Source organism: Ylistrum balloti, unplaced genomic scaffold (assembly GCF_031769215.1).
Source record: "Ylistrum balloti isolate Yb309-2 unplaced genomic scaffold, AGI_CSIRO_Ybal_v1 Utg370948, whole genome shotgun sequence".
Taxonomy (NCBI): domain Eukaryota; kingdom Metazoa; phylum Mollusca; class Bivalvia; order Pectinida; family Pectinidae; genus Ylistrum; species Ylistrum balloti.
Genome location: NW_026782534.1, coordinates 161,087 through 279,255, shown reverse-complemented (window position 1 = coordinate 279,255; position 118,169 = coordinate 161,087). Strand labels below are relative to the sequence as shown.

Sequence of the window (118,169 nt, the reverse complement as noted above, 5' to 3'; positions counted from 1 at the left end):
GCATAGGCAATAAAAATAAGAATAAAATACTAGATAATAAAAAAGATACCCTTATCCTATATATGGCACAGGAGGAGATAATCACACAGGAAACAAGACATTTGTGTTACCTACGACGTTAATTTTGGCTGCTGTTTTATTTTTGCCAAAGTTGAAATGTGGCAAAAGTTTCCCTGTATACAGTAATGATAAAAAAAAAGAAGTGTCTGTGTGATATGGATGTCCCTACCAGCAACCAAAGGAGAGTAAAGAGTTGATTTTAGTGTTTTAGAGAGGTGTAATCCTGACTTGTTCACATTGTTTCAGGTATTGTTTGACCAAACATGATGACCAAAGTTACTTATTAGCTGACTTTGTAAAAATATTACATCTACAAATCAGTTCAGTATTCTAATGCAGCACTCAGAACTTGAACATGTACTTAATCCAAGTGTCTTAACTCTTAAACAAAAGTCAGACAACTGAAATAAAGTATAAACTTAACCTGTATCTTCTCATTATACAGCTACAAAAATTTCAGTTAAACATCTCAAACTGTATCAGAATACTGAGTAGAAACCATATTATGACAACTTGAAGGCAACAGCAACACTATGTGACGAAACCTAAATAATTTGATTATCAAACATTACTTAACAAATTGAGGACCTACAAAACAATTGTCTCAAACTTTTGTTATTATTCACATGATCCATAACATAGTGTGACCTGAGCCTGGTTAACATTTATGACATCATTGAATCACCAAAGCAATTAATATCACACATGACACCTTTAGAAGATCATGAATGTTCACAGTAATAACAAGAATACAACTGATGGTGAATATCACAGCCAGACTATCATGAAGGTCTGCATCACAATAATAACATTACAAAACGTCTTCATCACATGGAAAACATAACGGATGGTCTCCATCACACAGAAGGCATTATGGAAAGTCTACATCACACCTAGGATATTACTAAAGGTGTGACCCATGGCCAACTCCGTCAGGTGCCTCAGCAACACATGGATCTTGTTGGAGAGAAAAATCTACAAAACAGGATATAGTGAGTAATTTGTATGTACTATTTGGACATTTTGTGTAATTAGATGAAAAACATTGACAACAATTTCAATACTTGTGTCATCAACACAGTTCCTCAATGTGTGACAATAATATTGATGTGGGACGTAAAACGTAATAAGACATAATGATTTGTCTGGGATCAATCATTTATGTGCATGAATCTGGCCGGGGAACCTCTAAATATTTTAAATATTTATATGTACACTTCATTTTGTACTTCAATACACACAGGTTGCCTTAAGAAGTGCATACCTTCAAACGTCCATCAGTTCCCACCATACACAACGGGGTTCCTATTCGAACTAGTGACATTGCCTGCAACATCAGAAGGACTTTTATAAGCTTCTTTTTAAGAACAAATCATCAAACACAACTTTTTATTCCACCTACAAATAATATCAGTCTTTTGAACATCAAGTCAATATTTTTATTTTACGATGCCACCCTATCAGATATATTTGATATAAAAATAATGGACTACTTACTGAAATTTTAACCTTGAAGATGCGGAAGAAATGAGCTTCCAAACTACGAATGAACTTCTGGACTTCTTCACTAGTAAAGTCTACCTCATCTTTATCATGAATTCTGAAAAGGTAGACAAAAACCATGTAGTGTTTTCAGATACATAGAACATATACACAAGAGATCTTAGAGGGACCTTTGCATCCACAACCCGTTATCTTTAGTTGCTCTTTAAAAGCTGAATCATTCTCTTCTCTCCTCTGTTTTTGTTCTTAATGATACAAAATTTGAACATTCCTCTTAAATAGGAATAAGAATCCACAACTACCAAATCCAAATTGGTTGCCTGTTCACCATTACAGACCAGTCCAAAAATCAGAAATGCACAACACAGGACCAAGGGGACCCAAATAAAAAGCTTGAGAAAAATCTCATTAGTTATAATAACAAACTTTCATTGTCAAAATCAAAGATGGTCTTTTGTTTCCTACTATAGCATGTGTTAAAACCCTGAAAAAGGAATGTTCATCTTAAATGTGATATTTTTAGAGACCATGGTGATATCATTCAAGTCAAATAATTTTCTGAAATGTAACAAATCATCATTCCACTTTCTCTAAAAGATTGAGACAAAAATTGTGTCACCTTTCCCATAGATCCTGACAATCTTCGGGATCTATACTGTAGTTTATAGATGACAGTCCCTCACACTCCTTTGGTACAGAATACAGAAATTCCACAGGCTTGGTCTTCCCATCTAAGTTAATAAAAACACTTCAATATTAGTACATGTACAATCAAACACTGCAGGATATAAGATAGATCCCCTACCAAAATGGAAACTACAAAGCAAAGAATTAAATGATTACCTTTGTTTCTCATTAACTTTCTGACCTCATCAAGGGCCATATCCACTGTTTATAAACATGACCCTAACTACAGGATAATTCAGATTAATTGTAAATAAAATTTGTTCTTCCATATTGAAAATTTTAAAGCACTGCCTATTTCTTTATTTCTTTTTGTTGTATTCTGCAAGCTGGGCAGTTTAAATAAGAATTGTTTACTTACATGGAAGAAGGTCTTGAAAGCTTAACCATCTAATATATATATTTAGTAATGCATGCATACATACTTTCATTTTTCATTCCGCTCCACATGGACACCATCCAGGCCAAATCATAGGAAGACAGAGAGAGAGGAGTCACTTTACAGTCGTACTGCATCTGTGTGTACCACAAACGTAGCATGAAACCAGAGAACGTAAGAGAACACAGAAGGATCTTAGTACCCACCATTGTTTGATATTAATAGGTACTTTAGATTTTTCTATCTATTATCTCTTCTTTGCTCTAACATTGCAATCATTGTAATTATTTATAATACTGACCAGTGAGTTTGTTTGCAACAAAGGAAACTTACACATGAAAATTGAAATAACAGTAAAGAAATACAGTTAAAAACTTAAACCGGAGACTACGGGAAATCTTCATATGAAATATGAGAAATGTCCATCAAGGATTTTTCCAGTAATTGCAACAGAAACATATAGAGTCAAATTCCAAGATGGCACTCTGCACATTATGACATCAGTCGATGAAAAACACTTCATGGTATATTTCACTAACAAGATACACACAAAAATGTTACACAGAATTCAACAGATAACAGGCAGATTATGTGATCAAATGAAATACCAATTGAGTACCTCAAGCCATCTAGTGACAGCGTTACACATAGAGAGTGATGCTTTCACCAACATGACTGGAAAATAAGTAAAGTTTTCACGCATGGCAGCCTTGATATGGTTTTCTTGCATATCCACACCACACAACACAGCTGTCAGTTGTATGGTGTCTTCTCCTGGAACAAAAAAAAACAAAACAAAAAATCAACTTGAAGATCTCTTAAGATAATTTTATAAAAAAAATCTTTATTCTTGGCGAGGTTGTCAAATGTAATCATTAACATTGGCCCTTTAACTGAGGACCACCATAATTTGATCTGGCGTAGAGATTATGGTGTAAATTCAACAAATTTTTTAATATTCTTAAATAAAAATTTACAGGATGTCAAACTAAATAAATGTAAGGTTCAATCATTTCTCACTGGTGTATTTATCTTATAAGATTAATAAGTTGTTATTAGAATTTTGCATTTTTCAATTTTGAAGAAAACATTGTGATTTCAATCATTAAAAAAAAAAGACTCACCAGTTGCATTTTTCCCTTTAACTATAATCTGGATTGCTTCCGGATCAACTGTATGAGAAATTGTATAATCAATAACAAATTTACATTTATCATGGAATTTAGACTGATTACCAAAAGGCTGAAAAAATCAGTCAAGATTTTGTCCAGAAACAAACCATTATGATAAGGCTAAGCATTATCTTGAGATAAGGACTGTTTTGTATTTTATCATTTGAACATACTTCTTAAAATGTGAACATCACATGAGACTCACCCTCTGTCACTTTGAGATCTTTGTAAATACTAATGTATGCCTTGCCCATCAGAGTGTTGTCCATAAAAATGCCTTTTCTTTTTTCCTGAAAATAGAGATTACTGAAAGTAGATCCCTCTCTTTTCATTTCATGAGTACTGTGTTCTAATATCCAGGAAGACTTCGATCAAGTCTACTACTATTTCAATCATTTTTGAAATGAAAACATTTTCCTGAAATCCAAATTACTTCACAGCAGAAGCATCCATAGTATCTAATCAAACATGAAGCCTGGTAAAGACTTCAGATAATTCTACAAAACAAGAAATAAGGGCTATTTCTGTAAAACATCCAAGTGGTCCCATGACTCTGGAATGTATCTCTTTTATCATTCATGGTTTGATTTCTTGTGTAAGATGTCTTGGCAAATAATCATTTAAATTCTATTGGTGATTAATACCCCAGAACAAACCCTGTCGTCTGGGGATGGTATAGATGTTTTACTGGAATAGCAATAAGATTGTTAAATAGTTGTGTATCTATTTTTTGAACACACTAAATACACTTCTAAATGGGAACTTCCTGGATATACATGCATTTCATATAAACAATATGGATTCAAGAATCTTTACTTTGAAATGTAAAATATTGTTTTACAATAATACACCTGGATACTATGTAGGAAAACTTATGAATCAGAATATTCATTAAGAGACTACAAGTCTTTTGAGGAAACTTTTAACGGCAGATTATGTTTTAAATGTGATATAAGGAAGTTTAATCCATCGGAGATCCTGTTTTAGCATTCTCTACACAGCCTGACCAGGATTTACAACAATTTAAAACACTCCACACTGAGGAAGTTTAATCCATCGGAGATCCTGTTTTAGCATTCTCTACACAGCCTGACCAGGATGTGCATAAACTCTGTTGTTCAGGAAAGAAAGACTCTTCAATATATGCTCTAGAACCCAAATGCATGAAAGTTCAAAAAACGTCAAAATTAATGCAAAGGAGAGATGGAGACCCTATTTAACCTTCATACCCAGTTTGGTGAAAATGCACAATTACTGACTTATATACATATATATAAAACTTTTAAGGTGTGTTACACAGGAGGAAAAGCTGTAGTCCAGGGTCTAGACTATTGCTGTAATCCAGGAACAAGACTATAGTTGTAGTCCAGGGACCAGGTTCATGCTGTAATGCAAGGATAAGATTGATGTTGTAACCAAGGGATAAGACTAATGCTGTAACTAAGGGACTAGACTATTGTTGTAGCCCAGTTACTAGACTAATGCTGTAACCTGGGGACAAAACAAATAATGCTGTAACCTGGGGATGAAACTAATGTTGTGACCTGGAGGCTTTGCTTAAATTCAGTGATAATAATCTGGTGTTAGAAACTTTAACGGTTACACATGCAGATGTAGTTGTGTATTTTACCTTAATCGAACAAGGAAGCAGAAAGATATTACTTTTGTTGAAATATTTTGGTGCCACATAACTTACCGCTTCTATGTGTGCAGAGAGAGCATTGGCGATCTTCTTCAGATTTCTTGGATTACTACTAAACCCATATAGAGGTGTCAGTTTGAAGGATCGCCAGGTTTTCATTGTCAAGCCTAAAATATTTCATATCATTAGAACAACAAGTTGTGGTAAATAACTCTGATTCTGCAACATGGCAAGCCATACAACAAAACATGAAAATAATACACTTTGACCATGATTGGGTGTCATTGAAATCAACAAAGAGTCTCTGAGGCCACCTTTTGAACTCAAGCACAGAACTGATATTTCCATAATCATCATCACCAACTAAAAAACCTTTAGTCCTTCATTAAAGTGTAAAATAACTTTTCAGTGGAATGCTTCACACATTTACTACTCATGTTAAGACTTGATTACTCATTCAGTATGAATTAACTTGACTTGAGACGACATATAAGGTCAATGACGTGGACAAGTAAAACAATAATCCATTACCTTTGAAATCTTTCTGTTGCTCTTTCTCACTTACTCTGTCTGAAATATACAGTAAATGAAACATCTCATATGTTTTTCTTCAAATCATTGTCTGCATCAACTAAAGTGACCTATCAGCATGTGAAGAATTTTGAGATTGGTCAGAATAGAGTAAATCTTTCATAATAAACTCTTTATTTTTCTTTTGGTATACTTAGTAAAAAAATAAATCCTTACTGAAATTGTAAATATACTTCCAGGAAAAAGAAACTGCATAATATAAATATCAAATAACTTGGAAGGTATATAAAAAATCACCAAAAAATTTTCAACAGGGTTTTATCTGACCTTTATTTAACACCTGCTCAACAGATATGGTTATTGCATCAGCAGCGTCTTGGATAGAGATAAATTTTCATAGATGTTCACTAAACAAAGCTTAGCTCATCGATACCAGGTATGTCCACCATTGGAATCAATGCATGCTTGACAATGATGCCGCAATGATATGACAAGTGTGCTGGAAAAAACCTGGGGAATATCATTCCATATTCTCACAAGTGCAAGTAACAGGTCAGGAAATACCAGGTACACTAACGGTTGATTTTGGAGATAATGTAAGGAATGGTGCATCTCATCTAACTAATATTCTATAGGCTACAAATTCTGTGACATTTCTGGCCAGGACAGCACCTTCACATTGTTCTGGGGTATCTGATGCCTGTCAGTGTGCTGTTCACAACCACAAGAGCTGTTCTGCCATGGAATAAGATGCCATCCCACACCATGACACTACCGCTGCCAAATGGACTTCATTGAATCACATCACTGTCATGGAATTGTCCACCAACACGACGATACGCTCTAGAATGACTGTCACTGATGTGGAGATGAAACCTGAACTCATCCGAGCAAATAACACTTGCCCAGTCCTGCTGCCTGAAGTGTATGTGTCGTCTACTACCAGGCTAAACGTTCTACACGATGACGTTGCTGGTGAATGTGACCTTCGGCTGGACATTGTGGTCATATGCCTCGTTCGAGCAATCAATTACGTACTGTATCAATTGACTGCTGGCCGAAAAAGAACATAAAAACGAAGATGTGGGCCAGACAGACAGACTACCTGTGCAACACATGCGCTGGCCAGTGTTAATGATGGAGAGGCATACACAACTTACCTGTGTAAAGTTTCAAGCTTTAATTGATAAAATTGAGCAATACATGAACATTTTACACATACACAGTTTCTTTTTTCGGCTAGTATATAATCAAGCCTCATAGTTACACATTACCTGTAATAACTGATGTCAGAATTTACTAATAATGATTAACTATATAAATATCTACAATCCATTTAAGAATGTTTCAAAAAGAAATTTTTATATGAGCTTTCAAAACAATAAAATACTTCCACCTGCCCCATGATCCGAGTAAAACCAAAATCAATATGCCAAAACTTTAAATGTTTCCATTGTAGTTCAAATTTGGGGATAAAAAACAAAATATTTGCAACTTTCTCTACCCTTTGTAGATTTTCAAAAACAGAAGTACAGGATGAAATTTAGGTGTAAAAACCCCTCAGCAGAGGGTAAGAGGAAATGTTGTTTCGTAAAATGCTAATGCTTTGATATATGTGAATTTTTTTAAATAAGGTATTTCACATAAGCAGACTGTTGATGTTTCATTAGATATCTCTAATAACCTAAACATAGTAGACTGTTGATATTTCATTAGATATCTCTAATAACCTAAACAAAGTAGATTTTAATGTTTAATTGTAGATTTAAATCCCTGAAAATGATTCTTCTGAATATCTACCTGATTTTCTTGATGTTGGTGTTCTTTGAATTCTTGATCTGGGTGCTGCAAATTATACAGAATGTAAAATATACATGTAAATGTTGAATTGACCGATTGTAGTTTTCTAATTGTAAAGCAACAAGATTTAATTTTCCTAGAAATCTGAAAAAGTCCTATGTACAAAATCAAAATAATAAAGTGGAGCATGCTAGTTTATATCAATACAACATTTAAAAACCTATCTGGGTAAAGTTACAAATGAATGTTTGGTATTTGTAAATGATATACCATACAGGAGAATAGGCTCAAAAAATGATAGACCAAGGGTAATTACTTTGTATTTAGTGGGATAGAATTACTGTTTTCAGTGAAAATTTCACATCCTAAGAAGAAGTCAAGTGTCAAATTTGCAGTTTTGAGTATTTCAAAAATGCTCAGTAATTTTTGAAGGATTTTTCCGAGAATGTCCAATGATACAACGTGTTCTTAAAACTAGAGCGAGTCCCACAGGAAAATAAGGAGGTATCATGTAAGAGGATATATTTCTATTCCCTTTGGTATCACTGGTGATGAAATAAAACTGATGATGAAAATAAATGAGAATATTAACCTTATTAGTCAAGATCTTTTATGTTACAATGATTCTGGAAAACTAGGTTGTGGACTAACCCACTGCATGTTTCATCAAGAAGGATCAACTTAATCACCTGTCACAGCAATCCTTCGGCTTTGAGGTGTCTTGCCATATGGTGTGTAGCGTCGAGTACTTCTTCTGATACTGTGCGATACCAAGGACTTCCCCACACTGTTAGTGGGTGTCTGCTCTGAGACTCCACTTGTCATCTTTTTATCTTTCTATAATCAAAACATGTAAATCATTCCTCAATACATATGTCTCGGCTTTTATTCCCTTATGGAGCAAAGAAACCAACAAAGATATTGCCTAGTTATACATTTTAGTCTGACTATCCCATGTTACATGCAGTAATGTGCCTCGACAAGCCATCATCAGTGATATATCAATCAATGTTTTGGTCATTAACCCTTCCATTTGAAAAATATATAAAACTAAATTTCATAGTTTTTCGAGCATGGCCACTTTCTAATGAGGTACCTATTAAATATGAAAACTCAATAGCTGAGGCCAGAATACTACTATCAACACATAATTTTATTATCTCGATAATGTGATGAATACAGTACAGTATCCTCAATGCATCAGTTTCAGTATTGCTTTCAAATATTATTAACTTATATGTAAACATGAGCTCACTTAGCAAAAGTTGTCAGCACATTAACTTTTGAACATAGAACTAGTACTGCCATTTGAACAGGGATGACATTTTGATGTAAAAAAGATGATAATAGTTTTGCTTGCTTGTGAATCTTATATTGAAAACTAGTTTTCATTTCCTATTTAGTTTTTCTTTTTCGCATTTTCAAATAAGCCATATTTGATTGTTCATTTTTTACACTCAAAATTCCATCAATTGAGTTTTTATTTCATACTACTGGCACAATAAATAACTCATTAGTTAAATTTTGTTCAATAGTATAATGTATAAAAGGTAATAAAAATGCTATTTCACAACATAAATTTGGCATTTGGCGTTTAAGCTTCTGTATAGCGAAAAATGCACAAGAAGGTGTGTGGTTTAATGAAAACAGATCATGATGACAAATCACTGGCATCTGAGAGGCAATTTATAGTTATCCCATTATCCATACCATGAAAAGGTGTAATAAGTAAAATTACAGACTTGTCTATGAAAATTATTATCATATGTTACCATGAATTGGTAAACGAGTTACTTGGGTCCTTATACATGAAGTTGATGTTATTAAACAAAATGGCCGCTCAAAAACATATCCAGTCCGAAACCGATGTCGACAAGACTGTACTATTACTTCTGGTGCAAGTACGGCAGGTCTTTGCTTCGATGTATCGTCGCATCAGAGGTATACGTCATCCGAAAACTTGTTAACGACAGAACAATAGAAATTGTAGATAGGCAATTCATAAAAAAACTATTTGATACACGGTATTGAACTGCAGTTGTAGGCCTACAAGATCATCGAACGACAAAATTAATATCGTAAAGCCCGAGCGATAGATATGACGAATTGCTAGCCCGATAGTGAAGCTTTTAGAAACAGGTTTATCATCTTGGTATTTTCTATGTGAAACTTTCTAACCATACAATGCAGGGTGTATCATCTGCCTGTCGTTGTGGCCATTCTTTCCAATGTTTTGTTTACAATAGTCTGCTGTTAATCTCCGCTCTAAACATCCAACTCAAATTTAGCGCTTGACTGCGGAACTAAGATTTCATGTCATTTCGATTAGTTAATATTGGAATAATTATATTTCATAAATATGTAAAGTATTCAAATTTAACTGGATTTACAAATATATAATATATATAAAATTTGCACTAAAATTATTATTTTATTATCAAAATATATTCGATAATATTATTTATCTTTTGATATTTTACTGCGGAGTTGCAAAATGGAGTCCTCCAGGAAAGTTTGCGCTCCACGAGATTGCTCTATAAAGATAGCGAAATGGAAAGTTAGAAAAGGATACAAAGTTTCACACGGCGCTGTTTTATGCACTTATGATACAAGTAATGCGAAGGGACTTAAAATAAAGGCAACCGAAGTTGGAACGGTTGTTGACATCTTAGTCAAAGAAGGGGAACTCTTGGAGCCAGGGTAATAACTAATACTAATTTCACTGTCGAAAAGATATCGTCAGTCACTATTATTATATACATATATATGCAGTACACGTAATATACTTCTGTTTAATGTTCATTAAAAGATTTGTAATTTATAATAGGAAGGATTAATGAAAAACACACTGCCCCTGGTGGGATTCGAACCGCGAACCTTCGAACTCTAGATGGACACTCTAGATCTGCGACTCGACTTAATGGAAATTCGCGCTAGCCAACGCATATGCTTGTAAGGCGATCCCAACTTTCAATTTCTACATTGCCCCATCCTTTAAAAAGTCGATACTTCCATGATAAAGTCTCAATATAACTTTTACTCTTGGAGTGGTCAATTGTAGCAAATACGTAAATGGAAGGAGTAATGAAATTCAGGAGAACACTTTTACACATACCATCTTCAAGGATACAGAAACCATAGATAAGGAAGGTCTATTGTAGACATATGCTAAGTGTTTTTCTATAGTGTTTCAGTAGTATCATTTCATATGTCTTGATTGACCATGTGTATATATGGTTGTCACGTTTGCCCTCCATCTTATGATGTATTAATTAGCTAGATTCTGGCTAAGGTCTGTCTGTGTGGCGATGTTTGAGTTTATTACTTCAAAGTTCAAGATGTATTGATTGTAAAATGTCACACATGGATCAGCTTGCCTGACCACTTTTATAAAAGCAAAAATGCATGAAAGTTTACTATGGGAAGTTAAGTTTTGAGATGCCTAAGATATTGCTTGTTGGATTGTACTGCATTATACAGAGGTTTTACTCTATATAAGCAATGGTGATGGTGCATGTTGTTCATGTGAACGGCTACAGTCAAACTGTGTCGATGTTGAAGTTTAAAAATAAAGATTGATATTGAACAGTATTGTCAATGAATCACACTTGCTTCATTTAAGCTAGGTTTTATTGTGAGTTCTGCACTACCTAGAAGGGCAATTAATGAATGATTCCAAAACTGTTATATTACTTTGTGAGGACAAATTTTACACTACATATACTGTATACATACTGAACTTCCTTTTTTGGCTGAGATACTGTGACACCATGCATCACCAGCTGTCACTTCTTGAGGTTCTGGTTGATTGGATTTATAATTTAAATACTACAACAAACAGTGCTAACAAAAGGTGAAATTGTCTAGAGGACTGATGTTGTCTACAGCATCGCTGAATTGATAGTTAGAGGATGACCATGCTAAACTTTTCATCTTCACATACACAAATGATGGAATTCCAGAAATGACAGATTGAAATCTGCTATCACCAGAACAGTTGTCCAGTGAATGGCTGGTGAACATCATATTATGTCACCTTAAAGCTTATATGGCCAGTCAAATGTTGGTGTTCCTCTGGTATGGCACTAGGGTTTTAGACTACTGCTAGTTCAAGATCTTCCAAAACTAGTCATACAACCCTGTTATATTCTTTATCAGTCTGAGATGAAGGTATAGAACACTAGACAACATCCATTGGAAGATATCTACAAACGGATGTTGTCCAGTCATCTCTTCCTTCAGCATAATTGCTGTTTTTGATCTGGACTCTGTATTCCTTAGGAATCAATTTATGAAGGACTACCAAATCATTGGCAATATTAACCCTGACATTAGATCTCTTTTTTGTTGTCTTATTTATCAGTCACTGCCAGGTAGGTCAACCAGCTGGAGTCTGCTTATATTATACAAAACAATTGCTCTCAGGAACTTCAACAGTTCCACATTGAACACAATAGGAAAGCAAATGTGCCAATGGTTTCTGATTCGATTGAACGATGAACCACTGTTGATTAAGAAGAATAAAGTATGTCCTATACTCATTTACAAGATTTTAACATAGTGATATTTGAACTGATTAATTTCTTGTAGTCCAGTGTCATGTACATATGATAACCAAAGTCTTCAGATGATTCAGGATTTGACAGACATTGTCAGCCAAGGTAGCAAATCTGGTTTGTTGCATTGGAATGAGGGAGACACCACAAATATTTTACATATGTGAACACAAATTGTACAAATATCCAAAAGTCATGGTCATCATGAATGATTGAGACTTTTTCTTATTTAAACTAGGTCTACAGATCACATACACTACTGGTCATTTTATATGAAGTGATATCCTCGTTGTAGGAATTAATCGATGATCATTATTGCACAACATAACACTCAAAGCATTAATCATAGACTGAAACTGTTATACGTCAGACTCTTAGAGTGAGGTGCAATTATTATTACAGGTACTTTACAGATTGATTTTAGCCTGGCTGGTTTGATGGTATGGATTGAAAATTGTAAACCTGTTCGATAATAAATAAATTGAAACATAACAATATTGCATTGGTTCAATATCAAGGAAAATCAACTGGAATGTTTTAAACGGAAAATATCACAACTGTTGAGTTACACAAAGTTAGAAATAAAGTTAAACAATTCCTCATGAAATTGTTGTTTTTCCAGCTGTCCTCTGATGCAGCTACAGTCATGTACCCACCCTACTGTGATGAAGGACATGTGTGCTGACTGCGGTGCGGATTTGAGAGAGTAGGTATATTTTTGTAAAGTCATGTTTTCTGTTTAGGATGATTGTTACAATAAATATATTTACTTGAACATACAAACGTCATTTTAAAGCTGTATAAGTGAAAATAAACATGCTAGATTATTCATAATTTCTGTTGTTTGTCCATTATTGTCACATCACACTGTGTGTTGTCTAGATCTTTCTGTCGTCCACTTCATACAGTGTGTTTTCTGTCTGCCCATCATTTGCCTCACACCATGTACTGTATGTTGTCTTTCCATGATCCTGACCATCTCACACTATGTGTTGTCTGTCCATCATCCATCTCACACTATGTGTTGTCTGTCCATCATCCATCTCACACTATGTGTTGTCTGTCCATCATCCACCTCACACTTCAAGTTGTCTGTCCATCATCCACCTTAAACTGTATATTTGTCTTGCATCCACCTCATAGTGTCTGTTGAAATACTTATCTGCAGATGAATTGTTTCTACATACAAATTATGTGAATTGTCTTGTTCCTACAAGTATCAATAAGAATAATATGGACATCCATGTAAGAATCAATATTTAAACCAATATGTAAAAGGTAAGACCATTTAACTGACAAAACAAGATGAACTACCTTCCTTATTAACTTGTACAAATAAATTTGGTTTTTCTTCTTTTTTAGACAAGCTGGTTTGGCGGGAGATCGACGGGCCCCAGTTTCTGCTTCTGTGGCAATGATCCACAGCATCCCTGAATTGATTGTCAGTGAGGAGGTAAAAGATATTTATTTTTTGTTGTCCCAGATCTGATTATTGACACAGATTTTTCACTGATGTGTTGTGTATGGTCCACAGATGATCCTGGCTGTATTAAGGATCTGGGTTGCATTTGTGATATCTGCCACTGCAGCCATCTTGAAAGTATTGTTATTGCTGTTTCTCTTGAATAGAAAGTGGAATCCAGGGAGGACTCTCACTATTGTGTTTATGGTCCACAGATTGTCCTTACTAGTATTGGAACATGTGTCTTCTTCAACAGAGCCACCAGCTTGATATGATGTTACCATAATTTTTCGAAGAGATGCCACTATAAATCTGATGGTAGTGCATCACATTCTGAGGTGATTTCTGTTTTTATGCTCCCGTTGTCCGTCCTTCTTCCTGTCTGTCCTTTTGTGTCTGGAGCATACCTTTGCCTACAGTGAAGCAATGATCATGAAAAACATGGTGTATACATTGGTCATACTAAGGGGATGTGATGTGATTAAATTCAGAGCCTTGGCCGCTCAATTACAGAGTTACTGCCCTTTGTTAAAATTTTGTGTCCGGAGCATAACTTTGCTTGCATTTAAACTAGGATAGCAAAACTTGGTGTATACATTGATCATATGAAGACGATATGCAGTCTACAAAATTCAGGACCCTCAATCCATCAATTATAGTGCTATTGTCCTTCATTGAAATAACTTGTCCAGAGCGTAAATTTGCTTTCATTAGAGCTAGGAAAATGAATCTTGTTGTATTCATTGATCATAATAAGACTGTGCACCAAACCAGATTAAGGGCTTGCAACCCCATAATTACAGAGTTATGGCCCATTGTTCAGATTTTGTGTCCAATAAAGTTGTTTCCGGGGAGCATTCATCAGTTTTACTGATACTCATGTTTTCTATAAGCTGAGATCATGACCTATCCTGTGCAGCCATTGTTTTATCTTTGAGCAAGATACTTCACCCCACCTTCACAATTTTACTTGATAGCATGTGGTAGGCCTCCAGCTCAATGTCTTAAAAAGGTTAGATGTATTTTGGAAAGGGAGAAGAAAAACTCATCACTTTTGGTTTTTTTTTTTCAAGTGAAAATACAGTTTATTTTTAAATTGATGTTGATGTAACACTGAATTAAGCTAGGTGACATACACACATATTAGCACTCTAAATATAGTTCCAAACTTGAACAGATACAAAAAGCATTTTATGACTTATCTACATAAACTTTTCAATACACCTAGCACAATCACTTATTATTATTCAATACACATGGTAGAATACAGGTCCTTCCTGTGAATGCCATCATGACAGCAAAAGTCACAGGATAATTTTGAAGTTGAAATTCTGAGTTACGAAAGAGCAAGCTAACTTAGGTGTAGGTTTTTTAATTACACAAAAAATATAGTCATGACACTTCAATAATTTATTACTGTTGACTCCAGAAGAACATCAGTTCACTAGTTATATTTTCTGTCCTGTGACTGGTGACACCAGAAGATCATCAGTTCACTAGATATAGTTTCTGTCCTGTGACTGTTGACACCAGAAGAGCATCAGTTCACTAGTTATAGTTTCTGTCCTGTGACTGGTGACACCAGAAGATCATCAGTTCACTAGTTATAGTTTCTGTCATGTGACTGTTGACACCAGAAGAGCATCAGTTCACTAGTTATAGTTTCTGTCTTGTGACTGTTGACACCAGAAGAGCATCAGTTCACAAGTTATAGTTTCTGTCATGTGACTGTTGACACCAGAAGAGCATCAGTTCACTAGTTATAGTTTCTGTCTTGTGACTGGTGACACCAGAAGAGCATCAGTTCACTAGTTATAGTTTCTGTCCTGTGACTGTTGACACCAGAAGAGCATCAGTTCACTAGTTATAGTTTCTGTCCTGTGACTGTTGACACCAGAAGAGCATCAGTTCACTAGTTATAGTTTCTGTCCTGTGACTGTTGACACCAGAAGATCATCAGTTCACTAGTTATAGTTTCTGTCCTGTGACTGTTGACACCAGAAGATCATCAGTTCACTAGTTATAGTTTCTGTCCTGTGACTGTTGACACCAGAAGAGCATCAGTTCACTAGTTATAGTTTCTGTCCTGTGACTGTTGACACCAGAAGATCATCAGTTCACTAGTTATAGTTTCTGTCTTGTGACTGTTGACACCAGAAGATCATCAGTTCACTAGTTATAGTTTCTGTCTTGTGACTGGTGACACCAGAAGAGCATCAGTTCACTAGTTATAGTTTCTGTCTTGTGACTGATGACACCAGAAGATCATCAGTTCACTAGATATAGTTTCTGTCTTGTGACTGGTGACACCAGAAGATCATCAGTTCACTAGATATAGTTTCTGTCATGTGACTGTTGACACCAGAAGATCATCAGTTCACTAGTTATAGTTTCTGTCTTGTGACTGTTGACACCAGAAGAGCATCAGTTCACTAGTTATAGTTTCTGTCTTGTGACTGGTGACACCAGAAGATCATCAGTTCACTAGATATAGTTTCTGTCATGTGACTGTTGACACCAGAAGATCATCAGTTCACTAGTTATATTTTCTGTCTTGTGACTGGTGACACCAGAAGATCATCAGTTCACTAGATATAGTTTCTGTCATGTGACTGTTGACACCAGAAGAGCATCAGTTCACTAGTTATAGTTACTGTCTTGTGACTGTTGACAACAGAAGAGCATCAGTTCACTTGTTATAGTTTCTGTCCTGTGACTGGTGACATCAGAAGATCATCAGTTCACTAGATATAGTTTCTGTCATGTGACTGTTGACACCAGAAGATCATCAGTTCACTAGATATAGTTTCTGTCATGTGACTGTTGACACCAGAAGAGCATCAGTTCACTAGTTATAGTTTCTGTTCTGTGACTGTTGACACCAGAAGAGCATCAGTTCACTAGTTATAGTTTCTGTCCTGTGACTGTTGACACCAGAAGAACATCAGTTCACTAGATATAGTTTCTGTCCTGTGACTGTTGACACCAGAAGATCATCAGTTCACTAGATATAGTTTCTGTCATGTGACTGTTGACACCAGAAGATCATCAGTTCACTAGTTATAGTTTCTGTCCTGTGGTCAAATGTTGTCTTACTCCAATCATGAAATACATTTATTGTCAGAATTAGCAGATATTTTCTATATGAATTATTCTATAAACAGTTTTATTAATCATTGATTACAGCAAGCTCTGGAACTTGGGAAAGCAGATGAAGACCGACTTCTGAAGAACAGGAAACTAGTCCTTCTGGTTGATCTTGATCAGACGCTTATTCATACGACCAATGACAATATCCCAGCAAATCTTAAGGTAAAACCACATTGGTTGATAGACACAGCAAAGAAAAAGTAATGGTACATAGCTATTCACCGGAAATAACAAAACTAATGATACAGCAGTATTGGTTTATATACCAGAAATTAAAGGCAAAGCTATGTGAAATCATTAAACAGAAATACACTGTAACAAACTGAAGATTGGATACATATTCATAGAGAGAAATTTCATGTTAACATTATATTGTTACATTAGTTGATAAAACTTAAACCAAAACCGTATTCATTTGTAAACTACAACTTAAAGTTTAAGCTATAGCTGCATATTGGCTTCTAAACTACAAATGGTTGTTACTATTCTGCTATATACTGGTATGGAAAAAATTCAATTTAGAATTTGAATCATTGTTCTGTTGTGGTTGAAGCATGAACAAATTATAATTGACATGATGTTTGTTGTTGATTTCAGGGTGTTAATCACTTCCAACTTCCCCATGGCAATTCTCAGATGTGGTACCATACACGTATTCGTCCTCAGACTCTGCAATTCCTGGAAACTGTCTCCAAGATGTATGAGCTACATATCTGTACATTTGGTGTTCGTATGTATGCTCACACTATAGCTCGCTTCCTTGACCCAGAGGGAAAGTTCTTCTCACACCGCATCCTGTCAAGGGACGAATGTTTCAACCAAAACTCAAAGACAGCAAATCTGAAGTAAATAATATTGTAACAGATAAATTCATAAAATGCATGCATCAGTGATTGATAAAATACTTACATCAGTAATTCATAAAATGCTTACATCAGCAGTTGATAAAATGCTTACATCAGCAATTGATAAAATGATAGTGCAAGGTCTATTTGATCCAATTATAATATTCCATTATGTGCTTTATTTTATTATCATGCTGAGATCAATATATTTATATATATATATAATCAAGGCCTGTTAAGGTCTTAATAATCATCCTTTAGTAAGGTATCCTATATATATATATATTTACAAGATTATTACTTAAACACCTGTGGGATAGCCATGACATCTTAAATTATACGCAGAGAACTTTAGAACTGTGCAAATGGTAATGTCTATACTGCATTCTTAATTTTATTGTTTATTTGTAAAATTTTCTTGGTGCATAAAAGTGCAAGAAATGCAAGGAAAAGAATTAAGAAAGTTTTATTCTTTGTACAGTCAAACTATTAAGGAAGAGTGTTTCTTTCTAATTCTTAATTTCTTGAGTTACAAAAGACTTTTTCTGTGGTTTGAATTTATTAAGTATGTATTATGTCTCTAACAATGCCTAGTTGTGTATTTCAGAGCCTTGTTTCCTTGTGGTGATTACATGGTGTGTATCATTGATGATAGAGAAGACGTATGGAATTTCTCCCCAAACCTGATTCATGTGAAGCCGTACAGGTTCTTTCAGGGCACTGCTGATATTAACGCCCCACCAGGAATGACAAAGACAGAGAAAGACAGTGAGCCCATAACACACACGGTCAGGAAAGTGTCTAAGTCAGATTCTAGGGAGGAAAAGGAAGGCAGTAAAAAAGAAGAGACAGATGAAGATCAAAAATGTGTAGATTATAAGGATGCAAAGGGAGATAATCTTTCAAAGGGTAGTAATTTAAAGTCAGCTGAGTCAGAACTGAAAACCACAGATGAAAATCCCAAGTTGGAGGGTGACATTGAAGTGACATCTGGTACAGATGGCAGTCAAATGTCTGATGGTAATAATGTAACAAAAGAAGGTCAATCAAATTGTGAAACATCACAACAGATATCCATGGAAACAGGTGACACAAAAGAAGGTACAAAAACCAGTGATGATAAAAAAGATGTCAGTAAAAAAGAAACTGATAGTGAAAAAGACAAAGCTGAAAAGAACAATGGCAGCAGTAAACTTGAGGAGGATGAGAACAAAAATGAAGAAATAGAATGGGATGATGATGATGACTATCTCCTGTACCTAGAAGAAATTCTGACACGGATCCATAAGGCCTTCTATGATCTATATGATCAACTACAGAATAAGACTGTCAAAGACAAAACTGATTATCCAGACCTCAAAAACATTATCCCTTATGTCAAACGAAAGGTGCTAAAGGGCTGCAACATAGTATTCAGTGGTGTTTTCCCCACCAATATGCCCCCAGAGAAAAGCAGGGCTTACATTGTTGCTAAAGCTTTGGGGGCAAATATTCAAACAAGATTCATACCAAAAGAAGGAAACAACACTGATGCAACCACACATGTAGTTGCAGCCTTGCTTGGCACAGTTAAAGTGAGGACTGCTCAAAAAGCTAAAGGAGTGTATATTGTTACGCCAAATTGGCTGTGGAGTTGTGGGGAGAGGTATGAGAGGGTAAATGAACTGTTATTTGAGCTGACAGCGACAGGTTCTTCCTCTTCTCGCAATAGTCCAGAAGTTTTCAATCAAAAGTCGAGAAATTCCAAACGTAAAGCTGAGGACAGTGAGGAATTATCCGATGAGGATGTTATAAAACAGTCTGGGAAAAAATCCAAACCAGCTGATGCTATCAGCAGTAGAAAAGAGAGATTTTCAGCGAGTTACAATCCCCTCTATTCCTTTTCAGATGATGACATAGCTTGTATGGACAAGGAGGTGGAGGAAATCATGGATGAGACTGATGACGATGAATCAGATGAAGACGACGATGAAAGGGATGCAAGGTTTCGTTCTAAAGTGTTGAGTTCAGAATCTGCTCATGAGTCATCAAGTGAGGAAAGTATGACAGGTGATTTTCCGAGAGGATGGAAGTCTAAGGACAGGAAATCAACCTCTAATGAAAACAGTCCATCTCATGATAAGGATCCTGATGATAGGTATCATGATGGAGGTGAAGAAAGTGAGAATGAACTTGAGAAATTTGAAAAGACATTGGAGGCCTTTGCTGAAGATAGTGCTAGTGAATCAGACTATGGCGAATCTATTGGGTCTGTTGATGATGAAATGGCGGCTGCTGTAGAGAGGGAGTTCCTGTCTCAATAGTTGCTAGCTGTTGGCCCCATAGACATGAATTGTGATAAAAATATTTCATATTATCTACTGCCATACATGTGCTAAAATTTTGTTTTCATTAATTTGAATTGAAGTTCGTATTTTTTCTTGATGAAGAAGAATTACTTTTTTAATATCCCTGACCTCTGGGTGCATGACTCCTTGTTACACTGCCTTGTGTCATGTGTCAGTTTGGCTTCTTGTTACATATTTGGAAAGTTGTGCCCCTTTGGGAATGCAATGATGTACCAGCTAGTCCTATACTGCTAAATGGATTTCAACGAGTTTTCATGCAATAATCCTTAGATATTGCAAATGTGTGTAATCTATATCAAAGTGAGTTATTTCCCCTTTCAAAAACTTATGCCCCTTGTACCTAAAGTACTGAATGGATTATATATATCCCATATATACCATTTTATAATTCTACGAACAACTCTGGCGTGGTGGGTGGGTATGAGTTGGCCACCAGACGACGGTTCCAGTTTGTTTTGATATAATTCTCTTTTCTTTTGTATCGTCAGAAATTGTTTGATTTATTATTACTGATATGAAGAGAGGCAGCAGTAAAAATTTTGTCAGACATCATATTTCATACATAATTCATATACCTGGTATCTATGACATCAATGACAATCTTACTTATAACCTACTCCCCATCATTAACTATGGATAAATAACATGTCCTCCTTTATTGGTTACCTAATTTATATTGTTCTATGTTGTTGCTTTATTTCTTAAATAACTGAGTGTTTATATATATTAAGTAGCTTGCTCATTCCTAGGTTATTCAATTTGAATATCTTCCATGAATTACTAAATATTGAAGTGAAAAGAAAATTTGTTTTCATTCCTTGGTTATTCAATTTGAGCCGCTCAATTTAAGTGAAAGGTTTTTTCCTTTTCCTTCATTGATACTACACAGGAATTTTATGGACCATGTGTAGATGTGCATGCATTTTTTATTCAGCAGAAATTCAGTTGTCATTTTAGCCAGGTCATTATACATGGGTCCATAAGTGCTTAGGTCAGATTTGGTGAAACTTGGTAAAATTGTAGTAACTTATGATATTTATATATCGCATGTCAGTGATTAGTACTTTCCCTCATAAGTTACTAAATTCTGTTATATACATGTATATTAGTGACTTGTTGCTTTGATTTCTTATTAGTTGCTAAATATTGTGTATCCCCCTTTTTTAGGTCGCCTGAGCCGAAGGCTCATGGTGACCTATTGCCATCATGATTTGTCTGTCGTCGTGCGCTATGCGTCGTGTGTCGTTAACTTTTCACATATTCGACTTCTTCTTAAGAACCACTGAATGGATTTTGACCAAACTTGGCACAAAGCATCCCCATGGGAAGCCGCTTCAAGTTTGCGAAGAAAAAAAGCATGGCCCCAATAGGGGCCCCAGAAGGGGGAAAAAGGGGGTAAAATTAGGTAAATCTTTAAAAATCTTCTTCTCATGAACCAACAGTCAGATTAAGTTCATATTTGATATTTAGGGTCCTTATGGCATGGTATACAAAGTTTGCGAATGAAAAAAAATCTGGTAAAAAACGGACCCACTAGGGGGCGCTCAAAAGGGTCAAAAATTCAACTTTGACCGATTTCAAGCAAATTTGGAAGACAGCATCCCTTATTGAAGGACATATGAAATTATGTTGAAAAAAGTGATAATGTCCCCTTTAGGGCCCGTAAGGGGTATAAAAGGGGCCATTTATAAAAAAAACCTTCATTAAATGACTACTTCTCAAGAACCAGGGAATGGATTTTGACCAAACTTGGCACAAAGCATCCCCATGGGAAGCTGCTTCAAGTTTGCGAGGAAAAAGGGCGTGGCCCTAATAGGGGCTCCAGGAGGGGGAAAAAGGGGGAAACTTGATACAAATGTTCTACACAAGGTCCTGGCAAGTGTTTTTTTTAACTTTTTTGGGGCGATTCAAAATCCAAGATGGCCACCCTGGCCTCTGTTTGGCTAAGACATTATGGACTTCCTCTCAAGAACCATTGGGTGGGTCATGTTCAAACTTGGTACAGATGTTTTACACATGGTCCTGCACAAGTGTTGTTACATTTTTGCAACATGTTAAAATCCCCAGATTATTGACATATATTCCTCAGATGACCGTTAAGGCCCCTTGGGCCTCTTGTTTTCTTTTTTTTCTTATTTTTTTCATTCTTGAAATTTTTGAAACAGTACAAATGATGACATTTTTATTCCATACTTCAATACATGAATAAAATCATATTTTTTTTCATCCTTTCAAAATATTGGAAGCTTCATTTACCTTAAATACTAAATAGCCAGTTGCATGTACTTTACCCTTATACATGTAAAATAAAGCAAAGCAGAAATATTATTTCAAGAAATGAAAAACATAGTGCTTTACACTGTTTTTAGAGAAAGAAAAAGATAGAATATTGTGTATTCTAATGAGTACTAACACTATTCCTTTTGTTTAGTGACTTTATATTTATTTATGATGGTAATAATTAGTCCTGGTCATATCTTTTGAATACAATTAATCTTGATGACCTGGGACCACTGATTAATAATATTTAATTGATCACATTAGACTTTCTTTTTGTATACTGTATACCAAGATACTTTCGCTCCAGGTTATTTTCACCCTTGTACCATTATTACACAAATTCACTTCATGTTCTTTTTGCCATTTTGAGGGTTATATAAAATGGTCATGTAAGTGTAGCAAATTTTTGCTCCATCTTAAAGCTACCCTCCTTTTTAATGGACAAAAAAAGCAAAAATTAAACTGGGGTGAACATTTCCTGGTACACAGTTTATTTAATGGATGTCAGTTGACAGTTCATTGGTTAAGCAGGTCCAATATCCTTAGTAAACTATCAAACACATCAGATGTAAGTTTTCAAATGTTATGTTTGAAGTAGTAATGTTTATAATTGTTGATGTTTTCTAGAGGTAAAGTAACTTGTTACATAATGATTTCCTGTCAACAAGACTTTGGCCATATTTTTGTAATAAAAAAAATTTTGATCAGAGGTACTTGATCTTTATTCTGTATAGGATTTCATGAGAAATTCACCTTAACATACAATGTTCATCAGGAGGTTTACTCAACACTTGATAAATTATTATAATAGATTGATGGAAATTTGATGAACCTAAAATCAATATAACTGCCTGGACATTTGATGAACCTAATATCAATGTAACTGCCTGGACATTTGATGAACTTTGATATCAATGTAACTGCCTGGACATTTGATGAACTTTGATATCAGTGTAACTGCCTGGACATTTGATGAACTTTGATATCAGTGTAACTGAACCCTAAAATCAATGTAACTGCCTGGACATTTGATGAACTTTGATATCAGTGTAACTGCCTGAACATTTGATGAACTTTGATATCAGTGTAACTGACCGAGCATTTGATGAACCTTAATATCAATGTAACTGACTGAGCATTCGATGAACCTAATATCAATGTAACTGCCTGGACATTTGATTAACTTTGATATCAGTGTAACTGACCAAGCATTTGATGAACCTTGATATCAATGTAACTGACTGAGCATTCGATGAACCTAATATCAATGTAACTGCCTGGACATTTGATGAACTTTGATATCAGTGTAACTGACCGAGCATTTGATGAACCTTGATATCAATATAACTGCCTGGACATTTGATGAACTTTGATATCAAAGTAACTGACTGGACATTTGATGAACCTAATATCAATATAACTGCTTGGACATTTGATGAACTTTGCTATCAGTGTAACTGCCTGGACATTTGATGAACCTAATATCAATGTAACTGCCTGGACATTTGATGAACTTTGATATCAGTGTAACTGCCTGGACATTTGATGAACTTTGATATCAGTGTAACTGACCAAGCATTCGATGAACCTAAAATCAATGTAACTGCCTGGACATTTGATGAACTTTGATATCAGTGTAACTGCCTGAACATTTGATGAACTTTGATATCAGTGTAACTGACTTTGATGAACCTTAATATCAATGTAACTGACTGATTCGATGAACCTAATGTAACTGCCTGGATATCAATGTAACTGCCTGGACATTTGATGAACCTAATATCAATGTAACTGACTGGACATTTGATGAACCTAATATCAATGTAACTGACTGGACATTTGATGAACCTAATATCAATGTAACTGACTGGACATTTGATGAACTTTGATATCAGTGTAACTGACTGAGCATTTGATGAACCTAATATCAATGTAACTGACTGGACATTTGATGAACTTTGATATCAGTGTAACTGACCAAGCATTTGATGAACTTTGATATCAGTGTAACTGACTGAGCATTTGATGAACTTTGATATCAGTGTAACTGACCGAGCATTCGATGAACCTTGATATCAGTGTAACTGACTGTGCATTCGATGAACCTAATATCAATGTAACTGACTGGACATTTGATGAACCTAATATCAATGTAACTGACTGGACATTTGATGAACTTTGATATCAGTGTAACTGACTGGACATTTGATGAACCTAATATCAATGTAATTGACTTGGCATTTGATGAACTTTGGAATCAATGTAATTGACTAGGTATTTGATCACTGTGTAGAAGATTGGGCATCAGTTGATAGATTTTAATAATGAGGTAGAGAAAGGGTTCTATTACTTCCACTTCCATGTAAGGGTCAGACTCGTACTGCAATCTGCCCTCTTCAAACTAGCTTCAGGAACATTCAAGAAATTGCATTGAACATAGTTTAATTTACATATCAACGTTACTGATGGAAAAGTGAAAGTGAAATCTTGGTGTAACCAGAGACATAAAAGTAACTTAAATACACACGTGAAGAATTCGTGGAAAACTTATATTTTGACCAAAGCGAAAGTAGAAATACTTTATCACATAAGTGTTTGTATTGGAAGGATAATTAGTAAATTACAAGCGTCATGAAGAGTACAAAATAACGTTGCGTTCCTCAACATGGACGAATCACGTAATGTGTGTCTTTGTCACGACATAAAATGGCGAGCCAAGTACCACTTCGTTATAAACAGACTACATGGGAAGTTACAGCAGGACCAATTAAAAAGAATTCCTCGAACAATTTGTACATGTCATAATGAAACTAAAGGTGTGTATGCTGTACATCGACCTACCACTGTAACGTACGTAGTAAGGTATCACAGATACTGTGATTGTACCAGATAATACATACTTTTACACCTGATGTGGCAACGTTTAGAAGGAGATTGTATAAGGTATTGTTTTGTCAAAATAGAAGTATCCTTCGATTTGAAAGGATGCTTTAGAACACCATTAAAGAGGATGGAAATCCCCTCACCTCGTACGATCACATTAGTGTATGTAAACGTCATAATTGAAAGTGAAATCGCTTTTTAGAAATTTCCATTTCATTTGGCACCTGCATGGTTTTACTGTTTTTTTTTAAATTACTATGTGCTGTATCTCACTATGTGAACAACCAGAGTAATTTTATGGTGGGTAGTAACTGGTGACTACCTACCACACTGAATAACAAGTTTGTTGCATGCCATCCAGAGTAATTGGGGTAAATTGTTTTGTCGATGGACACAATCCTGTGCTTTATATGTTTAATTGGATTAAAACAAATTAAACATTTTTGAATTTTTTACTCCCAAATGTAAATTAAATGTACTTTTTAAACTTTGTTAAATTATTGTATAAATGCTAATTTTTATGTGATTATTTTTGAAAAGCATTTGGTGACTCACCTGTTACACAAATGTGTCTGATTCTTTTTTTATATTTTTGTCCTCTGAATTTAGAGGTTGTTGTGTTCAAATTCCAGTATGTTTTATAAAATCAAGGATTTCCCTAATCTATTAATTGTATCACACTAAAAACTTGCTCTTCTATCATATCTGCTTGTATCTCTATCAATGTAAGCCATCAGTCAGTTGGTGCAATATCATGGTATTTAATTGGAATAACAGTGTTATTGGGGCAGTGACCCAGGGAGAACACAGAACAGGAGCTTGTTGATATTCATTATGTAATATATTTTCCAGATGTTTCATTATTGGTCATCTAAAGTTATAGAGATTTTTCACAAAATGCATATGTGAGTGTTGTGAGCAGACCCTGCCATTTAAGCAAGGAAAACAACACCATTTATTATGTTTCAACACTGTATAAAATCCAAACAAAGTAACAAATTTACAGTTATGTACAACTTGCTAAACTTCTCTCTACCTGTTGCTGATAAATAAAGCACACTTCGCCTTTCTTACACCCTAATGTACACCAGGTTCTCCATCGCACCTAGAATTGCTGTAGATTTTTAAATTGTATGTATTCATAGAAAAAGTGTACTGGGTGAAATATTGGTTCTAGCCCACTGACCTAATTGACTCTTAAGCAATCCAGATACCATGCCCATTTTAGGAACTGAGTACCACACCTGTCCATTAACATCTACACACTGGCGGTTTTGTGAATATTAGACACATCAGCTATACACAATTTATCTTCCTTGCATAAAATATTTATTTACAGGTTTATTTATACTTTATACAACATAGATATTGCATCCCCTCAGGAGTCCAGTACAACACCGGAGAATCCATTCATAAATTCATCCTAGCTAAGAAGCTCAACAGATTATTATCTACTTTCTCCTCGTGTTCTGCTAATTGATAGATATACATAAGACCCTGAAGCAGTGACCGCCCCACTGACCTATGGTCAGACTTCCTGACTAAGCCCTTAGCCACAATGCTTTCAGCCATGCGTCAATGAACCCCTAAATAACAAATCGTCAATCATGCCCCATTCTAACCCTCATCAACCAACTGAGCACATTAGATACATTTTCAGCATTGTAATGTTAATTAGAAACAGTAGATTGTAATAGTGTGATATAACTGACATGTGTATAGGGTATCGAGAGATTTTTGTATGAATAAAACACCTTGATTGACATCTTGTTTGTGAGATACACCCATTGTGAAAATTGATTCTTTGAAAAATCGCAAAAATAACTTGCAAATTCAAAGCTGTATCTGTGACTTTGAAGTGACGACTTTATCATTTGAACTCTTCAACATATTGCAGGTATAAATAGCAGTAAAGAAAAACAGATACGGGACATTTTGACAGAAAGATGGGAAAAAGTTTCCTCAGAAAATATCGCAGCAGCAAAACCATATTTTGATCATTTCATAGCAGAGCAAGACCCTTGTGAGGAATTTCATGGTTTTCTCAAAAATTTCCGAGACCGCATGATGCAAGATAAGTTGTTAGATAACAGTAAGAGCAGTGCCAGTAGGTTCCTTTACCTTCTACAACAGCTCCTTCAGAACAATCACTGCAGCATCCTGGATCCCATCTCTTCAAACCCGCAGACAAGGAAGATAAACAAGGAGGTCATGGTTTTGCCATCTCTACGTGAAAAAGATGTGGGGAATTTTATTGGGAGGAAGGGTAAAACACTGAGGAAGCTGGCTACGAAGGGGTCGAAGATTGATATCAAATTTAATGGTGGTACCAAAAATGTGGAAGCACATATTGTTTGTCCTGAGTCAGGTATGCATGCTCTGAAAGAGAAGTTGGAGAAAGAGGCAATAGAACTACGTAAACGCAGGGATCAACACGAAGAAACGGTATGTTTTCTTTTTGATCATATGATATCTCCTTTTCATTGTGCTAATGTGTCATTTACTGTGGGTCAAACAGGGCCTTGATATCACTTATGCTGTGTTTTCCTTCTAACATGTATACTGTTCCATCATTTCATTGTCACAGTTGTGTGATGCTTTATTTTGATATGATGAACCAAGTTGAATGAAGCATTAAATAGGTCAAAAGATATAAATGAAAGGCAGATAAATGGTAATTTTATGTGTTTTTTTTCATTAATCAACAGGTATATCAGTAAAGGTAAACCTCACAGGTACAAAACTGGTAATGACAGTAAGTTGAAAAGTAATTGCACAAAATTTGTTTACATGAATAAGTAAATCCTTTCAATTGCAGGTGGCAAAATATCACCGAGACAGAAAGGAGACGGGTAGGTAAAACTATACTAAGTATATCTCTTACGGTGATAATATGCATGGTTAGATGTGCTGTACTCAACTTACTGTGGGTACCAGTCTGCATTACTGATACTAGATTAAATTTTCGTGGTTAAAGTAAATTTGAAAATTTTGTTGAATTTGTTTTTGATGTGCAGAAATATGAACCATTAACAGGCTACATGGTTCCACATTGTCTAGCTGATTCCTTCTTCCACAGGTTTGTGAAAATCATATTTTTGAAGATGTATTTGCAGTTTTTAATTAAATTTGTCGATTGTTAATGTCTTTACCTAACTCGGATGACTCACGATAAGTAGATAGAGCATGATATATGTTGCTATGGTAAATACCTTGTCTTCATTGGACTAAATTTTCTCATATTTCACATTTGAAATATAACTGAAAATCTCAAAAATAAGAGCAACCCATAAACAACGTGTACAGTATTGACTCACCATGAGGATCAGAAACAGATTTAGTTGTTCCTTTTCTATCTACGTTATCACTACCATGATTTTTTCATCAGCTCACAAAGTAATGGTACACATTTTATTGTACAATCAACAGTGTCACCAACTTCTTTCCCTTTATTATCTGGTCGTAGCTGTTCAAAGTCAAAAGTGATTGGGTCAATTACATGGACATCAAGGAAAAAGATGTGACATGTATAACCAAATCAGTTGTATAGTTATCACATTTTTATATATATAGACAATGTTCTATGAGGGCTCATTCATAAGTTGTGAGCCTGGTATTGAAGTTGTCCTTTTTTAGCTCTACTATTCACTGGCTATTTAAGGCTGTGTACTCAAAGATTGTGTCATTTGGTCAGTTCATGTCTAAAGTAAACAAGGCAAGCAACTTTTACAAAATGGACAATATCACTGTGCTATAGGGATGACTGCCATCCTGGAAGGCCTGTTGCAACCCTAGAAATGGTAAATAAAATCCATGATATTGTTATGACTGACAGCGAGGTACAGAAAGATATATAGCAAGTACAGTTGGGATTTCACAGGAAAGAGTACATTCCATCCTTACAGAAGATCTTGCACTGAGAGAGCTCTCAGCCCCTTGGACACGAAGACTTCTGAGAGTTGATCAGAAGCAAACCAGGCAGACTTTTTTGTGTGCTAATCTGAATCTTTTAGAGGCAGATCCTGCTAACTTTCTGCAGAGGTTTGTGATTATGGATAAAACTATAGTCTGTCATTTCATCCAGAGGCCAAACAACAGTCTAAACTATGGAAGCACCTTGGTTCACTCTGGCCAAAGAAGGCCAAGACTGTTTCATCAGCTGGAAATGTTATGGCCTTGGTTTTCTGGAATGCTGATGATATTCTCAAGTCTCAAGTGCATCCACCTTATTCACCTGATCTCATTCCATCAAACTTTCGTGTATTTCCAAAATTAAAAAAAGGCCATTTTAAGTACCCACTTTCGGTCAGATGGTGACCTCATACATGCAGTGGAGGACTTTCTGAACGGTCAAGAAAAGGACATCTTAAGCATCACTGGCAAAAGTGTATAGATACTGAAGGAGATTACAACAGAAAATTTTACATTATGTCCAACAGAAGTAAAATCCTTAAATATTAGGCTCATAACTTATCAATCAGCCAATGTATGTAGTGTGTGAACATTATTTTGACTCAATTCGATCTAAAATATTGATTTTAGAATTTTTGAAAATTTATCAAATGTAAAGAAATATCCAGTGAATTGTACCGACTATAAAATGACTAATACATGTATCAGGTTGATCTGACAAACTCAAACGAGTTGGCAACACTGCATCAGTTTAAAAAATGAAGACAAAAGAAGTTTTATTCTTTTACAGGGTGTACAAATAAACAAGGACTGAAAATTATTTTGTGTTTGAAACTCTGTTTTCAATTTTTTTTTCTTTTGTTTTACAGTAGAAAGACTTCTTCACCATAGCAGGAATATGTCCTTACCAAGGGATTCCGATGATGATGATGATGATGATGATGATGATGATGATTATGATGATGATGATGATGATGATGATTTTGTTTTTTGATTGTTAGTACTGGTAGTATTATGATGTCATCCTATCATTTTCTCCATTTATTTTCAAATTATCCAAACCACTTGATACATTTGAATGATCTGATAAAAGAGAACAGAAGATTAATGTTTACATTGACTGAGAAATATGTTAAAGTGCTAAATCTGATTCATAGATGATACTTAACAGAAATAAGCAATCATTTTTAGAGTGTGACATTTTTTGCACAGGTTGTCTCCCCTTTTATGTAGTTATTGCCTTAGTGTTACATCCTCTACACAGGTTGTCTCCCCTTTTATGTAATTCTTGCCTTAGTGTGACATCCACTACACAGGTTGTCTCCCCTTTTATGTAGTTATTGCCTTAGTGTTACATCCTCTACACAGGTTGTCTCCCGTTTTTTGTAGTTATTGCCTTAGTGTTACATCCTCTACACAGGTTGTCTCCCCTTTTATGTAATTCTTGCCTTAGTGTGACATTCACTACACAGGTTGTCTCCCCTTTCATGTAGTTCTTGCCTTAGTGTTACATCCTCTACACAGGTTGTATCCCCTTTTATGTCATTATTGTCTAAGTGTGACATCATCTACTCAGGTTGTCTCCCCTTTTATGTTATTATTGCCTTAGTGTGACATCATCTACTCAGGTTGTCTCCCCTTTTTTGCAATTATTCTATGAGTGTGACATCATCTACTCAGGTTGTCTCCCCTTTTATGTTATTATTGCCTTAGTGTGACGTCGTCTACTCAGGTTGTCTCCCCTTTTTTGCAATTATTCTCTGAGTGTGACATCATCTACTCAGGTTGTCTCCCCTTTTATGTTATTATTGCCTTAGTGTGACAACCTTTATACCAGTTGTCTCCCTTTTAAGTTAATTACCCTATCAGTGTGTCATCCTCTATACAGGTGATGTCCCCATCTAGGTTGTTACTGTGTCAGGGTGACAGTCTCTACACAGGTAATGTCCCCATATAGGTTGTTAGTGTCTCAGTGTGACAGTCTCTACACAGGTGATGTCCCCATCTAGGTTGTTACTGTGTCAGTGTGACAGTCTCTACACAGGTAACGTCCTGTCTATGTTGTTAGTGTGTCATTGTGACAGTCTCTACACAGGTAATGTCCCCATCTAGGTTGTTAGTGTCTCAGTGGGACAGTCTCTACACAGGTAACGTCCCCATATAGGTTGTTAGTGTCTCAGTGTGACAGTCTCTACACAGGTAATGTCCCCATCTAGGTTGTTACTGTGTCAGTGTGACAGTCTCTACACAGGTAATGTCCCCATCTAGATTGTTAGTGTCTCAGTGTGACAGTCTCTACACAGATAATGTCCCCATCTAGGTTGTTACTGTGTCAGTGTGACAGTCTCTACACAGGTAATGTCCCCATCTAGGTTGTTAGTGTGTCAGTGTGACAGTCTCTACACAGGTAACGTCCCCATCTAGGTTGTTACTGTGTCAGTGTGACAGTCTCTACACAGGTAATGTCCCCATCTAGGTTGTTACTGTGTCAGTGTGACAGTCTCTACACAGGTAATGTCCCCATCTAGCTTGCTAGTGTCTCAGTGTGACAGTCTCTACAAAGGTTATCTCCCCTCCTAAGTTATTTCTGTCTAAATGTGACAGCCTCTACACAGATTATGCCCTTCTAGATTATAACTGTCTCAATATTACAGCCTCTACAAAGGGTATGTCCCCTTCTAAATTGCTACTGTCTCAGTATAATAGCCTCCAACATTGTGTCAGCTGTTGTTATTCTTTGATCAGTAAATAAATACATTTGAAATGTCGACTATATCTGAGATATTTTGCCTGATTTTGATTGGCTGGCTGTGTTATTCATTGTTTACGTTTATATTTCAGGTGCCAAATGCTCAACAAAGAAATACTGGCAATCAACCATATGTGATGTAATGCTGATCAAAGAATTAATATGTTGATTCAACTGTGATCCTCAGATGACAGCTCCTCAAAATCTTCACCATAAGGCATTGTTTCAATGAATGACAATAAATTGTTCAATGTTTCACTAATATACCATTAAACATGGAGACTGTTTACTTTTTATGCAATTTGTATCCTGACCATCCTGTTTGGAAATTGAGTTCCATGTTTCTGTGTAACTCAACTAGAGAGATGTTAGAAAAACACTTGTTATTATTTAGTGACATTAAGGTAAGATAGGGAGAATCTTCTGCTTTAAGAATAAAAGCTGTAAATGAGATGCTAAGAAAATTTTCCCTTTCATTTCGTTGTAAAATGGGAAAAGTGGATATTTGCCATCCTTTGTGAAATTTTTGGAAGTTTGCCACAAAAGTGTTGGTGAGGAAAAAGACGAAAATTGCACCAAAATGTATATCTAGTTTTGTTCTTTATTCTGTATGATACAGGCAAGACAAAATGTCATAGACTACTAAAGGTTTTGGTATACTTGATATGAAAAGTAACAAAAATGAACGGTAAAAACTTAGATATTGAAGAGAATTATGTTCACAAACTATTGAAACAAGTGTCTGTTTTGCTTTAAACAAATATAAGTATTAAGTGACTGACCACTTGGAAAAAAAAATCACACATGCTGTATATAGTTATTCTGTTTAGCTGCTATGTCAACTAATATACCAATACGAATGTGTTTATCTGGAAGAACAAGTCCTTTTAATGTGACTGCAAGGAAAATACTTTATTGTGAATTAAAATTTATCTTATTTTAATTTTATTTTAATTAAGATTAGAATTGAAACTTTAATTTGAAATTTTTAGGTATTTTGATATTTTGTTTATTGAATTAAGAAGAAATTTCTGCCTTTAGGAATACATTATTCTAACCTATATATATAACCATTCTGATAAAGATATTGTCATACAAATTTCTGATGATCTGAGGGAAGTCTTTATGAGGTTACCTTTCTATAATATTATATACCTAAGTATCTTCATCAATTTGAAAAGACAGTGATTACAGTATTGTGATACAGTACATGATATAATTTTTATGATGTCTACATCATTGTGAAATGTTTTATGTTATTGTAATCTGCTTTGTTTTGTTTGAATGAATTAAACCCAATTCATGGCAGTAGAGATAGATATCGTGTATGTACAGTGCCTAGGACACCGGTGAAAAACGATTCTGGGGAAAAGTCATCCCACACACCAACTGTAATTTGAGCTGTACATAATTTTGTAGAATGAATCCCTCACTGAAGAGTTTCAATAATATACTTGATCTTAGAGATCTTGTATTTCACAATTAAGTGTCATTTTTGTGGAGATCCATACTTCATCAATAGAGATGTACTGTCAGTACTATAACACTGTATTTGTGATTGTATTCCGTGATTTTTAAAATCACTGATATTTTTTTAACTTTTGCTTTGGATGCAAATAAATGTGATCTCACACCGTTTTGAATGTCTGGTATTGTTTTTGCAAAGTGAATTACCTGTGATTGAACTTTTTGCCCCGAGTTCAAAAACGTCCGTCCCATTTTCTGAAAATCGGGTCCTTGGTTGTTGGTTTTCATTATCCTAACTGTCATGGTATGTATTAGATATTAGTGAATTTTTCTGCCGACATTTTGAAATTTGCACAATGAAAACCAACAATTTATCATTTTCGTGGCAACTTAGTGAAATGGTTGATTTAAACAACATATAGAAACTGCAATTTGTGTAATTGTATTTTAGCACAAGAGTCTGCAAAAGATAATGAATTGATATTACCATCAATATATGTAGATTTACAGAATTCTGACTAGTTTAACTGTTTCTCATTTTTATAATGGAAAAAGATGTTTTAATAGGGTCAGATTCATCCACATCATCCGGAGGCTGGCACAAAAGTCTTGTCATATCGCTATCAATTTTTCAGAAAATAAACAACACCTGTGTAGCTGATATGATTAGTATTTATATAATGAAACATCATGATACACCACATACTAGTCCCTAAATCTATCTAGCAGACAAGGTATATACTGTATATATAACTTCTATCACAATAAAGATACAAATTTAAAATGCAAGTCCCAACATTGTAGATCTTAATGAAACTGATTCATCAATGTAAGAATGTCAAATAACATTGTATCAACCTTAAATGTAGACAATGTTATATGTCCTGTAGTGTTTGTGTGTCTAACTTTACCTGTAGACAATGTTAAATGTCCAGTAGTGTTTGTGTGTCTAACTTTACCTGTAGACAATGTTATATGTCCTGTAGTGTTTGTGTGTCTAACTTTACCTGTAGACAATGTTAAATGTCCAGTAGTGTTTGTGTGTCTAACTTTACTTGTAGACAATGTTATATGTCCTGTAGTGTTTGTGTGTCTAACTTTACCTGTAGACAATGTTAAATGTCCAGTAGTGTTTGTGTGTCTAACTTTACCTGTAGACAATGTTATATGTCCAGTAGTGTTTGTGTGTCTAACTTTACCTGTAGACAATGTTATATGTCCTGTAGTGTTTGTGTGTCTAACTTTACCTGTAGGCAATGATTTACATCCTATTGTGTTATTTTGTCTTCCTGGTTACACTTTTTCAAGGCTTTGCACAATAGCAACTGTCAGAATGTTATCAAATGCTGTTTGATTTATGAAACATTGTCGTGTTTGATGTTTTTATGAGCTGACTTCACACATAAACTTGATGTCGAAATGTTTTAAACTTATCATTAACAGAAGTATCAAATAAAAACATGAGGTAAAAGAAAATTAACATAGTACATAGCTGTAAATTAACATAATAGAGTTAAAAAAGTCACTGTATTAATATACAGTAAAAGCATTGTTTGTTATTAACATTAAGTCAAGGTGATATGTAAATCAATATCAAAACATCTATTTGGTAAACATTAAAACAGGATGGTTAATCTATATAAAATGTTAATCAGTCATCCGTCAACACTTACAAGTAAATATATAGAGTCCTTCACAGGACAAGCCCAAAATTCTTAATGATATTGCTAACTGTTTGACAGAACACACATGAAATATGTTGAATAATAGTTTTGGCTTATGAAATGACTGAATTTCACAGTCTGTAATGACAATATTTTTTTTTTAAAATTCAGAAAAAAATGCATACTTAATAATATATAAACAAACAAGACCTGTTTCAAATAACATTGCTTATGATAGGGTGATTGCAAAATAGGAGGTGAACCTAGAGGTTCCCTACTTGTTTTCACACACACAATAAAGATGGCCATTGTAAGATCAATCAATCAAGACAAGTTATTGCACAATAAAATATAACAGGAATGTATATGCTGTCTAATTAAAAAAGTCAAATCTGTATGCAGATACAGTCTAACCTATATCTACATATGGTCAATCCTAGATCCATGTGTTGTCCCACCTGTATCCATGTACAGTCAAACCTGCTTTTATTTACAGTCAAACCTGTATCCTTGTACAGTCAAACCTGTTTCTATGTACAGTCAAACCTGTATCCTTGTACAGTCAAACCTGTTTCTATGTACAGGGAAACCTGTATCCTTGTACAGTCAAACCTGTTTCTATGTACAGGGAAACCTGTATCCATGTACAGTCAAACCTGTTTCTATGTACAGGGAAACCTGTATCCATGTACAGTCAAACCTGTATCCATGTACCATGTACAGTCAAACCTGTATCCATGTACAGTCAAACCTGTTTCTATGTACAGGGAAACCTGTATCCATGTACAGTCAAACCTGTATCCTTGTACAGTCAAACCTGTTTCTATGTACAGGGAAACCTGTATCCTTGTACAGTCAAACCTGTTTCTATGTACAGTCAAACCTGTATCCTTGTACAGTCAAACCTGTATCCATGTACAGTAAAACCTGTTTCTATGTACAGGGAAACCTGTATCCATGTACAGTCAAACCTGTTTCTATGTACAGGGAAACCTGTATCCATGTACAGTCAAACCTGTATCCTTGTACAGTCAAACCTGTTTCTATGTACAGGGAAACCTGTATCCATGTACAGTCAAACCTGTATCCTTGTACAGTCAAACCTGTTTCTATGTACAGTCAAACCTGTATCCTTGTACAGTCAAACCTGTTTCTATGTACAGTCAAACCTGTATCCTTGTACAGTCAAACCTGTATCCATGTACAGTCAAACTTGTATCCATGTACAGTCAAACCTGTATCCTTGTACAGTCAAACCTGTTTCTATGTACAGTCAAACCTGTATCCTTGTACAGTCAAACCTGTTTCTATGTACAGTCAAACCTGTATCCATGTACAGTCAAACCTGTATCCATGTTCAGTCAAACCTGTTTCTATGTACAGTCAAACCTGTATCCATGTTCAGTCAAACCTGTTTCTATGTACAGTCAAACCTGTATCCATGTTCAGTCAAACCTGTTTCTATGTACAGTCAAACCTGTTTCTATGTACAGTCAAACCTGTGTCCATGTTCAGTCAAACCTGTTTCTATGTACAGTCAAACCTGTTTCTATGTACAGTCAAACCTGTTTCTATGTACAGTCAAACCTGTATCCATGTTCAGTCAAACCTGTTTCTATGTACAGGGAAACCTGTATCCAGGTAAGTAAGAAATATTAATCCTGTATTTGATCCATATGCATAAAAATGATATAGTCTATGTCTGTAAATGGGGTGTTAAAATTCTAGTACAGGAGGTGCCTTGTCTTTGTTTTATTTATCATAAATTCCTGGTCATTCATCTGACATGATCAAAATTAACTTAATTTCATCCATAAAGACTGTGTAATATGTGTATATACAGTACTTGTATTGCATTGCTACAAAATAACCTTACAGAAACAGTTGTGTATTATCAGGTCATGAACTTGGCATTATAAACTGGTTACAGATAAAGTCAACATGAAGCATTTATGGATGAACTTCATTGAATTTGCCCTTACTGTAGCACAATACTGGAGAGTTTGTTCTGGTTGTCATAGGAACACCAGTATATACTACTGGAGTACAATACTGGAGAGTTTGTTCTGGTTGTCATAGGAACACCAGCATATACTACTGGAGCACAGTACTGGAGAGTTTGTTCTGGTTGTCATAGGAACACCAGCATATACTACTGGAGCACAGTACTGGAGAGTTTGTTCTGGTTGTCATAGGAACACCAGTATATATTACTGTAGCACAATACTGGAGAGTTTGTTCTGGTTGTCATAGGAACACCAGTATATATTACTGTAGCACAATACTGGAGAGTTTGTTCTGGTTGTCATAGGAACACCAGTATATACTACTGGAGTACAATACTGGAGAGTTTGTTCTGGTTGCCATAGGAACACCAGCATATACTACTGGAGCACAGTACTGGAGAGTTTGTTCTGGTTGTCATAGGAACACCAGCATATACTACTGGAGCACAGTACTGGAGAGTTTGTTCTGGTTGTCATAGGAACACCAGCATATACTACTGGAGTACAATACTGGAGAGTTTGTTCTGGTTGTCATAGGAACACCAGCATATACTACTGGAGCACAATACTGGAGAGTTTGTTCTGGTTGTCATAGGAACACCAGCATATACTACTGGAGCACAATACTGGAGAGTTTGTTCTGGTTGTCATAGGAACACCAGCATATACTACTGGAGCACAATACTGGAGAGTTTGTTCTGGTTGTCATAGGAACACCAGTATATACTACTGGAGCACAATACTGGAGAGTTTGTTCTGGTTGTCATAGGAATATCTTTGATTCAGTTTCTGTTAGAAACGTTAATACAGCTGAATAATTAGCAAAATCTATCAATAAACATAAGACACATAAAGAACCATTTTGTTACTTTAGCAGTTGACATTGATTCATTAACTTTGAGACAATCTTTTGGCAAATGGAATCATTTATCTACAATGAGACAATCTCTTGGCAAATGGAATCATTTCATCGACTTTGAGAAAATCTCTTGATACAATCTAATCGAACTGATGTATCTAAATGATACAAAGAATTAAATTGAAATTTAAACCACCTGATAACTATTATAATAAAACAGATATGCTAAAAAACACTGTGCTGCCATTTTGGTTAAGTGAGTACAATATATAAGGGCAATGTTCCATTCCAGTTTGATAGCTATTAATGTTGTGGAAGGTATGATAAGATTTTCTGCAGTTAGCAGACAGCCATTGTTGATTGGTCCCAATCATAGCTAAACCTTGTTTAGGTCATGAGGGTATTGTCTGTATTAAGTGTCCTAATCTTGAGTTTCGGAAGATAAATATAGATTAAAAAAGATTATGAATGAATTATATGCTGTATACATGTAGATTGTAGTACCCTTAGGAGGCACAGTATAGAGGTTCAGTAAAGAAAATGGAAGTAATTTCTCATGGTGCATAAACCCATGTGTCATTCTACGGAAAACAAGTGGTTGTCATTTTCAAAGTATAGGCCTACTTCTTCAGTTTAGGTGAAGGATTTCAGAAATATACAACCTCCCTGAAGGTGTGGCTTTTTAGGGAAGTAAGAGGAATGATGCCCTAGAAGTTGGTCCTAGACCACTAGTTTCTAGGATTATGGTCATAGAAATAACCAGGAACAAAGCATGGAAATTTACCCCTTCAACTAATCTGAATACGTAATCTTCTAAAGAAAAAGGTGACAGACAACAGACATAATGTTATGGCCAAAGATGACTGAAAGAATTAATGTACAAGACATGTAATGTATAACTTATTAATTATAATCAGCCTTTATATAATAATAAATATATCTAAATAGATGCATATATTTTCAAGAATTAGAATATTAAAGTATGCATACATATCAAAGCACTTCAATCGCAAAACGTGTACATTATGTACAATGTAATGAATGGGAAATTCAAAGTAAAGAAACCTCATCATATGTAAGTTCTACCATAGATCACTTATTGTCTCTAACATGGTACAACTTATTGTCTCTAACATGGTACAACTTACTCTCTCTACCATAGATCACTTATTGTCTCTAACATGGTACAACTTACTCTCTCTAACATGGTACAACTTATTGTCTCTAACATGGTACAAACTTATTGTCTCTAACATGGTACAACTTATTGTCTCTAACATGGTACAAACTTATTGTCTCTAACATGGTACAAACTATTCTCTCTAACATGGTAGGACTTACTCTCTCTAACATGGTACAACCTATTCTCTCTAACATGGTACAACTTACTCTCTCTAACATGGTACAACCTATTCTCTCTCTAACATGGTACAACCTATTCTCTCTCTAACATGGTACAACCTACTCTCTCTAACATGGTACAACCTATTCTCTCTCTAACATGGTACAACCTATTCTCTTTCTAACATGGTACAACTTACTCTCTCTACCATGGTGCAACCTATTCTCTCTACCATGGTTCAACCTATTCTCTCTAACATGGTACAACCTACTCTTTCTAACAATGTTTGAAAAGATGTCAGAGCCTTTAGACTTTGTGTTGATTCTATAGACCTGATGTTGATTCTGTAGACATATTGTTGATTTTGTAGTTGATTCTGTAGACCTGGTATTGATTCTGTAGACATGGTATTGATTCTGTAGACATGGCATTGATTTCATAGTTTATTCCATAGACCTGGAATTGATTCTGTAGACCTGATGTTGATTCTGTAGACCTGGTATTGATTCTGTAGACCTGGTATGTTGCTTCTGTAGACCTGGTATTGATTCTGTAGACCTGATGTTGATTCTGTAGACCTGATGTTGATTCTGTAGACCTGGTATTGATTCTGTAGACCTGATGTTGATTCTGTAGTTGATTCTGTAATTGGTTCTGTAGACCTCTCCTAAACCTTATGTTTATTCTGTAGACTTTGAGTTGATGTTGATTCTGTAGAATTGATGTTGATTATGTAGACCTGTGTAGATTCTGTAAACATGGTAGCGATTATGTAGACCTGACTTTGTGTTCATTTTGTAGACCTGATTTTGATATTGCAGATTTTTGATGATTTTGTAGATTCTGGTGGTGATTCTGTAGACATTGTGGTGATTCTATTAACCTGATGTGACATCACAGTTACTGTAGACCCGTTATTGACTATATCTTTTGATGTAGCCGTCTGTATTTCTGTCCTCAATCAACCTCCAGTCTCAATTTGTTCTCTAGTCATACTCGGATCCAATACAGATGCTGACATCTTTACCCACAACCAGTGTGGCATGGTACCATTTGTTTGTGTCCACAATTACTACAAAGATATAACAAGGATGATAAATTCATTTGTGCCATGATTGATGTGTTTGTATCAATAAGGTATCAATGATATACAGAAACGACAATAAGTACAATCATATTTTAGCGGAATATTTTATTGCTGAAATAAGATAAGAGCTAAAATGTATGTTTACAGAATTCTTTCAAGCTATGTAGGAAATAAAAAATATTAAAATGTTAACAAATTCAAGTAAATTTAATTTACAAAATTCTTTCAAACTTTCCTGTGGGAAAATAAAAAAAATACTAAAACATAAGCAAAATTCAAGTAATTTTAACAAACTTATGCATTAACAATTTGAAACCCACCATGCCAAAAACTTGTTCAAGAATGTAGATTTTCACCAATCAGGCAAAAAAGCATATTTAATTTCTTATTGATCTAACTTACAGCTTAAAACACGAAACATACCAGAACACAGATCAATACTATACAGATATACACCTATCATCGCTAGACCGTGTGATCATTACAAAGTGTGTCTTGTATCTAATGTGGCATCAAATTGACAAATATTGATAAATCAACTGTCTAGCTCAGGAAAAATTACAAATTAGTTTTTTTTATGACTCACAGACCTGAAACAGTTTATTTGCATTTGGTAGTATTGATCAGATGGTGCTCACACTTCGACAGTGCCGATGTCATATTACAAAATCTTAACTGATAATATCATTTGAATGATTTAAAGTCATTGTAATCAGGTTTGCCCTGTCTAAAATTTGCCCTCACAAGTCTCCCCTGAAACCAATTGTGTCTGATGTTCAAAATACATATGTAATGTATAATAAGATCAACATTTCTTCCCCAGGTTAAAAGTGACCTAATACTATCTATGTACACTTATACATCAGACATCTACATCGATAACAATAAAACAACTAGTATATGTCAAATTTTCAACTATGATGACTAGGTAATGACATCAAATTTATTGGGTTTTTTTACATCCCATTAACAGTCAGAGTCATTTAAGGATGTGTCAGGTTTGACTGGTGGAGGAAAGCTGGATTTTCTGGAAAGGAACCACCAACCTGCGGCTGGTATCAGGTGACTGCGTCATGTTGGCCGGGAACCAGTCACCCAGAGGTAGAGGGCTTATAGTAATAAAGTCAGAGATCTTAATCACTCGGCCACCACAGCTATCTATATCAATGATGATCTTGAAGGATTAACTTAAGGCCGAACCAGTCTGTACCAAACACAAGTTCAAAGGAAATGACTTTTATACAGGAAACACTCCAGAAGGCTGACTGTATAAGGCTACAGTGAGTGGGTGAATTAAATCATTTAAGGAGATAATTATATTAAATCTATCGTAAATCTGCTGTGATGATTACATGTATAATACTAGAGTTTTATGACAAACAGAGTGGGAGGGGCACACACTGACTCTCTCCCAGAATCTTATCATTCTACATGACTGCTTACAATAGTGAATTGGCAATTTCTGAAATTGAATCTGTCTGCAAATAGATTATTTTTGCATTCCATTTACAGCTTCATCAGTAATCCAATCTGAGTATGTCATTTCTCCTCTGAGGTCAATGTAATTTCACTTAAGTAACTGACTAAATCACATACCGCGGTACAACTCCAACTTGGATTATTGTTATTAAGTCCTGATCAACAGGCTGGTACATATATATCTACTTAATCAGATCGATAATTGTCTTATTCTGATACAGATAACATAACACCATATAAACCTCCATCAGTATACAGCAAATTCAGTACAGTGCTATACCTTATGAGAGAAAATACAGATCATACATAGTACTAGTAATACCATAACATATGACCATACGTTTAATTCTTAATTAGTCATTAACATAGAGATTCTAATCAAATACTGGTCTATCTCTCCTTTACTAATGTCCCCATATATTGTCCGTCTAATACCAAGATTCAGCTGTCCTCTCATTATTGAGGGGAATCCTTCATTTCGCAGTACAGTAGCCATGTCAGAACCTCATCAACAACAAACTCATCACTTGTCTTGTGATCACTGAGCAGAAAATTCAATATCTTCCCACTGCCATTTCTCAAGTGATGATAATTTCATGGAGAGCTTTGTAACAATAGATTTGCTTTATACAAGTTAAAGAAGAAGAAAGACGATTCAAGATCTCTCCAATAATCTTTTAAGTGATGATTAATTCATGGAGAACTTTGTAACTAAAAATTGTTTTATACAAGAAAAGGAGAAGAAAGAAAATTCAATATTCCCCACTGTTATTTCTCAAGTGATAAATTCATGAAGAGCCTTGTCACACAAAATCTGTTTTATACAAGTTAAAGAAGAGGACAGAAAATTCAGTATCTCCCTAATGTCATTTCTCAAGTAATAAATATATGATGAGCCTTGTTACACAAAATCTGTTTTATACAAGAGGACAGAAATTTTTAAAAAATGTAATTGCCTCTTTATCATCCAAGGTATAGATTTTCTTCTGTTGAACTTACAGATTAATAGAGAAAAGACCTTGTTATAGTATAAACTTCTGCTAAATATAAACAGTGATGTTAGATATCTATTTCCCTTTGATTTCAACAATCAGTATCTCTCTCACAGATAAATCTCACTGGTATATAAATTCAAGGTGATAGCACAGGATTATCTCCTGTAAACATTGATCAATACTGAAAGTACAAGGTTATTTCCCTGAAGGTGATAATGCAGGATCATACCCCTGTGTTTACAAAGTCTATGTAAATGGACAGTGATAGAACAAACCGTCTGTGAAAATACCTTTTTCAAAATTATATCCTGTGTATATCAATTGAAGGTGATATTTCTAGATATCCCTCTTGTATATAAATAACAGTTGTCTCGTCTGTACATTTGGAGCTGCTATGGCCAAATGTTTAAGGTGTCTTTCCATCTTTGTCACTAGCCCTCCACCTCTGGGTCACAGATTCCAGGCCTACATAAGCTAGTCACCAGATATTGACCAAAGGTTGGTGGTTTTCTCCGGGAACTGCAGCTTCCCTCCACCAACCAAACCAGGAACAGCATTACATGACCCTGGCTGTTAATAGCATGTAAAGCAACAACAAACTACCCCTGTGTATTAATTGATAGTTATCTCCCCTGTATATAAACTGATGGAGACCATACATACTTATCTCCCCTGGAGAAACAACAGTTGACATGGAGTGGACACATTTGTAGTAACACTCAGGAGGTGGCTCCAGTAGCCATTGTTTACTGCTGGTAATCTGTGCCTGCCATGACATCAGGTCTACATTGTCTATCTGTAAAAAAAACAAAAGTCTTTCAGTACTCGGATCTACATTGTCTGTCTGTAAAACCACCAAAGTCTCTCAGTACTCGGATCTACATTGTCTGTCTGTAAAACAACCAAAGTCTCTCAGTACTCAGATCTACATTGTCTGTCTATAAAACAACCAAAGTCTCTCAGTGCTCGGATCTACATTGTCTATCTATAAAACAACCAAATTCTCTCAGTACTCGGATCTACATTGTCTATCTATAAAACAACCAAAGTCTCTCAGTACTCGGATCTACATTGTCTATCTATAAAACAACCAAAGTCTCTCAGTACTCGGATCTACATTGTCTATCTATAAAACAACCAAAGTCTCTCAGTACTCAGATCTACATTGTCTATCTATAAAACAACCAAAGTCTTTCAGTACTCGGATCTACATTGTCTATCTATAAAACTACCAAAGTCTCTCAGTACTCGGATCTACATTGTCTATCTATAAAACAACCAAAGTCTCTCAGTACTCAGATCTACATTGTCTATCTATAAAACAACCAAAGTCTCTCAGTGCTCAGATCTACATTGTCTATCTATAAAACAACCAAAGTCTCTCAGTACTCGGATCTACATTGTCTATCTATAAAACAACCAAATCTCTCAGTACTCAGATCTACATTGTCTATCTATAAAACAACCAAAGTCTCTCAGTACTCGGATCTACATTGTCTATCTATAAAACAACCAAATCTCTCAGTACTCAGATCTACATTGTCTATCTATAAAACAACCAAAGTCTCTCAGTACTCAGATCTACATTGTCTATCTATAAAACAACCAAATCTCTCAGTACTCAGATCTACATTGTCTATCTATAAAACAACCAAAGTCTCTCAGTACTCGGATCTACATTGTCTATCTATAAAACAACCAAATCTCTCAGTACTCTCTCATACTACTACATTGTCTATCTATAAAACAACCAAAGTCTCTCAGTACTCAGATCTACATTGTCTATCTATAAAACAACCAAAGTCTCTCAGTACTCAGATCTACATTGTCTATCTATAAAACAACCAAATCTCTCAGTACTCAGATCTACATTGTCTATCTATAAAACAACCAAAGTCTCTCAGTGCTCAGATCTACATTGTCTATCTATAAAACAACCAAATCTCTCAGTACTCAGATCTACATTGTCTATCTATAAAACAACCAAAGTCTCTCATTGTACTATAAAACAACCAAAGTCTCTCAGTACTCGGATCTACATTGTCTATCTATAAAACCACCAAAGTCTCTCAGTACTCAGATCTACATTGTCTATCTATAAAACAACCAAAGTCTCTCAGTACTCGGATCTACATTGTCTATCTATAAAACAACCAAAGTCTCTCAGTACTCAGATCTACATTGTCTATCTATAAAACAACCAAATCTCTCAGTACTCAGATCTACATTGTCTATCTATAAAACAACCAAAGTCTCTCAGTACTCGGATTGTCTATCTATAAAACAACCAAAGTCTCTCAGTACTCGGATCTACATTGTCTATCTATAAAACCAAAAACCAAAAAGAACCTATATATACAAAATTTTAGAAAGATCTCCTCAATTTTCTCTGATATCTAGAGTAAGATGATTGGCATCTTAAATCGTTAAAACATTATTTTATCTCTTCCTGTACACTGACATTGCATTACTAAGGTGCCAAGAAAACTGTGCAAAAATTGAGTAAGATTTCTCCACTCTAGATCTGACTCAAAAATACCAGATGGCCACCTTTGATACTTTCTTTTTATTCATATCTGCCAAAATTGGAAAATGTCGTTGAGACATGAATATCCCCCAGATCCCATGCATCTATTGAGCCTCAACAGGATGGGAACAGAGACATGAGTAATAAAGTCCTATAGAGGCTATCACAGCAGTAGTGGGAACAATTCTAATAAATGGTTAAAAATAATTCTGACATTACAGCAGTTAATGTAACTAAAACATTTACAATGTTCAATTATATTGTCCACATTCTCCTCAATGGCATTATTGGAACTTGAGAGAAGACATTTAAAATGTATTTTTGGAAATGCTGGTCATGGTGGTTAATTGGATTTTGGAGGTTTAAGGTAGTTGTTTTTTATGAAAGCCATAGCTGCACAATCAACAATTGGTCACCATGGTTGCCAGGTCAATGTTTGAAAAAGCCCAAAATTAGAACATGATGTCAGCTACTTTTCCTTAATAACCGAACAAGTGTTCAGCTTAATAGCAAAAGTGAACTTGTACATAACTTCAAAATGTGTTTTTTTTTCAAAATGGAGGCAATGATGACCACATTGGATGTTGGACTGACCAGATGACTATAAGTACTTGTTAAGTACCATCTCAGGCTCATTGATGACAAGTTTCAGATCAATCCAAAAATTTTTATCAAAGGGCAATAAATCTGTAATTAAGGGGTTATGGACCCTAACATTGGTACACTATGAACTGTCTTTGTATTATCAATTTATACAACAAGTTATCCTAGAATGAATGCAAGCAATTTAAAGTTTTGCTCTGGACACAAAATTTAAACAAAGGGCAATAATTCTGTAATTAAGAGGTTGTGAGACCTAAATTTGATACACAGCATACTTTCTTTCTATGATCAATGTATACACCAAGTTTCATTAGTCTAGATTAAATACAAGCAAAGTTGTGCTCCAAACACAAAAATTTAACAAAGGGCAATAACTCTGTTATTGACGGGTCATGGGCTCTGAATTTAGTACACTGCACACTTAGTATGACCAATATAAACAATCACTTTTATGGTCCTTGCTTAAGAGTAGGCAAAGTTTTGCTCCTAACACAAAAAAGACGGACAAAAAGACAGACAGAAGGACAGACAATGCAGCGATTATATGCTCCCCCAAAACTTTTTGGTAGCATATGTCAAACAGTAGATTATGTGTTGGTCCCTGGAAAGATCCTGACACATCAAAATAACATTCTCAAGTAAAATCTGAAAAAAAACACTTGTCAAGGACACAAAGTTATAAAAGTGGTCTGTGTGATGTGAATTTATATCAACCTTGATATAAAACAACCTACCTTAATGAGAAACTATCATGTATAACTGGTACAAGGTGCAAGGATTTATTGCCTAAAAAAATTATCCTTTTTTTTCTCAACCATCCTTTCATTACTTCCTGGATATCTTATTGCCAATATCAAATGGCGTATTTTTTGTTTTTAGTCACCTTAATTTTAATCAATTTACTTAGAAAATTATGTGTCATGTTGGAGGTTGTTTGTGACAGCTTCTCGTTCTAATACCCTTGATTTTTTACTTTTTGCAAAGCAGCTTTAGGTGAAGGCTAAATACAAATGTAACTGGAAACAGTTTAAAACTCACACTTTGATAGCGAGAAAAAATAGTCTGAGACTAGGCTGTAATAAAATTACAAAGCACATTACAGTCTTAACTCGGGCTCCAAAATGTCTTCTCTCAGAAAATCTAATACAGAATTTTGAGTGTTCATTTGTCGCATTAGATTTTAGGTCTTCAGTTTGCCCTGTATTCCTCTGTTGCTAAGTCATGTCAGTGTATAATTCAGTAAATGATATATTTTATATATTGACAAATTATTAAACTTTATACAGATTGATAAACTGTTTACAGACTAATGACTTCTAAATGGTTATTACTGATCAATCATAATTTACATAGAGCCGTGAACTAACCAGCTGTGACAGAGGTTAACGAGGTTTTCAGTAGATGCTGTGCAGTGGAAGAGATTTGCTGTATGATAGAATTCAAATGAATTATATTTGCTAAACTGATAACATCGGTTTATAGTATACTTAGACAAAATGTTGATTTCAGTCTGTGATATTTTGCAGACAACTTTGTCTTCTGGGAAGTTAACCTTAATTTTTCTCATCAATTAACAGATCCAATCCCTAAGTACATTACCAGGTAATCCTGGATAATTATATAAAAGTTTTAATTGTGTGTGTTTAATTTCAAACAAAACAGCAGTAAGATAACCATCTTGAGAGTAAAAACTGATTACTATTTGACAAGATGTTCTGGGGAGATAAGATACTTGGGTTTTCTTGATCCTAATATCCTGTGTGTGATTTATTTTCTGACTAATGGATACAAAGCAGCTCAAGAAATCTTTTGCCTAAGTAAAATGGTGAAATTCTGCAGCACAGTATTAACCGAATGATCAAATTGATGAAAATGTGTAACTTAATAGCATAACAGAGTGGAAAACAATCTTGTTTATTCTAAAGTAAGCCAAATTTTTATCACATTGATCATTTCTACTTAGATAGTGCAAATATTTTACCATTGAAGTAAATATGATGTGGCAATTACAGTGATATAAATGATAAAGCTTTCCAGGCAAACAGTGTATCACAGAAGGTGTTGAAAAGAAGCACACTCACATGTAGATGAGCGCCATGTCCTGGACTTCCCATGAAGATCCAATCTGTTTTACTTGACTCAGAATCTACCGGGAGGAAGTCTGGTCGATGGTAGTGTTTTCTCAGGATGTTGGCAGCTGAAAAATCACAGTTACCCCTGCAAAATAAATTCTAAATTGTAAAAAGCTACATTTATAAATATTGTAATATGAAGGATTAATAACAGCAACATTTAATCTCTATAATAATCTACATAGTTGTTTTGTGTATATTTCTATAATTCAACACTTGTTTTGTGTTTATTTGTATAATTTAATGATTGTTTTGTGTATATTTTAACAAAAACACTTACCAAGGTATTTATATATACATTGTACATATATATAATTATAGCATAAAAACTTGTTTTTGTGTATTTCCATAATCAAACACTTGTTTTGGGTATATTTCTATAACTTAACATATGTTTGTGTACATTTCTACGATTACCACTTGTTTGTGTATATTTCTGTGACCGCACATTTGTTTCTGTATTTTTCTACAATAAAACACTTGATTTTATGTGCATTTCTATAATCACACACTTGTTTTGTGTTTAATCTGTAAACAAACACTTGTAATGACTATGCCTCTTCCATAAAAATTAATTTATATTCCTAGATGTTAATATTTGTTTGATATTAAGTCCTGTGACAAACTTGTCCTATGGTCATTAGCTCCTGTGATAGTGTTATACAGATTACCTGTTGTATACTGGGCTGACAAATGATGAATTGACACTGACGTATTCAACAACAAACATTGGTAACATCTGTAGCCACTGTTTTATAAAATAGTCAACAAAATTGATGATGTTCAGGTTGATTTATGTATGCCAGAATTTCACACCACAAATGCATAAAAATTTAACGTATATCAAACTGATGTGTTTGTCTGTTTTAAACCAACTGATAGCAGTGAACTTGTGAGAGGTTCATGATGAAGATATCCACTTACAGAAATTTGTTGGATTTCTATCTGATAAAGCTACAAACTTAACATAAAAAGAATGACTCCATATCATGATGGTAATTAGATATATTTATTTGACACACCTAGTCAATCATAAATACATGTAAACATGTTAACCATAAATAATGCAAACTTCTGACTTTATCTTTAGAACGGAGGAGAATCTTTTTGAAAGACAAGTTGGATTTTAAAGTCTTTTTGACCAGATATTCTGAAGGTTTCCAATACTTGTAGTATACACCAATTTTATCAATAGATTTTCTATCTCCTGACTTTTATAAGAAATGATAAATTCTATGATAGATCAGAAGCCGGAGTTTCCGTTGTCTTTTACACCAGATGTTACATTTCCATAGTAGATATCTGTTTGCCAAACTGTCTAATGTCCTGAGTAACAGTCACAGGAAACTTCAACTAGCAACCTTCTTCTCATTGACATGTGGTAAGAGACCCCCTTCTCATTGACATGTGGTAAGAGACCCCCTTCTCATTGACATGTGGTAAGAGACCCCCTTCTCATTGACATGTGGTAAGAGACCCCCTTCTCATTGACATGTGGTAAGAGACCCCCTTCTCATTGACATGTGGTAAGAGACCCCCTTTCATCATTGACATGTGGTAAGAGACCCCCTTCTCATTGACATGTGGTAAGAGACCCCCTTCTCATTGACATGTGGTAAGAGACCCCCTTCTCATTGACATGTGGTAAGAGACCCCCTTCTCATTGACATGTGGTAAGAGACCCCCTTCTCATTGACATGTGGTAAGAGACCCCCTTCTCATTAACATGTGGTTAATGGCCTCTGCTTATTGGAATATTATAAGTGACCAACAACTCATTGGCATGTGGTTAGTGACCTCTGCTTATTGGCATGTTGTTGTCATTTCAGCTATCTCTTGTTAATGGCATGTGGTAAGAGACCGCTGGTCACTGGCATGTGGTTATAGTGACCACTGGTCACTGGCATGTGCCTAGTTGAAGAGGCTATTCATTGGTTATTGGTATGTGGTAAGGTATCAGTTCATCGGAATGTGATTAGCCACCACTGCTAGTGTGCATGTTGCTATCGTTTAAGCTACCACTTCTCCTTGTCATGTGGTAAGTGATCACTGCTCTTCTATTTGACTCTTATGTTGGTTCCGACATCAACAGAAATATGACCCTCTCCTGGAAATATGTGATATTCAAACATCCCCTACAGGGTTGATCAGGTTACAGAAGGTCGATAAAAAAAAAAACACCTGTCACACCTGAATCTTTCCAATTTAAATGATTCTATAGTATTATAGCATCACCATCTGGTCAACTGGCTTGTTAAATTTTAATAGATCTTAAAAAAGGAGATGGTGACGTCTAACAAAGGAGATGGTGACGTCTAACAAAGGAGATGGTGACGTCTAACAAAGGAGATTGTGAAATCTCTATCCCACAGGATGTAATGACCAGAGAAAGATAAGATTCCACCTCAGATTGTTGTTTTGGTGTCCACAGTAAATTTCAGAGCTGCCATGGTCCTTATCAATGTTTATTGCCACACAGCAGTACTACCGCATCCCCCTTGTCCTTTTTTGGGTAGGTTTTGTATGTTATATTGCATGACTTTATTGACATTTCCTGATAGGAGAGTCTGGCTCAAGGTTCAGGCATCCCAGACAACTAAATCTGATAGGACTAATCCCCACCATCAACTGAGATGCTGAGTTTTGTGCCATGTGGTACCTGCTTATGGTTTAGGAGTTATGTAAATTAATACTTAATTGACTGATAAATTAATTAATAATATCACATACACACGAAAAAAACGTCATTAGGGTCAATTTAAAAGCTAGAAGGATCAACATCAACAAATGAAAAAGTAAAAGATCATTTTTAAAAAGATGGAAGAATAGGACATTATCACGTGATATATATATTTTGTATAGATTTTATCACGCGATTTATACGTTGTATAGTTAAAGAAAAGGTGGCTATACAATTCTATACTGTGTGGAACAAGCCAACAGCTCTCAAGTAATCTAGATTTTAATGGTTTCACTCTTAAGTTACAATTAGGTACCCTAAATATGCAGAACATTTAACTGCTTAGTTTTGCTTCTGTATGTCAAATGATTTTGTTTAAATGTTTTTATTTGAGTATATACTGCCATGCTGCTGGTAACATAAAACCCTAATGTTACCATCACCACTGTCAGCAGTGTCTGACTCTTCTCCTTATATTACATGTTACTGTCCATCAAAAATGGCTATGCATCCCAAAAAGGTACATATTTTTAGTGCTGTCAGGTGTGGAAGTGTTATAGCACAGGCGCATTTTACCCAGAAACAGTCTCTGTTACCATCCAATCAAGCACAATGCTTTACACTTCCATCATGACCAACAAAAAGAATATCTTATGTAATTAATTAATAAAAATGGCCAAAAATATCAGTCCTTTATATGAGCGGATTTTCCACTTTACCAGTAACACTAGCGTTCATCTTACTAGGTGATAAATAAAATATGTCTAGTTAGACCTGCTAACAAGAAATTTAATATATATTGTAGTTTTATATTGCAGTTATATTTTATTATAACGGAAAAATAATAAATGATTAGCATGTGACTCAACAAAATAACGCCATTTTTTCCCCTGCATAGTTTTTTCTGAAACTTCATTTGGAAATACCATTCAAAACACTGTGAAGCTAACACAACAAGATTAATCTGGAGTCTGGTTCATAAAAGTCAGGGGACAATACATCAGATTAGTGTTAAGGCCCTCATTCTGACACACACAACTGATAGTAAAAACTGACTTCCTCACAGAACATATCAATCTTCTATTCTGTATGAAGTAGAAACCTCAAGGGATAACAGAAATACATCTAAATACCTATGATGACCACCATTTAACAAAATTACAATGAGAGTGAAATATCTAAGATGAAAGCTGTTCTGTGTTACGACCTAGAAGAATATAACTATTAACGTATAACCACCATTAGGCCTGCCCTATAGCCTAAACAGACACCACCTATCAATTAACCCACAGACACTAAACCAAAAGTCAATATATCACAAAATATACATTGATATTACCAGCATATCTGAGTGTGAAAAATTCAAAACAAATAAGAATTTCAGACCCTATACAAGACAAAGACAAACTGATTTCCAATTTCAAAAAATTCTTCCCTATTCAAACAAATCTATGGAAGATATTTTTAAAGATTAATGTATTACACCAGCAGTAATACAACAGCAGATGTGTTGTCTGAGAGAGCAGTTATGACAGATTATAAAAGAGACTGTCACATAGAAACCAATGTTTTCTTCATAGTTATGTTTCACCTTTGACCTTTCAGACTGTAAAGTCAATGGGCGAGAAGAACTTTCATTAGAGAAGTTCTTTATAAATTTTGAGCTTAATAGGCCGTTGCAGCCGATATTTTGAGGAGAAATCTGAAGGCCATTCTTGTTGTAGCAATTATGAACTTCATATTTGATCTTCATACCAAAACAGAAATCCTAGGCAAGAACTTTAGAAACATAGCTGATCAGCCTAAAATTATTATCAGTATGTACATATTCTATCATGGTAGCCTTGTCCTCTGCAAATTCATTCAAAGCAAGAACTGTTTTGGTTGGTCAACAGAAACAGAATAATGAAAAACTCAGGATGAAAACGTCAATAATGATACCAACATAGACCCCTGTATCCTGCCCTTTAGGCTTAAACACAAAACATACAATTGTTTCGTAGTTTGTTTGTTTGTTTTGGAGATTTATATGTTCAAAACAACGGTCATGGAAAGAGAGTGTCCATGGATGATGAGGCCATTTAAGACCATGATAGGTGTCAACTTATAATTACTAACTTGTCATAAAACAGTATAATGACATTCATTTGTAACATTTTACTGGCAATGGTCTAACAAGACCTTACTAACATACACTATAACCAGTGTAAAGCCCAGTCAGAACCAATGTTATAGTATCTGGTTAGTCTTTATCTGGGGACAGATAAAACTTAAGCCTTCCTCACTTGCTCATATACTCCACAGCCATATAAAGGTAAGTATTGGCAGAGTCAGGAATTTTAGGAAACAAAAATGCTTTCAGGAAGAAGAGAGAAAATGATGATTCAATAGATTACAATGGTACAGCAAACACTAAATGTTAACATGCTGTAGAAGAGAAGAGTTTGAGAAATACATGTCACAGGGTAAGTTGGAGTAAGTGTCCATAACGTCCTGTTTAATCTGTATTCGTTACTGTCCGTGCATTTAAGTGTATGTCCTTAATTGGTGTTACCTGTTAGGTAGTGTCAGTGTCTGTCCTTATATGGTGTTGTCTTGAGACGTGTACATGTCCAGGTGTGACAGGTGAGGAAGTTGTGCAAGAGTGAGTGTGTAGAGTAATAAAACTAGGGATACAGACTAGCCACGTCGCTCTGGACGTCCTCGGGAGTCCAGACGCCACATATAGCAACGTTAAGTGACTGACACGACCCGACGGTCGGTGTAGTGATGTGATTGAAATCCGAGATCAGGGGTATTAATAAAAAAAAAAAACCGATCAACACACAACGAATTTGAGTTGATGGTGTGACATACATTTATAAAGTAAAGGCTAACCAATTCTTATTACTACAGTACATTTTGTACATGTAAGTGGTAGAACCTTGTATAACACAATCAGGTAGGTTCTCATAGTTGCAGTAACATACCTATTGGGTTAGATTTAGTCAACTCCTAAGGGAAAAAGGTTGAGCTAGTACAGCTGTCATTGTAAGCAAACCTGCCTATAGACTGTGATGAAAGCAAGACTATGACATAGTACTGTAATATCTGTTTGTGACCAGAATGTGAGGTGCTGTTGTAATACCTGTTCGTGACTGTGAGGTTGTGCTATAATACCTGTTTGCATTGACCTCTGAAATATCTACCTGTCACCATTAATGTAGACAGGTAAGATATATGCCTGACCTCTTTGTCTATTTGCTGTGTTTTTTTTGTTGTAAATTAACAGAGTTTAATGAGGGGCTGGAAAGGTAACATTCTCTCTGGGTGTGGACTGTTAAAAAAAACTGTATTTCTAGCAAAACCAACCTTCTGCAAACCTCTGTAATTATTCAGTGCTAATGAACATCATTTAAGTAAACAATGTGATGGATTGACAGTATTAAATCATCCATCTTAGTTAACAGTCATTGAAGCAATTCAATGCTGCAGGGCAACTTACAGAGTGTAAATAACAGGAATTGATGATACAATGTACATGTATATCACGAATGTTGGAAGGTATTTGTCATACATACATCAATAATACAAAGCAACTTTTACTTCCTCATTAATCATGTAAAAATATGCACATGGATGATACGGAAAAGTAGGGATAACCTGGTATAATTTCCTCAATGAAGACTAAGATTTAAGAATATAGCTCACACAGTACAACATTACCCAAAGCTTTTACTGTCCACTAATGTGGTTGTAAAAATTATCTAAAGGAGCTGTAGTTGTTTATGTATGTAGCTTACATCATACACTATTGAAAATTGGGGGATGCTAGATTTACCACCTGTGTGGCCACCAGTCCCTTTAAAAAGTGAGAGATAGATTTCTCTAACTAATTAACATTGTAGAAATAAAGTCCCTTAGTCTACAGAAATCACATATCAAGTCTGAAAGTGAACAGTCTTTAGGTCTTCTGTAAACAGTTCCTAGGTCTGTGAGTGAACAGTCTCTTGGTCTGCATGTAAACAGTTTCTAGACCTGTGTGTGAACACTAATAGGTCTGTTTGTGAGTAGTTTCTAGGCCTAGCTTTGAACATAGAGTCTCTAGGTCTGGGCATGAATAGTTTATAGGTCTGGGTATAAACAGTTCCTAGGTCTGGGAGTGAACATTCTCTCTGTGTGGGTGTAAACAGTTCCGCTGTCTATGTGTAAAATGTTCCCAAATCTGAGTGTGAGAAATTCGTAGGTCTGAGCGTTAATAGTCTCAAGGTTTGAGTGTGAGCAATTCGTAGGTCTGCATGTGAGCAGTCCCTAGGCTTTGGTGTAAACAGTCTCTAGGTTGTGGTATGAGGAGTCCTTAGCTCTGATTGTTAACAGTTTTTTGGTCTAGGAACGGACAGTCTCTAGCTCTATGTCAGAGTGTAAACATTCTCTAAGTCTCAGTGTAAACAGTATGTCTGGATGTGAACAAACCTTGAGGCAGGGGTATTAACAGTTCCTAAATCAGGGTGTGGTTTATGAACTTTTTCTAGATCTGGATGTAAACAGTCCTGAGGTCTGAGTATCTAGATCTGGGTGTAAACAGTTCTGAGGTCTGAGACTCTAGATCTGGATGTAAACAGTCCTGAGGTCTGAGTCTCTAGATCTGGGTGTAAACAATTCCGAGGTCTGGTTGACAAAATTGAAGTACCAGTACCATAAATGTAATGATTTCATATTAAAGGCTTGTTTTTAGAAGAACATTTATTGTAATATGAAAATAATTTGTTTCCAAATGATGTATTGAAAAATCATTCTTTTTCTTGGATTTTCGTTGATTTTTAGATATACACAATTGAATTCATATGTGTCCATGATCTGTTAAAAAAAGGGTAAGTGTATTTATTGAGCTATATTAAGCAATGAAATCAAATGTCAATAAACAAGAATTTTTTTTAAGGAAAATAGAAAAAAAAAAAAAAAAATTGAGCATCACAAAAATATATGATTTTATAGTAATTAATATATTCTCTGGATGACCCTTGAGAAGTCAAGGGGACATTCACCTCCTCATAAATGAAACAGACCTTTCCATATTTATATTTTCTTTCAATTCTACATAGAAGCTAGGACCCCTCCTTTTTCCTATATTTACTGAAAATTTATGAAAATGGCCCATTACTCTGGTCATGATTTCTCCTGCATCATATATAAATCAAACTAACAGTAATATTCAAATGTAGTGGTTTTTTTCATTTGTGCACTATATTGATCATAATCATGTAAACAACTCTTATATTCTTTGACATATTTTTCTTTTTTTTTTATCTTACACTTCACCCTGATTTCTTTTTGTACACTCACTTTACAAATCACTGCTTGTTTACTATGTTTTTGTACTCTTCAATTATGGAGGAAATAAAGATATGAATGAATGAATGAATAGATTCCAAACATTATATATATATATATATATATGTAGATGTGCATAGAGTTGTGATTATGGTCTGCTGAAAAGAATTAAGAAAATTCTTACCATCCAATATACCAGGGCTCAAATCCATCTTTCATCAAGGCTCGTTCCTCACTCATATTAAATACTTCACCAAGATTTTCAAAATTTGTGGCATATGGAAAGAACTGACAATTGGTATCTGAATTAACCAGAGTGGGACTACCTTCATTATATATTTTTTTAAAGAATTTAAAAGAGAACTCATTCATTGCAGTCCAATTGGCAGTAGATCCTTCAACAACCACTGGGCGACCTGAATATGCATATTTTGCTTCAAACTGTTCACGGGTGATATTTGATACTCTGTCAATTTGTGTAACTCCTTCACAAAAGCTACAATCCACTGGTGGACGGAAATAATCACCGACAGATTCACTCATTTCAACTAAGCACGGCTCATGAAAAGGATCAAGGTCTTGAACCTTAAACCAAATTAATAAGAGTCTGTTATTATTCACAGGCCACTCAGTCACAATAATAAACAGTAGAACAGCGATAAGTATCAGGACGACTAAACAGATTTTTTCCACCACTCGAACAATCACAGGTTTCTTTGAAGTACTTTTCTTGATGTCTTTCAGAGCTTCCAATTTTGACCACTCTTTTTCATTTACCCCAAGAGCAATAGCTTTGGCATATAGTTTTTTGAACAAATCCTTTGGATTGTCTTTATCTGTGTATTTCCTTGAGTCTGCCATGACTCCAATGCTCCCTCATCTATCAGCAACGACGTCCTATCACTACTAGCAGTGTATCCACAGGTAACAAGCTGCTTACTGAGCACTCATGTAGTTGTGCTGTGGTAGTCGACAAAGTGAAAGTCTTCTTCCCGTTAGAGTAGCCTCCCCTGAAAAGGTTAACATAAATGCTTGAAGGGTCAGATTGTAGTTAAGATTTTTAAATTACTATCCAAAGTTTTGCAGTTTGTTTCACGATGTAAAAACGGATTGTGACTATGAATATCAATGTCTCACGGCGTTACATAAGTATATTTTTGAAATACAGAAATGAAGAATTTTTTAAACTTCTGTTATCGCTTCAGAGCGGTATATCTGGTGGACTCGGCCTTGTTTATGACAACGCTGATGCGGCAAATGTCAGATCGATTGGCGGCAGCCTAACGTAAACCTATATTTTGCCATGTCGACACCATGACATCTCGCCGGATCAGCGACGATGAAATAGCTAGAAGACAATCCAGATTTGAAACATTGCGGACAGAGGTAGGTGTTTTCACGCAACTGATCATAGACATTGGTCAAACTCTGGACCAGATGTTTGAGATGTCGGTTGATGCACACTGATGAATGACAATCAGAGACATCACAAATATTGTTTACATAACATTTTATTTCAAATTTGTCCGTAACGCATTTTCTGACGAATAGTTTATCTGAGTACATGAAAGCACCATTAACTGATGGTTTAAATTAAAACAAATAAGGTTCTTATACTAAAGAATGGTCTGTCGTATTGTAAAAATGGGAGATAACACTGTATACCATAAGAATGTTACCTACCAGTACAACCCATATCAATATGGTTTGGGAGAGCTAACTTTGTGCCAGTCATTCTTAATAGCTTTGCATGCTAACTGTGGTCTATGACTTAATTCTACGTCTGAGCTATCAAAAAGTTTCTTATAATTGTACTCAAAAGCTTGTGAAAAAGGTAAACCCAATATAATACCATGGCATAAAGTTGTGTTTTCCTAAACAGCATTTTAATTCAACAATTTTCGAAAGATTTATCAATGTCCCTGTTTCTTTATTTGAATCAATTTAAGATGATTACAGAGAAAAACTGACATGATGTTTGTAATGTAAAATTATAATTATAAGTTTGTAATAAGCAAGTTTTATTTATTAAACACATGTTGGAAAAGTTTTGGGAAAATTGTTGCTTGTTAGTTTTATACTTTTATTATCGTGCAAAGATATCTGTCATTGTTTAACCAGTTTTTTTTCTAAAATTTGGAAAGCTTTCATTATCACAGAATGAAGTTTTGTTTCCCAGAACAACATTTTAGAGTTATTGCCCTTTGTTTTTGCAGCATTTTTATCTTGTCTGACAATATCTCCTATCAGATTTCTATTTATCTCATTGGATTTTGATGTGCTGTTTCATTAAAACATGTAGCACTGGTTACCTCAGTGGAAAATTGGTTCAACTCAGCATTGTTTTGAAGTGTCAAGTTGCCTTTTTTAGGTCACCTGAGACAAAGTCTCATGGTGACCTATTGTGATGCTCTTTTATCCAGCATAGTACAGCATTCGTTATGCATCTTTTTTTTTACTTCTTCTGTAAGAATTTTGAACTAATTTGAATGAAATTCAAAGAAACCACTCATGGCCAAAGGTGAACCAAAATTATTAATTATATGGTTTCCTCCCCCAGGGGCCTGAGGGTGGAGCCAGAATGGGGTCATATTGTTGAAATTTCGAAATCTTCTAAATATGGTAAGATCAAATATTTTTCATGGATTGAAGGGTCCCTATCAAAAATTGTAGATTTCATAACCCCAGAATCCTCCATCAGAGGGAGTAAAGTTTACTTTAATTTATGTTGAACACTTATGTTTTTGAGCATGATTTGATTTTTTCTGTTGATATTAGATCAGACTTGGTTAGAATTGACAATTTGATGATATGCACATATTTATCCTGGCTGACCACCAAGGGGCTAATGGGCAGGGCTAATAAGGGTCAAATTGACTGAAATTTCAAAAATCTTCTCAATACACAAATATTGTAGGATCAAATATTCTTCATGGATGAAAGGGTCTAGAGGGACTTGACAGAAATTGTAGATTTCATGATCCAAGGGTCTCACATTTCTTCCTGGAGAGGTTTAAAGTTTGCAAATGTTTATTAGGTCACCATTATGTCATCAAAGTTTTGCAATAATAAGTTAAAACTTTAGTTACACTCTCCTTTCACTGTACAAATAGCATTTCTCATTTTCTCTTCACTATGCTACACATTTTGTCAAATTGTTTGTGTTTGTGAGTTCACCAGGTGACTGTTTAAGCCCCTTGGTCTATTGTTCTTTTCAGTTCCTCAGAGTTTTAACATGAAACTTTATCCAACTACAATTTACTTTCCTTAAAATGGATGTACCGTACTGTAGAGTCAAATGAGTGAAGCAAGTCACATGTGATCATAGATATATATACTTTGACAACTGATTTACTTTCAGAGAATGGTTAAGACAGATGGTATAATGGTATAAGAAGCAGGTCAGTGTGGTTTGTACATAGTGTGAATACATTCTCTGTTATTCAGCTGATGGAGCACATGTTTAGTCATCCATGACCTCTCTGAAGACCTGTCAGAATGAATATGTTTCTGATACAGTGGTCATTATCATTTGTATAAATGTCAAAAATACTTTAATAGAAAAGGGAAAAAATACACATGTTCTGTCAGCTGAGAGACAGACTGTATTTACCACTATTTACAATCAACACTAGCCAGTTCCTTCTACAATACGGTATGTCAGAGTTACATAATGATACCCTATCACTGATTTTTAGAAGGAAAGGTAAATACCTTTAAGCATGAAAAATATACTGTTAAAGCACCTGATATCTCTTGTACCTGGTATATTTCTCAGCTGTGACTTTCAATGTATAGGCAATGACAGTGAATAACATTCATTATGTCAGAATTGTAAAGATATGTACATGTGCCCATTTGATATCTGTATGGTTTTTTTTTTAGTTTTTTTTTATTTTTGTATTCTTAGTTGCTGATCATTCACAGCAAAATAATGACTTTGCTAAAATTCTATAGCCCTGGTATCCCTGTTTTTGCTATATATGTTATAAAATTTGAATGCACCAGAAAACATCCAGTTGTGTGATATATTGTTCTGCCTTGAAGTACTCTTTTTATCCATGCTTAGTTGTCTGGTCTTTGTGCTGTTATTGAACTTGTGAAATTTTTCTACATGCATAATAAACTTCTGTTTGTCAACAATATTTAAGTAATCACACTAACTCATATGGAGCTGTTTACAGACTACTTATCCTATCAAGTTATAGACAGGTAGCTTACAGATATATCTGACATGGTCTTTACTGTGTACAGAAAACAAGGACTTCCTTGTTCTCGCTCAACAAGACATATGTGTAAATCTTTGTTATAGCATTATAAATAAACTCGTTTTTAGCCAAGCATTTATCTCTGTTTCAGTATCAGATATGTAAAAGGAAGCTTGATAGTAAGTGTGAGGCACTTCTTATCCTCAGTAAGGAACTTGCACAATGTGTCAGCGAAAGAGACCAGTTCAAGTTGATGGCAGAGCAACTTCAAGAGCGCTATCAGGCTCTCAAAAAACAGATGCTTGGAAAAGTAGGTCACAATACCCCACTGGTTATTCTTAACTAAGTATAGTTATATCAATATACACTAACATGTTTGTCTGAAATCATGGATTAGATTAATACTAAAGGGAAGTAGAAATCCAAACAATGATATTGTCAGATAATAATAGATGACTTTGATCTACCATGTAAGACCTATAGGTGAACGAGGAGTGGGCATAAATCTTTATTTTGCCATTGTTTCAGATGCCAACAGCTGATCCCAATGACAACAACAGATACCCCCATGTCAAACATCAGGTAACTCTCACTTACTCTGACAAAAACCAGGTAACCCCTCTCTTGGCTTATGTCAAACACCAGGTAACCCCCTTACTGGTCTGATGTCAAACATCAGGTAACCCCCTTACTGGTCTGATGTCAAACATCAGGTAACCCCCTTACTGGTCTGATGTCAAACATCAGGTAATTTCTCACTAGTCTTATGTCAAACATCAGGTAACCCCCTTACTGGTCTGATGTCAAACACCAGGGAACTACTCACATGTCATATGTCAAACACCAAGTAACCCTTCACATGTCTCATATGAAACGTCAGACTACCCCCTAACTTTTCTGATGTCAAACACCAGGTAAGCTCTCACTTGTCTGATGTAGAGACAGATAATTTCTCCCCTTTCTGATGTCAAACATTAGGTACCCCCTCATTTGTCCTATGTCAAACACTAGATAACCTCCTTACCAGTCTTTTGTTACATACCAGGTAACCCCTTACATGTCTTATATAAAACAACAGGTAATCCTTCACATGTCTTATATAAAACAACAGGTAATCCTTCACATGTCTTCAAAAAACAACAGGTAATCCTTCACATGTCTTATATAAAACAACAGGTAATCCTTCACATGTCTTAAATAAAACAACAGGTAATCCTTCACTTGTCTTATATAAAACAACAGGTAATCCTTCACATGTCTTATATAAAACAACAGGTAATCCTTCACATGTCTTATATAAAACAACAGGTAATCCTTCACATGTCTTATATAAAACAACAGGTAATCCTTCACATGTCTTATATAAAACAACAGGTAATCCTTCACATGTCTTATATAAAACAACAGGTAATCCTACACATGTCTTATATAAAACAACAGGTAATCCTTCACATGTTGTATATAAAACACCTGGTAATCCCACACTTTTGACTATTAATCAGTGCATTAGACATTAAATGTGCTTGAAAAAATAATGAGAAGTTTAGGACATGTCGTTTGTTTTATTGGTTGTTATGAGTACTGACTTTCCCTGGAACACTACTTTTCATTATACAGAGTTACATGTAATTAAGAGCTACTACAGCAGCTTGCACCTGATAAAATCCTGATACTGTATTGATTATATGAGCTGTATATATCTATACACTGTTAAAAAGCTTTGTAAATATGTATTAACCAAATTGTCATAGCTAGGAAGGGAACTATACATTAAATGTTGTATAATTCTAAGTAATAGTCTTGATACCATTTTACCTATTGTGAAGTAGCTACGTAGTAAACTAAGTTTTCTGCCTGAAAAATGTTATACAATGTTTATGTATTATTTTTCATTATAATATTTCAACCCCTACACACCCATACAAACACCATATGTACACTATTTTTAAACATTTTGAATACCCTTTAGTGTTAGTTATGTATAGTATAAATGAGAAATATGTAAGTTCATTAGATATGAAAAAATTATGACTAGGAAGTAACATACAACTTTGAGATTGTCGCTGAAATAGGAACTGTCATTGTTTTTAGGACCTTGGATTTGTGTTGATAGAGACCCGAGAACAGAACAAGTCACTCCAATTTGAGGTGGAGGACCTCCGACAGAAACTACATGATGCACAGGGTGACATAAAAGTGGGTGTAAAAGAATACATTGTTATGTTATGTTTTGAGAGGTGTTGTAACATTGTATTTTACATCATAATTTTGAGGACTAGATATTTTGTAAATTATAAGAATTATCTAACAGTATATTTGATGAGATCAAAATGATAAAATATGAACAGGGTTTTCCATAATTTTGTTAGTAGTAGGCTGTGTAGTGAAAGTAGGAGGCTGGTGAAGCAAGCTGACCTGAGCCGCAATGCGGCGAGGTGGAGGTGGCCTGCCGTGTACCTGTAGTAGTGTACGGAACATTATTACGTAACTGGATTGGTGTAGGCGGCCAAATGATCAAAGAAGCCGGTCAAATTGGCCGGCGACTGGCTCTTATGGAAAACCCTGTATGAAACCAAAACCTCTTACTTATAATGGTCCTCATCTTCACTTTAGTGAACATTTTCTATGGACATGTTTATTGTCTCACCTCAAAAGAAGTTAATATATATGGTTTCATCTGTTAAGCTACTTAGAGAACAGATCGCTCGTCATCGTGTGGGGACAACAGATGAAGGAATGAACACTCGTCACTTCCCAGCTCATGAAAGGGAAAATCTGGTCCAGCAGCTGGAGGCATCCAGGGATGAGGTGAGTAAATCTTACTCTAATCTTGTCAGAATACTTTATAATTGTTCAGCAAAACTGTATCCAATGTGATAATGGTATATTCTTAATACTCCTGACATTTGATAGAGTATGATATCCTGATCAGTTGTGATAGACCTGTCCAATTTTCTACACATGTCACATCTATTCTGTGTCTGTAGTACACACAGCTGGAGCGTGACCTTCAACAAGTTATAGATGAGAAGGAAGAGTTGGTCACTGAAAGGGACGTCTACAAAACCAAATATGAACGCCTTAACACAGAGCTCAATTATATCCTGAAGGGTGATGAAAAACGCGTAGTTGACTTAGATGCTCTCATCATGGAAAACAGGTATGGATTTTTTTTACTAAATTGAAAGTATACCAACTACCTTATTACATATTGCCAGCAGGAATGAAACTAAGAAACATAACATAGGATTTGGAAGAGGGGGAAAATCTCAAATGTGGCCTTCATGCATTTGGTACTATGAGATTCCCCACTCCCCCCAAATCCTATTTTGTTTCTTAATTCCATCCCTGCTGGCAATATGTAATAAGTTAGGCAGCAACATACCTTAAACAAGTTTAAAAATATAAAGATGCTGTGGTGCCTTTGTAGTGTGAACTTAAGATTTATGATAAATAAATCAAGTCCTATATTGGGACTTGAGAATTTCTTCCGAGAAACAAACTAAATTAAAGAAGTGTTGTGAGAGAGTTAAATTTCACCTTGTAATATAGTCAAAATTTGAAGTCATTGCAGATTTTTTGATGATAGTGGGCATGCAAATTTTTCTTCTGAAATACGCCCCTGTTGATTCTTGTTCTAATGTTGGGTCTGACTCAGGTTCCCACTGAGCCCCTTTTTAGTGCACTATTCCCTTAAGCTTGACCTATTCAAGCATAATATAATTAGGACAAATGAAAGCCATTTACAGTACATTAAATAACAAAGACATTGTAGAACAGAGGGAGAATTTTCAACTTCCCCATCCTCTTTCTACTTTTTAACATCATATATGAATTTTACAGACAAATTCTATATACTCCAAAAATTATGAAGTCATCTGTTTACGATATTTTACTACATATTTGCTGACTTCTAGATAGACTTCAGTATTAATTTGGTGCTTTTACCTTAGAAAGAATATAAAATGAAGAATGATTCAGGTCGAGGACTTTTATTAACAAAGGAATTCTCGTGACATATTGTTAAGTACATGTATATGCTATACGAGTATCAGTTGTATTCAAGTGGGTTAAAGTGTCTCTCACACGATGGTTCAAGTAAAGATGATATTACTGGTTTTTTTTGTCGGATCTTTGGTGAAAAATCCCTTATTTACCATGTTAGGTTACAATGCTACATCACATCTATCTATCAAACAGAACTGTTCTAAGGCTTAGGTGTTCCTTGGTCTTGAGAACAAATGTAAGTTGATTGAGCATCTAAAGATCAAATAATTTGTTACTGATTGAATGCAATTCAGTACAACAGGGCATGACATCAGGTTAAGAGGGACTAATGACCCTGCTGATTTCTTTATGACCAGCATTATTGCATTTTTTTTTCAGATATCTTCAAGATCGTCTTAAACAAATGGAGGAGGAAAAGTCCATGGCCATGGCAACAGTATCAAAATACAAGGTAGAGCAACATTGTAGCACTGAAGTCGTGGTACAGAGTGAAGCTTATGTAGTGTTACTAACATTTTATATAGCATCAAAGTACAAGGTAGAGCAACATTGTAGCACTGAAGTCGTGGTACAGAGTGAAGCTTATGTAGTGTTACTCACATTTTATATAGCATCAAAGTACAAGGTAGAGCTACATTGTAGCACTGAAGTCGTGGTACAGAGTGAAGCTTATGTAGTGTTACTCACATTTTATATAGCATCAAAATACAAGGTAGAGCAACATTGTAGCACTGAAGTCGTGGTACAGAGTGAAGCTTATGTAGTGTTACTAACATTTTATATAGCATCAAAGTACAAGGTAGAGCAACATTGTAGCACTGAAGTCGTGGTACAGAGTGAAGCTTATGTAGTGTTACTCACATTTTATATAGCATCAAAATACAAGGTAGAGCAACATTGTAGCACTGAAGTCGTGGTACAGAGTGAAGCTTATGTAGTGTTACTCACATTTTATATAGCATCAAAATACAAGGTAGAGCAACATTGTAGCACTGAAGTCGTGGTACAGAGTGAAGCTTATGTAGTGTTACTCACATTTTATATAGCATCAAAATACAAGGTAGAGCTACATTGTAGCATTGAAGTCATGGTACAAGTATTCTAGATCACACTGTGTAATATGTAAGAACTTTCTACAACATGTTGATTTGATATAAAATGCTGTTATTGGTGCTATGGCAGACAAATATTGTACCTATGGTTTCAGAGTTTACTAGAGAGAAAGAAAGCAAGGACAGGCATGATGAAGCTGAGCCAAAGCCGTGGAGGTGGATTGGTCATATCGCAAAAACAAGGTCAGTTGGTCTGGTCATCTCATAGAAACTATATCAATTCTTATCATCGCAGAAAACTGGGTAAGTGTCTTTGATAGTCGCACAGAAAGTAGGTCAATAGTTCTAATTGTCTCAACAACTAGGTCAGTGGTTCATTGAAACTAGGTTACTGGTTCTTATTGCCTCACAGAGTCTAGAAAGGTGGTTAGCGAAAAACCAGGTCACTGGTTTTAATCATCTCATAGAGACTAAGTCAGTGGTCCTGATGGTTTTATAAAAACAAGGTCAGTAGCTCTGATTGTCCCAAAGAAACTAGATCAAAGAAACTGGATCAACAGTTCTGATGGTCCAACAGAAACTAAGTCAGTGGTTTTGGTAATCTCATGCAAACCAAAATTGTTGGATAATATTTACTGTTTGTCTATGTTAACAGCACACCTACTGTATTGATTGTAAATATCTTCCACAGTGAGCCAGGTGCTGGGAGACAATATGGGTGTACCCCCCACAGCCCAGGCTATGGCAGACCTACAAGCACTGGCTGGAGCCTTGCTGGACACTGTCAATGATAAAAATATGGCTCTTTCCCACCAACGCAAGACCAACAAGTAAGCTAAATATGATGTACTTTTGTCACTGTGTCCATTGTTCTCAGAAAAATTAATAAATTAAGTTTTTTTTCTACAGAGATGCTTGAAGAAATGTCTTAAGAAAAATTACTGAATGGAAAGTAACTTCATGCCCAAACTTATAGGATTTATGGTTTACTCCCTAACAAGCTGCAAATTCACTAATTTTCTCTCTCTACTTCATTACAGAATTTTGGGCAACAGAGTGTCAGAATTAGAGAAGAAAATAAAAACGCTTGAAGTGGCAGGATTATGGAATGTTCCAGGTATGTCAAGTAGTTAACACACTATTGTTTATATCATACAACCCAGGTAAATACTGGTCGCAGTGTACTGTTCAGCTAGGAAAATCTGTTGTAAGTCAATCGCAAGACTATTAAGCCAGATTGCCACGGGTTCAATCTTAGTGGAGAGATTGGGAAAAAAAGGCCTTTTCTTTCAACAAAAGTTTATTCTTTTATACCTCATTTCAAACCAGGAGAGAGCCTTTGTGTTCCAGCTGCAGAATCAACTTTCGTGGGTCAACATGTATAAAGTCTAGTACCTCTGTAGTACATGTTTTATTTCATTGCCATCTCAGACATTATTCTACCTTAGTATACCTAGGATTATAATACAGTGGACAAGGTCTGTTGCTATGGTAGCCATCTCATGCACTGTACACATCAGTACAGATATGCCTCACCGATCATCACTGATGATGGTGACAATGTACACACACACAAAGTTATCAACTTGCCAAATGTTTCATTGTTATAAATGATGACATTGTACTTTCACATCAACAGTAAAAATGGTGATGTTTGTCTATAACTTTTCCTTTCTAAATAATTACAAATTGTGCAATTATGAAATAGATAAAATCTTAGCCTCATTACACCTGAATTTTATGAAAATCCCTTAATTGCATTCAATTAAATTCACCTGGCAAATCCTTTGAACTCTTCTTTACAAAATTACTAAATACAGCAACATATGATATCATCACTTTTTTTTCCATAGTATTAAGGTGAAAAATGCTGATTTTTTTATCTCTTGGTAAACTCTGTAATGCTTTGGCTATATACACTTTGTACAGCTGTTTCTCTTTAATGCTCAGCTAACATGCCAAGTCTGGAGCGTCTCAAAGCTGAATGTGAGGAAGTGAAGACCTTAGTACCACAGTGCAGTGAGGAAACCCCTGATGGTGACATCGAACTTGATTTAGAGATGACAAAACAGGAACTTGCAAACCAACAGAAAGCCAGTAAACAGGAGCTGGCTGATCTAGAGGCAGAATTCTGTACTCCCACAAGTAGTAGTGATGTCAGTCCCACACACAGTGCCAGTGACAACCCTACTCTTGAGGAGAACAATGCTATGAGCTACCTAAATACACTGGACATGTCACCATCCCACAAAGCAGGTGTGTCAAACAACTCCCCTAGGACTGTACACCGTGCAGAGATCCAGGACCATCAGCCAGCATCTGACTCTCATAGGGTATCCATGTCCAATGCTGACTATGCATATGCCATGGAAGACCTTGACCTCCTGCCAATCAAGGAGGAACTGGTCAAATGTGTTCGTGAGGATGATAATATTCAACCTGTGAAGGACACATGTGGTAAGTATTTTTAACACTTAACCTATACTTTCAGATATCGAGTTATTACTGTAACCTGTAACACATACTGTTAGATGTTGAGTTATTCCTGTTTAAACCTGTAACCCATACTTTTAGATGTTGAGTTATTCCTGTTTTAACCCGTAACCCATACTGTTAGAAGTTGAGTTATTCCTGTTTTAACCTGTAACCCATACTGTTAGATGTTGAGTTATTCCTGTTTAAACCCGTAACCCATACTGTTAGATGTTGAGCTATTCCTGTTTTAACCCGTAACCTATACTTTTAGATGTTGAGTTATTCCTGTTTTAACCCGTAACCTATACTTTTAGATGTTGAGTTATTCCTGTTTTAACCTGTAACCCATACTGTTAGAAGTTGAGTTATTCCTGTTTTAACCCGTAACCCATACTGTTAGATGTTGAGTTATTCCTGTTTTAACCCGTAACCCATACTGTTAGATGTTGAGTTATTCCTGTTTTAACCTGTAACCCATACTGTTAGATGTTGAGTTATTCCTGTTTTAACCTGTAACCCATACTGTTAGATGTTGAGTTATTCCTGTTTTAACCTGTAACCCATACTGTTAGATGTTGAGCTATTCCTGTTTTAACCTGTAACCCATACTGTTAGATGTTGAGTTATTCCTGTTTTAACCTGTAACCCATACTGTTAGATGTTGAAGTGAACTTATATATATACCTGTAACCCTTATTTTCATGTGTTAAGGTGTTTACCTCTATCTACTCTTAAGGTCAGGTGTTAAGGTTTACCTGTATTTATCTGAACTTATTTTTTCAGGTGTTCTACTGTTGGGTATTCCTGTATTTAGCTATAACCTTTATTATCATGTGTTGAGGTGTACCTATATTTACCTGTAACTTCAGGTGTCAAAGTGTACCTGTATTTACCTGTAATGCTTACTTTCAGGTGTTAAGGTGTACCTGTATTTACCTGTAATGTTTACTTTCAGGTGTCAAGATGTACCTGTATTTACCTGTAATGTTTACTTTCAGGTGTCAAGATGTACCTGTATTTACCTGTAATGTTTACTTTCAGGTGTCAAGGTGTACCTGTATTTACCTGTAATGTTTACTTTCAGGTGTCAAGATGTACCTGTATTTACCTTTAATGTTTACTTTCAGGTGTCAAGGTGTACCTGTATTTACCTGTAATGTTTACTTTCAGGTGTCAAGGTGTACCTGTATTTACCTGTAATGTTTACTTTCAGGTGTCAAGGTGTACCTGTATTTACCTGTAATGTTTACTTTCAGGTGTCAAGGTGTACCTGTATTTACCTGTAATGTTTACTTTCAGGTGTCAAGGTGTACCTGTATTTACCTGTAATGTTTACTTTCAGGTGTCAAGGTGTACCTGTATTTACCTGTAATGTTTACTTTCAGGTGTCAAGGTGTACCTGTATTTACCTGTAATGTTTACTTTCAGGTGTCAAGGTGTACCTGTATTTACCTGTAATGTTTACTTTCAGGTGTCAAGGTGTACCTGTATTTACCTGTAATGTTTACTTTCAGGTGTCAAGGTGTACGTGTATTTACCTGTAATGTTTACTTTCAGATGTTGAGGTCTATAGTGAAGATATAGAAGATGAAGAAGACAGCTCTACTTTACCTGATAAAAGAAGTCTCCCTGTAGAAGTAGATGAAGAAACTGCAAAACATTTGAGCTCACTGATGGAAAACATGACATCGAAAATGGTGGAAAGTTCAAAACTTGCTAAATGTCAAGACCAAGACAAGTCTGAGGCTGGTGCTGGTGATTCCGAGACAGGAACCAATTGCAATTTGAGTGACAGTCCATCATCCACACCTGGTTGTGATGAGCCTCTGCTTGGGGATAGTGAACAGATGATGCAGGACAATCCTGTTGATATAGAGGTGTGAGTGGCCTGGAGTGGTCAGTCCATCCTATTAATATAGAGATGTGAGTGGACATGAGTGGTTAGTCCATCCTATTAATATTGAGATGTTAGTGGACATGAGTGGTCAGTCCATCCTATTAATATAGAGATGTTAGTGGACATGAGTGGTCAGTCCATTCTATTAATATATTTAGATGTGAGTGGTCATGAGTGGTCAGTCCATCCTATTGATATAGAGATGTGAGTGGACATGAGTGGTCAGTCCATCCTATTAATATTGAGATGTTAGTGGACATGAGTGGTCAGTCCATCCTATTAATATTGAGATGTTAGTGGACATGAGTGGTCAGTCCATCCTATTAATATAGAGATGTTAGTGGACATGAGTGGTCAGTCCATTCTATTAATATTGAGATGTGAGTGGTCAGTCCATCCTATTAATATAGAGATGTTAGTGGACATGAGTGGTCAGTCCATCCTATTAATTTAGAAGTGTACGTGATTAGACTATGATCAGTCCATCCTGTTGATATAGAGGTGCCTGGTTGTGATCAGTCGGTCCTGTTTATTTAGAAGTGTGAGTGATCATAGTCATTTGATATAATTGTTGAATCTATTAAGTTTTATTTATGTTTTGAATATTAATTGCTGTCCATTCCAATACATTGAAATTGTTGATTTCATTTATTATTCTTTTCTGACAAAAAATGTCTTTGAAGTGTTACTTGATTGCAGATTTAAGTCTGATCATTTACAGCTTACTGTCAACAAAGATAGATTCTGCTACAAGCATATTTGTTTAAACTAAAAATCTCAAGTACCGATAGTGTTCATACTGGGAATCTCTTATATGTTAAAGTAATCTCTAGATATAGCTTTGCCACTAAGTTTTGTAACGTATTAAGCTTTTCTGATATATTTCTACATGGCCTTGTCCCTTGATGTGTATAGATATTGCTTGATTTGGTTACAAACTATCACTGCTTTCCCATTGACTATACTTGACTTATATGATCTTGATCTTTAGGCAGCGTTTTGTCTCAGTCTTCATTTCCAGATCTCATTTGTTAATCATTTTCTTCATTTGTTTATGATAAATACTACTGTTTATATGTTATATTAATCCAACATTTATAGATTTTATGAAATATTATAAATAGATGATTTTTTTTTATTGATAGAATTTTGTTTACAAGACTATCACTCTGCCATATAAATACATGCATAATGCATAACACATATCAGGCATGCTTTAATTTATGATAATCATTCCAGTGAAATCCAACCACACTGTTAAGTGTTGGTCACAGACAGATATGTGCATTTAAAACAAATACCCTAGAAATCCAATTAAACTGTTGTGCGTGGATCACAGTTAGACATGTGTATATATAATGACCATTAAAATCTGACCACACTGTTGTGTGTTAGTCACAGACAGATATGTGTAGATATAATTGTCATTTGATTCTGACCACACTGTTGTGTAATGTCTCAGACAGACATGTATATATGACTGTTGTTAAAATCTGACCACACTGTTGTGTAATGTCTCAGACAGACATGTATATATGACTGTTGTTAAAATCTGACCACACTGTTGTGTAATGTCTCAGACAGACATGTGTATATGACTTGTTAAAATCTGACCACACTGTTGTGTAATGTCTCAGACAGACATGTGTATATGACTGTTGTTAAAATCTGACCACACTGTTGTGTAATGTCTCAGACAGACATGTATATATGACTGTTGTTAAAATCTGACCACACTGTTGTGTAATGTCTCAGACAGACATGTGTATATGACTGTTGTTAAAATCTGACCACACTGTTGTGTAATGTCTCAGACAGACATGTATATATGACTGTTGTTAAAATCTGACCACACTGTTGTGTAATGTCTCAGACAGACATGTGTATATGACTGTTGTTAAAATCTGACCACACTGTTGTGTAATGTCTCAGACAGACATGTATATATGACTGTTGTTAAAATCTGACCACTCTGTTGTGTAATGTCTCAGACAGACATGTATATATGACTGTTGTTAAAATCTGACCACACTGTTGTGTGTTGGTCACAGACAGACACCCACAAAAGCATGTACATTCTCACTGACAACACTCACACATCTGTTGCTGACCTTTCTGCTAACTGTGTGAACTACATTTATCACATTACTGGCGTGTTGTGATGTGTCATACAGTCATGTCATTAATGTCGTATGACATGTGTGATAACAAAAATGTGTCATCATGAATACACGTAAATCACATCCATATAATGTCAGAGTTTTAATTAAGCTATCTTATATGCAAAAATTATTACATAGTTTTCACTTCAGAAATATGAGTCAAATGATAAATAGAATCTTACACTGGTGTCGATGTATTATGGAATCAATTAAACTCATCGAATAATTTGATATGTCATGAGCCTTAAGACTTACCTAAAGGCTCGACATATTGAATTACTGAACTCTTTTGATATATTTCCTGTTACATTAACACTAGTAATGATCCTCCATGAGAAAAATTTCAGTACAAATGGCTGATCTATGTCTTCTGTAGTATGTGAGTGACATTGTGGGAAGCATTCCTTTAGATGTGTATTTCGTTATAAAACATCTCTGATCATGATGAGTCCTGTGTGTTGGTGAGGAATCTGATATTGATTTGTGAGTTAGCCTGACCCTCTGTGACTATGTCACCGTTACTATAGAAAACTAATTATTTCTATATAATTTATTGAGGATCGCTCGGCTTATTTCACTCAAACTTGATAGAGTGCTTCCTGACACCAACAGTACATGCTTTGGATTGTTTCTCAGGTACAAAGTCCAAGTGTCAAAGTAAGACTTAGTAAAGATAGAATATTGGTTCTGTAGTTTACCAAGTTCTATTTGGTTGATTCCTCTTAAACTTCATACAGCTCTCTGTGACGAAAGAAATCCAATAAATTCTGTCACATTCATCATGGTTTTCTGTATACATTAATGCTTTTATTTATTTATGAATTAATCACAGCATGATTACAATTTTAACACATAACCCTGCACCGACACTGTTGGGGAGAGGGGGGAATATTACATTGTGAAGGGCAAAATTAGCTTATTTATGGTGTGGCATTTATTGTTCATTTGTCACCTTTCCGGTAAAGACTGTCATTGGATGAAGCCTGACAAAGTCTGTGAAAAAATTATTATGATCCATATTAAAGTTTGCAGGGGATCAATTTTGTTACAACTTCTTCTGATTAACCAAAAGGCCTGGCGCCATCTTGTTTGACCAATAAGTTCTTTTGGTAAAGCCCAACAAATGTTTACAATAAGAAAAGACCTAAGTTATTTAACCCTTGTTGAAGATCACATGTATAGAAGTTCATAAATAACTCAAACATGTTCATATCAATTAAAAAGCTTAGCACCATGGTTATTTGGCAGAAAAGTTTCTGGTAAGAAGCTGCGTGGACAATGTTTTTGAAAATTAAATTATCTTATTTAATTATTTGGATTGAAGTTGTTTTGTAAAGGACAAGTATGCTAGATTGTTTTAGTTGGTATAGAGTAATTTTATTTACACCCAATTTGTATGTTGATAATATGAGAGGCACTAATATGTTTGTTGTTTATATTGTTATCACTATCCACATAATCCAAAAGTATTAAACAAGGGAGTAATGTGTTATCTCCCTTGGGCTTTCAGGAATGAGAAAGTCTATGCAATACAAATGTCTGAGAAGTTGTGTTATACATACTTTGTTAATTTATGTGTTGTTATAATTTAAAATTCTGTAACATATTACTTTATTATCATGTGTATTCGAATAGCTCTACAAAAAGCCTGTCATCAATCATCACTTTCCTTATCAACTTAGTTTAAGGATTAATCTTATCCAAAAAAGATTTAATATCAAATGAAAAGCGTTGCAACAGCTTTTACCCCAGATGTTCTGTGTTGCCTACAAAGTATCTTATACCAGATCGTTCATTATTTACACTCTGAACAGTATCCAACTGTAGAATGTTCATTTATTCTGCGTTTTATATAATTAGGTTTCTCTAGATAACTGTACTTTCATTTTAGATTGTGATGGGCTGTTTTTGTATCATTGTAATATATAGTTGTTAGATGGATGTGTTCCAGCTATCCCACTGCAGAAAGACATGTATGTGGTGGGAAGGGTTGAGAGGTTGAGTCGTCGTTGTTAGTGTTGTACAGAGAACATTGTTATAAATCAGGTTGTGGTTTTATATTTACATTATGTATTATCAATTTTATGATTAATTGTGAATTTCTTTTTCATCTGGATGACATCTTTAACTTGTCATAAGAAGACAAACAGATGAGTCTTTGCCAATCTTGTACCTACATCTAACTGTTGGCTTTGCTCAAAAGATACAAATTTTATCCAGATGTGTGGTGTCACTGTGGAGGCTTTATTTTTTTCCATTTCGAGAGCTTAGTCATGTCCACAAACTTTGGGTGTAACTTTGCTGTGTAATTGCAATTGGACCTCCATCATCTTGTTGTTTGATCAGCGTCAACACTTTTCCAGCAGTCACCTTGTTTTTGATAGATATTCCCAATATAGATGTAAATAAACCCAATCATCATTGGATAGTAAGATGTTGCCAATCTTTGATATATGAGGGCTAGTCTTCACAGAGAGATACATGATATTTGATATGTGGCAGTCAACAACACAACTATGTGAGGACTTTTTTCTGTTTAAGGTTGATTTAAATATGTTGCTAGTACTTAGAGCTCAATTGGTCAAATGGTAATTCTTTATTAGTAGTCACGGTGCAGAGTTTGACATTAACTTGTGTTTGTACAAACTTTATTGGTGTAACGTCTGTCACTTAGACCACTAAACACCATTTTCTAAAGAATCTCTGCGAAAAAAATTTACACTGTGCAATAACATATTCTGAATAAATTGTTAAACACCAATCTTTGTTTTCCCTTTCTTTTTTCGCCTGATGAATTTTTTCTGTCCTTATGATATGCTGACATCTATTGACCTAGAAAGTACTTTAAACATTTGGGACTTCTGGAAAACTCCAGAACGGATTTCAAGGAATTTTACAAAAAAACTTTCCATGTCTATAAGCTCATCAAAATTTTCAATTACATGGTCCGCATTATATATGTAGGAAAATTACATTTTTGTATAGTATGTGTTTATTTTCTATTGGAAATAGTTCAAACACAATAAAAAACATTAGCTTAAGATGACAGTTTTACATGATGCACATATGGACCTCAACTGACCCCCAGGGGCTGTGGAGCTGGGCCAAAAATGGGTCATATTGACTGAAATTTCAAAAATCTTCTCAAATCCAAAATATGGTAGACCTGAGTACTCTTCATGGACGGAAAGGCATTCAGATGCTTTACCAAAAGTGTACATTTCATGACCCCAGGATCTCACATTTCCCCCAAGGTAGGGGTTATGTAGAAAAATTACATTTTTGAACATTTTAAAAATTTTATGTCATATGAGACAAAGTCTCGGGGTAACCTATTGCAATCCCCATTTGTCTGGCTTTGTGCATCGTAAACTTTTAATATTTTCAATATCTTCTGGAATATTCTTGAACTGATTTCAATGAAATTTTACAAAACCTTCCATGGCTTAAGGGGCACAAAAAATAGGTAACTATATATCCCCCTACCCCCAGGGGCCTGAGGGGTGGGGCTACAAAGGGTCAAATTGATTGAAACTTCCAAAATCTTATTCTCATATCCCAGGTATGGTAGAATCAAGTACTGTTCATGGATGGAAAGGCCTTCAAATGCTTTACCAAAATTGCAAATTTTATGACCTCAGGTCCTTACATTTCCTCTAAGGGAGGGGGTAAAGTTTACTATGGTTTAAATAAGAAAATTACATTTTTGAGCATACTTTATTTTCTTGCAGAAATAATTCAAACTTTGTCAGAATTTATCTTTTATGAGTATTACCTGATTGTTTGATGAGATGCATCTATTGACCTTGACTGACCCCCAAGGGTATGATGGGTGGGGCCAAAAGTGGGTGAAAATGACTGGAAAGATGTTCTACTGTTCCTGGATGGAAGATTTTATATAGCAAAATTAAATTCTTGAGTAATTTGTCATTGTCATAGGACAGCAGTTAATGTATACACAATTTACATTTACATAATGTGTACAATATAATTAAAGTTATATTACTTTTTTTAACAAAATCATTTTTATTACATGTTACCAGAAACATTGTGCAATATCTTTTGTATTTTTTTTTATGTTTATTCTTTGCTGTCTAAGAGTCTCTATACGGGCACAAAATATGAAAATGAAAAGATTAAATCAGCTTAGCTTTAAAGAATATTTGGTCTACATCTTATCCTAAATGATTGCAGCTACCAATTAAAAAATTAGAGACAATCAGAAAAACAGTGGCGTGAAAATGTATTTATTACCAATTGATTGCAGCCTACATGACATTTCATGAACTATATTGCTCATTCAGACATTGGAAGCCAAGTGAAGTTGTTCTTAAATGCACATAAACCTTAAATTTTCAATAAATTACCACACGACAATCTGTTATCTTAACAAGAGGCTCACTGGCCTTAACGATCATCTGACTAAAAGACCTTTACAGGCAAAATAGGCCTAAAATAAATTGCTCAACTATTCTGTAGGTTACAAAGACATTGTTAGTTCATAAAAAAATCATTTTTTCCAAACTTGAATCATATTCTTAACACATGCTACTACACAAATACTATTACTCCAAACCTATTGCTAGTTGAAAAATAAATTTCAAGATCTCAACTAACTTAACCCAAGAGATCTTGAATATGGGTCAAGGTCAATTACTTGAACAAATTGGTACCCCTTCATCCACTCATATTAAAGAACAAATATCAATAGTCTCCATGTTTTGTTATTGAGAGGAAGTCATTTGAAGATTTTAACATATTTGACCCCCATGACCTTTAAGAGAGAAAATGCCAATCACATGAACAAAATTGGTAACCCTTCATCCTAGCATGCCACAGGCCCAATATCAGCACTAAGCCCTTTGGCTAATGCGAAGAAGTCATTTAAAGACATTGATATACACCTGTGACCTTAAAAGAAGGTGGGCATCAAAGATATGAACAAACTTGGTAGTCCTTCATCCCACACATGCTATAGGAGCCATATCAGCACCCTGGGCTTTTTGGTTATTGAGAAAAAGTTGTTTAAAGATTTTAACATATTTGACCCCTGTAACCTTGAAAGCAGGTCAAGGTCATTCATATTTACAAACTTGGTTGGTATCCCTTCATCCAATTATGCCCAAAATAAGTTCCCTAAGCCTTCCTGTTGAGAAGAAGTCATTTGAATGGAAAGTTTACAAACAGTGGATGGCGGATGGCGCACGATGACAGGCGAAACATGATGGCTATAGGTCATCATGACCCTTCAAGTCAGATGACCTACAAATGTATGTTATCATTTACATTGTCTTTGAGGATAACCCTTTTCTGAAGAATTGAAAGAAAAAAATTTCATCTTGACCAAACTATTTTGCCAGTCCCTATGCTACCTTTGTAAACAGAGGGTCCTATGACCTAATATCTGTACATAAAAACTGCTATCCAACATGTACACTGTTACAATATTTGGCATTCGTAGGAAACACTGTGTACAAGATTTGCCCGACACCACTGTGTATAACTTTGTAATATAGGGCCCAGTGTAAATACAGTATATAATTTGATCTCCACCACCAAAAAATAGTGCCAGATTTACATTTTCAGGAACATCAGGTATAAAGCTTTACACCTTATAAAGAAATGCACAGAAGTGCAAACCGTAAGTATGTCTGTACAAGAGGGAAATGTTCGGATCATTTATAACCAACTGCTATCTGGTGAAGGATGAAAGAAATGCCATGCAGTGTTTGTACTGATGACTGTGTGAAATCATTTTATGAATATTGAAGTCATATGTTAACATACAAGTCACATGTCAACAATGTAATTGTTCGTCAATCATCACCAGTGAATACCTAGCAACAAATACTTATGATATGATAGCTACATACCAGCACCACAAAGTATCTGATCATAAAATCACTCCATACATGTACCACAAAGTACTTCTATGATAAAATCACTCCATACATGTACCACAAAGTACTCCTATGATAAAATCATTCCATACATGTACCACAAAGTACTCCTATGATAAAATCACTCCATACATGTACCACAAAGTACTCCTATGATAAAATCATTCCATACATGTACCACAAAGTACTCCTATGATAAAATCACTCCATACATGTACCACAAAGTACTCCTATGATAAAATCACTCCATACATGTACCACAAAGTACTCCTATGATAAAATCACTCCATACATGTACCACAAAGTATCTGATCATAAAATCACTCCATACATGTACCACAAAGTTCTCCTATGATAAAATCACTCCATACATGTACCACAATGTACTCCTATGATAAAATCACTCCATACATATACCACAATGTACTCCTATGATAAAATCACTCCATACATGTACCACAAAGTACTCCTATGATAAAATCATTCCATACATGTACCACAAAGTACTCCTATGATAAAATCATTCCATACATATACCACAATGTACTCCTATGATAAAATCACTCCATACATGTACCACAAAGTATCTGATCATAAAATCACTCCATACATGTACCACAATGTACTCCTATGATAAAATCACTCCATACATGTACCACAAAGTATCTGATCATAAAATCACTCCATACATGTACCACAAAGTACTCCTATGATAAAATCATTCCATACATGTACCACAAAGTATCTGATCATAAAATCACTCCATACATGTACCACAAAGTTCTCCTATGATAAAATCACTCCATACATGTACCACAATGTACTCCTATGATAAAATCACTCCATACATGTACCACAAAGTTCTCCTATGATAAAATCACTCCATACATGTACCACAATGTACTCCTATGATAAAATCACTCCATACATGTACCACAAAGTATCTGATCATAAAATCACTCCATACATGTACCACAAAGTTCTCCTATGATAAAATCATTCCATACATATACCACAATGTACTCCTATGATAAAATCACTCCATACATGTACAACAAAGAACTCCTATGATCAAAAACAGTATAGATTAAATAAAACAAAAACAGAAAAATTAACAATAAAAAAATATTCGACCACACTACTTGTGGTGAACCTAAAATATGAAAGGATTGTTAGGTTGTCCATCAAATAGCTAGGCAATGGTACAACAAGCACCAATATAAACAAACTATTAGCAAATAATTTGATATTCTCACATACAAACGCTGTACACAAACAATGATACAACTCGTTATAGTTCTCCTACTAAAAATTATACAATGCATTTTACAAAATGTATTTCATTGTTTTATGACACTCTCAAAGTAATTGTTATGTTCTGACATATGAGTTGGTGGACCGTTGAGTTCAACACGAAAAACAAAATTTTTTTACATACTTAAAGCATAAGGATTTGGTGATAATTGATAGACAGCCATGACTGCGAAACTTTTGAAATCTTCAACTTGTTACATCTGTATCATTGGTTCATTGGGTTAGAGATATCTTAATATAAACTGTGTGTTAATATAATGATAACTTACTGTATGAATTAATTAATTCACAACCATTTATTCTCCCATCTCTCCTGTAGCTGAACAAAAATTGATAACATTGAAAGCATCTAATTAAGAAAACACAGCACAATTGGTTACTTTGAATTGCCACCTTACAATTTCACTGCATATGTAGAAGCACTCTATACATTTGTTCTGAAACAAAGTAAAAGATATCATTTGCTCTCCCATAATACAACCCCAAACTGCCTTGAAATATATAAATGTAGCTGAATGAGGGGATCTGATTCTTGTGTGCGAAAACAACTTCAAAAAGGGCAAGAATCAGAATCAAGCAGTGTTGATGAGCAATCTAATACTATCTGTGTTTCCATACATAAAATTTAGCTACCATTGTATCACATTAAAACACTAAACATACTAAAATTGCACTGAAATGACCTTGGTTTTGACTCTAAGTTTAATAATAAGGTAACAATATAAAAAAATCTAGATAATTTGTACCAAGATATCAATACACAATACAAATAATTAACTGAAATCACACAATGAACGCACTGCTGCACAATACCTTATATGGTTTACATATTCTTTATCTATATATATATATACTAGAAGATATTGTCACAATTAACTCTTATTGATGTAGTAAAATGAAAATGATCTCAAATACAACCAATAAAACATGAAACATTCATAAAATTTCAAAAATATCTCAAAATTTGCAGAATAAGAAGTACACATTTTTCTGTAATCTAAAACTTCTGTGTGATGAAAGACAATAACATATAATAAAACCTTGTCGATTTTATACCATATAAAAGTCAACACTTAAATATATGTAAGTTAAAAATAGGATTTAATTGTCCATATAAATCAGTCCTTATTAAGGCATTTAAAAGTGTATGAAACATGAATCTTTTCGATTTAGTTAGAGACATTGCTAAGTCAGTTGACCATCTGTTAAGTACCCACTCATTTATACATAATTATAAATCAGCTGATCATTTATCTGATGTCAGTGACATCACACACATGTGTATACTCCTATATAGTTCCTGACCATTTCATGGATCAGTGCTTCAGATTTCTAGATAAATGAAGTTTGGGTGTTAAAAAGAGCACCTGGTAATTATATTAAGCAAGTATGCATTATCTATTGAAGTGTTTAACAGATATTTCATAAGATACAGATATATTGAGCAGTGAAATCTACTAACTATTTTAACGTGGTGAAAGGCACTACAATATATAAAATCACACCACATATGCCACAAGTTTCAATACAACAGCACCTCAAAATGTTAAAAATAATGGTCCCTCAAAATAGTTATGGTTGCTATAGGCACAGAAGACCTGTGAAATGTCACATGGTAGCAACGTGTAGCCAGGGAGATACTATTATCACAAGCACTACAAGGTTCCTGGACATAGAAACTACTTGATTTTATTTACTTACCTCTGTAGCTATGGCTTGTATCTTAAATCGGATGTATTTAATTTGTTAATCAATTCTCCCTGATTTTGTACACAGAGTGCCATGTGACAAATCACATCTCAATACAGGCTTCCTGTTCACTCTCAAAAGGAATTTGGACTGATCCATCCCACACACTCTCTCACACTGTGTACCCTGACTGATCCATCCCACACACTCTCTCACATTGTGTACCCTAACAGATCCATTCCAGACACTCTCTCACACTGTGTAACCTGACAGATCCATCCCACACTCTCTCACACCGTGTAACCTGACAGATCCATCCCACACTCTCTCACACTGTGTAACCTGACAGATCCATCCCACACTCTCTCACACTGTGTAACCTGACAGATCCATCCCACACTCTCTCACACTGTGTAACCTGACAGATCTATCCCACACATTCTCTCACACTGTGTAACCTGACAGATCCATCCCACACACTCTCTCACACTGTGTAACCTGACAGATCCATCCAACACACTCTCTCACACTGTGTAACATGACAGATCCATCTAACACACTCTCTCACATTGTGTACACCGACAGATCCATCCCACACTCTCTCACACTGTGTAACCTGACAGATCCATTCCATACACACTCTCAGTGTATCCTGACTGATCGAATCAGGTGATTAACCTAACACTAATAGACAAATACAAAGATTGACTACATAGTGTTAGGGTAATCCAACTCCAATAAGATAAAAATCTGACAAATTTCCAAAAAGTCTGATCTCATAATTTTCAGTTGTTTTCAATCAAATTTTACCCTTTGTTATAAAAAATATGCATACATGCATACAAATATAAATAATTTTGTAAGAGTCAATTTTTCAAATCTAAAAATTTTCTTCCTATTGGAGTTGATTTCTGACCAATAAGTCTGGTACACCTCCCCCATTCCGACACACAATACACACATCCTTCAGGGCTACAGCTTACAGAGATAACTCTGCTGGGGACTCCATGAAAGACAGTAGCCAATTAGTAACTGCTGAGATCACAGGTTTGCCGACACAGTCATGTTTCCATGGTGACAGAGTCAGTAGTGGACTTGGTCAGTTGAAAGCTTGACACAGACCCATTTCTGGAGGCTTTTCTGATAAAGAAGTTATAGTAGTGTATATATAAGTACATAAATAGCAGACACCCAAACCAGGAAAGACTATTTAAGGCAGTATCTCACATCTATTACATAAATTTCATCATCAAATCAGAAATATGTGTAAATCCATGGGATGAAACCTGGAACTCATCTTTCAGCAAGAGTAAATACAAAATATTTGTTTATTTCAATGGAAAAAATTAAATGTTTATAAGAATGCAAATCTTAAAACAAAAAGGTTAATTTGATTAGAGATTTCAGTGTTTCCAGGGAGATAACCAAGTATATGAGTGACCTAAGATACATCCTTAAATCTAACATGGGTATCATGTGTGTCCTGACTAAAATGAACCAATAAAAAAATGGCCACCATTATCTTGTTTTATAGGTTAATGTGTTAACTTTTTTCACGGTTTCTGTTTCCATAGAGGTCAAATGTGACCTTTTCACCTTATCTGAAGACCAAAGAAATCCAATCAGGTGTGGATTTTTTTATTTAATGATACTATGCTGTATGTATGCACTCAATCTGCTGAGGGATTCACAAGAAAGATATCTTTCACACATGAATTGATAGAGAGGCACATGTACACAAATGGATTACAATAAAAACATCATCACCTTACACACATCTTTACTAAGTAGGAGAGGGATTAGGTATACAAACATTAATAATATTAATCGCAGATTACAGTGTACAAACCTGCCAACAGAAGTTTGATCTCTGACCTCTGAATGATCAACTTCTGACCCACCAGAACCAGCCGAATCCAGACTTTGTTGACTCGCATTCTTTTCTCTGTAAAAAAATCAGATAAGATGTTGATATACATAATATATAATAAGTTCACACAACTTCTGAACAATGCAGAATCACCGTGATGTAGCTCTGCTGATATATTCTCTTACATTTGTATAATGTTAATTATATGTACTCTAAATGAGAAAGGTGATTGATGGATCAAAGTGTTACGTTTGTAACATCATTTGATGAAATTGCCTAAAGATGATGCAACACTTCAGCTTGAGCGCGTCACATGACTTCAAATATTTCCTAGAAATACCTAAGAGCTTTGGACAACATCTCCACTTGTTTCTTGTAGAGTTTGAGTTCATCAGTAAGAATGGAGATTTCAGAATCCCTGTCAGCCATTTCTTTTTTTAAGCTGTACACGGTGTCCTCCAGCTCCTCACAATGAGCCTGAAAGGTTAAGGTCTCACGGTCATTAAAATCTAAATGGGCTATCTCCTGGAGAAATCTATCAATAGCAGCTTGAAAATTGGTCAAGGTTTAAAACCACACCGCTTAAGATATAAATAAGAATAAACACGAAGGTATTAAAAAGATTTTAGAGAAAATATGTTGATCAATTATTTTTCAAGAAGTCTAAGCCCAAGATCATCAAGGACATTTTCTAGATAATACTAAACCTGGAATTCTTCTGCATATACCTCTTTCAAAATGTTACTTTACACAATCATGTATTCTGCTCTCCTCCAAACTAAATACTGAACCTAGAAATATTCCCTACATACACCTCTCTCAACATAATACTACTAGTACTTCACACAACCATGTACCCTGCTCGCCTCCAACCTAAACACTGAACCTAGAAATCTTCCCTACAAACACCTCTCTCAACATAATACTACTAGTACTTCACACAACCATGTACCCTGCTCGCCTCCAACCTAAATACTGAACCTAGAAATCTTCCCTACATACACCTCTCTCAACACAATACTACTAGTACTTCACACAACCATGTACCCTGCTCGCCTCCAACCTAAATACTGAACCTAGAAATCTTCCCTACAAACACCTCTCTCAACATAATACTACTAGTACTTCACACAACCATGTACCCTGCTCGCCTCCAACCTAAATACTGAACCTAGAAATCTTCCCTACATACACCTCTCTCAACATAATACTACTAGTACTTCACACAACCATGTACCCTGCTCGCCTCCAACCTAAACACTGAACCTAGAAATCTTCCCAACATACACCTCTCTCAACACAATACTACTAGTACTTCACACAACCATGTACCCTGCTCGCCTCCAACCTAAATACTGAACCTAGAAATCTTCCCTACATACACCTCTCTCAACATAATACTACTAGTACTTCACAAAACCATGTACCCTGCTTGCCTCCAACCTAAATACTGAACCTAGAAATATTCCCTACATACACCTATCTCAACATAATACTACTAGTACTTCACACAACCATGTACCCTGCTTGCCTCCAACCTAAATACTGAACCTAGAAATATTCCCTACATACACCTATCTCAACATAATACTACTAGTACTTCACACAATCACGTACCCTGCTTGCCTCCAACCTAAATACTGAACCTAGAAATATTCCCTACACATACTTCTGTTAAAACATTAGTACACACAATCACGTACCCTGCTTGCCTCCAACCTAAACACTGAACCTAGAAATATTCCCTACACATACTTCTGTTAAAACATTACTACACACAATCACGTACCCTGCTCGCCTCCAACCTAAACACTGAACCTAGAAATATTCCCTACACATACTTCTGTTAAAACATTACTACACACAATCACATACCCTGCTCTCCTCCAAACTATCATGAGGTCCTGGAGGCTCGTCTAGGCAGAAGAATTGTCGAACAGGCTGACTGAAATTATACACACCATCTGTTCATCAGGTATCAAGTTCAGAAATTCATATTGCAAGGTTTGAAAGTTTCTTCTTTCAAATTAAGGTTTCACAGCCAAATATTAAAACATAATTATCTATGGAAGTGATCCTTCCAAAGCTATAAAGATGTGTTTGAAAGTGACACCTTTATTGGTCTTTTAAAACTTTTAACCCATGCCACCTATTTCAATTACGTAGTTTCATTGCCTGCCCTCTAACCTCTTTTTTATATCAGGATGACCAGTTATGTTGTCGGCAAATGCTTGTAATCCCAGCATCCTATCTTCCAGGAAGTTCCTGTCAAAGTTATCTTTGAACCACCTCTTGGGTGGAAGAGCTAATCGTAACCCCGGGAATAACTTCTTCAGCTGTAGAACAAGATATACAAATTGTTAATGTCCGTAGAAATGTAAACCAAAACAAGTTTATCTTACACATATTTAACTTCATCTATAAAAAAAATTTAAGTACTGAAAGAGTTTATTTAACCTATTGGATAAAGTCCTGCCCTGCTGAAGAGAGACATGTATAAATTTGACATTAGATGGTTAACAAGCACTGTACCACTATGACCAGCTCACTTGTTCTTCAGAAAGTTGACCTAACAGGAGATGTTTTCCGTTACAGTGATGTACAATGTTTTATACCCTGACCTTCATTGAACTACACTTTCTTTACAGCATACCTTCTGATTTAGATGGACAAAGTCGGAGAATCGTCGGAACACAAACCAGCTGTTAGTCGCCGATACCCTCACCTGGATCTTGAACACCTGTCAAACATAATTCACAACTGTAAAATCACACTTTCATCACAGTATTCACTGTGTGATTAAATACGATTTGTTTCAAAATCTGTGTCAAGTGAGTGAGATAAGCCTGTGGACATGAGTTAGATCATTGTGGAAGGTTTAGCAGCAGTGTCAATGTACATTTCTACATAAATGATAGCTAACTGAAGCAACAAGTGAATCAGTGAAACAGATAAATGCTCTCTGTATTTAAGGGGTTGCAGGTTCTGGATTTCATATACAGCACATTTTCTTAGTATGACCAATGTATACACCAAGTTTCATGATCCTAGTTATAATGCAAGCAAAGCCAGGCTCATAACGCAAAATTTTAACAAAGGGTGATAACTCTAGGTCATTTGTATTGACAACTACGCTACATCTTGCTTTTTGAGACTGATGTATATATCGTGTTTCAATATCCAAGTTTATTTAAATGCAGACAAATTAATGCCTTACAAACAAACTTTTAACAAAGGGCAAAAAGCTGTGTAATTAAGGGGTTGCGGGCCCTAACATCAAGAAATTGCACATTGTTTTTGTATGATCAATGTATACACGTAGTTTCATTATCCTAGTTTAAATGAATGCAAAATTATGCTCTGGACAATATATTTTTAACAAAAACCATTAACTCTATAACTGATTGGTCAAAGGCCCTAAGTTTGGTACACAGCGTATTGTCTTTATATGATCAATGTATACACTATGTTTCATGATCCTCGCTTAACTGTTATCAAAGTTGTGCTTCAGACAAGAAATTTTCAACAAAGGGCAATAACTCTATAATTGAGGGGTCAATGGCCCCGAATTTGGTACACTACACATTATCTTAGTATGATCAATGTATCCACCAAGTCTCATTATAATTGTTTGAATGCAAGCAATCTAATGTTGTGTTCTAAACACAAAATTTTATGTGCAATGTTTTTAGCATGATCAATGTATACACCAATATTTTGGAACATTTTCTTTGGGTTTGTTATGTCAGCAGAATAGAAGTTCTTATTACACAACCAGCAGAAGATCAGAGTGTGAAATTTCAATGACTACATGGTCACCTTCATCAGACGAATGACCAATGCTAGCACGCTCCACACTGGTCATTTGTCTGATGAAGGTGACCATGTAGTCATCGAAATGTCACTCATATCTTCTACTGGATGTGTAATAAGAACCTCTATCCTACCTATACATCAAGTTTCATTATCATAGCTTAAATGTATGCAAACTTATGCTTCCGACACAAAATTTTATCAGAGAGCAGTGTCTCTGATTTAGGGGTTGAGGGCCTAATTTTGGTACACTGCACATCACCTTAATATGACCAATGTATGAAGGTTTATTGATCCTTGCTTAACTGGGCAAAGTTACCCTCCAGACACGGAAGGAAAGACGGATGGATGGACATGGTGGTGATTATATGCTCCCTGAAAAACTTTTAGGAAGATAAAAGTACCATACTTACTGTGAACTTTGATCTTTCCTCCATGACCTCAAAGCCTACAATGGGGACGGTGATTTCCTCAGATGTTCCTGTCACCCTGTGAGAAGGGACAGGCTCCCCATTTTGACTACGTGACCTTGAGAATGCTCTCTTCAGGTGAGCAGCCATCCGGGTGTGGTCAAGGGATACACTGTTGAGAGGGGTGCTTGTGATCTGATCCTGGGGCCGGGGCTGTAACGACACAGACACACTGTCCATGTCAGAATCTACAGGAATACTAATGTCAGTACCGTTACTGGTTAGGGAGACTTTAGACTCTGACAAGTTGTCTGCATATCCACTGTCACATGGCATGCCCTCATCATCTCCAGAGGGCCCATTAGGTGGCACCACTGTATCCTGATCACATGACCCCTTATTATCATTTGAGGATGCCACCTTTTCTCCAAACCTGTCGTCAGGGTGAACAACCTTAGTAGCCTGGTCACCCATTACCCTTCAAGTTCTAACATTGTAATGTAAGGCCAGACACTTCTCTAGGTTACGGTAATCTGAAAAACAAGTAATATACACGGTACAGTACATTGTAATAAAAAAGTACATTGTATTACATTGAAATTATATACATTTTATCATTATACAGTGTCTAGTATACATATAGGTATAAACTACACCTGTGAATTCCTGCTCTCTTATTTGAATCAACTTTTTGTACCCAATGATATCATCAGCATTCTCTACTGTAGAGAGAAAACTACATGTATCTCAGATGAAAGCCTCATGATTTTTAGTTCTCTTCAAGTTAGGTCCAAGGCATAAGCAGTTTAAAGTTCAAGCAACTGTGTTATGTAACTATGGTGATAGTAAATCCTTACAAGATATACTGTTACAGTTTCTCTTCCTCAAACACACGACTGATTTTTAGCTTTACAATACTGTAGTCTAACTTTTGTTGGATGTTTTTCTTTTTCACCTTGTTTTAAAAACACATCAGAAAAACTTTTGTAACTGATACCTATTCAGTCCAAACGTCTTCATCAACAACGAGAATATGAGACGACCAAAAAAAAAAATGTGCTGACAAGGAAACCAGTTAAGTTAATTAGGTACACAAATGTACCAGAAGTAAAGGATTACCGGACACTGGTCAGTGTAGACTAGAGATTAGGGTGTTAATACAGTACTTAGTATACTGGTGACCCTATTACATGTGTATGTATTGTAGCTTCTTTCCCTTTGTTATATCCTGGAATTCCTACCTTTACTGATCTCTGTGATGTTTTACCTAGAGATAATCCCCTATTACCACCACACCTTGTACTTACAATTTATCCTTCAGACAAAAATGAGTCCTCAGGAAATTGTCAGATACTAAATACACACAAAGGTAATTCTTTATCAGCTTATGGAATGTACAACTTGTAATTTAAAAATTTTAAAAAATCAGAAATTTTTAAATATAATGTATCATTGTCTGTTGACTAAAAATGTTTGCAACGCAATTCAAATTTCTATGTGGCTGATGTACAAGTCCACCGAGGTATCTCAGACTGATAATCCCTGTCCTAGGCAGAATGTGTAATCTTCTTTGTTGATAAATTCTATTCTAAGTAACATGTAACTTACAAGAATAAATAAAAAATAAGAAAATTTAAAATCATGATGAGAAATGATATGTAGTTTATAATGTTCTTGCTGAAAATTTGAAGTCACTTTAGAGCATTGATGCGTTGATGAATAAAAAAGGGAGACTTCATGGTTGATAGAGTAGTATGATGTTGTTACGTGACAAAATGACTGAATGTATTTCCATCCATCAAATGCATTTATGAATTGAGAATGTACGCAAAATTTTCATTTCATTGCTAGGCTGAAAACAAGCAACTAATCCATCATCATTACAGAGGTAAAAGATTCACACCACGTAGCATTTCTTATTTAAACTATTACCTGATAATTTAGAGGTAAAACTTATCATAAATCACTGGAGTTGAGACAAAGACATTTATGTGTATATAATTATAAAAACTAAGACAGCATGAAAATGATCACAAGACTTACTTCTAACATTCAGACTGCATGGTGACATCTGAACAGAGACTTCAGGTTAAGTGGAATATTAACATGTGGAAAATAAACACAAAAGTAACCACTGTGTTTTACTTTGGTTATAGAACATTTCAGGTAATCAATCCCATTTCCTTTTATACACAACTACTGACACATTTATAAATATAGATATAAATACAATTATGATATCAATCAAAACTATATGGCTATTGTCATTGGTAATCATCAAAATCATCACAATTACCAGTTATTGTCATATCTACTGGTTAATATCACATAAGCATGTTATTATCAATGATTAATGGTCATGGTAAAATTTGTTGGTTGTTGTCATAATTACAGATTAATGTCGCATTTCTCTGTTACTGTCACATTTACTAGTTTTTGTCAAATTCTTTGGTTATTGTCACATTTACTAGTTATTTTCAAATTTATTGGTTATTATCATATTCACTGGTTAATATCACATTTACCTATTACTGTCACATTCAGCAGTTATTGTTACGTCTATCATTTAGGTTTTCAAATTTAATTTCTATGTGATATCATTTACTGAGTTACCAGATGCAGATTCGTACATATAAAGATGTAGTGTTTGTTTGTGTGTGCTCATTGTTGGGAAAACATGTGCTGAGGTAAGTGCATGTTTGTTTCTTGTAGTTATGAATACTGGGTAAGTATATCTATTTTTACATTGTAACCACATGATTTACAATATAGTATATTATATAGCAGTTGCAGATAGCTTTTGTCTATCATAATGTTACATACTTCAAACTGCTACCATTACTTCTCACATTTTATACAATAAAATAACAGGGATGAAAAGTAACTAGTGCATATGTACAAAAATATATAGGGAATGTGGTAGGATAGATAAATGGTGCTACATGATATAGGTCAAACATTAACTATATAAATGTAGAGTAGAGGCCTCACGATCAGATTTCCCTTCATATCACAACCATATCATGGTATTATATATGATCAATCAATTTCATCTATCGTGACATGTAAGATTGAAAGGAACTGTATATTACAGTTGTGATTTACATGATATGTTATGTTGAAATAGGAGAACCTGAAATTGCTGATCATTAACCAAAGGTTTCACATTTACCTGTATTGAAAGTCCTGGTCAACTCAATGTATAAAGGACTTTTCAGGACATTTTAAATGAGACTGATGAAAAACAGTGTCTTTGTTGTGGTGTCATAATAACATATCAAAGCAATGGAATTCTGTATACAATCACAACTAAGTGACATTTTATTGAATATTCACTCACAATACAAAATCTGAAAAAAATATAACCATAGGCATAGCAGCACAGAAAAGAACAAATTAGCATAAAAGTGATTTTTAGGACTCAGATATTTGAGTCCTGAACTCATGATTTTTCTGCAGGACTTACTCAAATTTTGAGGACTTACTATATCTCTTGATTATTGGGCTCACAAAATTTTTGGAAATAGTGTTCTGGACTCATCTAAAAATATCCCACAAAAACCAGTGCCGGTATCACAATCACTAATATCTTTCTCACACTTTTAATGAAAACATTTGTTTGTATGATGACAAGAAAATATCAATTCCTTACTGGGGCAAATCTCTTTCACTGACACAAAGCCTTACATAATTAGTCAAAGTTAAGGAGGGAGTTGGTTTTGTGCAACATCAGAAGGATATGCTGCAGAAAGTTAAGGAATAAAGCAGGAGAGACACAGATTAAATTCTTACCTTCAGACTGCCTCAACTAACATATCTAATCAAACTGTCTCCAAGAACTTATTTCTTAAAAGTCATTGATAATGATATTAGAAAATCAATTTGGTCACATGATTTAAAATAAACTATTCTGTGTAATTAATGGTCCTCAAAATATATTTTGCCAACAAATTCAATGCAAAAGTGGACATAGAACCATTTAAGAAGTAAATTTTGTAATCTGTTGTATCAATAAGCTTCAATTCAATTTATATGTCAGAATGCTTTGACAATCCATTGCACATAAAAATTACTAGTGATATTTGTTTTAAGGAAATCAATCATAAATACTCATCAAGCATTTTAATCTACAGTATTTTGTTTTTTTAGAAAATCAGTAAAATCATTAAAGTGCAGCCAGATCAATATTGATATTGTAACAGAGTCGGACAAAGAACAATAGTATCAAAATGCAAAATCACTCTTACATGTATAAATCAAATGTTGAACTGCATGCAGTATACATGTAGACCTTAAAAAGAAAGACATTGTACAAGTTAATAATCTTTCGTAATTTTTTATCAGTATTTTACTTATGTATATCTAGAAGTTGAGCCACTACTGTGTTACTTATAGTGGTTGATAAATGAGTCCTTTGCTTATTGCCCCATTTAAAGGACAGAAAACATCATCAAACAAGGTCAAAGGACAAAGGGAAGTATATGTCTGGAAGTCATACAGATACTACATGTACAATGTACCTACCAATTTGGAAGTGAATCTGATCAAAAATGTGGGTTAGATGGACAGACATAGAATTCAGTACCAATATATCCATACGTCAGATCAGCCAGTGTAATAAAAAGATACAAATTAGATTCTTACATGTTATTGTCTGAAATATATGGCTGCTTATGCAGGTTTTTCATATTTCAAACAATATTTCCTCATCTTGTAACCCTGGTAAAATACTAGTCACAATATACCACTAAGCTATAGACCTTCTCTTTAGCTTAATTGGTTGAGTATCAGACCAGTAAGTCGGGGTCCCGGGTTTGATTCCTAGCAGAGGCACTGAATACACAATGTCCTCTGTTACAATCTATTTTATGATCTTCTGCTAAGGAGAAAAAAATATTTCTTCTACTTTATGTGAGAAAAATGGAGATAATTCCATTGGTGAATATTCACACATTTCATTTTTAGGCTTCGTGGATGGGCCACAGACTTATAGCAGCACAACCTACTTCATGATTCCCAAAGTAGCTACACTCTGCCCCACACCTGGGAAACCCAGAACTAAGTCTGCTCATGTGTTATTTGTCAGATTATCACACATTTTACCGACATTCTTTTTCATTAATTTTTTTTTATTCTTTCACAGCTGGGTAAACGGTATGGGAACTATGAGATATGCACCTGGCTTTGAATGATCATTGTGGGAAGACATCATCATTTTCGTGCATGTCAAACACATATCAAATACATTTATGATATGTTTTTGAAATACATTAAAATACAATTCTTCTATTATATACGTTTAGCCATTAATACCATATATATATTATTACTAACAATCATCTCATGATCTCAACAATAAAAAATAGTATTTAGTCAAGAATTTTCTTTTTTTCTTCTTTCATTTTTCGTTGCGTGTACAAAAATTCATAGGAATAATATAAGTTTCTAGTACATGTATCATTTGCAAATACAAATTTCAACTTTGCTATCAAGATTTTATAAAATTGATAAACAGTAAACTCACATACCTAGTGTAAGTCCGATCTGAACCGACTGGAAACTTGAAATCCAGGTACGCAAAACTCTATTTTATACTATGCAAACTCTCCTATAGTTATGCAACAGATCTACGTGTTTAATTTAGGTTTACAGCAACACACACAGATATTAACACACATATTAACAGAATGAAGACTAATGAACATACATACCGTAACCCTTTCTGTTTACAACGTCGTCTGATTCATAACAAACAGCACATGATCAGCGGAAGTAAGTAAATACAGACAAGGGAGATAACTTCAACGTTCTTCCTGACCCAGAATAAATATAACTACAGTGAAGGTATCAATAAGTTGAATTAATTATAATATCAATAAATCCATTTATTTACAGAATTAAATAATAAAAAAAAATGATAGATTTTGGGTTTTTGATATCACTAAAATGAATAAGTGATTTAACTAATAAAATACTATCCGATAATACGAAAGCGTTTATGAGCCAAGAGACAAGAATCAAGAATTAGAGCTGTATTTAAAGTCGCATAAGGTTAACAATAAAACATTAGCACTGTATTATTGCGGCAAACATAAATGTTAAACATTGTATTGTATACATAACAATAATGCTCGCTACTTATGTAGTGAAGAAATATTACAGTTATCTAAGAGTTACACGATTAACAATGGGCACTAATTGTAAATCACACAAGTGTCACACAACAGAAAAAATTAAAACACTATCAAAGTGTTATAAACATATATGCTATTATAGCAAATTATAAAAATCGACATAATATACACTAATAAAGTGTGCATAAAAAGTTGACCATCAAGTCAGGAGAAAAACAAAACAAGAAACAATAACAAAAACAAAACAAAACACCAATAAGACGATTTAAGATAAATATCACAAGTAGCAAAAATACAAATATGAGGACACAGGAACAGACCTGGGTATCCCAGGTACGGAGCAGTCGCCGGACAGACTCACCATTCTGAGCTAACCTAAACTCGTTCGGCAGGCTGTTCCATACCTGGGATGCCATAAACGAAAAGATCTCATCCCATAAGTAGAGGTATTCACCACAGGGACTCTTACAAGATTGTTTTGTCTAAAATTATATAAACAACTTCTTTCCTATCGATAAGGTCTTGTAAAATAGACAGCGAAATAACATTTAAAATCTTAAAAACCTGAGTGGCATGTACTTAATACGGTTTACATGTAAAACGCTAACTGGGGAAGCAGTCATTTTCGATAAAACTCTTGCACTTCTTCCATTTTTCTAGTCTTTGTAAAGATACAAAAGTACCAGGGTAATGGGCAATAATTAAAACCATTATTGACCAAGGTTTATAAGACATATGTCACATATCATGACAAAACGGTCTTTTGTCCTTAAGTTGTAATCTTTAATAATTATACTCGGTACCACGTCCGGTGTTGATTATAGCCGGACATCATACTGGGCATCACGTCCGGTGTTGATTATAGCCGGACATCATACTCGGCATCACGTCCGGTGTTGATAATAGCTGGACATCACACTCGGCATCACGTCCGGTGTTGATTATAGCCGGACATTATACTGGGTATCAAGCCCGGTGTTGATTATAGCCGGACATCACACTCGGTACCACATTCGGTGTTGACTATAACCGGAAATCATACTCAGCATCACGTTCGTTGTTGATTATAGCCGGACATCATACTGGGCATCACGTCCGTTGTTGATTATAGCCGGACATCATACTGGGCATCACGTCCGTTGTTGATTATAGCCGGACATCATACTCGGTATCACGTCCGTTGTTGATTATAGCCGGACATCATACTCGGTATCACGTCCGGTGTTGATAATAGCCGGACATCACACTCGGCATCACGTCCGGTGTTGATTATAGCCGGACATCACACTCGGTATCACATCCGATGTTGATTATAGCCGGAAATCACACTCGACACCACGCCCGATGTTGATTATAGCCGGAAATCACACTCGGTACCACATCCGGTGTTCACTATAACCGGAAATCATACTCGGTACTACGCCCGGTGTTGATTATAGGCGGATATCATACTCGGTTCAACGCTCGATGTTGATTATAGCAGGATATCATACTGGGTATCACGTTCGGTGTTGATTATAGCTGGACATCATGCTCTGTATCACGTCCGGTGTTGATTAAAGCCGAATATCATATTCGGTACCATGTCCGGTGTTGATTATAGCAGGACATCATACTGGGCATCACGTCCGGTGTTGATTATAGCCAGACATCATACTCGGTACCACGTCCGCTGTTGATTATATCCGGACATCACACTCGGCATCACGTCCGGTGTTGATTATAGCCGGACATCATACTCGGTACCACGTCCGGTGTTGATTATAGCCGGAAATCACACTCGACACCACGCCCGGTGTTGATTATAGCAGGACATCATACTGGGCATCACGTCCGGTGTTGATAATAGGCGGATATCATACTCGGTATCACGTCCGGTGTTGATAATAGGCGGATATCATACTCGGTATCACGTCCGGTGTTGATAATAGCAGGACATCACACTCGGCATCACGCCCGGTGTTGATTATAGCCGGACATCATACTCGGTATCACGTCCGGTGTTGATTATAGCCGGAAATCATACTCGGTACCACGTCCGGTGTTGATTATAGCCGGAAATCACACTCGACACCACGCCCGGTGTTGATTATAGCCGGAAATCACACTCGACACCACGCCCGGTGTTGATTATAGCCGGACATTATACTAGGTATCAAGCCCGGTGTTGATTATAGCCGGACATCACACTCGGTATCACATCCGATGTTGATTATAGCCGGAAATAACACTCGGTACCACGTCCGGTGTTGATTATAGCCGGACATCACACTCGGTACCACGTCTGGTGTTGATTATAGCCGGACATCATACTGGGTATCACGTCCGGTGTTGATTATAGCAGGACATTACACTCGACATCACGCCCGGTGTTGATTATAGCCGGAAATCATACTGGGTATCATTCACGATGTTGATTATAGCCGGATTTCATACTCGGTATCACGCCCGGTGTTGATTATAGCCGGAAATAACACTCGGTACCACGTCCGGTGTTGATTGTAGCCGGACATCATACTGGGTATCACGTCCGGTGTTGATTATAGCAGGACATTACACTCGGCATCACGCCCGGTTTTGATTATAGCCGGAAATCATACTGGGTATCATACACGATGTTGATTATAGCCGGATTTCATACTCGGTATCACGCCTGGTGTTAATTATAGCCGGACATCATACTGGGTACCACGTCCGGAGTTGATTATAGCAGGATATCACACTCGGCATCACGCCCGGTGTTGATTATATCCGGACATCACACTCGGTATCACGTCCGGTGTTGATTATATCCGGATTTCATACTCGGTATCACGTCCGGTGTTGATTATAGCAGCACATCACACTCGGTACCACGTCCGGTGTTGATTATAGCCGGACATCATACTGGGTACCGGAAATCATACTCGGTATCACAACTGGTGTTGATTATAGCCGGACATCATACTGGGTACCACGTCTGGTGTTGATTATAGCCGGACATCATACTGGGTACCGGAAATCATACTCGGTATCACAACTGGTTTTGATTATAGCCGGAAATCACACTCGGTACCACTCCTAGTGTTTACCACGTTTGTGTTTGTTAGTAGACCGCAATGCACACCAGGTTTTATGAAATCCCGGGGACTGTTACATTCAAAGAAACTTATATACAGGTTATAATATATTTCTGTCTGTACATTGGTTTATGTTCAGCTGTATGTATACTTCGCGGTGAAAACTTTGCAACAGAAAGTGAGATACATGAAAGAATAGAATTACACAAACAATAGGGCTGTCCAAGTCAGTTATCAGAAAGTTATGGACGTCAGAATCCGCACCCATTATACAGAAACCACCACGAATTATCTTAGCGACCGAGGCCTGTGTCGTCTCAACATTGGCCTTGTCTAAAACACGGACAGGTCTGGTATCTGTCATGTAACAGGCAAGAGTGAAAGTTAAACGTTTTCATTTATGCGCAACAAGATAAGTTAAGGGTCGTAGCGACGTGAAGGGAGGTAATGAAATGAATGACGATGTAGGTGTATGTTGTTTGTATATATTCAGAAATCATAATCCAGACACTATTATACTGCCATAAGAGTGTACATACAGTACAAAACAATGTTAGAAATACCACAGATTGTATTTATTAGAAATTCCATAATTCGTATGTATTAAAAATACCATAGATCATGTTTGGCATAATTTTCTGTATACTTTATGTTTTGTGATGAAACGAAATAAAGTATGCCGATGCTAAGACATCTATTTTGAAAAATTGAAATAAAGTTTGAATATCCAAGTTTATAGGATTTTAGAGGCCTGAGAATTGTTGTAATACATAAGTAGGTCACCGGAAGCTGACCTAACCCCAGTAAAACATTTATTAACTATACACATGTGCAGTATTGACATACATACAAGTATATAACTATTCTAACAATATCATCTTGGCCTTGGTCAAGGACATTATCAAATAGCAATTTTCAGTATTGAAGAAAATAGAGAAGAGATGATTTTCAAACCTGATTGCAATAACGCCAGCGAAAATATAGAAATATTAGAAACAGCCACAACTTTATAAATCCATTATGTTATACTCTAACGGATGACAATACAAAGATGAAATATTAGGTGATTCTGTTTCGGCTTGCTGTTCAAAATTATTATATACAAACCTATATTGGTGACAATGGTTATAAATACCTGTACACGATCAACAACCTCCTTCATTGTAGTTCAATACTCCGAAAGTGTATTTTTCGTTACTTTTTTTATGACTTCAATCAGGATGTTTCAAGTGTCTGTTACGTGTAACGAATTTGATAAATGCTTAGAGATGTTGGTGATGTTTACATTTTATCGTGTCATCCTTGTACTTGGTATTTCAGTGAGAGTGATAGTTAATGCATATTAGGAACACGACTAGTATCATTTTCCACAAACTGAACGGAACCATTAAAATGAAAAGGGTATGTAGAAGATGATGATAATGATGATGATGATGACGATATTAATTTGTGCCATCTCACCATTAATTGCGAAGATATATATTCGATTTGTGTAGTACCTTCCGAGTACTGAATTAGTACCAGTACAGTTTTACAGGTACTTTAGTCGTGATCGAATTCTCCGCTTAGAAACTTTTAGTTCAAAGGAGTGTGACTGCCTTTCCTCGAATCGAAGTAGGCCTAAATGGATTGTATTGACAGTGTATAGCTACATGTCTCGTTGAATTTCTATGGCGTTTTGCGTCTAACACCATCAAATAAATGAGAAAAACAAAACAGGAAAAAAAAAAAAATCGGTGATAAATCTTTGATTTAAGAGACCAGGATCGTGCCCTGTGTTAATTGGTGGTACGTGAGGACTGATAACGGCTCCCATTATCACAGGACTTCCCGCGACACATTCCTGTGTCCTGATTCAGCATCACCGAGGATGCGCGTGTCTGTGGTCCGTCCGTACGTCACACTTAAAGGTACCCACAACATTTACTAAGGATTTGTGTAATGATCGACTAAAGAGGGATTGCTGTCAGAAGAACCACTGAGAGCCAGTGAACAGGTATGTCATATTATTGGCAGTAAACTGTTACTACTACCGTTTATCAAGTAAGATTCTGTTACAGGGCGAACGTTAGGTAATACAATTTTCGTTTATATTCACATATCAGACCACCACTACACATAACTTTTTTTTTACTTTCAGAACTTTCCCCATTCTTAAAATCTTATTTTAAACCTATTAAATATTACTCAAGTTTTGCCTTGTTTCGTCAGAAATGTGTGATATTTCAGTAGATTGAGAAAGGATAGTGCAGGTCTGTCTCTGAAGCAGCAGTATTAAGTGATACTGAAGGGCCACTTCTTTATGATCAAACAATGTACTTAAGATCTTGGCCAATATCACTATAATGTTATAGAATATAAATAGTTGAGTTAAAATTAACATCAGACAAAAGTGTCACTTCAATAAATTGTGTGGGTTATTACAAGATGGGGTGATGTGTCATTGATCAATGAAACAAAAGAAGCTATCACAAGGGCATTTTAATGTAAGAATTCGAGTTTCACTTTTACTGTTATACTACTAAAACAGGCACAAGATTTGTCGGATGGCTTAATTAGCTGGTTGGCTTTTCAAACCCCTGTGTAATGTATATAGATGGTCCAAACCTGGCAAAATATTGTGACTTATAAATAGTCCTTACAGTACATAAGTGTAGAGGTGGGACTCAGTGACAGCCTGTCCTTACTGTACACAAGTGTAAAGGTGGGACTCACACAGACGGCCTGTTCTTACTGTACACAAGTGTAGAGGTGGGACTCGTACAGACAGCCTGTCCTTACTGTACAAAGATGGGACTCGCACAGATAGCCTGTCCTTACCGTACAAAGTTGGGACTCGCACAGACAGCCTGTCCTTACTGAACAAAGGTGGGACTTGCACAGACAGCCTGTCCTTACAGTACACAAGTGTAGAGATGGGACTTAGTGACAGCCTGTCCTTACTGTACAAAGGTGGGACTCGCACAGACAGCCTGTCCTTACTGTACAAAGGTGGGACTCGCACAGACAGCCTGTCCTTAATGTACACAAGTGTAAAGGTGGAACTCACATACAGCCTGTCCTTACAGTACACAGGTGTAAAGGTGGGACTTGCACAGACAGCCTTCTGTACATTTAATGTATAAAGGTGGAACTCATAGGCTATCTTTGCTGTACAAATGTCTGACTTATTGTCACTAAATATGGGACTCACACAGAGTCTGTGTTTAGTGTGCAAAGGTTGGACTCACAGAGAGTCCATCCTTACTCTACAAAGGTTGGAATAACAGACAGCCTACTGTGCATTTAATGTACGAAGATAGAACTCACAGTCTGTCTTCATTGTACAAAGGTGGGACTTTGCAGTCATACATTATCATGATTTATCAAATGTGTTACATATTCAAAGTCTTTGAGTTACTTAACTTTCTCAATTAGGTTAGTTAATATGAGCTTCCATGTTTTCACAGTGCCAAAGTTTGTAAAATTGTTGTTTCAGATTGTGACCTTTTTAAGGTTCTAACTGTGATGTGGATGTTTAAAACATCCTGAAGATGTCCTTAATGTTTACCTTACTGCTACTTTTAACCAGTGGACCATCTTATGGTCAGTCCACTGACCTGAGATCGGAAATTGTTGAACAGGGTCATCAGGCTCTAGAGGAGTTTTATCAGCGTTACTCTAACTATGAAGTGGATCTTGTATTTGTCTTGGACAGATCAGCCAGCGTGATGACTGAGGGTTGGGGATCCATGCTTGCCTTTGTTAGGTCAATTCTCCAACATTTCACAGTCGACAATGATAATACCCGAGTAGCAATAATTACATACAGCACAGTACCAAGTGTGGACATTAATGACCTTGGGGAGACTTTAGAGGACAAATGTTCACTGATGAGGAGGATAAGACAAAGGTTGATAAGAAGGCAACTGTCTGGCTTCACAGCAACACATGATGCCTTAGTGACTGCTCGTAATATCTTGTATTCATCCCGTCGCAGGGCCAAAAAGGCAGTGTTTGTGTTGACAGATGGGCGGTCCAATGTTGGACTGCCACCAGTACGTGCATCTGTAGAGCTTCGCTCTCTCCAATGGAATTCTACATGGAACGTGTCTGCTGGGGGTCCCCAGCTAGAAATCTATACATTTGGGATTCAGAATGCTGATGTCGCAGAGCTGGCATCCATAGCCTCTCCCCTCCCAAATCACACTTATCATCTACCAAACTTCAAGGCATTTGAACAGCTTGCACGTTCTCTTCACCAAGGTGAGTAATCAAGTTTAACAGTACAATCATTTTCTTCACTGAGAGGAGTGATAAACATGAACATCTCACTTGGTCTCTACTCTGAGGTGAATCATCAAGTTGAACAGCTTCCTCATTCTCTACACTGAGGCGAATAGTAAAGCTGAACAAGTCGCCTGTTATCTACACTGAGGTAAGTCATCAAGCTGAACAGCACAATCATTTTCATCACGGAGACAAGTGATAAAATTAACAGCTCAACCATTCTCTACACTGAGATGAGTAATAAAGTTTAACAGCATATTCATTTTCTTTACAAGGTGAATAATCAAATTTAACTGTTCACCTGTCCTCTGCACTGAGGAGAAAAATAAAGTTGATCAACTCACTTGTTCTCTACACCATGGTGAGTTATTAAGTTGAACAGGTCACCTTTTCTCTTTACTTGAGGTAAGTAATCAAGCTGTACAGCTTCCTGCATTTTGACAGGTTACCAACTTTAGTTTGGTTATATCATAGTTCAGGCTGAATGTTAGGTTATAACAGTATTTGTAATGTTGTGTTAGCCATGAAAGTACACCAAAAATATTAACATTACAGCTGGTCTCAGCATCCTGAGATTTTGTATATTTTAGGCAGATTCTCATTCTGAACGTGATTATATATACTTTCTAGCTACATGTAAGGATGTACATTTTGGTAATGCTATTTCTCACATTATTTTGTATACTGACAGACTAGTATTTTGTATACTGACAGATCAACAGAATGAGAACTGGCATTTCCTGTCTGATCAGTCCACATGTCACATGGACTGTTCTGAGCATGCTCACTGTGCCTGTGGGACAAGGTCAGGTGATTACCACTGTGTCTGTAAAGCAGGTTACCATGGCAATGGCCTTAAATGTGAAGGTAAGTAATCAGAATGGATACTACTGTAGAACTATAGACCCCAGTAGTGATCTGCCATATGAGATGTATGTACATGAAATAACTAGAAGGATTTGGTACTGAAAAAAAACAAATGCCAATCACTGCAAAGCAGGTGTTTGCTTGTTTGCTGAGTGAATCTCCCCATGAACCATATGGAATATTTTGAGGCAGTAGCTGGTGATTACCTCACTGAACAACATAGGAGAGGCCTGCCGCATGATGTCAAGGGTGATCATGTAAAGTTTCTTACCCAAGAACACAACCAATTAAGTGCAGACCTCTCTTTTTCTCAACTTCCTGAGAAACACAAACCACTTTGGGGAGGTGCTTCAAACCATGCTCAGGATCTTCACCTGCCAACACTTTAATCAACTTTACTATTTTTTGACAATGATGACTTGTACAGCATATTTTGGTACATAGGATTGTGAGATTACCCCCTCATTTTTCAAATTCTGTCTCCGAGTTGGAGTTGATGTTAAAGATGTGTAATGCATTATATTATATTCCCAATGTGTATTTTGACTTGCCTGTATTATGTAAATGAAAGGTGAACACACTATATCATTCTGATCTGATTACATGTTGTATATAAGTGAAATACAGTTTTATAACTGTGTCTACTATCTCAGCCTGTCCTGTTGGCTTCTACAAGGAGGGATTGACCCCTGGAAGGTGTCGTCCCTGTCCCACCCATTCTGTGACCAGATCCCCAGGGGCCACCTCCATTCAGCAGTGTCTCTGTAAAGCTCCTTACTACAGGGAGGCACCAGGAATGCCATGTCAGTGTAAGTATAACCCAAATTCTTTAAATTTCTATCTTATTTGTATCATATAAAAATCATTTTAAAAACTGGTTTCTTAGTAATTGGGGATTATGTTGCCATGGTGAAGGCTCACCTTTAAGTGTTATCAGCCACCTGTCACTTTTATAATTTATATTCATTTAGTACAACAATGTGAGGAGTTACCCAGCATTCCCAATGGCAGAAAGTTCCATGTTCAAGGTCGTGTACATGATGAGCGTCCAGACAGCGGTGTTCAGTGTAATAACTTCCCTGACAACTCATGTCACTACCACTGTAACCATGGTTACAGACTCACAGGCCACCCAGGACTTATCTGTCTTCACAATGGAACATGGCAGGGTCAAGTACCTAGTTGTGAAGGTAAAAGCAATATGGCCAATAATTATTTAAGATGAATGATTATAAAAATTGATCTGGTAGTTGTTTAGACTGACCTTCAGATGCTCTTTGGATAAACATACCATTTGTTATATCATCAGATGTTTTTACCTTAAATATAGGTTTTGCTGTATAGTTGGGCCATGATTAATTAGTGAAACTGTCTGATTGTTGTCTTCAAACTTATATTTTACAGTGATTGATTGTCGGCGATTGGACTTTCACCAAGAGGGAGTTAAACATGGCGTAATATCCTACACAAACAACAGAACTACATATGAATCTACTTTGACCGTGACATGTGATCGAGGCTGGCGAGCATTTGGTGACACAATAAGGACTTGTACACGTCACGGAACCTGGTCGGGTACAAGGACGTGGTGTATAGGTAAGATTAAACCCTCAGCACCATTGTGATTATGTATACCACATTTCCAGGGATTTCATGTACATCTCCCGACCTGTGTAGTGCAGATTGCCCCAGTACAGTGGTTTTAAGTAGATCCACCATCTCCCTAACTTGTGTAAACCTGAGATCTCCCAGTTTAGTGGTGGTGAGTATCCACTGTCTCCTTGGCCTGTTAACCTAAGAGATCTCTCCAGTCCTAGTGGTTTGAGTACATCCACTGTCTTCCTTGTCTGTGTAACCCAGAGATACCCCACAAAGTTCCAGTGGTTGTGAATACATCCAGTCACTCCCACACCGAAGTAAACCAGAGATCCCCCAGTCCAATTATTAATGATTATGGTTGTCATCTCCAAAGAATAACCCAGTCTAGGTGTTCAGAAGATTAGGGAATGGTTTTGCAGCATGCTTACATGCATGTCCATTAGTGAAACCTGTAATCAGGCAATCCGTGACAAGCTTCAGACACATTAAGGTGATGTTTTTTCTATTCAACAAATACATATTCATTGTTTGGCTCATTTCTCTTCATATAGAATCCCATCCATTTTCAGTTTTTCTTTTTTTCAGAATCAAAATGTCCTCCTTTACCAAAAATATCGCAAGGGCAGGTAAATCCAGAAAGCTGCTCTCAAAAGCGCCAGATGCCAGGTCAGGTGTGTGACTACGTGTGTAACCATGGTTACCAAATTCATGGTCCAGCAGCACAGACATGTGACTTGTTCGGACACTGGACATTAGCTCTGAATACCTCATGTGTTGGTAAGATTGTATAGCTTCACAAAGTACCCTAATATATGACCATGTGTTGTGATAGAGATATCATAAAATGAACCAATGTTGGGATAAAAATTGCCAACACCAGTACATTAGGGATCAAATCCTGTAAGACCTCTTCAACATTCTGTTCTCAGATTCAATATAGTTGTACCAGACACCTTGTGTTTTACCCGACACCATATAAAGACAACAAGGTGATGTGGTAACACAAATTCTTTACTGTATGCTGTACAACATCATTGTTACAGATGTAGATCCACCAGTCATCATCTGTCCAGAGGATATCAGGGTTCCTATTACAGAGGGAAACTTTACCTTTGTACACTGGCAGGACCAGAGGCCAAAGGTCACAGACAACTCAGGAGAGGTCACAACAAAGTCAACTGTTTGGAAGAAAAGTCCTGCAAAAATGTCTGCTGGTTACCATCAGATAGAGTATATGGCTGAAGATAGAGCAGGGAACCAGGCCTTCTGTACCCAAGGGGTTTTAGTGGTGGGTAAGTAACTCGGTCTTCTGGTGGTGGGTAGGTAACTTGGAGGTAGGTAACCGTGAGGGCCTGGTGGTGGATAGGTAACCTTGAGGGTCTAGTAACCTGGATGAGGTACTAGTTGAGGGTAGGTAACCTGGAACTACTTGTGGTGGGTAGATAACTTGGGGGTCCCAATGGTGGGTAGTTAACCTGAAAGTCCTGTTAGTTGATAGGTAACTTGCAGGTCCTGGTGGTGGGTAGATAAGCTAGGAATTCTGTTGAATGGTTGTGGACTTATTGGTATTGCCTCTAATTTTTTTGTTCCCTAGCCCAAAGGGTAGTCATCTGCCAATTTCTCAGATGACATTTTGGTTAAACAACTTTGACCTGTACTTGATCAAAATATGAAAACTTTTAGTTAATATATATTAGAAATAAAGCCAGCACTGTTGCTACTATAGACTACCTGATAAAGCACTAGAGAACCCACCTGTTGAGATTGATAGATAATCCTCAGTATAACAAGGTATAAAGTTGTACTGACATGATATCTGTGTTCTCTGTCGGACCAGAGAGAACTGTCAGGAACACCTACTGTCCCAGCAACATCACCAGATTTCATGTGATTGGACACCAAACCCAAGTTACCTGGCAACCTCCTGTATTTCTGGACAACAACAATGACAGTGTAGAGTTCTACTGCAACCCTCAGAGTGGCACACTCTTCTCCATGGCAACACACAGTGTGTACTGTGAACCTCTGATACAAGGACAGACAGCCAGCTGCCACTTCTATGTCAATCTCAGAAGTAAGTTTGATTATCAACAGTGAGTTTGACTGCCTAGTTTGATTGCTATAGTCATTATTTGTCACAGGTAAGCTGTTTCACTGTGTCTTAGCTTTCTCGTTACATTGACTGATTCTTGGTAGTATGGCTAAAAAGACTTTCCTAAAGCTGTCCTGCATTTTATAAATGCCAAAAGCAGAAAATCATGTGTTTGATAAAGTTATACAATTGTTTATAGGAATATGTGTAAAACTATAAAACTGTTTGTATTATAATTGATGTGCCTGGTGTTTCAGGACGCCAATGTGACTATCCCCCACCACCGAGGCACGGCAGTCTGATCTGTCCGGAGACCTCTGCATATCTGATGCAGTGTATTGTACAGTGCAACGACCAGTATGATTTCTATGACTTTCCACAAGATGTGTACCACTGTCATCTCAATGGCCAGTGGTCACTCAGTGATGGTCAGTTTTGGCCAGACTGTTCAGGTCAGTATACCTGATTGAGGGTAAAATATACAGTATACTTGTATTAGGCTTGGATGATGATGTATCCAGGAGTGGGTCACTATGACCTAGATTTTGACCCTTGACCCGCCAAAATGTTATAAAGGTATGCTTTTTGTATTAATTTATAGCATACAAATAAAGGTATGTTAATAAGTAATTACGATAACTTCAATGAAATTCATTCCCATCTGAATGGGAAAAGATAAACATTTCTTAAATTGTAGACTAGAATAAAAAAGATATATAAAAGAAGTAAAATTATTTGGCATATGGATAGTTAAATGACTTTTAAAGTATGTTTGTAAATGTTTTAAATTAGAATGCATTTCATATTCTTTAGAGATTTTATCAGATATGCATGCAGGTCTCCATCGAGGTGATCGTGGACTGATACTATCTAGATATATCTTTTAATTGGAGCAGAACAACTTATTATTGCAAGTACATAATAAAACAAACTACAAGTGAATGAATCATACTAGTTCAGTTTATAATTCCTTGTCAGTTTATTTCATGTTACCAATAGTGAAGATATATGAATATATATACATGTATTTTGTTTTATATTTTGTGTATATTAAAATATTTGTACAGAGAAGCATTACCCTGCTTCGGCATTAATGCAGTCCGAATACGAGTACTACTACTACAGTGGGGAATGTGAGGATCTAGAACCACATGTGGTGGAAAGATTCCTCACCAAAATCAAGGGAACCACACAGCGGGTTTGTGGTGATACTAACTGTGTCACAGGGGAAGTGACTGTAAAATGTGGATCAGTATCTCGAAAACGGCGTGAAAGTGTTTCTGACGTAAGTGACACAGTAAGATTGAAAAGGGAAGTTACTCCAGGAGGAAGGGATAACAAGACTGGTATGTCGGAGACTGTCAGGCACAACTTGACTGTCAACTTTGTGGTCAATGTAAGTACATTGACTCACAATCATACACTTCGAGGACAAAAGAATATTGTGCGAACAATGCGCAGGATTCAAATAGAATTACAGAGGTATTTCAGTGGCAAGAACCTGAAAGTGACTGACCCAAATAGCAACAAGTCCACAGAGATATTAGTGAGTGAAAATCGTTACCCAGTGTATACCCGCAGGTTTGAGGAATGTGATGATGGCTTTGTCACGAAGGTGTTACACATCCACTTTGTGTCCTGTGGTGAGATTCTTCAAGTTTTTTTGCATTTTATTTTCAGTATCAATCTTTAACCTTTATTTCAAATTATATCAAACTTTACATAACATTCCCAAGACCATGTACAGTTTTATGCATTACATTACAATTCTTAGAACATGTCAAGTTTGATACATTATATTACATTCCACAGAAAATGTACAGTTTTATACATTATATTACATTCCTCAGAACATGTACAGTTTTATAAATAATATTACATTCCACAGGACATGTACAGCTTTATACATTATTTTACATTCCTCAGAACATGTACAGTTTTATACATTATATTACATTCCTCAGAACATGTCTAGTTTTATACATTATTTTACAATTCCTTGAACAGGTACAGGTTGATATAATCTTCATTTATTAAATAACAATAGCATAACAAGCTATGTATATTGAATCTGAGTTGACCATTCACGGCAAAATAATTATGTTTGTAAATGTTCAATTTTAATTAAGTCTGATATACCATGTTAGACAATGCCTGATTATGTTTATTTTTACTTTTGCAATATATAATCAATGTTAACTTATTTACCAGCTGTTTTGTAGTAGTATGTTTGTATTGTAGTTGCCTGTCCTGTTGGAATGTTCCACGACAAAGTTAATGATACATGCAAGCCCTGTCCAAACAGAACTTATCAAGATGAGGAGGGAAGTGTGGACTGCAAACTCTGTCCTGGGGACACAATGACCTTAACTCCAGGAGCTGATAATGTCACCAAATGTCTAGGTTGTTATTGCTACTATGTAGACATCAGTATCTAAGTTTCTGACCAATCATACATTGTCTTCATCGTCTATGTATTGATGTAAAATTAGTACATTCAAGCTTTCCTATTAATGCAACTCAAGGAAACAGAAATTTGATCTCTAAGATAGCAAGAAGTTTAAAAGTTCAATTACTTTTAAGTGTATTATGCTGGAAACTGGAGATAGTGATCATTCCATTATAGTCAGGGTGTTTTGCTATATACAGGTGACCTATATAGTCCGGTATTTATTATATACAGGTGACCTATATAGTCCGATATTTCTTATATACAGGTGACCTATAAAGGCAGGCATTTCTTATATACAGGTGTCCTATATAGTCAGTTATTTGTTATGTACAGGTGACCTATACAGTCAGGTACTTGTTATATACAGCTGACCTATATAGTCAGGTATTTGTTATATAGAGGTGACCTTTATATTCAGGTATTTGTTTTATACAGGTGACCTATATAGTCAGGTATTTGTTATATACAGGTGACCTATATAGTCAGGTATTTGTTATATACAGGTGACCTATATAGTCAGGTATTTGTTATATACAGGTGACCTATATAGGCAGGCATTTCTTATATAGAGGTGACCTTTATATTCAGGTATTTGTTTTATACAGGTGACCTATATAGTCAGGTATTTGTTATATACAGGTGACCTATATAGTCAGGTATTTGTTATATACAGGTGACCTATATAGTCAGGTATTTGTTATATACAGGTGACCTATATAGTCAGGTATTTGTTATATACAGGTGACCTATATAGTCAGGTATTTGTTATATAGAGGTGACCTATATAGTCAGGTATTTGTCATATAGATGTGACCTTTATAGACAGATATTTATTATATACAGGTGGCCTCTGTAGGTCCAACAAACAGAGTTTCCTAAATACAACAGATGTATAAAGAAATAAATTAATGCTAGCTGACCATTTGAGTCGCTCTGCTGAATACAATATGTACAGGAAAAACTTTCATCACAACCAAAAACCTATATAAGAGACTTATTTTGAAAACTTCATTTTGAAACTTTGTATATTAAAAGTAGAATGAAAGTAGAATAGTAGTCCCAAAGATGAAATATCTATTATCATGTTGACACTTTAGTATCTAATTATGTAAATGACATACTGGTCTCTGTATTACTTTGCATATCTTTCCTGTCTAGAGAGGTGTCCAGTTGGATATTACTCTAAAACTGGATTGGTGCCATGCTCTACTTGTGATGTTGGATCATACCAGGAGTTAAGAGGTCAGAGGTCATGTACAATCTGTCCAGCTAACACTACAAACCTCCCAGGTCATACCCAAACCAAAGAGAGCTGTAAAGGTAGAGAAACAAAAGAATGGTGTTTAGATAGAGTACAGAAACAATAGACAGGTGTTTAGATAGAGTACAGGCATTAGACAGGTGTTAAGATAGAGTACAGAAGCAATAGACAGGTGTTTAGATAGAGTTCAGAAACAATAGACAGGTGTTAAGATAGAGTACAGAACAATAGACAGGTGTTTAGATAGAGTACAGATACAATAGACAGGTGTTAAGATAGAGTACAGAAACAATAGTCAGGTGTTAAGATAGAGTACAGAAACAATAGACAGGTGTTTAGATAGAGTACAGAAACAATAGACAGGTGTTTTGATAGAGTACAGAAACAATAGACAGGTGTTCAGATAGAGTACAGAAACAATAGACAGGTGTTAAGATAGAGTACAGAAACAATAGTCAGGTGTTAAGATAGAGTACAGAAACAATAGACAGGTGTTTAGATAGAGTACAGAAACAATAGACAGGTGTTTAGATAGAGTACAGAAACAATAGACAGGTGTTTAGATAGAGTATAGAAATAAAAGACTGATGTAAAAACTGAGTATAGAAATAATAGACTAGTGTAAACTTTGGGTACAGAAATAATAGACTGGTGTAAACTTTGGGTACAGAAATAATAGACTAGTGTAAAGATTGAGTACAGAAATAATAGACTGGTGTAAACTTTGGGTACAGAAATAATAGACTGGTGTAAACTTTGGGTACAGAAATAATAGACTAGTGTAAACTTTGGGTACAGAAATAATAGACTAGTGTAAAGATTGAGTACAATAATAAAAGTAAAAGTAGGGTACATAACAATGAAACAATTGTTGAATTAAATTTTAATATGAAAGTTTTGTTTTCTTTTTTTTTATGTACTCAGAGCGATGCGTCTCTGGGACATACAACTCCAGTTGTGGACTAGAGCCTTGTCTACCCTGTCCTGTAGGGACATTCCAGCCAGACCATGGTTCTGACAATTGTATTCTATGCCCTAACAATATGACAACACTAATCCCAGGAGCTACCAGTGTAGATGTTTGTCAAGGTGAGTACAATCCTTATCACAGCATGATCATTTTACATTGTACACTTTACAGAGCACACAACACACTTCCCTCAATACACTTTACACAGCACACAACACACTTCCCTCAATACACTTTACACAGCACACAGCACACTGCCCTCAATACACTTTACACAGCACACAACACTTCCCTCAATACACTTTACACAGCACACAACACTTCCCTCAATACACTTTACACAGCACACTTCCCTAAATACACAGCACACAGCACACAGCACACTTCCCTCAATACACTTTACAGGACAGACATCACTCAGTACATTTTATTTCAATACACTTTACAGGACAGACATTACATAGTCACTTTACAGGACAGACATTGCATAGTCACTTTACAGGACAGACATTACATAGTCACTTTACAGGACAGACATTACATAGTCACTTTACAGGACAGACATTACATAGTCACTTTACAGGACAGACTTTATGTTACATAGTCACTTTACAGGACAGACATTACATAGTCACTTCACAGGACAGACATTACATAGTCACTTCACAGGACAGACATTTCATAGTCACTTTACAGGACAGACATTACATAGTCACTTTACAGGACAGACATTACATAGTCACTTTACAGGGCAGACATTACATAGTCACTTTACAGGACAGACTTTATGTTACATAGTCACTTAACAGGACAGACATTACATAGTCACTTCACAGGACAGACATTACATATTCACTTCACAGGACAGACATTACATAGTCACTTTACAGGACAGACATTACAAAGTCACTTTACAGGACAGACATTACATAGTCACTTTACAGGGCAGTCTTTATGTTACATAGTCACTTCACAGGACAGACATTACATAGTCACTTTACAGGACAGACATTTCAAAGTCACTTTACAGGACAGACATTACATAGTCACTTTACAGGACAGACATTACATAGTCACTTTACAGGACAGACATTACATAGTCACTTTACAGGACAGACTTTATATTACATAGTCACTTCACAGGACAGACATTACATAGTCACTTTACAGGACAGACATTACAAAGTCACTTTACAGGACAGACTTTATGTTACATAGTCACTTTACAGGACAGACATTACATAGTCACTTCACAGGACAGACATTACATATTCACTTCACAGGACAGACATTACATAGTCACTTTACAGGACAGACTTTATGTTACATAGTCACTTTACAGGGCATACTTTATGTTACATAGTCACTTTACAGGACAGACATTACATAGTCACTTTACAGGACAGACATTACATAGTCACTTTACAGGGCAGACATTACATAGTCACTTTACAGGGCAGACATTACATAGTCACTTTACAGGGCAGACATTACATAGTCACTTTACAGGACAGACATTACTTAGTTTACTTTACTTAACATTTACTTCATAGCATATGTTTCACTAAGCATAGTTTACACAAGATACTTTACACAACACAATGTACATAACACATATTACACAACACAATGTACATAACACATATTACACAACACAATGTACATAACACATATTACACAACACAATGTACATAACACAGCACACTTTACATAACACATGTTACACAGCACACTTTACATAACACATGTTACACAGCACACTTTACATAACACATGTTACACAGCACACTTTACATAACACATGTTACACAACACACTTTACATAACACATGTTACACAACACACGTTACACAACACACTTTACATAACACACGTTACACAGCACACTTAACATAACACACGTTACACAACACACTTTACATAACACATGTTACACAGCACACTTTACATAACACACGTTACACAGCACACTTTACATAACACATGTTACACAGCACACTTTACATAACACATGTTACACAACACACTTTACATAACACATGTTACACAACACACTTTACATAACACATGTTACACAACACATGTTACACAACACACTTTACATAACACATGTTACACAGCACACTTTACATAACACACGTTACACAGCACACTTTACATAACACATGTTACACAGCACACTTTACATAACACATGTTACACAACACACTTTACATAACACATGTTACACAACACATGTTACACAACACACTTTACATAACACATGTTACACAGCACACTGTACATAACACTTTGTATTCTAGGTATTTGTTGACTATTTTTATACAGCATATTACTTCTTTCTAACCATGCTGTTTTCGCTGCAGCTTATGACTTTTGTGTGAATATTACCCGGGACGACTGTTACCATGGTACCTGTGTTTCCCTGGTTGATGGGTATCAATGTCACTGTGATAGAGGCTACACTGGTGACACCTGTAATCTAGAAGTCAATGAGTGTGATGCTGGTCCGTGTCTGCACAATTCCACCTGTGAGGACCTTGTGGATGGGTACCTGTGTCAGTGTCACCCCACCTACACAGGTAAGGAGATCAGCTCACAGGTAAATAATTCACATATGCAGGTAAGACAGTCAATCTTTACAAGCAAGGTAGTGAACCTACACAAGTGAGGTAGTCAGCCTACAAAGGAAATCGAGTCAGTCTACACAGGTAATGTAGTCAGTCTACACAGGTAAGGTAGTCAGTCTACACAGGTAATGTAGTCAGTCTACACAGGTAAGGTAGTCAGTCTACACAGGTAAGGTAGTCAGTCTACACAGGTAATGTAGTCAGTCTACACAGGTAAGGTAGTCAGTCTACACAGGTAATGTAGTCAGCCTACACAGGTGTGGTAGTCAGTCTACACAGGTAAGGTCGTCAGTCTACACAGGTAATGTAGTCAGTCTATACAGGTGTGGTAGACAGTCTATACAGGTGATGTAGTCAGTCTACACAGGTAATGTAGTCAGTCTACACAGGTAAGGTAGTCAGCCTACACAGGTGTGGTAGTCAGTCTACACAGGTAAGGTAGTCAGTGTACACAGGTAATGTAGTCAGTCTACACAGGTAATGTAGTCAGTCTACACAGGTATGGTAGTCAGTCTACACAGGTAATGTAGATAGTCTACACAGGTAATGTAGTCAGTCTACACAGGTATGGTAGTCAGTCTACACAGGTAATGTAGTCAGTCTACACAGGTATGGTAGTCAGTGTACACAGGAAATCTAGTCAGTCTACACAGGTATGGTAGTCAGTCTACACAGGAAATCTAGTCAGTCTACAGAGGTAATGTAGATAGTCTACACAGGTAATGTAGATAGTCTACACAGGTAATGTAGATAGTCTACACAGGTGATGTAGATAGTCTACACAGGTAAGGTAGTCAGTCTACACAGGTAAGGTAGTCAGTCTACACAGGTAATGTAGTCAGACTACACAGGTATGGTAGTCAGTCTACACAGGTAATGTAGTCAGTCTACACAGGTAAGGTAGTCAGTCTACACAGGTAATGTAGTCAGTCTACACAGGTAAGGTAGTCAGTCTACACAGGTATGGTAGTCAGTCTACACAGGTAAGGTAGTCAGCCTACAAAAGAAATCTAGTCAGTCTACACAGGTAAGGTAGTCAGTCTACACAGGTAATCTAGTCAGTCTACACAGGTAATGTAGTCAGTCTACACAGGTAAGGTAGTCAGTCTACACAGGTATGGTAGTCAGTCTACACAGGAAATCTAGTTAGTCTACACAGGTAAGGTAGTCAGTCTACACAGGTATGGTAGTCAGTCTACACAGGTATGGTAGTCAGTCTACACAGGTATGGTCATCAGCCTATACAGGTAAGGTAGTCAGTCTAAACAGGTAATGTAGTCAGTCTACACAGGTGTGGTAGTCAGTCTACACAGGTATGGTAGTCAGTCTACAAAGGAAATCTAGTCAGTCTACACAGGTAATGTAGTCAGTCTACACAGGTAAGGTAGTCAGTCTACACAGGTATGGTAGTCAGTCTACACAGGTATGGTCATCAGCCTATACAGGTATGGTAGTCAGTCTACACAGGTAATGTAGTCAGTCTACATAGGTGTGGTAGTCAGCCTACACAGGTGTGGTAGTCAGTCTACACAGGTGTGGTAGTCAGTCTACACAGGTATGGTCATCAGCCTATACAGGTAAGGTAGTCAGTCTACACAGGTATGGTAGTCAGCCTATACAGGTGTGGTAGTCAGTCTACACAGGTAAGGTAGTCAGTCTACACAGGTATGGTAGTCATCCTATACAGGTGTGGTAGTCAGTCTACACAGGTATGGTAGTCAGTCTACACAGGTGTGGTAGTCAGTCTACACAGGTATGGTAGTCAGCCTATACAGGTGTGGTAGTCAGTCTACACAGGTATGGTAGTCAGTCTACACAGGTGTGGTAGTCAGTCTACACAGGTATGGTCCTCAGCCTATACAGGTAAGGTAGACTGTGTTTGGTTTTACTATATACATTTATAATTGATGATATGAGTATTCTCTTTTGGTGGAATTGAGACACAGGTGAGTCTAGGATTTTAATATTGTACTGTAGAAAGGTCACACAGTGTGAGTGTAAAGTTTTCACTTTGTGTCTTTACTGTACTGTAGGTGAGAGGTGTGAGACAAGAGTAAGTCTGTGCAGCTCAAGTCCCTGTGAAAATGGTGGCTCCTGCGAAGACACAGATCAGGGATACCATTGCTACTGTCCTTTCTCCTACATCGGGAGTCAGTGTGAGACTTATCTTCCTTGTTCCACCAGACCTTGTCACCATGGTGACTGTATTACCACCAACTTGACCTTCCATTGTAAATGTCATACTGGATTTAAAGGTAACACAACATTTGCTCACAAAAATTTAGTAAAACGTTTTGTTTTATATCTGTTATGAGAAAGGATAACCAAATGATGTAAAGAGACACAAAAATATATACACTTGAAATGGTTACCAACATTTTGTGTTTATGTATTCATTTAAGGTGAACTCTGTAACAAGTCAGACTACTGTGTGTCCAAGCCCTGTAGAAATGGGGGAACATGTGTTGCCTTGGAAACAAGTTATTCCTGTACATGTAGGCCAGGTTATACTGGTGTGGATTGTGATACCCTCACCAATGAGACCTGTGAGGGAGTGGTGTGTGAGAATGGAGGACAGTGTCGAGTTGTTGACAGACAGCCTCACTGTAAGTGTGCACCAGGCTATGGAGGACAACAGTGTAAACAAGGTAAGGTGGTGTGATCTATGAAGGCTGTTTTTGTTTACTCTTATATGATGATTGTTTATATGTAGAAGAATGTCAGGGAACTCCCCTTACAATGACTTTGTATTATACAAAGATCTCTCTTAAAATGCCCTTGTATTGCAATTATATAAGCTCTGAAGTGTCATGTCAGAAGCACTGTTGAAGGTAAAATGTTTATTAAGCTCGCCCTTAACATTGATATTTTTGTTCAACTCTTTAAATGATAAACAACATTATATTATTTTTGAAAAAGCATTTTTGGATAAAATACACTGTTGTGTAATTTTTAGATGTTTTCATTCAAAAGTTAAAGCTATTTCTGCTCCTTTGATTATCTAATTTTGTAGTTAATGTCTACACCTTTTAGAATAAAAGAAAACTGATTTTTAATATTGATTTAAAAAAAGAAAATAATTCTTTTCTATTATGTTGGGGGAAAACATTTATTTCAACAATTATCTCATTATTTTCAGTACTCTCCCCAGACTTTGACCTTGTGTTTGACCGGTTAAGATCCCCCGGGTATGCACTACTTCGTCCTGCCCCAGGGGATCTGAAGTTTATCACGGCATGTTTGTGGATGAGGAGTGAGGATACCATGCACTATGGTACACCTTTCTCTTATGCTGTGGAGACCAATGATTTAGCCTGGCAGGAGGGCAACATGTTCACCCTGACTGACTACGGACAACTCAAGGTAAGTCATGTTCACCCTTACTGGCTATTGACAACTCAAGGTAAGTCATGTTCACCCTTACTGGCTATGGACAACTCAAGGTAAGTAATGTTCACCCTTACTGACTATGGACAACTCCAGGTAAGTCATTTTCACCCTGACTGGCTATGGACAACTCAAGGTAAGTCATGTTCACCCTGACTGACTATGGACAACTCAAGGTAAGTCATGTTCACCCTGACTGGCTATGGACAACTCAAGGTAAGTCATGTTCACCCTGACTGACTATGGACAACTCAAGGTAAGTCATGTTCACCCTGACTGGCTATGGACAACTCAAGGTACGTCATGTTCACCCTGACTGACTATGGACAACTCAAGGTAAGTCATGTTCACCCTTACTGGCTATGGACAACTCAAGGTAAGTCATGTTCACCCTTACTGGCTATGGACAACTCAAGGTAAGTCATGTTCACCCTGACTGGCTATGGACAACTCAATGTAAGTCATGTTCACCCTGACTGACTATGGACAACTCAAGGTAGGTTATGTTCACCCTTACTGACTATGGACAACTCAAAGTAAGTCATGTTCACCCTTACTGGTTATGGACAACTCAAGGTAAGTCATGTTCACCCTTACCGACTATGGACACTTCAAGGTAAGTAATGTTCACCCTTACTGACTATGGACAACTCCAGGTAAGTCATTTTCACCCTGACTGGCTATGGACAACTCAAGGTAAGTCATGTTCACCCTGACTGGCTATGGACAACTCAAAGTAAGTCATGTTCACCCTTACTGGCTATGGACAACTCAAGGTAAGTCATGTTCACCCTGACTGACTATGGACAACTCAAGGTAAGTAATGTTCACCCTTACTGACTATGGACAACTCCAGGTAAGTCATTTTCACCCTGACTGGCTATGGACAACTCAAAGTAAGTCATGTTCACCCTTACTGGCTATGGACAACTCAAGGTAAGTAATGTTCACCCTGACTGACTACGGACAACTAAAGGTAAGTCATGTTCACCCTTACTGACTACGGACAACTCAAGGTAAGTCATGTTCACCCTTACTGACTACAGACAACTCAAGGTAAGTCATGTTCACCCTTACTGACTATGGACAACTCCAGGTAAGTCATGTTCACCCTCACTCACTATGGACAACTCAAAATGAGTCATGTTCACCCTCACTCACTATGGACAACTCCAAGTAAGCCATTTACTGATCTTTATCAAAATTACCTGTGGTTCAGTTAAGGTATTGCTGATATCTAATTACATTCCCCTTTGAATTAATTTTCCTGTCTGTATTTACTATTTCATTAGCTTATATTTACTTCAACAGCTCTTCATTCATGGGGATGTAGCTGTAACCAATATAGAGGTGAATGATGGGAGATGGCAGCATGTGTGTGTGGCCTGGCAGAGCAGTGGTGGCCACTGGTGGATGTATGTCAATGGAACTATTGCAGACAAGGGAGACAACTTGGCAGCAGGTCAAACCATTGCAGGAGAAGGATATCTGATCTTAGGTATAACTTTATAGAAACAGTACATATCATGATTGTTCAATGGCTTCTTGAAGTAAATCAATATATATTCTACTCACCCTGAGAATAGCCGATGTTTCTAATTAGGACAGACTAAAAGATGATCATAAACCCTTTACCTGATTTGCATCCAGGTAAAAGCATATTTACTGGTTTGTTATTTTTCAGTATTTTCAATGAATACAATTTTTAAAAAAACCTGAAAAGAAGATGTAATATAAACCACAATCTGTGTTATGATTATGTATTTTTGCTTCAAGTAAAACCACAAAAATCTGGACCATCTGAAATAACATTCGTAATAGTAAAATGTATGATGGTAGGACCTGTACTATTTCACTTTTTTTGGCCATGCTACTTCAGCTACAGAATACTTATCATTAAAACAGGACAGGAACAAGACTCGGTTGGTGATTCCTTCAGTACAGCTGAAGCCTTTGTTGGAGAAATGTCACAGTTCAATGTGTTTGATTGGGTACTAAGTGATGAAGATATCAGGAAATTGTCCAATCAAAACATCTGTAACAAAACTTATGGCAATGTTGTGGCCTGGACAGAGGTGGTGGGAAATATCCAGGGTAACGTCAAAATTCGGCAAGGAAGCCACTGTCTAGGTAAGTTTCCAGAAGTTACATTCACATTTACAATCTGACCCCAGCACCTTGCATTAACAGTTTACGTTCTTAGCTTCTTCACATGTTCCACTAGTGGGATTTCAGCTGAAACGTACCTGAAATGATTCTGAGATGGTCCTGACAATGTGTTGGGCTTAATATTGGTGGAAACAAGATTGAAAGAAAGCTGAAAAATTGTTATTTTTCAACCTTGTCAAAAGTTTGACATGGCAGCCATTTTGTAACATGATTACAAAATCATGGTTTTCCTGAACAATTCCTATTTTAATCTTCTTCTCAAGTCTCATTTGGAGGATTCAACTAAAACTTGTCTGAAATGATCCTGAGATGGTCAGTGCTTCTAACCAAGTGTTGTTTTTTTAAGGTTGGTTTGAAATGCAATATGGCCCTCAT

At 36.0% G+C, this 118,169-nt stretch overlaps 6 protein-coding genes across 6 annotated transcripts; 3 read left to right on the top strand and 3 right to left on the bottom strand.

Moving 5' to 3' along the window:
* Window positions 1–942: 942 nt before the first annotated feature.
* LOC132559684 (centromere protein L-like) lies at window positions 943–8,596 on the bottom strand. The gene is made up of 12 exons (XM_060224303.1): window positions 8,461–8,596; window positions 7,772–7,816; window positions 5,972–6,010; window positions 5,495–5,607; window positions 4,004–4,088; window positions 3,751–3,798; window positions 3,246–3,400; window positions 2,673–2,763; window positions 2,183–2,294; window positions 1,558–1,660; window positions 1,325–1,387; window positions 943–1,035 (listed from the first exon to the last, which is right to left on the bottom strand). Exons 1-12 carry the CDS (start codon window positions 8,594–8,596, stop codon window positions 943–945), a joined length of 1,083 nt encoding a protein of 360 aa, XP_060080286.1.
* Window positions 8,597–10,265: 1,669 nt separating this feature from the next.
* LOC132559661 (RNA polymerase II subunit A C-terminal domain phosphatase-like) lies at window positions 10,266–23,119 on the top strand. Its single transcript, XM_060224277.1, has 6 exons — window positions 10,266–10,471; window positions 12,950–13,033; window positions 13,690–13,780; window positions 16,976–17,101; window positions 17,537–17,784; window positions 18,392–23,119. Exons 1-6 carry the CDS (start codon window positions 10,266–10,268, stop codon window positions 20,085–20,087), a joined length of 2,451 nt encoding a protein of 816 aa, XP_060080260.1. The 3' UTR covers window positions 20,088–23,119.
* A 1,957-nt stretch (window positions 23,120–25,076) lies between these two features.
* On the top strand, window positions 25,077–33,592 carry LOC132559665 (ATPase family AAA domain-containing protein 2-like). The gene is made up of 5 exons (XM_060224281.1): window positions 25,077–25,228; window positions 27,193–27,740; window positions 28,114–28,147; window positions 30,077–30,203; window positions 32,049–33,592. Exons 1-4 carry the CDS (start codon window positions 25,078–25,080, stop codon window positions 30,199–30,201), a joined length of 858 nt encoding a protein of 285 aa, XP_060080264.1. The 5' UTR covers window position 25,077; the 3' UTR covers window positions 30,202–30,203; window positions 32,049–33,592.
* Window positions 33,593–40,280: 6,688 nt separating this feature from the next.
* LOC132559650 (uncharacterized) lies at window positions 40,281–56,968 on the bottom strand. The gene is made up of 4 exons (XM_060224266.1): window positions 56,292–56,968; window positions 48,067–48,202; window positions 43,519–43,651; window positions 40,281–40,366 (listed from the first exon to the last, which is right to left on the bottom strand). The coding sequence occupies exons 1-4, from the start codon at window positions 56,966–56,968 to the stop codon at window positions 40,281–40,283; spliced, it is 1,032 nt and encodes a 343-aa protein (XP_060080249.1).
* A 418-nt stretch (window positions 56,969–57,386) lies between these two features.
* LOC132559676 (coiled-coil domain-containing protein 149-A-like) lies at window positions 57,387–69,875 on the top strand. Its single transcript, XM_060224294.1, has 12 exons — window positions 57,387–57,493; window positions 60,467–60,625; window positions 60,844–60,897; window positions 62,407–62,511; window positions 63,001–63,123; window positions 63,303–63,475; window positions 64,702–64,774; window positions 65,531–65,618; window positions 66,067–66,205; window positions 66,416–66,492; window positions 67,326–67,832; window positions 69,408–69,875. Exons 1-12 carry the CDS (start codon window positions 57,422–57,424, stop codon window positions 69,731–69,733), a joined length of 1,896 nt encoding a protein of 631 aa, XP_060080277.1. The 5' UTR covers window positions 57,387–57,421; the 3' UTR covers window positions 69,734–69,875.
* An 11,660-nt stretch (window positions 69,876–81,535) lies between these two features.
* LOC132559662 (sorting nexin-16-like) lies at window positions 81,536–92,643 on the bottom strand. The gene is made up of 8 exons (XM_060224278.1): window positions 92,617–92,643; window positions 86,909–87,438; window positions 85,336–85,422; window positions 84,870–85,018; window positions 84,558–84,627; window positions 83,023–83,159; window positions 82,662–82,757; window positions 81,536–81,952 (listed from the first exon to the last, which is right to left on the bottom strand). Exons 2-8 carry the CDS (start codon window positions 87,377–87,379, stop codon window positions 81,874–81,876), a joined length of 1,089 nt encoding a protein of 362 aa, XP_060080261.1. The 5' UTR covers window positions 87,380–87,438; window positions 92,617–92,643; the 3' UTR covers window positions 81,536–81,873.
* Between the last annotated feature and the right edge of the window lie 25,526 nt (window positions 92,644–118,169).

Coding starts and splice junctions, on each gene's coding strand:
- LOC132559684 (XM_060224303.1), bottom strand. CDS start 8,596: ATGACAAGTGGAGTCTCAGAGCAGACACCCACTAACAGTGTGGGGAAG. Junction 1,388..1,557: donor TCTTCAAGGTTAAAATTTCA/GTAAGTAGTCCA, acceptor CTGATGTTGCAG/GCAATGTCACTAGTTCGAAT. Junction 1,036..1,324: donor GAACTGATGGACGTTTGAAG/GTATGCACTTCT, acceptor CCTGTTTTGTAG/ATTTTTCTCTCCAACAAGAT.
- LOC132559661 (XM_060224277.1), top strand. CDS start 10,266: ATGGAGTCCTCCAGGAAAGTTTGCGCTCCACGAGATTGCTCTATAAAG. Junction 10,472..12,949: donor GGGGAACTCTTGGAGCCAGG/GTAATAACTAAT, acceptor TTGTTTTTCCAG/CTGTCCTCTGATGCAGCTAC. Junction 17,102..17,536: donor ATATCCCAGCAAATCTTAAG/GTAAAACCACAT, acceptor TGTTGATTTCAG/GGTGTTAATCACTTCCAACT.
- LOC132559665 (XM_060224281.1), top strand. CDS start 25,078: ATGGACGAATCACGTAATGTGTGTCTTTGTCACGACATAAAATGGCGA. Junction 27,741..28,113: donor GGGATCAACACGAAGAAACG/GTATGTTTTCTT, acceptor TTTCAATTGCAG/GTGGCAAAATATCACCGAGA. Junction 28,148..30,076: donor CCGAGACAGAAAGGAGACGG/GTAGGTAAAACT, acceptor TTTGTTTTACAG/TAGAAAGACTTCTTCACCAT.
- LOC132559650 (XM_060224266.1), bottom strand. CDS start 56,968: ATGGCAGACTCAAGGAAATACACAGATAAAGACAATCCAAAGGATTTG. Junction 43,652..48,066: donor GACATGGCGCTCATCTACAT/GTGAGTGTGCTT, acceptor TTTTTTTTACAG/ATAGACAATGTAGACCTGAT. Junction 40,367..43,518: donor TGTTTCTCCAGGGGAGATAA/GTATGTATGGTC, acceptor ATATCTTTGTAG/TAATTGTGGACACAAACAAA.
- LOC132559676 (XM_060224294.1), top strand. CDS start 57,422: ATGACATCTCGCCGGATCAGCGACGATGAAATAGCTAGAAGACAATCC. Junction 57,494..60,466: donor TTGAAACATTGCGGACAGAG/GTAGGTGTTTTC, acceptor TCTCTGTTTCAG/TATCAGATATGTAAAAGGAA. Junction 63,124..63,302: donor TGGAGGCATCCAGGGATGAG/GTGAGTAAATCT, acceptor CTGTGTCTGTAG/TACACACAGCTGGAGCGTGA.
- LOC132559662 (XM_060224278.1), bottom strand. CDS start 87,379: ATGGGTGACCAGGCTACTAAGGTTGTTCACCCTGACGACAGGTTTGGA. Junction 83,160..84,557: donor ATAGTTTGGAGGAGAGCAGG/GTATGTGATTGT, acceptor TTAACCTTTCAG/GCTCATTGTGAGGAGCTGGA. Junction 82,758..83,022: donor ATGTTGTCCAAAGCTCTTAG/GTATTTCTAGGA, acceptor ATTTTTTTACAG/AGAAAAGAATGCGAGTCAAC.